The 110,966-nt window shown below is 41.3% G+C and overlaps 1 protein-coding gene across 3 annotated transcripts; it reads right to left on the bottom strand.

The window, feature by feature from the left end:
- Positions 1 to 16,486: 16,486 nt before the first annotated feature.
- RCAN2 (regulator of calcineurin 2) lies at positions 16,487 to 108,540 on the bottom strand. Of its 3 annotated transcripts, none has more exons than XM_063442061.1 (5): positions 108,461 to 108,540; positions 94,432 to 94,658; positions 40,707 to 40,880; positions 31,831 to 32,002; positions 16,487 to 19,355 (listed from the first exon to the last, which is right to left on the bottom strand). In XM_063442061.1, exons 2-5 carry the CDS (start codon positions 94,654 to 94,656, stop codon positions 19,195 to 19,197), a joined length of 732 nt encoding a protein of 243 aa, XP_063298131.1. In that variant the 5' UTR covers positions 94,657 to 94,658; positions 108,461 to 108,540; the 3' UTR covers positions 16,487 to 19,194. The 3 variants fall into 3 exon arrangements, with proteins under 3 accessions (XP_063298131.1, XP_063298129.1, XP_063298132.1); XM_063442059.1 differs by lacking the exon at positions 108,461 to 108,540 and adding an exon at positions 108,214 to 108,236; XM_063442062.1 differs by lacking the exons at positions 94,432 to 94,658; positions 108,461 to 108,540 and adding an exon at positions 64,511 to 64,651.
- Between the last annotated feature and the right edge of the window lie 2,426 nt (positions 108,541 to 110,966).

The following is a 110,966-nucleotide window of genomic DNA, read 5'->3' as shown; positions in this document are numbered from 1 at the left end:
ACTAGATCACACGCGCTAGCCAGCCCTTTATTGGGCTTTTCTAATCCCTGTTCCATTCCCCTCCTATACAGGCGTCCCAGATATAGGGGAAAAAGGTTTTAAACAGAGTGTCTACAATGGTGGACTGCCACTCGAGAGGGGTGGACTGCCACTCGAGAGGGGTCTCGAGAGGGGTGGACCCACCCCCCCAAGTGCGTCTTCCCAAAACGTAGACTAGTCACTAATTGGAGCGAGGTGAGAAGTGTGTGACCAATCACTTCTCTCACAATAGAAATAGGAGAGGATAGTGTAAATAATACAGGAAGTATAGGAAAAGTAAAAAGTAAGGAGAAATTTTAGAGACAGACACAGGAGTTTGAATGACTCCCAATTAAACAAAAAACACAACAATACAATTGAAATACAGTGCATGCATCACAGTTCAAATAAAATCAACAGTAATCCCTTTCCTTTACTCGTGTGACCAAAGTCACCTCCCTCAACCTCGTAGTGTCCCCACTCGGAGAACAACTTTCGTAAGTTTCACTACCAGCGGCCAAGGATAACGACTGACACCGGCCCGAAATCCATATGCCTCCCTCGTTACAGCAGTCCACTAAGTGTGGCCACCTCTATCCTCACCCTCGTAGTGCCCCTATGAACCCACTCATAAGTCTCACTACCCCGTGGTGATGGAGACAGCAATGCCTGCCCGAATCCACACACCACAAATAACAATTGGAATGGCTCCAGCTCAGCGCTCAAAGCTGGAGGGTACCACCTCTCTGCAAGCAGAGCTATGTGCACAATGAGGCTAGCTAGGCTATCAAAGTGACACCAGAAGGATCCCCAGGAAACTATGAGTCTACACAATCTCCACAGATCCAACACCCCTCTTTTTCCTTACAGCCACAGCCACGAGGCTCCTAAAAGAGGTAAACAGGCAAAGAAGACCCCCAGGAAAACTTCCACAGGTCCACCCCCCTTTTTCCCTACAGCCACAGCCACGTGGCTCCTAAAAGGAGTAAACAGGCAACAGAGGACCCCAGGCAAAACCCCAACAGGTCCACCCCCCTTTATCCCAAAAGGGGTAAACAGACAAACAGACAAACAGAGGACCCCAGGCAAAACCCCCGCAGGTCCACCCTCCTTTATCCCAAAAGGGGTAAACAGACAAACACTCTACCCGGGCACTTAAGCTACAATAGGCCAATACAAACACACCCAGGCAACAGATAGACTAAATGCAGGTAAACAAGTGAGTAACAAGACACCGGGCAAGATATTACCTGTCTTTGATGTGCTCCCGGGAAGCAGTCACAGACACGTGGATGGGTCAATCAAAGGGGCCGGAACATACCGGTTAGGCTCTGCAGAAGTCTCTACCGTGTAATCGGAGGTGATCAGTCTCCCTTTCCTTCCCCCAGGATTCCCCCGTCCAACAGCATCTTCCTTAGGACGGCTTACCGGCCAGAGGCCATAGCCCGATGCCCCACGTTGGGCGCCAAATAGATGTAGATTAATTTAGAAATAAACAAATATGTTTAAATGTCTATCTGTTCCTGTCCAAATCTGAGATGATTAAATTGCGTATACGCAGAAGTAAGTTCACACTGACACATGGAGTTCAGGTTAAAAGCACTTCAGAAAATGTAATGGCATCTGGTTAGAAAACGGGTATGCAGACCCTTTTAAAGGCAAAATGACATCATTATTGAATATCAGATAATAACAAATAAACATCATTAATTGGATTAAATGTTAAGTGACTATATCAGTGTCCACCCATCAATATTATTAATTGGCTCAGGGATTTGAGTGACTAGCTAGGTGTCCTCCCACCGGGAGGTGGTATTGTTCTGGACACGGGTGTGGACAGAAGGCTCAAGCGCCATCTTTCCCAGCATGAGGTTTACTCGGTGGAAAGGGGGGCTTGAGCGTCATTTTACACAGTCAGTGATGTCAGGTCTTGTGGTCAGGTGCAAGGTTCTCTTATGAATAGAACATTTCATTAGTACAGTGTTCTCATGGCCTTCAAATTATACTATGTTGCAAGTTAAAGGAAATTCAGCAGTTCCTGGGTTAGTCATGTCTTTATAGAAAATACAGTCTCTGTTCATTGTGTTAAATGTTGCTGCGAAATTCAGTCATGTAATGTAGTTTAAAATGGATTAAAATGGAGGATCTGTCAGGTAATGAGGACAAAATGGAGGGTTTGTCACAGTGTGAGGTTAAAATGGAGTTAGTACAATAATTCAGTACAAGTTCAATAAAGATTTTTTAATAATTCTACATCAATAGCTATAATGTAACATGATGTCACACTGTGATAGCTATAATGTTACATGATGTCACACTGTAATAGCTATGTTACATGATGTCATACTGTGACAGCTATAATATTACATGATGTCACACTATAGTAGCTATAATGTTACATGATGTCACACTGTGATAGCTATAATGTTACATGATGACATACTGTGATAGCTATAATGTTACATGATGTCACACTGTGATAGCTATGTTACATGATGTCATACTGTGATAGCTATAATGTAACATGTCAAACTGTGATAGCTATAATGTTACATGATGTCACACTGTGATAGCTATAATGTTACATGATGTCACACTGTGATAGCTATAATGTTACATGATGTCACACTGTGATAGCTATGTTACATGATGTCATACTGTGATAGCTATAATGTAACATGTCAAACTGTGATAGCTATAATGTTACATGATATCACACTGTGATAGCTATAATGTTACATGATGTCACACTGTGATAGCTATGTTACATGATGTCACACTATGATAGCTATAATATTACATGGTGTCACACTGTGATAGCTATGTTACATGATGTCATGCTGTGATAGCTATAATGTAACATGTCATACTGTGATAGCTATAATGTTACATGATGTCACTCTGTGATAGCTATAATGTTACACGATGTCACACTGTGATAGCTATGTTACATGATGTCATACTGTGATAGCTATAATGTTACATGATGACACACTGTGATAGCTATAATGTTACATGATGTCACACTGTGATAGCTATAATGTTACATGATGTCACACTGTGATAGCTATAATGATACATGATGTCACACTGTGATAGCTATGTTACATGATGTCACACTATGATAGCTATAATATTACATGATGTCACACTGTGATAGCTATGTTACATGATGTCATAATGTGATAGCTATAATGTAACATGTCATACTGTGATAGCTATAATGTTACATGATGTCACACTGTGATAGCTATAATGTTACATGATGTCACACTGTGATAGCTATGTTACATGATGTCATACTGTGACAGCTATAATATTACATGATGTCACACTATGATAGCTATAATGTTACATGATGTCATACTGTGATAGCTATAATGTAACATGATGTCACACTGTGATTGCTATAATATTACATGATGTCACACTATGATAGCTATAATGTTACATGATGTCACACTGTGATAGCTATAATGTTACATGATGACATACTGTGATAGCTATAATGTTACATGATGTCACACTGTGATAGCTATGTTACATGATGTCACACTATGATAGCTATAATATTACATGATGTCACACTGTGATAGCTATGTTACATGATGTCATACTGTGATAGCTATAATGTAACATGTCATACTGTGATAGCTATAATGTTACATGATGTCACACTGTGATAGCTATAATGTTACATGATGACTCACTATGATGGCTATAATGTTACATGATTTCATACTGTGATAGCTATATTGTTACATGATGTCGCACTGTGATAGCTATAATGTTACATGATGTCACACTGTGATAGCTATGTTACATGATGTCACACTATGATAGCTACAATATTACATGATGTCACACTGTGATAGCTATGTTACATGATGTCATACTGTGATAGCTATAATGTAACATGTCATACTGTGATAGCTATAATGTTACATGATGTCACACTGTGATAGCTATAATGTTACATGATGTCACACTGTGATAGCTATGTTACATGATGTCATACTGTGACAGCTATAATATTACATGATGTCACACTATGATAGCTATAATGTTACATGATGTCATACTGTGATAGCTATAATGTAACATGATGTCACACTGTGATAGCTATAATGTTACATGATGTCACACTGTGATAGCTATAATGTAACATGATGTCACACTGTGATAGCTATAATATTACATGATGTCACACTGTGATAGCTATAATGTTACATGATGTCATACTGTGACAGCTATAATATTACATGATGTCACCCTGTGATAGCTATGTTACATGATGTCATACTGTGACAGCTATAATATTACATGATGTCACCCTGTGATAGCTATGTTACATGATGTCATACTGTGACATGATGTCACACTGTGATAGCTATAATGTTACATGATGAAACACTGTGATAGCTATAATGTTACATGATTTCATACTGTGATAGCTATAATGTTACATGATGTCACACTGTGATAGCTATAATGTTACATGATGTCACACTGTGATAGCTATGTTACATGATGTCACACTATGATAGCTATAATATTACATGATGTCACACTGTGATAGCTATGTTACAGGATGTCATACTGGGATAGCTATAATGTTACATGATGTCACACTGTGATAGCTATAATGTTACATGATGTCATACTGTGATAGCTATAATGTTACATGATGTCACACTGTGATAGCTATGTTACATGATGTCATACTGTGATAGCTATAATATTACATGATGTCACCCTGTGATAGCTATAATGTTACATGATGTCATACTGTGATAGCTATAATGTAACATGATGTCACACTGTGATAGCTATAATGTTACATGATGTCACACTGTGATAGCTATAATGTTACATGATGTCACACTGTGATAGCTATGTTACATGATGTCATACTGTGACAGCTATAATGTTACATGATGTCACACTATGGTAGCTATAATGTTACATGATGTCACACTGTGATAGCTATAATGTTACATGACGACACACTGTGATAGCTATAATGTTACATGATGTCACGCTGTGATAGCTATAATGTTACATGATGTCACACTGTGATAGCTATGTTACATGATGTCCCACTGTGATAGCTATGTTACAGGATGTCATACTGTGATAGCTATAATGTAACATGTCATACTGTGATAGCTATAATGTTACATGATGTCACACTGTAATAGCTATAATGTTACATGATGTCACACTGTGACAGCTATAATGTTACATGATGTCATACTATGATAGCTATAATGTTACATGATGTCATACTGTGATAGCTATAATGTAACATGATGTCACACTGTGATAGCTATAATGTTACATGATGTCACACTGTGACAGCTATAATATTGCATGATGTCACCCTGTGATAGCTATAATGTTACATGATGTCATACTGTGATAGCTATAATGTAACATGATGTCACCCTGTGATAGCTATAATGTTACATGATGTCATACTGTGATAGCTATAATGTAACATGATGTCACACTGTGATAGCTATAATGTTACATGATGTCACACTGTGATAGCTATAATGTTACATGATGTCACCCTGTGATAGCTATAATGTTACATGATGTCACACTATGATAGCTATAATGTTACATGATGTCACACTGTGATAGCTATAATGTTACATGATTTCATACTGATTGTTATGAAGTAAAAACCAAAACCAGGAAGTTGTACTGAACACCAACCAAAACCGTGGAGCATGTGAGATATATTACAAAACACCTACCCTTGGTCAGGGACAAGGAAATATCTCTGGGAAAAAGCAGAATAAAAATAAAAGCTAAAAGTGTAAAATCGTAGGGTACTTGAATACACAAATAATATACAATAATCCAACTCACGTGGAAATGAGCCTTCCAAGATAGGCTCAGATCACATGTACAGGAGTGTTTTTGGTGACACAATCTCCTCGTCTATCCACCTAAATGGCATGTGTAAAATAAAAACGAGAGAAACCAGTAGATCTCTTGGTGTAGTATGTTTATACCCAAGTGTGGCAGATTATGAATTAACAAATATTGCTCACCTTTTATAGATCCCTCTGAACCTGGCTTTAGGTGGAAGCACTCTGTGCCTATAAGGGGGCACAACCGTTCTTTGCAATTGATTGGACTAAAGAAACAATGTAATACATAAAACATATAATTTGATCAAAACAATAAAGGCTATGCACAAATAGCAAAGTAAATATGTCCTTGCTGCTCCTCTGAAACACGTTTCACCCTCTCCTAGGACTTTATCAATCGGCATGTTCTGCCTGCATGCTGTTCCTCTTCAAATAGGGATCCCTCCTCCCCTATTGTTTAATTTGTCTGTTTTTCTTTCTATTAGGAAGGAGATTTTGGAGGTATGTACCTATTCCAGCTGATTTGGGTTCAAACTTTTTTTGACGTCATCCCGCAACTTCTTTCTAAAACTGCCGTATCTCATCCTACTATTCTAAATCTAAAGCGGACGTCACTTCTTCCCATTCCTATTTAGCCATATTTAGTCAGGGATAAGCCACTTAACTTAAAGGGACACTATAGTCACCAGAACAACTACAGCTTAATGTAGTTATTCTGGTGAGTATAAAAGCTCCCTTCAGGCATTTTCATGTAAACATTTCCACTAGGGACACCTCCAAGTGGCCACTACCTAGATGGCCACTGCAGGTGCTTCCTAGCTCAGGGCTGCACAGTAAGCAGCCCTGCCGTTCAGCGTCCCCATGCAGAGGGGCCACTTGGACGCTGAATTTTCCTCATAGAGATGCATTGATTCTCTATGAAGAGGTGCTGATTGAAGAATAAAATATATCTTTTTTTAAATTTAAAAAAGAAACATTAACCCCCCTCCCCTCCCTTCGCTCCCTCTCTTTCCTCCCTTCCCACTCACTTAACCAATCGCCGCCATTCCCCCGCTGGCGATCAGTGTTCATATCCACTGGGGAGACTGACAGCCCAGCCCAGGCTAAAAAGGACCCCATAGGCCATGTGATCGCTCTGAAAGAACGGTCACATGGCCGCAATAGGCGTCCATAGTGTTGCCTAGTGAAAAAAAAGTTTTAAAAAGTCTAAAAATAAAAAATAAAGTTAACTAAAAAACTATTTACATATATTATATCTATATATAATATGTATATATATCTTATATATAACATCATATTAAGTGTATTTTTTAGTAAAATTACACACGCATATATGTAATATATATATAAATACTATACATATACTGTGTATATATATATATTATAAAAAATAAATATATATGTAATTTTATTCTAATTGTATTTTTATATTAATATATATATATATATATAATTATATCAAAATGCACTTAGAATGAAATTATATACATTTCTATGTATATATAAATAAATAAAAATAATACGAAATATACATATGTCCATATACATAATTACAAAAATAGTTTCATAAATATACACGTAGATTTCAAACATATAAATATGTATATATATTTAAATTCTACATGCATATTTATGTAATATTTGTACATAATTAAGTAATTTTATTGATTGCAATTTGGGGGACCTGCCTGACAACCCAAGCCGAAAGTCCAGGGAATATAATTTGCAGTGTTTCTAAACTCAGGACAAAATTTAGAAACTATTTAGCATGGGTGTTTTTTGGCGGTTGCAGATGCGAAACAGATTTTGGGGGTCAAAGTTAGAAAAAGTTTGTTTGTTTACATTTTTTGACATCATATTTTATAGTAAATTATATGATCAGGTGAAAATAATGCTATCTTTAGAAATGCCATTTAATGGCGAGAAAAACGGTCTATAATATGTGAGGTAAGAGGAAAATTACAGCTAAGCACAAACACAGCAGAAATGTAAAAACAGCCCTGGTCCCAAACGGTAAGAAAATTCAAAAGTGGTCACTAAAGGGTTAAATAAGTTCAGAGGACAGACGGCAATAAAAGCAGAAACATTCAATATGCAGCTCGTGCAAAACGCTTCCATTAGCTACATCAAAGAAATCTCCTGGTTTGAACGTAGAAAACACTGCAGAATAAACACAGATGTCATCTCCATCTGGTTCAAATTATTCTCGTGTTGTGATCCAATTAGGGTTAAATAAAACATCAGAGGGATATGTAGGCAGTGTTTAAATGTATTTATGGTCTTTAGGCAGGTGTAATGTATTTACCCCAAACATCACAAAGTATATAAATATTGCTCTATTACCAGGATAATGCATTGCATCTTGAATATTTACACATCATCCATAGATGCCCAAAGTCCCACTTGTAAGAGCTCACATTATGTTCAGTTATAGGGGTGTAACTAGAAAATACTGGGCTTCTCAATGCTCCCCCTAGACAATACACATGAGTGGGGTGTGTTGGTGAGAGAGAGAGGGAGAGAGAGAGAGAGAGAGAGTGTGTGTGTCTAAGTGTGATTGAATGTGAAGTTGACCGAGTTGGATTATCTGTGGGGCTGGCTGCTTGTGATAGTGTGTGGGTGCTGACTGTTTAAATGCTCTTCTGGGCCAGCGCTCACTCAATGAGCTCTGTGATTGGTTGGCTTGTAAGCCAACTAATCAGGTGTCTCTGACTATAATTGCATAGGATGTGAAATGCTCACATCTTTGCCAAATTAAGGGAGGTCCTAAAATGAATAAAGTAAAAGAAGTGTTACTTTTTCACATATGTAGTACGGTAACCCTAAAATGAAGACACCTAAGGTATAAATATGTGTACCCTTTAAAGGGACACTGTAGGCACCCAGATCACTTCTGCCCATTGGAGTGGTCTGGGTGCCAACTCCCACTACCATTAACCCTACAAGTGTAATTATTGCAGTTTTTTTTTAAACTGCAATAATTACCTTGCAGGGTTAAGTCCTCCTCTAGTGGCTGTCTATTAGACAGCCACTAGAGGGAACTTCCTGCTCTATAGCACAGGTTTTCTGTGCTAGAGCGTCGCTGGACGTCCTCACGCTGTGTGAGGACCTCCAGCGTCGCTCAATTCCCCATAGGAAAGCATTGAAAATCGCTTTCAATGCTTTCCTATGGGGTGCGCTAATGCGCATGCGTGGCATTGCCGCGCATGCGCATTAGGTCTCCTCGGCCGGTGGGCGGGATCAGTCTCGCCCACCGGCCGACGTAGGCAGAAGGTGGAGCGGCGGGGGAGGAGCAGACAGCGACGTGGGACATGTCGCTGCCTCAGGTAAGTCACTGAAGGGATTTTCACCCCTTCAGCAACTGGGGAGTGGGGGGTGGGAGGGAGAGGGACCCTCCAGTGCCAGGAAAACGGATTGTTTTCCTGGCACTGGAGATTCCCTTTAAATGCTAACACACAGAGGAGATATTTGACAGAGAAACTCACTGTCACTCCATATTATAATGACTGAGAGATGTTTACATGTTCAAAAGGGTATGTTAATCTATTTAAAATGATATTGCAAGCATATAGTTTAATCTTATAAACTCTGCTGTAAATGATGGTAATGGATTTTATATGTTTATATTTACATTTTTTATTTAATAAAATATCTAAAAGACAAAACTGTATTGCTTCCAAGACAATCCTTATTTTATATTGTATTTGCAATTATTTATATATTTTAAATAGAGGATCTCTTGCTGACTATATAATATTATGGCTAAAGATATCTGTATGGTTAGCCCTGCTACGTTCTATGCTTTAAGACGTTATAGTGGTAAATAAGTGAACCAGCTGCGGTTACAACAGGAGGCGCCCAATAGTATTGAGTACCTCTCTCAGTATAAGAACCGCTAGTCTTCTCCATAGACGTGAAATGGGGTTTTTATTTATCCCCTATAAAAGACCTGTGATGATAAGATCACATGGGTTTTGTAGCCCTAGCACCTCTTTAAATTATGGTCAAGAATGCACTGACCAATGTTAGAATATTTGTTCTATTATATTTATAATTTATGGTAAGTACTATAAACCTTGTAACATCGAATAAAGTTGTGATTTCTGGCTAATATAAAGCATAAAAGAAAACATTCTTGTATTAAGGGTTTGTTCCTCTAGAGGGCAGCAGTGAGCCACTGATATTGGTTCTATTTCCCAACTTTCAATAGTCACAGCTATTTTAGTTTAAATTGCAAAATTCAGACTGTAACAGTCAAGCTGTTAAAATACCTGAATTGGAGAATATTTCCAAACCAATTATTTTAGATTTATACGGTTATTCAGTAAAGTGAGAATGCAAGGTGAATTTCAGATTTAAGGTCAAAGTAGCTGAAATCGACTAATTCTTTATTATTATTATTATTATTATTATTATTATCGCCATTTATATAGCGCCAACAGATTCCGTAGCGCTTTACAATATTATGAGAGGGGATTTAACTGTAAATAGGACAATTACAAAGAACTTACAGGAACAATAGGTTGAAGAGGACCCTGCTCAATCGAGCTTACATTCTATAGGAGGTGGGGTGTAAAACACATTAGGACAGGAATTTGCAATCAAATAAGGTGGGTTGCCCTTTAGGAGAGGGCAAGAGACAGGTATGTGAGGTAGGGGTTAGTCTTGGAGGCCATAAGCTTTCCTAAAGAGATGGGTTTTAAGGCACTTCTTAAAAGATGCAAGACTAGGGGAGAGTCTGATGGCGGTAGGCAGGCTATTCCATAGGAAAGGAGCCGCCCGCGAGAAGTCCTGCAAGCGTGAGTTGGCCGTACGGGTGGGAACAACGGACAGGAGGTGGTCACGGGCAGAACGGAGAGACCGAGAAGGGACATACCTATGGATCTGTGAGGAGATATAAGAGGGGCTAGAGTTGTTCAGTGCTTTATAGGTGTGAGTTAGTACCTTGAATTGACTCCTATAGCATACAGGAAGCCAATGTAAGGACTGGCAGAGGGGTGAGGTGTGAGAGAAACGACTAGAGAGGAAAATCAGTCTAGCAGCAGCGTTCATTATGGACTGTAGGGGTGCAGTACGGCTTTTGGGAAGACCAATCAGGAGAGGGTTACGATAATCCATGCGGGAAATTACTAGAGCTGTTTTCTTTAAGTCAGCAATGCCTTCAGTTATATATATATATATATATATATATATATATTATTTCTCCCAGGATAGCGTCAAGAAAACCTCCACTTGCTGGTGAGCATTTGTTAACATACAGGGATAAAATCTGTTTTGTTTTTCAGTGAGGATCCTTTGTGTGTTTATGAATTTAGTTGTGACTGTCTCTGCCCATTCCCGATTCAATCATCTTATTAATGCAAGTTGAAACAATGTGTATGTAGAACAATGTGTAGAGACATGAAAGCATCCAATCCCACAAAGCATATATTATACAGCTACACCGCAGGTGCCCAGAAGATTGATCTCCACCCATTGTCAAGCTATAACTCCCATGATGCTTTGCCAAATGTTTTGGACAGCCCCGTGATCTACGCTGACTTAAGACATGCATCCACTATCCCCGGGGCCATCTTCAGCATCCATGAGAGATGGGAGCTGACACTGCCAGTATGTGCAATTCGAGATTTCCTCCTGCGGTGCATTCTCATGACAGCTAAGACAATGCACATTACAATTATTCTAGACACTTCCTTACTCCAGCTGATGATGTCATATATTTTCATGCATCACCTACAATATGCATGTACTAATAATAGATAGCAGTCGCAGCGAGTCACACTATCAGGGTTATTCAAAGTGCATTTTAGATTTAATGCCAGAGAATGCATAGCTGACTTCGAAAAGGAGTACAGTTCAGCCATTTTAACCTTAAATTTAAAATTCACTTTGAATTCGAACTCTAGTAAAAAAAAAAAAAACTAATTATAAGCAGTATCTTCCAGCCTTGGATCCCTCATGTGTCCTGTGCGCTTGTGATCAGTTCCTTAAGAATAAGAGCCCACTCCCGATGCCTTTTTAATAAAGCTATAGAGATGATATCTCCAGATCACAGCCGCCATTTTACTTTATTTATAAAAGTGGGTTTAAATGGTCCTGGATTTCTCTGGATGTTTTTGTGAACCCTCCTAGTGCTTCTTGGAGATCCTTCGCAGTAACAATGAGTGTTAGATCATTCCAAACCCATCTTCCTCTCATTATACTATGAACTGGACAGAGCTGTGAATGAAGGTGTGCATTAAAAGGAACACTATAATATTAGCAATGCCAATATGTATTCCTATTGCTATGGTGCCTGGCAGTTGTTAAAGTGACCCCCTACACCTGCAGGGTGTACCTGTTTTCCCTTGCCTTGCTGGTTCCCACAGCTGGCTCCGCCTCCTGAGACCATCGAGATCGTATAGGAAAGCACTAGGTGGCTAGTGCTGCACCAATCAGATGGTCTCTAGGGACACTCCAAGCACCAAAACAACTTTATCTCAATTAAGCAGTTTTTGTGTATAGATCATGCCTCTGCACTCTCACTGGTCAATTATCTGCCATTTAGGAGATAAATCACTTCTATTTCTGTTTATGCAGCCCTAGCCACACCTCCCCTGGCTGTGAGTCACCCAGCCTGCATGAAAATAAATGGTTTCACTTACAATCAGATTTAAGCTTACTTTACTCTTAACTTCCATCTCTGACTGGATGTCCTCACGCTTTCTGAAACTCAATCTCCCTAAAACTGAACTCTTTGTCTTTCCTCCTCCTAATACTGATCCTCCTCTCTCGCTCTCCTTTCAAGTCAGTGATATCCACATAAGTCCATCCCTGCAAGCGCGCTGTCTTGGCGTCATACTTGACTCTGGTCTCACCTTTGAGTCTCACATCCAGAGTGTTGCCAAGTCCTGTAGGTTCCAACTAAAAAACATAGTCCGCATCCGCCCCTTTCTTACACAAGATGCTACCAAGGAGCTTGTCCATGCTCTAGTAATTTCCTGCATTGGATTACTGTAACCCTCTCCTGATTGGTCTTCCCAAAAGCCGTATTGCCATGCTACAGTCTGTAATGAATGCTGCAGCTAGACTGATTTTCCTCTCTAGTCGGCCCTCTCACACCTCACCCCTCTGCCAGTCCTTACATGGGCTTACTGTATCATATAGGAATCAATTCAAAGTGCTAACCCATACATATAAAGCACTGAACAATTCTAGCCCCTCTTATCTCTTCACTGAACCATAAGTATGCCCCTCCTCGTTCCCTCCGCTCTGCCCGTGACCACCTCCTGACCGCTGCTCGCACCCGTACGGCCAACTCGCGCTTGCAGGACTCGCGGGCGGCCTGCCTACCACCAACAGACTCTTCCCTAGTCTTCAATCATTTAAGAAAGGCCTTAAAACCCATCTCTTCAGGAAAGCTTATGGCCTCCCAGAGTAATCTCTAGCTTACATACCTATCTCTTGCTCTCTCCTATAGGACAGTGCTTTACTCTCTCCTCCAGCTCTGCTTCACTCTTATTTGATATTTCCTGTCCTAACGTTTCTAATACCCCACCTCCTATAGTCTGTAAGTTTGTTTAAGCAGGGTCCTCTTCAACCTATTGTTCCTGTAAGATTTCTTGTAATTGTCCTATATATTGTTATATCCCCTCTCATAATATTGTAAAGCGCTACGGAATCTGTTGGCGCTATATAAATGGCAATAATAATAATAACTCTGTAGATCAAACTTTAATCACAAACAGGAGGCTCCTGCAGGGTCTAGCACGCTACTAACAGAGCAGAAGAAATGCTAAATTAAACAGTGCAATAAATTCAATTTAAACATTAGATCTTATTTTACAGGAAGTGTTTAGGAAGGCTGTGTAAGTCACATGCAGGGAGGTGTGACTAGGGCTGCATAAAACAAAGTGTTTTAATTTCTAAATGGCAGAGAATTGATGAATGAAATGAATGAAAGTGATCTATACAAGAAAACTGTTTCAATAGATAAAGTTGTTTTGGTGCCGATAGTGTCCCTTTCAATAAAATGTAACAAATCAGTTGAGCGTCTCCACCTGTGAAACCAACAAGTCTACTCCACTGGCAGATCACATAGGGTGTACTCGTAAAGTGATTGGGTATTTACCCTGGTTCAAGTATTGCCCGGAGATAAGAATAGGATAACATAGAATTACTGAACCTTGAATGGTAGGACTTTCATTGGGGTTACTTACATTAGGGAAATACAAATGCAACAACATAAGTGCATGCGGTCCTAGCTCAGATGTAAGAGGCAGAAATAAACGCTGGTTTTCAAGTGGCTAATTATTCATTTCCTTTGCTTTCCCATTGCTTTGGGGCTGTGGACGAGGTTTCCCAAATATTCACTGACCATAGTATATTGCCCATAGTATACTACCCCATTACATGATTAAGCTCACATTTAGCCACCATATTATGTGAATGCATGACCTGAATATTCATTATTAGGTTTATTTTTGCCTCATTGGACCATTTTATTATTTACTTTATATGTTTTATCAAAAATTATATTTTAATCCCCATTGGACCATTATTTTAATATTTAATTTAAATAGGGACTATAAAATTGGTGAGCGCATCTGCCTATTACTTAACATCTGTAAAATGTGGTCCCCTGCCTCCTATCTGCAGTGTATGCATTGATTACCCACAATCATTTTTTTTATATGATTTTTTTTTTAAATATATTTTTTATATAGTAATCGGTTTATTTTTTGATCCTGCAATGATAGTCCCCTCCTGGCGTATGATTTGCCAGTGATGAATCCCTATTGACATCAATCTATCAGTATCTCTATAGTTGACCAACTTATTCAAAAATGTTAATGGGAACTTGATTTTGAGGTGTATCAAACCAAATCCAATCAAATGCTTCATCTCAATGAAGTGGTCTAGGTGCAGTGACCCCGGCGTTTTTTGCCAGGAATGTAAAACATTGCCATTTTGGAGATACTGTAATATTTTTATTGCAAGTTTAAACAGATATCTACTGGCTGTTTCCCTGACAGCCACTAGGTGTTGCTTCTTCAGTGAGAACCAAGTCTGTCTCAGTTCTTGATTGATAGAAGCATTTGATTGGCACATAGTGGTGATTACTGTGCATGCATGTTAAGACCACAATGCTTCTTTAGAGAGGCATTTGAGTGTACAAAATGGTTAATGATTATTTTTTTAAATAAAAGGGGGGGGGGGGGAGCTGTGAAACCTAAGCAATTCAACTAACACTAGGGGCCAACAATTAAAACGTGCCTCCTCCCCCCCTGTAGTGTTCCCAAGGTATTCCTATAATATTATAACACATTAAGAAAAATCTGAACATTTTGTGAGAAAATCTGTTTCATTGCTTTTTAAAAACCATTTCATTGCTTTTTAAAAAGGGACAAGCAAAATTGCTTTAACTGGAGGCAGGTCAAATAATCACAATTTTATATCCTACTCAAATGATAACTAATTCATACAAAACATCATATTCAGACAATTATACAAATGTACAAAAAAAAAGCATCTGCTTTCTTCCATTTTCTCTGTAACACTCTAAATGCGTTTGTTTATTAGGCTATGGTGGAATGCGTTGGTGGATTGTCAATATTATCTTTCGCTGTTGAGCAGAGACTTTGTAAATTTAAGAAGCACTCAAATAAACACACAACAATGGTTTGTTCATACAGAGACTTCAAATGATTACCTTTAAGTATACATCATGTCCTGATTGAACTGCTTAACACGCGTTTCAGAGGCAAGGCTAGAAGACGTGCACACAAAACCTTTTCACCTACAACAAACAAACCATATTCCTATTATTCTGAACAAATGAATTTGTCATGTAAATCGTAGACGGATCGATCCGTGTAGGTGTAGATTAACAGAATTCTTTTCCATTTGTAGCAGGTGAAAAGGATGTCCTCATGAATTATAGAATAGGGTGTGAGCCAGCGATAGGCAACCTGGCACTCTTAAAGGGGAACAACCATGGAAAACATTTTTTTTCTTATATGTTGCACTATATATTAATAAATTGAACTTTTCAGAGTAGTAAACTAAGTTAAAAAAGATGATTTTCCTTCCTAGACTTCGCTAATTGATTTAGTTATTATTTATTAAAAATGTTTTAACTTTTAATAATTTTTTTATCTCTTTAGTCTATGAAACACCACTTCTATTTTTTTTACCCTTAGTTAAACTTTTTGAAACAAAATCTGCTTTTTTTCTGGTTATTTTCCTCTCTCTCCAGTGCCAGTTGCTGTGTTCTCAGAGTATTCTACAGCCAGCAATCAGCGTAGGTAATTTTTACAATTATTATATGCCTGTAAATACACTAAATAGAGAAGGGACACAGACACTCGCCCTTTGATACATTATTTTTGTGAGTTCATCTAAAAAATAAATATAAACCTCATTATATTTGAAACTAAAGAGCTATTATACCTACTGTTAACTTGCCAAGTAGCATATATTAATATATATATCAAAAGTCATTTCTCCGTAATAGTTCCCTTTAAGTTGTTGCTGAATGCGGATGTTGGGAGTCGGAGTTTAACAGCAGGATGCCTACCTCTGATAGGCTCTCTTTTGCCATATTTATCAAACCATCACTATTTTAACAAGGCTGTTTGTTTGCATACAAGATTCTTCAAATAAAAACATAAAATAAAATGCAATGCCCTTATATGTACAGAAACTTAGATTGTGCCAGCAACAAAGAACCAATTGGCCCAATGAGTCAGTCCGTTATGAAATCTCGGACCGATGCTTATTTGTGCTCTTAGGACAGTCTATCGGACATTTCGAGTAATTCTTCAAATATTTCAGTCTTTACAACCTCACCTGAAAGGCTTATCAGTCTTTATACTACCCTTTCTGAAAAATAGTATTTTCTCACATTATAGTGATATTGGATCCTAGAAAGTTATATTTTAACCCCTTACAAAGACGATGTGCTAATATCAACTGTGATATTACACCCCACATCGAAGCACGTTAGTGATTTAAAGTGATTTGGACATAAGTAGAATCGCATACTGCAGATCTGCAAAGTGTATTTCTTTGGGCACCTCTTAATTTTGGATATGTCCTGTAACTTTGCTTAGGATCCACAGTAAAAAGTTTAGTAAAATCTTAAAAAGTACCCTGTACTGTGATGTATTGCTTAACCAGGCTTCCCTTGTTAAAGGAAAACAGACAGGGTTTAGCACAGCGACACTGATACAGTAAGTGTAAATCAATGACCCCAGTCTTGAAAATATATATTTTACCTACAGGGAGGGACACCAACCTATTGTGCGTACAATGGGTGCTGACTACTAATTCTGTTAGTGGAAAGAGTTCAAACAAAAGGACACTAAAAGGCACTGACTGTAAATGGGAAAAGAGAGAGGAGGAACATTAGACGTGAGGATTTAAGGAGAGAAACATTGATGGAAAAGATAGATAGAGACCGATATCCACCTGAGATTATTTCACTGATCTGGTGAGAGGGTAAAAAGAGACTTCAATGTGATGAGTCACAAAAAGCATACAAAGAAGTAAACAAAGTATTGGGGATTGATAAAAGCAATGACATAAAACAGACACAGAAAGACATAAATGGAGACATGAAGGGACACCTCCCAACATTCCGATTTACCAAGGACGGGTACATTTGTATTAAAGGGTGTAGCTGGAGGTGATCAGAAGGGAAGCTAGTGAAGGCAGTTTGATGACATACTAAAATCCACTTATGTAACTAGAAGAGAAACTTAGTTACTTATAATTAGACCAAATTGACCCAAACTGATTTTCAAACAAATGTACTGATTTGAAGAAAGGGAGGAACAGGTGAGTATTGGGTCCTAACGTGGGACAGATCTTCCCAAAAAAGGGACATGAGAGGCATGAAAATACCTATTAGCCTCAGCCATGGGGTAAGTTCCTGCCTTATGGGTTATCGTAGTTAGCTTCCGAACATGTTCAACTTACGCGATTCTACTTCTGATCACAATACAAAAAAATAAACCGTCTCTCCATTAGAATGTCTACTATCGGGTTGTTACTGTTGTACCTGATGTACTGTACTATTGACATTTTTGTCTTTTCTTGGTGACTCGTTGACGTGTGGAGTGAGTCATGAATAAAGATTTACAATAAAAACAAACAGTACTACATCCATACAAACAATAACAACAAGAAAAAAAAGGAAATAGTTAAAGCTTTGATAGAGTGAAAGCAAAATGACTGTGCAATACATAAAATAGAGATACAGTGGGGGCCATCTTACATCTTAGATATGACAGGCAAGGTGTAGATATAACTAAGTGCCACTAGTGTAAACACAAGCAGACAGCTGCCTCTAGCAACATGCTTAATGTGATCATGGGGCCATCCTGCCCTGAGAAAGACCTCATGAAGCATAGTTTTACAATACAATGTTTCCTGTAATTATTACACATTGACTGGTTAGAGCAGTGGTATTGTCACCGCCATAGAACGGGGAGACCTAGGTTTGAATCCCAGTTCGACCCTTATCAGTAGTTGTCCGTGGGCAAGACACCCACCGATACATATCCAGCTACCTCAAATCCTCATAGATTGTAAGCTCCTTTGAGCAGGGTCTTCTTTACCTCAATAACGGTAAAAAATAACAACAATAAAATTGTGTCTTGTAAATGTTGCTTCTCCTGCTACCATCATTACATTGTTAGATCCTTCCTTAGTCTGGAGTCATATATATCTCTAGTCCTGCAGCCTTACGAAACATAGAACGCACAGCATTAAGTGAACATCAGCCTGATGCGGCTTTAACCATAGCAACTTTCTTGTGTACAAACAAAATAAAATTAGATTTTTGTTATTTTTATAATTTCATTTTCAAGATTGTGTTGTTCTTGTTTTTTTGCAGGAATATTGTGTTCCCTTCTCCTCCCTCCCTCCCCCCCAAAAAACCATAAAGACAAAATAAATAAAACTCGACACTGGATAGTGCCGAATAATGCCCCTCTTTCCCCAGCACTGAATACGTGAATAACGACCTAATTACAGCTTTCATATTGTCACATGCATAATGCTACAGTGTGGCAAAAGCTTTCCTATAAAAATGAGAAATTCTACTATTTAAAGGAAGGGTGAAAAATATAAAAGCTGTGTTAAAATGATCAGTGTTGATATTTTACTAGAGTGGGGTAGTCAACCAAAAGCACCCCAGCATTTTCTGAACTACAGCTTCTGTGGTGTGGGCCACAGATATAAAACATCATTGGGTTTGTAGTTCTACAGCAGCCGCTGGCTGCTCACCCCTGTACAGAAAGGTTGATCAGTTAGATTTTGTAGGGGGCACACCAGGGCGCCGTGTTGGGATGATTTTAGGCTTCAGTGAATTTTTTGTGTCCTCTTCTTCCTCCAGATCACTGTCGCAAACATGGACGACGACGCTGGGGGTGGAGTCTGTCCCTGCATGTAGTTCATACTTCTGACCTTTAATAAAATAATAAAAAAAAAAAAAAAACAAGATTATGAATGCAGATGGGACATAACATAAAAAGTCCTTTCCCATTCTAAATATGCACCCTGTCATAAGGGTAATTATTGCGCATGTCAGATTGATAGCCACTGTAATCAAATCAATTGTAGCCCCAATGATTGCTTTACTGTAAAATATTTTTAAAAACAGTGGTGGCAAAAGAGGTCACTGTGAAAATCAGAAAGACAACAAATGTCTGCTGCAATATGATCCGTATAGCATTTACCTGATGGCCAGCTCAGCATGAAACATTAGGTTACTTTATGTCTCTTTGGTTATCACAGCTCACACTGATCAAGGCACTCTGGCCATTCTTGTACGAAGTGCATTGGTAAAACATGCTGCGGGGACACTTTTCAAAAGGCAACAGACAGGATTTTATGGTGGGGATGGAATCTAAAAATGTATATAGGGCTATACGCTACAGTGAGAATTCAAAGAGAATTTTTACATTCAAGGACAAAAAAGACATAATGGGAAAATTCTGTAAGCCAGCTACACTTTCAGTTTAGCGAATCAGGCCTTAAATTTGAAATGTGCATTGAATTCGCCATTTATTAAATAACTGATCATATCTGTATGATGAGATGCATGATAAAAAGTCAGAAATCTATTGTTTTTCCGTTAAGCAATATTCAGACTGGAGGTGCCCAAGTGGCATCTAACATTCTTTTCTGCCCTGTTGACGGCCTGCCATTGAGGAGATGCTGATCTTCTCCACTCCAAGCAAGCCAATACATTCATGGAAAAATGAATATAATATAATATCTCTCTTATGTAAGAACAAATCAAACATTTCAGTAATTTAATCCGTGCACCGCAGCAAGCGGTAGATTGCTCCCACTGTCCCACATGCACTTTGTACGAACGGATATTGTTTGTAAAAAAAAAAAAAAAAAGAGCACAGAGGAGTGTCAATAGTGTGACCATATCTTAGCAAATTCACTTTCAGACTTTCATATATTCAGATTTCAGAGTTGTTATACAATTAAAAGGCAACATTTCTAGCTTTAGCCCAACGCAGCCATGTGAAACATCTTACATGATATTTAGCCAGCCTTTGGACATCATGGGAATAGTTATTGGAAACATCTGGATACTATGATTAGCCATCGCTGATATAGGGGCATGCAATAATTGTTCTGATAATCAGGATACTATGCAGAGTAGGCCATTAGCTGTGAATTCTGGGAAATAGTCTAATGTTTTTTTGACAGTTTCTATGGAGATTGCTGCTTCTTCAGCACTTTGCCCCAGAATGCTCTTTATATGTAATTCAATAATTGTCTTCTAAAATTCACTGAGGATTTCAGCACCACAGACAGCTCTGTGCAACCAGGAGCCCACGTAACATATTGATCACATGTCCATCAAATTGTTATAATCCTGTCTTCTATCAATACAATAGCTAAAGCAAAACAATCACATTTAATTAAACTTGAATATAAATGCTTGTTTCAGAGAGAAAACAAAGCTTAAAGGGACAGTCTAAATATCAAAACCAATTTCACGTCATGACTCAGTGTTGGTGTGTAGACCGTGCCCCTGTAGACTCACCGCTCAATTCTCTGCCATTTCGGAGTTAAATGTATGTTTATGTAGTCTTAGCCTAGTCCTAGCTGTATTTACCTTAGGAGTTCTTGTCTTTTGCTCTGTTAATTACCCACCAGTGCAATAATGTGTGAGATTAAATAAAATTACAGAGAATAATTCAAAGTTTAACAAGAAGAAACCAGATTTCTTCCCGACTAGTCTGCACTCAGACTGAGTAGACAGATCGACAGAGAAGTACATTCTGGGCCGTATTCCGAAACAATGTAACTATTTTATTTAATTTCAGTTATATGATTTGTAAAACATTTAATTTATTTAATTAGTTCATATTGTTATATATATATATTTTTTTTATTGCCTTGTTGAAATGCTTTAAAAATAAGATTGTTTTAACATTTGCTTTCCCTTTAAATCGGTTGGACCTATGTGCATGCCATATGGTTGAGTTACTCTACCGATACTCGAGTACTGAGATGCAAGGAACATTCAGAATTAACTGCAATGTGAGGAGCAAAGATAGGGAATCAGTTAATAAATCCATATCTTTCACTCATAAAATGATGGTGGTTTTAACACTATAGGGTCAGGGATACATGTTTGTGTTCCTGACCCTATAGTGTTCCTTTAATTCATTTCCTGCAAATATGATTCGCCCCATGCCTGCCTGATTCACCCCATACCTGCCCAGCGGCACATGCAGCCCTTGCAGCCCCACTGGACCCCAGGTGAGCAATCTACTCCAGTTCTCCCACGGAGACTGGGTGGAGTTAAATTAAAATATTTTTTTTAAAAAAATAATAGTAATTTGTGAGTGTTGGGGGGAAATGTGTATGAGTGTGTGTCCGTCATTTAATATGTGTGTGTGTGTGTGTATGTATGTATGTCAGTGTGTGTGTCTGTCAGTCACTCTGTGTATGTCTGTCAATGAGTGTGTGTGTGTGCCTGTCAGTTAATATGTGTGTGTGCCTGTCAGTGTGTGTGTCTGTGAGTCTGTGTCTGTCTGTGAGTGTGTGTGTGTCTGTCAGTTAATGTGTGTGTATGAATGTCAGTGTGAGTGTGTGTGTGTCTGTAAGTGAGTGTGTGTTTGTGTCTGTCAGTCACTCTGTGTGTCAGTAAGTGTGTGTCTGAGTGTCTGTGTATCTGTGAGTGTCAGTGTGTATAATGGTCGTGTTTAATTGCCATGTTGGCACTTTGAGGAAAAAGAGTTGGTTTGTATTGCGGTTTGGGCACTCGGGCTCAAAAATGTTCGCCATCACTGATATAGGGGAAGGAATCAGGTAAATGTCACTGGAAAAACAGGGAAAAGGTGAGAGAAATAATCAGAGATGTAAATCAAGGAGCAATACAAAATTATAAAATGAAAAAAACAGAGCTAAAGGAAAGAAATGAAAAAAATACATCTAAAAAAAGGAAAAATGCAATAAATAGAAATATGGCTGGAGCAGAGTGAAAGGGCAGAGGGTAGGTACAGGGTAAGTGGTTCCCTGGAGTAATTCAGCCAGCTCTGGTGTATCAGGAACCCATTTGCTTTCCTGTCTTCCAGTCTCCAAATAATTTCTCCTCTGACGTCAATGCTCCCAGCTTGAGCCGAGGGCCAATCGGTCTCTGTCACTCGCAGCCATCTCGCTGGTTATATATACACAAAGGAGCTCTATTCTCCAGCAAAGCATATAAATGACTTCCCCGTCCCTCTCTCCGGATAATAATAGAAGCCCAAATGTCACATTCTTTTACTGATGAAATCTTTGCTCTCAGCACTTTTCTGGGAAGGAAGGTTTCAAAGCTCCAGTTGCCTGGTTGCACTGGAAAATCTCAAGTTAAATGGTGATTATTTTCTAGAAGGTAGAACGCAGTTTAGACAATTAGCACACTCTGCTCTGAACCAGCAATCAAGAGGTAAACAGGGTGTTGGAATGATTTGCCACAGCAACACAATACATCCTTTAACATATTCCTGATGCTGCCATTGATCCAAAAATAAACTAAAGACAGGAAAATCTTACACGTGTATTGATTAACAAGTGTGCTCCAAAAAGGGTCACAGAATCCTATATGTCTATATGAAAATCAGATATCATTTCAAAGAACACTATAGGCGCCAAAAACAACTTTAGTTTAATGAAGCAGTTTGGGGTGTGTATATCAATTCCCTGCAGTCTCACTGCTCAATTCTCTGCCATTCAGGAGTTAAATCACTTTTGTTTCTGTTTACGCATTCCCTATTCAAACAGCCTTCCTAAACACTTCCTGTATAGAGAGATCTAATGATCATACTTCTTTATTGCACAATCTGTTTAAATTAGAATTTCTTATCTCCTGCAAGCTCAGACCTCCATTTGCTGGATTGCTGTATGCCCATCCAGTCTCCCCTATTGCCTGACAAGAGGCTGTGATGAATAATTAATAAATGTTAGCGTGACTCACCGCTCCCTCATCTCACTGCTCGTAATTACTCTCAGTGATGTAAAGTGAAAGGTATATTTCTAATTAATCTCTGCATAAGAAAACAGAGACCATCTGGGTTTGTATCAGACACGGTTTGCTCCGCAGACCTGCAAACAGCTAAACCGTAAACGGAAAGGTCAAAATGAACATCTCACATTGGCTGTCAATGGTAAGGCCGAAATAAATTTACACCCAAGGTGCCGTACAGCTGCTGCGAGCTTACTGCAGAAAATTCAGGCTGACTATTGAATCCATATTTACTTAATGACTTTACCGAGAGTTTTTTTTTACTTTTTTCCTTGTAAGTAGCTCACTCAGCTGGTAACCAGGTTTTTTTAGCAGCAGCTACTTCACTAATACATACAGGACGCTGGCGTATGCCCCTGGGTGGCACTGCCGCAGATACCTTGAGAATCATAAATTAATGGAAACTAAATTAGGGTAATGTGTACAGCACTCAGTGAGATAGAGACAGGGTTAGTCAGTCAGATGTATTTACGATTACGGGACATTATGCGCACATTAAAAAAAAAATACCCCAAATTGCCAAATTGGATTACTTGATAATACCCATCAGCAAGGTGTATGACCATTCCTGTATAATGATGATACATGGTTAATCATCTACAGCAATCTACAGACTAATATTGTCGTTTTAATTTTGTGCGCCAACTGCATGCCATGTTTGAAATGATTTGTTAAGGAAAGTAACTAGTAGGGTAAGTAGCTATTATATATAAAACTACTGGTTTTGGTTAGAGTAACCCTAACTATCCTGGTCATGGTCAAAGTTTACAAAAAAAAGGCTTACAGTTATCTCTCTACCATCACTAATGCCAAATTTGTCCAGGGGAGAGAAGAATAGGCAGGCCAGGCTGAGCAGAGGACAATGGTGGCAAGGAGGGTGGGGGAAAATGCTGTGATTGGACGTTGTCACCAGCATGCTGTGTGTGTTGACGTCAGACATACAATATGCACAGAATTGACACTAGCTGGTTCCCCATCCACATCGGCACTGCCAGAGATGTACTAATGTTATTTTTTATTATTTTAAAGTCGTTATGTCACATTTCTCTTTGCACAAGATATTTTTTGTTGTTACATACAATGCATAATTTACATATGTTAATTACTTACTGTCAGGGGGGGAGAACAGCTTACAGGAAGGTAAAGTAGAAGGAGCAGAAATGAACAGAAAGGTTCTGCAAGGGGCGGGAGTGGTCAGCAAGGAGTATGAAGGGGCAGCAAGGAGCAGGAGGGTAAAGTAGAAGGAGCAGAAATGAGCAGGAAGGGGGAGCAAGGAGCAGAAGGGCTCAGCAAGGAGCAGGAGGGGTCAGCAAGGAGTAGGAAGGGTCTGCAATGGGCAGGAGGGGTCAGCAAGAAGCAGGAGGGGTCCGCAAGGAGTAGGAAGGGTCTGCAATGGGCAGGAGGGCTCAGCAAGAAGTAGGAAGGGGCAGCAAGAAGCAGGAGGGGTCAGCAAGGAGTAGGAGTGGTCAGCAAGGAGTAGAAAGGGGTAGCAAGGAGCAAGAAAGGGCAGCAAGAAACAGGAAGGGGTAAGAACAGTCTGCAAGGAGCAGAGTGGTCAGCAAGAAATAGGAAGGGACAGCAAGGAGCAGGAAGGGACAGCAAGAAGCTGTCACACCCTGTTCCTGGCTGCGGATCATTATGGTGATGGCTTCTGGTATCCAGTACTCTTTTTACAATTCTTGTTTAGTTTTTCTTGTTTTTTCTGGTTTTCTAGTCTATGTCTGGTTTTCTTTATGCTGGGTTTTTCTGGGTTCATTCCTGTAATCCGTCCCTGGAATTCCCAGTCTCTTGGATTCATTTAAATGTTTGTTTTATGTTGCCACACCCGTTTGTTTTCCATAATTTATTTTGTTTCAGAGTTCCTGCAGGCAGCTCCTCAAGGCTTCTGCCCTTTCTTGCAGGTAAGTGCTATATATGTCTTTTGGTTGTTTTAGCATACATTAGGCAGTGTAGGACCTGCTAGATATGGGGTACATTGGTGTTGTTGGCAGGCTTATGCAATGTATGATCATATAGTGTGACTAAATCCGCATGATTTTCATATATAGTACTTAGTTATTTCTCCTCTTGTTTTGCCTATCATATCTTGTCTTGTTTTAGTTTGTATACCCAGTCCATGTACAGTCCTGTCCAGTCTTGCCCAAGTTATGTTCATGTTTCCCTCATGTCTTGTGTACATGTTCTGGGTTTTGCTTCCTATCCTTTTCTGGTTCTGGGTTCTATTAGTTCTGTCTTGTTTTCATGTTTGGGAGGTCTGCTTAATTCCTGCTCCTAGTTCCTGGGATCCGCATAAGCTGAATCAGGGTTCTGGTTGTGGCTGCACAAACGTTGGTGCTCAACACCAGGGGTTACTCTGCACCAGACCCTGACCTATCCACTCTCACGCTGAAGACTCCCACTTATCATCAGGCATTCTGGGTCCTGGTCCTTGCACCGCCGCCCAAACAGTGTCTGGGTCCTGGGCACCGGACCGCCACCCTGACAGAAGCAGGAAGGGGTAGGAAAAGTCTGCAAGGAGCAGGAGGGTAAAGTAGAAGGGGAAGAAATGAGCAGGAAGGGTCAGCAAGGACAGGAGGGGTCAGCAAGGAGCAGGAAGGGTCAGCAAGAAGCAGGAGGGGTCAGCAAGGAGTAGGAAGGGTCTGCAAGGGGCAGGAGGGGTCAGCAAGGAGCAGGAAGGGTCAGCAAGGAGTAGGAAGGTTCTGCAAGAAGTAGGAAGCAAGGAGTAGGAAGAGGCAGCAAGGAGTAGGACGGGTCTGCAAGGAGCAGGAAGGGTCTGCAAGGAGCAGAAAGGGGCAACAAGGAGCAGGAAGGGGCAGCAAGGAGAAAGAAGAAGCAGGAAGGGGCAGAAAAAATCAGAAGAAGCACAAAGGTAAAGTAGGAGAATGAACAGAAAGGGCCTACATGGAACAGAAAGGGTCAGCAAGGAGCTGGAAGGGGCAGCAAGAAGCAGGAAGGGACTGCAAGAAGCAGGAAGGGGCAGCAAGAAGCAGGAAAGGGCTGCAAGAAGCAGGAAGGGGCAGAAAGAAGCAGGAAGTGGCTGCAAGGAGAAGGAAAGGTCTGCAATGAGCAGAAAGGGCCAGCAAGGAGCACAACGGTAAAGGAGCAGAATAAATCAGAAGGAGCACAAAGGTAAAGTAGGAGAAGGAACAAAAAGGGTCTAAAAGAAGCGCAAAGAGCAGGAAGGGACAGAAGGAGTCAAAAAGGTGAAGGAGCAGAAAGAATCAGGAGCACAAAGGTATAGTAGGAAAAGGAGCAGAAAGGAGAAGGAACAGAAATGAGCAGGAAGGGACATCAAGGAGAAGGACAAGTAAAGTGATATCCCCACTTCATTCTGGACACCACATCATAAGGCTTTGGTACCTGGGCCTGGCAGGGAAACTTTGGACCTCATCTCCCCAGGTAAAAAAAATATCAGTGTTAATGTGTTCACTTTTATTTACTGAGTGTCAGGAAACACAGAGGGCTGCTGGGTAGGGGTGCCGCTGATTGGCTAGAGCAGTCAGCTGGCACTCTAAGCCAATCAGTAGCTTCCCATTCATAAAAACGTAAAACATTTTTAGGAATCGGGAACTAGCGATTGGCTTAGAGCGTCAGCTGACCACTCTAGCCAATCAGCGGCACCCATGCCTGACATCAATCTGCACTTCCTGACACTCCGTTTCAGAAGCCAAATACCACTGAGCTACCTGGAGATCTGGAGCTAGAGGAAGCCTTCAATCATTTCAGAGCGGTTTCACCCCTTAATGGAAAGAGAGCAGCCAGGGGCCTCCTTGCATCATAGCATTTTCATTTAGATGAAGTTGTTATGGTGACTAGAATGTTCCTTTAATTTGTTTAGAGGAACACTATAGTGTCGGGAATACAAACATGTATTCCTGACACCATAGTTGTGAAAACGCTATTCACCCTGGCTTTATGTGATAATGACTATGCTCCTCCACTTCATGACACTGTCGAAAAGGGGCCAAGCATGGATGTCATTACTATTATGCCTCCCCCCCTCCCCCCCCCCCCCCCGGCTTCTGTAGAGATGTGCATAGGAATGTGTACAGAACACTACACTAAGCAGCCCGGAACTCTTGTTCTGGGCTGGCTAATGACGCTCCAATGAGGTGGAGTTACACCTCTGGTAGTAAAGGGGTTAAACTCAGTATGTGCAGTTTTTCGTAGTACCACGCTGCACCTACAGACTCCATGGCACCATCACTACTTCAAATCAGCAAAGTGGTCATGTTGCTTGAAGTAACCCTTAAACTGTGAATTAAATGTAGCTCGTATGTTCTTTTACAGATCTTATTCCAGAATTGAATATCAATTAATGATAGCAGGACTGCATGGAGCTCCCAAGGCTAAATAATCTGGGTGCTCAATGCTGCCATAGGGGATTTTGGGACTTAATTGGATGGCAGCAAAGTGCTACATTTGGTCCTGAAGGAGTTAAGACCAGTTCATAGACCTGAAATGATATTTCAAACCACTTCCCTTATTCTGCTTTTGTTATCAAACCCATGAATTTTTGAAAAGCAAAACCCAAAAGAAAGAACTATATATAAATGCTGACAATGAGAGCACCGAGCGCCAGACTCTGCCATTCATATCGCACTAAGGACATAAAAAGAAAAGACATTTGTTATGAACTTGGCATGGTTCACAGTTGGCAGTAATCTACGGGGCAGCCATTCGCTGGAGATCAAAAGGCTACGAATAAAGAATACCAATTTATTAGGAACATGGAAACTGAAGGAGGTTGGTTATACAATAGTAATAATAATAATACCAAGATATTTATCCATTCAGCTGTTTCCAATTTCCAAGTATATCCTGAGGTCTAGACTTTACAGAGAATAGTTAAGTTAAGATGAGGAGAGTACCATGGAACACAAGTTTCATTTGTCAAAAATCATGTGAATTATTGGAGGAGGAGTGTATTAAAATATCCACTCATTAATTTAGATTTCAAGTGTTTAGGGAAGTGGTCTCCTGCACCACACAGCTACCCTGTAGCAATAGAACTTGAACAAATCCCAGGAATTAAATGAGGATAGTAGCACATTTAAAGCTCAACAAGTCCGGCATCCTTGTTAGATAAAGAGTTGTTATGGCTACTAGATGTTACGAGAACCCAACCAAATGCTACTTATTCAGCAACCTTGGAAAATGATCGTCCCAGTTGACCTTGCTGGGTAAGCTGGCATCAGTATTCTCCTTTATTCATCAAGTTGTTATGGTGTCCAGAGTGTTATAAAAGCATTGGCCATATGGAATCTGCAGGGAGCCCAAATAAATTTGTGGACACAGTCTGAATAAGTTATGGCCGTAACGTGACTTGAAAGTAAGCATGAATGTATCAGAAGTTTCAATAGTATGTGCCTTTCCTGCTATAGGACTCGGTTTATTCCTTTTAGAAGGTATGATAGAGAAATGTGTTAAGGTTTTTCACGGCAGGTCCATTATTTGACAGTTCACGTTATCCTGTTTGGGGGGGTGGGGGTGTGGAATTATTTCCCCTGTGCTCCGGATTCTAGAATGTAAAAGATGCCACTCAATGGTGAACGCACAGGATGTCTGTGTGCAAAGAGTAAATTTGTTCTAAAATCTACTGAAAACAGAGCAACAGAGACCTATTTTAAAAACGTGAACTTGTCAGGTTATCTACGTCCGTTTGTGTTTTTGTTTTAATATTTTACATAGAGGAGAAATGTGTATATAGCTTCAGTTACACGCTACATAAAGCACAAGTGTTGAGGTTGTTGTGCATTCGTTGACTAAAACAAAACTATAATTGGGAGACTTTACAACTGGCTTTGAGGCTTTCTTCTGTGTATGTCGTATTGTACGATTCAAAGAACCTAAATAGTTACATACCTGAAGTGCCATATTTTTCTTTTTTCTTCTCTTTTCAAACAAGATGGGACTTCCCCCTCATATGTTTGATATACTTTAAACCATTGCTATAGTGTATTAAGTGGTGATATTTCAATTGTAACAGCCGTGATTGGGCTCAGAACTAGCAATATTTAATATTGGCTTGAATTGAACTTTGTAAATTACTGAGCATAAACCTGTCTTAACTTATGACTATTCTCATAGTCGTGGCTTCCTCCGTCTGCTAGTTGTCTTTCAAACATTAGCTTTGTCCATGCAGCCAAATGGCGAACACTTAAAAATGCCTTATTTCCTCTTGTGATTTAAGAGGCTCAGTAACACAATGATGATACAGGTCCCTTCCCTGTTCTTGTGCCATAACTGTAGCTCCATTAGAACTGAGCTGCAATGGATGGAACCATATGGTGTAGCAATTATCATTTTTTTTTTCCCTCAGAACCTTTAATTTACATGACTTTTTCTGTGTACTTAACCTATTCTAAGCCTCCCACTTGCACAAGTTGGTGGTGCAAATTCAATGTATAGCAATCTGCAGTAATCCAAAATACTAATCTATGGGTAATAAAGAATATAACTTGATAGGCTTCAATGTTCCCTTCTGTTAAAATTACCCACCCTTCTCAACGTTGGTAAGTGTCTATGCCTGTATGTAAACTAAACCTTCTGAGAACGGTGCATGATAGGGGGATGGTAGAAAAGGTTAATTTGGATTTTGACCATCACAATAACATGGGTAGCAATCAGAATTTATTTTGATTGGAAGGACTTGCATCTCAGGGATGAGACGTTTGTAAAAATACAAATCTGCAATAATCCCATAAACTGGTAATCCTTTTCTATTAGACGGTGTGGTTTAAAAAAGAACAATATATTTTAAGTTGACACCGGTTTATTACTGTAGTTTGTTTTTGCGCTGTTGTGGATTCCTCCGCCCCCAGACCCCCCCCTACATTTTATAGAAGCCAAACAAAATGAACACACTGAAGAATGTTGTGTCTCAATGTATTTTAGTTTTTGTTGGGCTCCATTTATGATTCAGTTTCATGTTTAGTAAAGCCCTTTTAAAACATTCCTGCCATGTTTGTTCTTCAAACTCTGGAATAATATAGCCTTAATTTATTTATTCCCATCTCATACAAAAATTTAATTTGTACCACCTATACATTATACACTTCAGAGATACTGACCTTTTTGACCTCTTTTGTAATTTGTTGTAAAGTTACACATGCAATAAAATGAATGTCAAAAAAAAAAAAAAAGAATAAGTTATGGCCATTGAAGTAGCTATATAACCTCCATTTGTTTAAATATGCATAGGGATTTGGGAAGAGTGCAGGTAACTTTTCTCTTTGGTTTTTACTGTATGTATTGGGGCTGATGTGTACTATGGTCGTTGCTGCTGGCCAAGAGTGATGGGAGTTTGAGCGTATGACTTGTTTTTTGTATTTTAATAATTTTTAACCAGACTAACACAGACAGTAAACAATCTGGCAGAGCATCAGTGAGGAACCCTGTAGGTAATACAGATAGGATTTGAATCTGATTCAGTGGGGTCTGGTGCACCGTTCAGCTGCTTCAAGATCATTTAACTTCGTACAGACCAATAATGTAGATATTCATCATGCTAATCCAAACTTTAAGGGACCAAAAGCACTTCTTCTTCATATATATCGTCTTTCCCTGAATATAAGACTGGGTCATTTATTAAATTTTGCCCCGAAAAATGCACTGGGTTTTATTTTCGGGGGATGTCTTATTTCAGGGAAAAACAGTAGGCATGAAACCATCTCTACGTTCAGGGGACTACAACCAAACATAGACTAGTTCACTAGGGCATGGAATCCCTCAAATCTATTCGGGGAAAGTCGGTATATAATATACTTGAAAGAAAGCACTCAGAAGACTGAATACATGTTTTTATCCCATCCCTTGACAGGTGCCATTCTAACGATATAATCAATTATAGTCACTTCATCTTTCAGTGGTCTTAATGTTGTGGCTGATCAGTATACATATAAAATATCAAAAACTATTAGCAATTGAGTTCTGAAGGAGAAGAGACATTTTCGGCATATGTTAAGGGTTACTTAATAATAATATCATCATATAGAAGTGCAACAAAACATTGTCTAAATGACCAAATTCCAATTTTCTCTCACTTTTTGTCTTAAGTTAAATATCTTAGAATTGAATAAGTAGGAGCTAGTTTATGAATCTCCTCGATCAAGCCATTCTGTTTCTCTTGTACTGCAAGCACAGTAAATGTTAGGGTATCTGTATGTGTGCACAAAACACAACTGGGGTGTCCATTATATAAGGAGGTGTCTATATTATACTCAGTTAAGAGCAGATTTGTCAAGGAAACCCTATCTTTGTTTTGGACAAATATGAGAGAAATTTTCATAAAGGAGAACCTCTCATCTAGATGCTATCACAGTGGCTGAAGATATTGGACCTGGTACCAATTTTAACTACAATGACTTGTCCTTAAGACAAAAGCAAAGTAGCAACTCTTACCTGGTCCCAGTTTGGCGACTGCATATAGGAGATCGTAGTTTATAACCGGCGTGGCGTCACCGATGGGCTGCCAGCCTACGGGAGGTGACACTGGAGGTGAGATGAGAAACTGTTTTGCGGGTTGTGGAGGCGCCAGGTGAAGTTTGTCTCCATCCGTCTCTGGCGTCTGGACCTTTCGAAAAAATAAAAGTAATTTGTAAAATCTCAAGTTAAAAACTTTAAATGTTTTTTTTTTTTAAGTGGTCACGGAGGAAGGAATCTATATGCCGCGTCTCTGCTCGAAACTCTGCACATACAGCGATATTTGCAGTTTTGCACCATGTGCTAGTTGCACCCCTGGCACACGTGACTTAGTCAGCCTGGAACTCAGTTCCAGCAGAGCTGTGAAGGCACCTTCAAGGGGAAGCTTGAATATCCCCTCCCTCCCAGCTTTTGTGATCCATTCTGGTTTCCCTGCATTTGATGCATATTTGTCTGTTATTTTTCCCCTGTAATCCCGTACCTGATGGAAATATGGCATGACAGGGTGTGATGTCAGGATGGGGTCCTCTGTTCAAGCCGCGCGCGGTCCTGCTGCTGCACGAGCCGCACGCGGCTCATCCGCCGTCTGTGGGCACGCTCTTATCGGGCGCGCTCTTAAAGGGACAGTGGGAGCCTAAATTGGCAAAGGCCTCCCATTGGTCCCTGTCATGCCACACTCCCCATACACTTACCTTTTGGGGGCGTGGATATGACAGGGGCCAATCAAAATAGATGTTAAGGTATATATACTCACCTTTTTCCCTTAGTTCGTTGCCCTATCGTGGTTTCTGTTACAGTTCCCTTTAGCGCTTGTTGTGTTCAGTTGTGTCCCTTCGTACTTGACCTTAGCTTTGTTTCTGACTACGTTATCTCTTTATCCTTATCTGTTCTGTTTGCCGGCTTGCTGTTTACTATGTACCAGACCCCGGCTAGTCTTAGTTTACGCTGTCTCTTTGTGCCCTTGACCTCGGATTGCTCCTGACTCTGTACTCCTCTCATATACGTCGAGTCCGGTCATTCTAAGGTCCGGTAGACGTATCTCCCCTCTGTGTTGTCTTCTGTTGAGTTGAATCCTGCGTGCTGGGGTATATTTTCGTTAGGGCCATGGACCCCACAGATTTAGCTCAGCAGATGGCATCTCATGAGGCTAGAGTTGTAGAGCAGGATCACCGTATGGATCAGATAGCCCAGGCTCTCCAAACGCTCTTATCTAGAACTATTTCAGTAACGGTACCTGCTCCTCTTCTTCCTGATGTATCTACTTTGCCTAATGCTTCGGCCCATTTAACATCCCCTCCTAGGTATGGAGGGGAAGCTAAGACTTGCAGAGGATTCATTAATTAAATAGAATTCCACTTTGAAATGTATCCACGTTCCTTTCCCACAGATAGGTCTAAAGTAGGGTTCCTTATGCACCAACTTACCGATAAAGCACTTGAGTGGGCAAATCCTATTTGGGAGGACCTATGGTACATAATTTCAATAGTTTCCTTACAGCTTTTCGTAGAACTTTTGACACAACTAAAAGGTCAAAGAATGCCGCCAGAACATTAATGAGAATTAAACAGGGTTCTAGGTCTGTTGCAGACTATGCCATTCAGTTTCATACCCTTGCTCCACAGGTAGATTGGACCAACAATGGGTTAACTACTGCATTCATGGACGGTTTATCTGACACTATATTGGATGAGGTAGCAGCTAGGGAGCTTCCTATTGCATTAGAGGACCTTATTGACTACCTCATTGATATAGATAATAGGATTCGTGACAGGCTCTATACTAAAAACAGGAATAGACGTTTGGTTACACCTATTAACCCCAGAGTTGATAAACCTGAGAGTATTGAAGTATCTGAGGAGGAACCCGTGCAATTAGGGGTTGCCAAACTCTCTGATACTGAAAAATTGCATAGGATAAGGGACAAACTCTGCCTATACTGTGGTAGGAGAGACCATATGATAAAAGAATGTCCCGTGCTTCCGGAAAACTCTTGCACCTAAGACCCTATAGGGGACTGGCCTTGGGTGTGATATCTCCTAAATTGCCTCATAACCGTTTGCTTCTCCCTGTTTCTTTGCATATGGGAGAGAGTTGCATAGCTGAGCACATACAAGCAGTGGTGTATCCTGGTTTTGTGCTGCCCTAGGCAGGACAAAACTCAGGCGCCCCTCTCCCTCCCACCAGCTCCACCCCCATCCAACCCTTCCCCCCGCCCGCACCACCCCCACCCTTCCCCCGCCCCGCCTTCTAAATACACACACACACATTCACTTACAGATACGCATACACTAGCTAACAGAAACACACTCGCTAACAGAAACACACACACACTTACAGACACACTCACACTCACTAACAGACACACACTCACTAGCAGATACACACACACTCACACTAACAGACATACACACTAACAGACATACACACACACACTAACAGACATACATAGACACACTAACAGACATACACAGACACACTGACATTCACACACACACACACTAACAGACATACACACACACACACACACACACTAACAGACATACACACACACACAGACACACTAACAGACATACACAGACACACTAACGGACATTCACACACACAGAAACTAACAGACATACACACGCACACACACACACTAACAGACATACACACACACACTAACAGACATTCACACACACACACTAACAGACATACACACACACACTAACAGACACACACACTGACATACACAGACACACTAACAGACATTCACACACACACTAACAGACATACACACACACACACACACTAACAGACATACACAGACACACTAACAGACAGACACACACACACTAACAGACAGACACACACTAACAGACAGACACACACTAACAGACAGACACACACACTAACAGACAGACACACACACACACACTAACACACACACAGACATTCACACACACACACACACACACACACACACTAACAGACATACACACATACTCACTCACTCACATATTTAACACATTTTTTTTTTAAATTTACCCCCCCCAGCCTCCTTACCTTTGGGAATGCTGGGGGGGGGGTCCTATTTCTCCCTGGTGGTCCAGTGGCTGCTGGGCAGTGCTGGCGGGCGGGCGGCCGGCGAGGGAGCACTTCCTCTGAGCTGTCTGCTCAGCTCCCTCGCGCGCCGCACAGTGAGGCTGGGAGGCGGAGCCGGAATATGACGTCATATTCCGGCTCCCAGCCTCACTCTGCGGCGCGCGAGGGAGCTGAGCAGACAGCTCAGAGGAAGTGCTCCCTCGCCGGCTGCCCGCCAGCACTGCCCAGCAGACCGCCCGCACGGCATGTCAGTTAGCCGCAAGGCTAACAAGGCATTTGCCCTGGGCCTTTGGGGGCGGCTTTTTTTGCCGCCCCCTGGAAAATGCCGCCCAAGGCAAATGCCTTGTTTGCCTCGCGGCTAATACGCCCCTGCATACAAGTTCTGGTTGACTCCGGGGCAGATGATAATTTCATAGACTCTGGTTTTGTTAAGGAAAACAACATTCCCATCAGAGAGAAGGCCTTAGATGGCAGACCATTAAGTTATCCAGTTGTTACCCATGAAACTATACCGTTACACATGTATAAAGGGGTTTTACACTTTGAAACCATTCGGTTCCAGGTCATCACCTCTCCCTCTTCTCACGTCGTGTTAGGGTACCCATGGTTACGTACTCACAATCCCATTTTCGACTGGGAGTCAGGGCAAATAAAATCATGGAGCAAAGCCTGCCACGAGTCTTGTACTATTGAAGTCACCCCTTTGAATTCTATTAATGTTCCTACTACTCCTCCTTTGTCTACTGTTATACCCCCTCAGTACTTATTTCTCAAGACTGTCTTCGATAAAAGGGAGGCTGACAAATTACCGCCTCACAGACCCTACGATTGTGCTATCAATTTATTGCCTGGCACTATACCTACAAAGGGCAGGGTGTACCCTTTATTGGTTCAAGAAAACCGTGTCATGGAGGAGTATATAAGGAATCACTAGAAAAAGGGTTTATTAGGAGATCCTCTTCTCCGGCTGGAGCGGTGTTCTTCTTTGTATCGAAGAAAGAAGGTGATTTAAGACTGTGTATCGATTATAGAGGTCTAAATAAAATCACCATAAAAAATGCTTACCCTATACCTTTAATTACGGAATTATTTGACAGGCTCAAACATGCTACTGTATTCACTAAATTGGATCTTAGAGGTGCATACAATTTAATACGTATTAAGAAAGACCACGAATGGAAGACGGCATTTAACACTAGATCTGGCCATTACAAGTATACTGTTATGCCATTTGGTCTCTGTAACGCCCCAGCAGTGTTTTAAGAATTTATTAATGACGTCTTAAGAGACTTTATTCACACATTTGTAATTGTGTACTTGGACGACATATTAATTTACTCTACAGATTTACACACTCATCACAGACATGTTACATCAGTTCTCAAGACCCTTCTTGTTAATGGTCTTTATTGTAAACTGGAAAAATGTCTATTTGACCAATCTGAAGTCCAGTTTTTGGGGTATTTGATTTCCGCTAAAGGTTTTCGTATGGATCCCCAGAAGCTTTCTGATGTCATAGAATGGCCTCTACCACAAGATTTGAAAGCCATTCAGCGTTTTCTTGGTTTCTCTAACTATTATAGACGCTTTATTAAAGGTTTTTCCTCTATTGTAGCGCCTATCACCCGTATGACAAAAAAGGATGGCAATACTCGTGTCTGGTCTCCCGAGGCACTTCAGGCTTTTGAATTTCTTAAAACTACGTTCGCCTCTGCACCTATTTTACAGCATCCTGCCCCCTCACTGCCCCCTCACTGCCCTATATTCTTGAAGTTGATGCTTCCGATATCGGGGTAGGTGCTGTCTTATCCCAAAGAGAGTCGCCTGACAAGCCATTGCATCCTTGTGGCTTATTTTCTAAACAAATGTCCAAAGCAGAAAAGAATTATAATGTGGGTAATCGCGAACTCCTTGCTATTATTTTAGCACTTAAAGAATGGAGACATTTGTTAGAAGGAACTAAGGACCCTATCCTCATATTTACGGATCACAAGAACCTATCCTACCTTAGTGAGGCTAAAAGATTGTCTTCTAGGCAGGCTAGGTGGTCACTGTTTTTGTCTCATTTCAATTTTATTATCACCTATAGGCCAGGTGATCGCAACACTAAAACAGACGCTCTGTCCAGACAGTTCGAAACTACTGACAAACAGGAGATTGATGTTACTCCTGTCATTCCCCCAGACAGGATAATAGCTACTACTATTTTGTCTATTTCCTCATCCCTCTTGCAGGCCATACAAGCGAAACAAAGCATGGCACCTAGCGAGAGGCCTAATGATAAACTGTTCGTTGATGTTCCCGAGAGACGGGATATTCTGTCGTTGTATCATGACACTAAGACTGCTGGACATCCTGGTATTTCCAAAATGGTGTCAGCTGTTTCTCTGTATTTTTGGTGGGATTCCTTACGCAAGGATGTCACTGACTATATAGGTGCTTGTACTACTTGTGCCTGCATTAAATCTTCTCGTAGAGTTCCTTGTGGGCTGTTGCATCCGTTACCCGTTCCCGAGAGACCTTGGTCTAACCTGTCAATGGATTTTATTGTTGAATTACCCCTTTCGAATGGTTACACAGTTATCCTAATGATAGTAGATCGATAGTAGATAGTAGATCGGTTTTGCGAAGAGACACTTTGTGTCTCTTCGCAAGCTGCCCACTTCTAGGGAACTGGCGTTTATCTTCGCTAGAGAGGTGTTTCGGTTGCATGGCATTCCCGTATCTATTGTGTCCAATAGGGGTAGCCAATTTATTTCCAGGTTCTGGAAAGCCTTTTGTTCGGAAATGGGTATTTCTCTCTCATTTTCTTCCGCTTACCACCCCCAGTCTAATGGAGCTGCTGAACGTGCCAATAAATCTCTGGAGCAGTACCTTCGTTGTTTCGTATCCCACCATCAGAACAATTGGGCTGAGTTTGCTCGGAATAACGCTACTCATGATTCTTCCGGCAAAAGTCCTTTTTACGTGGTCTATGGCCAGCATCCCGTTGTTCTTCCGGCTGCTTTCTCCTCACAGGGCATGCCAGTTCTGGATGAGCATTTGGCTGGTTTGCGCAATACTTGGGAGCAGGTTCAGCGTTCTTTGGTGGATTCCGCTGCTCGCCAGAAGGTGCAGGCTGACAAGCGTCGCAGGGCGGCTCCTTCTTATGTCGTGGGGGACAGGGTTTTGCTTTCCACACGAAATATCTGCCTCCGGGTGCCTTCTATGAAATTGGCCCCACGCTTTATTGGTCCTTATCTATTTTGCATAAAGTTAATCCTGTTTCGTATGCCTTGGGTCTTCCTAAGAATCTGCGTATTCCTAATGTCTTTCACACCTCGTTGTTGAAGCCTTACGTACGCAACCGCTATACCCGGCATACTCCTCCTCCCCCTCCTGTCTCTGTGGAGGGTCATGAGGAGTTTGAAGTTTTTGCTGTTCTTGACTCTCGTTTCCTTAGAGGTCGACTTCAGTGCCTGGTGCATTGGAAGGGCTATTGGCCTGAGGAGAACAGTTGGATTTCCGCTGACGCTGTTCACGCTCCTTGCCTTGTACGTTCCTTCCATTCTCATTTTCCTGCCAGGCCTGGCCCTCCCCGCCCGGAGGGCGTGTCCTCAGGGTGGGTACTGTAGCGGTACTTACCCTTTCCAGGGGCCGGCCGGGGTCCTCTGTTCAAGCCGCGCGCGGTCCTGCTGCTGCACGAGCCGCGTGCGGCTCATCCGCCGTCTGTGACAGGAAGGCGGGCAGTGACCGCGAGAAGCGGGCAGTGACCGCGAGAAGCGGTCACGTGTCCCGTCTGACTAAGAGTGCGCCGCGGGTATCGGGCGCGTTCTTAAAGGGACAGTGGGAGCCTAAATTGGCAAAGGCCTCCCATTGGTCCCTGTCATGCCACACTCCCCATACACTTACCTTTTGGGGGTGTGGATATGACAGGGGCCAATCAAAATAGATGTTAAGGTATATATACTCACCTTTTTCCCTTAGTTCCTTGCCCTATCGTGGTTTCTGTTTCAGTTCCCTTTAGCGCTTGTTGTGTTCAGTTGTGTTCCTTTGTACTTGACCTTGGCTTTGTTTCTGACTATGTTATCTCTTTATCCTTATCTGTTCTGTTTGCCGGCTTGCTATTTACTGTGTACCAGACCCCGACTAGTCCTAGTTTACGCTCTTTGTTCCCTTGACCTCAGATTGCTCCTGACTCTGTACTCCTCTCATATACGTCGAGTCCGGCCATTCTAAGGTCCGGTAGACGTATCTCCCCTCTGTGTTGTCTTCTGTTGAGTTGAATCCTGCGTGTTGGGGTATATTTTCGTTACACCTTGTGCTGGATTCCAGGATGTTTTAACCTAATTTTAGTGTTTTTCAACTTAATAAGGGGGTGGGGGGATAGCTATTAACTAGTCCCAATAGGGCACTATAAAGAAAAAGGAACAAAATAAAAACAATCAGTTATTTTTGGTGAACTGTATTAAATCTATTGGATTCTTGATCTCTTGCTATATTTTGCTCCCTGTTATTTTTTAATATAGGCGCACTTTTTTCATCAACTTAAATATGAATATTTCCTCCACTTTTTCTGACAGAAAAGTGACACAGTCGTATCTCGACTGAACATTTAACGGTTTTCTGGAATGGAAATTACTGTGAAAACTGTCAGGATTTACTATAAAGCAAACCGTCACTTTTTAGATCACTTTAGTAAATAGATTCAAAATAATGATGGAATTTAACGGCCACTTTTACCCAATGCTTTCATAAATATCCCCTTATGTGTTTGAATCCATCAGAAATAAGTCAGGAATTTTGTACCATTACATGGATAATATGCAGTGATTGTCAATCAGCAATGGGTGCTCTATGTTTAACTAGCTACTCTGAACAAAATGGTCAAAAAAAAGCAGTAACCACACAGGAAGAGTAAAGGAACTGGTAGTTGGGCCATGGAAGAACAAAGGTACAGACTGAGGGCTGTAGAGGTAAATTTGGTCATCAAAAAACAATGGAAAGTGGACACCAGGCAGTACTTTGTGCTCTAGTGAATGTTACCTCATATTCCTCATTCCCCCATTATAGGCAGCCAGGCCTCTTCAACTCAATGTAATGGTCTGGGTACCATGCCCCTTCTGTAAGAACATCACATTGACATTGAGGGTCATGAAGACAACCACTAAAGCAGGGGTAGGCAACCTTCGGCTCTACAGATGTTTTGGACTACATCTCCCATAATGCTTTTACAGCCATATTGCTGGCAAAGCATCAAGGGAGATGTAGTCCACAACATCTGTAGAGCCGAAGGTTGCCTACCCCTGCACTAAAGGCACTTCCTTTTTTATAACCATGTCCAACTCCGTTATAGATCAAATGTTGCTTAGAGAACAGCCTTTGATTGGTGGAGTGTGGAGTATTGCCGTGCATGCGCGAAAGACTCCAGATGCTCTCCTATGGGAAAGCATTGTGTTGGCTGAGATCATTAGATTTTCTCAGACAAGGAAGCAGGACAATCATTGTGTACAAGGCTAGAAGGTAGGTAAAACGTAACATTTTATTGCTGCAAATTGCTGTTACTAGTACATTTTTTTTCGTCCATTGCACAGTGCTGCACAATATGCTGGCTGTTTATAAATAACACATGTTCTTTCTTGTAAAAGATTAGGCAAAAAAATTGCATTCTACATACTGATCTTACACAGACTGCATATCACGTGTTACAATGATAACAAAAGACCAAATGTCAATGAAAATAAAAACAAATATCTAAACTGAAATGTTAAATTCCAGCGTGTCACACCTACCTGTGCAAAATATAATTTTAATTTTTTCCCTCTGAATTGTGTTTCATGAAGCTCTATCCTTGCTCGGGCTGCTGCCTTGGGGTGGCTGAAGTTTATCCGAACTCTTCGGAAACTCTTAAAAAGTTGCAGAGTGACGCAATCATCGTAGGCTCGGAATAAGCCCTCAAACTTTTCCTAGACAAGAAAGTCAAATGTCTGTGAAAAATGAGACCAACACAAGCATAATACGCCAAGATCACGAGGTTAACGACAATGAAAATCTATCTAGGGAAAATCTGACCTGCCTGTTTGACCCATCTTATAGTGCAATAACAAGTGACATGTATGTCATTAACCTTGTGTTGACAATGATACTCGTGTACGTTTGTTTTGTAATCAATTTTGCTATGTTATTATTGGTTACAATGTTTATTTGTACTTTATTTGCTTTAATTGATTAATGAGGAATTGTTAGTTTGTTGATGTTCCTCGTGTTTGTGTGCAAAAACCATTCACAAATTGTTTTGTAATTAGTTATTAGAAACGTGTTTCTATGGTTTGCCTGCCATCTTCATCAAGGAAACAGAAATATATATAGATGTTTTTCTGTTTTGTGCACTGCTTAGATGATGTTGAATAAGGATCAGAATTATAAATATGTGAGGCAGTATGTTCTGAATGTATTAGTTGTACAAAGGGCTTGTGAGAGCTGTGTCGGGTAATATCAAATCAAATTGTCCTCTCTGTTTCCTATGTGGGTTCCAACCCTTCCTTGGGGTTAGTTTTGGTCACCCGATTACTTAAATGAAAATGAAGATCCTAAGAAGTGTTCATCAGACTGGCTACAGTGGATATGTCTTGTTGTGTATCTTATTTTATCGATTGTGTGTTAAGTATATTAAGGTTATTAAACAAAAATGTTCAGTAACGTTCAATTAACAAATACAAAAAATATTCTTTATGAAAAAGTATTTAATAGTAATAATAGAGTCACTGGCACTCCCCCTACTGCCCCTTGGACATCATGTACAGTACATAACACACTCCGGTGTATTTTCATAGTATGCGATTTCTATAGAAATAGCATTATTTTGATTTTGTTTAATCCTTGTGTTTCCCCCCTTACTTCCATATTTCTCCTCTTTTTTTTAAGTTTGTTTAAACTGTGCGCATTTGTTAAAAATTGAGATATTGACTAATCATTGTCACCTTATGCATATTCATATGTGTATATTTGTATATGTATATATATATTTATATATGTGTATATTTGTATATGTATATTTATATGTGTATATTTGTATGTATATATGTGTATATGCTTTTGCCTGTTAAATAATGAAATGTGGCTTGTTGCGTATAGCTGACGTGTAGGACTTAAAGACAAACAAAGCACCCATGTTGGCGGTTTAGTCTACTTGTTTATTTTACAACATTACATTAAATGTATTTTTGAACATTATCTCTCTTAAAATTCTATATGGTATGTTATATTCTCCTGGAAAATAGCTGTAGAAAAGAACTCACCAAAAATTACTTGTCAAATAAGAGCGGTTATTGGTTCAGTTTGTATATAAAATATATAGTATGATTAGAATGTAATCATACATGTTCATCCATGCACTAAAGAAAAAATATATTTTTTTATTTTTATTTTAAATATGGAAAAAATAAATAAAAAATCAACTGAAGCTGCATTCAGCGATGTCACACACAAAGGGACAGATCACCTTGCACTGATATAGAAACATAGAATGTGACGGCAGATCTAGAATGCAACTCGCATCCATTCATGGCTGGGCTGTAATTTACACTACCATCACAATATGTTTACAGATAGACAGACAGATAGAATTTTGTCTTTTAGAGAAACAAGCAAGATATTTTGTTGAGGAATACTGAGCTGCTTCTGCACATTTCTGGTAGATGACTTGAAGAGCGTTTTTGATCATACATGAGGTCTAGGGTACATGCCAAGTGGCCCGATGCTCAATGTCAGTTTTTTGATAATTGCAAAGAGGGGTGCCATACAATTTAATTCCAAAAACACTCCTCTCAATATATTGAGAGTTTCTTCATTTGGTGCTTACATCAAACTAGCATTGTTTTGATCTCACCGTGGATTGGAAAAGACCTGCATGTTTAAACGTTGACACTTGTAAATACCAGATACAATGAAAACAAAATGTATTGTAAGGAGTGATGGATATTTTTTATTTTATTTCTTTGTTTTTTATTATTATTTTTTTTTTCAATCTCAGTGTGTCAGTTTAAAAAAATGATTTGCTGCTGCTAGATCATACCAGTCACAAGGAAAGGGAGGGTGGGATCAGCAGGATTACTGGATGTACAGAGACACAATTCCATTCAAACAAAACTGAAGAAGAAGAAAAGCAGGTTTCACTTTAGCTAAAAGAATTGTTCATAACCAATACTCTGCTCTGAGGTTTAGCATATGTTAACCAGTAAATTGCTGACATGGTGAGAGAAGTGTGGGTGCTTCTAACAAGTTGTGCAATGCAGACGTTAACCACTCGGTAAGACTCATTAACTTCCAAGATCTTATTTGGTGCTTTGTGCGTCACTGTCAAGGAGCACAGTTTGACTCCCTGCCTCTTTCATTCAACACGCTACCTTCATCGAATGACGCATGCATCTTGCTACTCACGTCCACTTGACTGAAAAGATAAGAGACTTGAGTGAATAAATTGTGGCAAGGTTAAGGGCTTCAAGGTGAACTAATGGAGCCTTACATCTAAAATCAGTTACACCCAAAGCTAAATTTCTGAACGCAACAAACACAGTCAATTAGTAAAGGGGGAGGTGGGGGTGGGGGGGGGGGGGGGTGGGGGGATAGGTGTACTTATTGCAGAACAAATTCAAACAATGTACTGAATTAAACTCCACAAGCTATTTGCACAGATGACACATTTTTCATTCAGACAGAGATTGTTTCCTTTTTTTACGTGTTCTGCTTTTTTGGAATGCGTGGGAATCATTATCCTTTTGCATTACGGCTCTTAGAGTATTGTTTGAGCTTGGATAAGTGGAAAAGAGGCAAAAACTATCACTATGATGAAATAAAAAGAAAAAAAACTAAATGGGTGGGGATTGAGACAGCGTCAATCCATTTAGTTTGAGTACAATACTGATGCTCAATGTATTGTGACTCCCATCAGACACTTGAAACACAATATGCACATGTAGTTAATAGGGAACTGCTGTCACCAGTTCAGACTGAGGGCATCGGGCATTCAGTCTAAATGGGTTACTGATCTCGCCGTGCTTATCTACTGCTGGGCGAGCGTGGTGATTTTATTTATTTATTTATAAAATATTTGACCAGGATGGATACATTGAGATTTTCACTCGTTTTCCAGTATGTATGTATATATATTCAATTAAAATTTTATTTTCCAAGTGGCTTTGGATTCCAACTTAAAACACTTACTACCCAGTGTTTAGTAACAGTTGCATACGTCGGTAAATAATATACCAGCACTCTGGGATTCCAATACAATTCTCTCTTTATGATATCAAAATTCCATAAGTCGATGTTTAGGAACTGAAATGTCGACCTATGGAATCCTGACATAATAAGGAAAGAATTTCATTGGAATCCCAGAGTGCGGGTGTAACATTTACCTATTTATATAGAGGATGAAATAAAAACAGAGCTACTACAATGTTTTAACCTTCTACAACGCCAGGCCACCTGATGGCAAAATGCTGACAAAGCTGCAACCATTTCAAATCACACCAGTAATACCCAATCACAGTTAATGGGAGTAATATTATTGTTGGTATATGGTTTATAATATATTCTCATATATATATATATATATATATATATATATATATATATATATTGTGGGTTTCTCCAGTTGTCTCCCTATTTAAAACAGTGGTCCCTAAACAGTGACCTGTTTTGTTGACCCGGGTCCCTAGGCAAAGCTTCTTTGATGTGATGTTCGATAAGTAGTCGAATGTCTTGTAGGAGAGATGGACTTTGCTATCCCAGTCAATTAATTCTTGGCATACATAACTCTGCTATCAGTCATCAGTGATTAGAAATGATTGACAGGTGTAGTTTTTTATTTTAATGTAATAATTTGCTGTCAATTCCACTAGTACAATATATAGATGAAATGCTACATTCTTTAAAATAACATAATATCTAGCCACTGAAACTGCTAGCACATATTTTATTTTTTAGTGTAGATAACTGTAAGAGAAATCTCTGGTATATGGAAATTGGAAGAAGAAATGCCTAGTACCGGAATCAGAACTTGCTCAAGGGGTGAGGTCTGCCTTGCTTGTCAGACAGGTTTTAGTTCTCTACCCACATCTTAATCCACAGGTCAACAAATTCTACTTAGAGGGACACTACAGTCTAATGAAGCAGTTTTGGTGTATAGATCATGCCCCTGCAGCCTCACAGTTCAATTCTCTGCCATTTAGGAGTTAAATCACAGCATCCTAAACACTTCCTGTAAAGAGTCATCTAATATTTACACTTCCTTTATTGCAAATTCTGTTAAATTTGGGATGTCTTGTCTCCTGCTCTGTTAATAGCTAGCTAAACCTTGCAGGAGCTTCCTGGTGAGATTAAAGTTCCATTTGCAGAGAAGGAGATAAAAACATCTGGAGTAAGTTAACGTCTTATTGAAAACTGAACCATTTGTTTTCATGCAGGCTGTGTAAAAGGAGGTGTGCATGGACTGAAACAAAAGTGATTTAATTCCTAAATGAGAGAGAACTGAGCAGTGAGACTCCAGGGGCATGATCTATACACTAAAACGGCTTCATTAAACTAAAGTTGTTTTGATGACCTTACTGTTCCTTTAAATCTATTTTCGCATTCGGCAGTTCATTATCTCATGTTTCTTAAAATAAACTGATAAGAATGTGCACTTTCATGGCACCAGCTGAAATGTATAAAAATTAAGGGGAAAATGTTGCGTATTCCTTCCCAAAAACATTTTTATCTTTTAGGAGACATTCCACTTAATTAATTGTATATTTTATTTTACGAATAAGAACGTTGCTAGGTGACTAAAATAACAATTCTAAAAATATGACTTGACGGGAAAAATAATACAATATCGATCTATATATATATATATATATATATATATATATACATAAAACAACCAAACTGTGCCAAATCAAGGCCTCAGGATTAACGCTGACTAATTTACAACCCAATTATCTCTCAGAAATGTATAGCTTGAAAAATAGGTATTATTTTTTACATATTTTCTCACTAGAAAAATACACATTTCCAATTCTAAACTTCAAAAACCCATTACACATCCTGACAAACAAAGGATAAGTTAAAGGAACACTATAGTCACCTAAATTACTTTAGCTAAATAAAGCAGTTTTAGTGTATAGATCATTCCCCTGCAATTTCACTGCTCAATTCACTGTCATTTAGGAGTTAAATCACTTTGTTTCTGTTTATGCAGCCCTTGCTACACCTCCCCTGGCTATGATTGACAGAGCCTGCATGAAAAAAAAAAAAAACTGGTTTCACTTTCAAACAGATGTAATTTACCTTAAATAATTGTATCTCAATCTCTAAATTGAACTTTAATCACATACGGGATGCTCTTGCAGGGTCTAGCAAGCTATTAACATGGCAGGGGATAAAAATCTTAATTAAACAGAACTTGCAATAAGGAAAGCCTAAAAAGGGCTCTCTTTACAGGAAGTGTTTATGTAAGGCTGTGCAAGTCACATGCAGGGAGGTGTGACTAGGGTTCATAAACAAAGGGATTTAACTCCTAAATGGCAGAGGATGGAGCAGTGAGACTGCAGGGGCATGTTCTATACACCAAAACTGCTTCATTAGGCTAAAGTTGTTCAGGTGACTATAGTGTCCCTTTAAAGCAGTAATACGACATCCAATTGTGGGAAGAGAAGCCTTTTACATACCATGAAAATACCACTGAGTGTGTTAGGTACGGTACATGATCCAATGAGTCCAATGGTACGGTCCAATGAGCCAGTAGGGGGTGTTCCTGTGACACCATGCTGTCTGCCTCCCAGGTGTCCCTATTTAGGAGGGACAGTCACTACAGTTAACCCAAATCCCTCTGTTCTATCCTAATGTCCCTCTTTTCTAGTAGCTCTCTATTGATGGTACTTCTGAGTGTATAACAGAGCTCCACAGCAATAATACTCACAGTAATGTGTCTGAGTGTATAACAGAGCCCCACAGCAATAATACTCCCAGTAATGTGTCTGAGTGTATAACAAAGCTCCACAGCAATAATACTCCCAGTAATGTGTCTGACTGTATAACAGAGCTCCACAGCATTAATACTCCCAGTAATGTGTATAAGTGTATCACAGAGCTCCACAGCAATAATACTCCCAGTAATGTGTATGAGTGTATCACAGAGCTCCACAGCAATAATACTCACAGTAATGTGTATGAGTGTATCACAGAGCTCCACAGCAATAATACTCCCAGTAATGTGTATGAGTGTATCACAGAGCTCCACAGCAATAATACTCCCAGTAATGTGTATGAGTGTATAACAGAGCTCCACAGCAATAATACTCCCAGTAATGTGTATGAGTGTATAACAGAGCTCCACAGCAATAATACTCCCAGTACTGTGTCTGAGTGTATAACAGAGCTCCACAGCAATAATACTCCCAGTAATGTGTCTGAGTGTATAACAGAGCTCCACAGCAATAATACTCCCAGTAATGTGTCTGAGTGTATAACAGAGCTCCACAGTAATAATACTCCCAGTAATGTGCCTGAGTGTATCACAGAGCTCCACAGCAATAATACTCCCAGTAATGTGTATGAGTGTATAACAGAGCTCCACAGCAATAATACTCCCAGTAATGTGTATGAGTGTATAACAGAGCTCCACAGCAATAATACTCCCAGTAATGTGTCTGAGTGTATAACAGAGCTCCACAGCAATAATACTCCCAGTAATGTGTCTGAGTGTATAACAGAGCTCCACAGTAATAATACTCCCAGTAATGTGCCTGAGTGTATCACAGAGCTCCACAGCAATAATACTCCCAGTAATGTGTATGAGTGTATAACAGAGCTCCACAGCAATAATACTCCCAGTAATGTGTATGAGTGTATAACAGAGCTCCACAGCAATAATACTCCCAGTAATGTGTCTGAGTGTATAACAGAGCTCCACAGCAATAATACTCCCAGTAATGTGTCTGAGTGTATAACAGAGCTCCACAGCAATAATACTCCCAGTAATGTGCCTGAGTGTATCACAGAGCTCCACAGCAATAATACTCCCAGTAATGTGTCTGAGTGTATAACAGAGCTCCACAGCAATAATACTCCCAGTAATGTGTCTGAGTGTATAACAGAGCTCCACAGTAATAATACTCCCAGTAATGTGCCTGAGTGTATCACAGAGCTCCGCAGCAATAATACTCCCAGTAATGTGTCTGTGTATAACAGAGCCCCACAGCAATAATACTCCCAGTAATGTGCCTGAGTGTATAACAGAGCTCCACAGCAATAATACTCCCAGTAATGTGTCTGAGTGTATAACAGAGCTCCACAGCAATAATACTCCCAGTAATGTGTCTGAGTGTATAACAGAGCTCCACAGTAATAATACTCCCAGTAATGTGTCTGAGTGTATAACAGAGCTCCACAGTAATAATACTCCCAGTAATGTGCCTGAGTGTATCACAGAGCTCCACAGCAATAATAATCCCATTAATGTGTCTGAGTGTGTAACAGAGCTCCACAGCAATAATACTCCCAGTAATGTGCCTGAGTGTATAACAGAGCTCCACAGTAATAATACTCCCAGTAATGTGTCTGAGTGTATAACAGAGCCCCACAGCAATAATACTCCCAGTAATGTGTCTGAGTGTATAACAGAGCTCCACAGCAATAATTCTCCCAGTAATGTGTATTTAAACTTCAATAAATGTGTTTAGAAATCAGCCTGTGTCAATTAGATACATTGTTCATGTTCTAAATTACATTTTAGTTCCATAAATTGTTATAATTAAAGTAACACTATAGGGCCAGGAACAAAAACATGTATTCCTGACCCTATAGTGTTAAAATAATTATTTAGGTAGCTTGCTTTGCCCCTTAAAAGCAAATAAAACGTCCCTTATTTCCGGCGCCGCGTGGGTCCGCCAGCACTGGCCCCCACCCTTATCCGCCTTTTTGGCTGACATCATCAGAATTGATGATTTCAGCCAATCCAATGTTTTCCCGTAGGTAAAGCATTGGATTGGGTGAAATCGGCATGGAGGTGGGACGGGGCCAAAATCCGGCTTGGCCAATCAGCACCTCCTTATAGAAATGCATTGAATCAATGCATCTCTATGAGGAAAAATTAGTGTCTCCATGAAGAGCATAGAGATTCTGAACAGCAGTGCTGCACAGTGTGCAGCACTGCCCCAGGATGCGCCTCTAGTAGCCATCTGAGGAGTGGCCACTGGAGGTATCCCTACGCTGTAATGTAAACACTGCATTTTCTCTGAATAGACAGTGTTTACATGAAAATGCTTGCAGGAAGTGAATATACTCACCGGAACAATTACATTAAGCTGTATTTGTTCTGGTGACTATAGGGTCCCTTTAAGTAACCTAAAATTTGTCTGCACAGCCTGCCCCTGGCCACACCCCCTAAACTTAACATGTCCCTCTTTGTCTGTTTGAAATGTAGGAAGGTATCATACTTGCCCTCCCAAAAAAGGGGCAGCCCCACAAAAAGCATTTAACTGAGCTGAGCAAGTCTAATGATGCACAAGTGCTACCTTTATTGGGGACACCTAAGAATAATCCTGCCAAATCAGGCACGGTTTGTAATATGAGCAGAAGGCCCATACCAACCAATATAATGTGTAACTTGTCAGATAAGCGTCACCTCGGGATACAGAATCTCAAGAAATCAAGTTTCCAAGCTATCCCAGAGTTCCCGGCTTGACATTCAAATACGCACAGATGGCCATTATGTTGCAGCCTTCACCCTGAACTTCTGTCGGTCCATTTAACAGTGGATGCTGTTTTAAACACAGCTTTTTATTTTTAAATCATAGTATGGATTTTGTCCGTTTTGGGCACAGAGACTGGGCCTTTTGGATCACAACCAAATGCTATGGTTTAAAACAAAAAATCTGGCCCTTGGAATTTTTGGGGCTATTGGAGATAAAAAATCCATTTAGCAGCAAAACATTCACCCAGTTTTAAGTGGCAAGCACCATTTTTGAAGGAAGGAAAAAGACAAAAATCCTTCATAAGAAACAGGACAATATTAGAACCCACACCACACATACATGCACGCATACTGATTGTCACATCCAATAAGAAATGTGGAGATCGCGACTTTAAAGGGTCACCAGAACAACTTCATCTAAATCACAGTTTCAGAAAGCAGGTAGTGCTGCCGGGCAGGGGCTCTGCTGATTGGCTTACAGAACTTAACAAAACTTAACCCAGAAGTTCCCTCCAGCGCTGACACTCTCAGCCAATCAATGACTCCCCATTCACAAAACAGGCTCGGAAAGAAACATACCTCTTCCAAGGCTTGAGCCAACTTCTGGGTTAAACCGTTCCAAAACTGTTTAACCCCTGAAGGTAAGAATGTGCCCGTGGCCTCCTGGCACCATAACAACTTCATGTAGATGTAGTTGTTATAGTGCCTTCATGTGACTTAGCTGTTCCTTTACCGGAGTAGGATCTGAGCCCACTGATTTTCCCCTGACTTTACTAATTAATACCAGGTCACAGCACCTTGTCTTTACTCTGTACAGAATTGTTTGACGGCTAATCTACAACTTTCATGCGTTGCAACTGCTGGTTCAAGTTGTGTGAGAACATTTGTAAATTGAAAATCTCTGGTTTCATCAGAACTACCAATGCAGCTTAATGTGCAACTAGCTATACCCACGTTTAGCGATCAGAGCATGACCTCTACACTGCCATTAGACTTGTCAAAGAGAGAAATTTAAACTTTGCAGAATCATTTTTCCCAGGGGTCAAGTCCTGGGGAATAAAGTGTGGGAACTCACTCGAGTTCCACCCTCACCCCACCACCAGAAAAAAACAAAACTTGCATGCATATATAAACACATACACACACACTCAGGTGCACACATACACTCATAGACACACACACACACTCACAGACACACACACAGACTCACACGTACACACACACTCACAGACACACACACAGACTCACACGTACACACACACACACATACATACACTCACACTCACAGACACACACTCCCAGACACATACACTCACAGACACACACACACTCACAGACACACATACACTCACAGACACACATACACTCACAGACACACACACACTCACAGACACACACTCACAGACACATACACTCACAGACACACACACACACTCCCAGACACATACGCACTCACACACATCCACTCACACACACACTCACAGACACACACACACATACACTCACAGACACAGACACACACACACACACACATACACACATACACACAGACACACTCCCAGACACATACACACAGACCCACTCCCAGACACATCCACAGACACACACATACACTCACAGACACATACACACACACACACTCCCAGACACACACACACTCCCAGACACACACACTCCCAGACACACACACACTCACAGACACACACACACTCACAGACACACACACATACACACATACACACTCCCAGACACATACACAGACACACACACATACACTCACAGACACACACACAAAAAAAATATTTGTATTTTTTTTTCACATTAAAAATGTCCACCCAGCCTCCCTACCTGGAGAGCTGGCGTGGACCTGTCCCTGGGGTCCAGTGGGGCTTCAGTGCGTCCGGCTCTTATCTCGCTGTCAGACGCGGCGAGGGAGCTGTGTCCTCTCTGCTCCCTCTCGCCGCGCGGGCTGTCTGCTGATGCCGGGAGCCGGAAATGACGTCATATTCCGGCTCCCAGCATCAGCAAACGGCGCAGCGAGAGGGAGCAGAGAGGACACAGCTCCCTCGCCGCGTCTGACAGCGAGACAAGAGCCGGCCGGGGGGGATCCTTCAGGTGGCCATTAGGCCACCTCTTGGGCCCCCCATGACAGGGGGAACACGGGGACATTTGGGGGCGGCATTTTTTGCCGCCCCCTGAGTGCCTGCAGAACCACAAATGGGAACGGCGTTCCTGCACTAAAAAAAAGTGCAGGAACGTCGTTCCCACGCGTTCCTGCAGGACTCGAGCCCTGATTTTTCCCCGAAGATGGGACATGTTTCAGGACACAAAATGTAGTCAGATGTCTGTTCGAGAATCGAATCAGGAAAACAAACCTAAAAGGTACAAAAATGGGCCAATCAGTGGGTGCAAAATATATACGTAATATAACATACAACATTATGTATATACTTATCAGTACACCGATTGGAACATTTATCAAATACATATGTATATTAATACATATACTGTATCGATTTTTTTTTTTTTACTCCTGCTTTTCAATGTATTGCTCACGTTTCACTTAATCTGTGAATAGAATCAACATTTAGTGGCCTTCTCATACCCATTAATCTTTTTTTTCCCGTCAATCATCTCTTTTTTATAGGCACTATTATCAGAAATCAGAATATTAAACGCCGCTGAACATATTCAGAATGGCGCGTTTCGTTTATTCAATAATTCTGGCACATTTCAGCTCGGAATTAGTGATGTACCGAACTGTTCGCCGGCGAATAGTTCCTGGCGAACATAGCATGTTCGCGTCCGCCACCGCGGGCGAACACATGCGGTGTTCGGTCCGCCCCCTATTCGTCATCATTGAGTAAACTTTGACCCTGTACCTCACAGTCAGCAGACACATTACAGCCAATCAGCAGCACACCCTCCCTAGCAGACCCTCCCACCTACTGGACAGCATCCATTTTAGATTAATTCGGAAGCTGCAACCATTTTTTTTTTTTTCAATTTTTTTTTTTTTTAGTGCATATAAATGTTACAAGTAGATACTACCCCCAGACACTCTGTTTTACTGCAGATACTACCTCCAGACACCCTGTGTTACTGCAGATACTCCCCCCAGACACTCTGTGTTACTGCAGATACTCCCTCCAGACACTGACACAGAGCAGAATAGGGACTGTTCCCCCTACATAGGGTCACTTGGCAGATATGGATTGACACCTATCCTAAGGATCCCTGATAAACACTGACACGGAGCCCTCCATGGGTGAAGATGGATTAATTTTTTTTGTGCTCTGGTTTTTTATTTTATTTTTAAGTTCGACGGGTATGATGGCTTTTTATTTGGCCTTTTTTGGGGCTAAAAAAATGAAGATTTTAGAAGAAGAAGACGTTGAATAGTAAGTTGAATTTTACTTTACAGGGTAGTCATTTTATTCCCCCTTCACTATTTTTTAGGGTGAGGGGGGTAGGTAGGGGCTTTTTTTATTTGGTTGTGTGACTAGGGGCTTGGGGACACACACTGCATACACACTATACACACACTGCACACACTATACACACACTACACACAATATACACACACTATACACACAATATACACACACACTGTACACACTATACACACACTGTACACACTATGCACACACACTTCACACACTGCATACACACACTACACACACTGCATACACACTGCACACACTATACACACACTGCACACTCTATACACACACTATACACACACTGCATACACTATACACACTCTACACACACTGCATACACACTGCACACACTGCATACACTATACACACACTGCATACACTATACACACACTGCATACACACTATACACAGACTGCATACACACTATACACACACTGCACACACTATACACACACTACACACACTGTACACACTATGCACACACTGCATACACTATGCACACACTATACACACACACTACATACACACTGCACACATTATACACACACTACACACACAATATACACACACACTGCACACACTGCATACACTATGCACACACTATACACACACACTACACACACTGCATACAAACACTATACACACCCTATACACACACTGCACACACTATACACACTATACACACACACTATACACACTCACTATACACACAATATACACACACTTTACACACTATACACACACTGCATAAACATACATTTTAAAAAAAATTGCAGCTGTTTTTTACATTTCAAAGTTGGGGAGGGGGGTGCCAAATAAAGGATCCGCCCCGGGTGCCAAATGCTCCAGGTACGCCCCTGTATAGAGGGGAGCCATGTTACTCTGTATATAGAGAGGAGCCATGTTTACACTGTATATAGAGGGGAGCCATGTTACTCTGTATATAGAGGGGAGCCATGTTACACTATATACAGTGGAAACATGGCTCCCTCTATATACAGAGTAACATGGCTCCCTCTATATACAGAGGGGAGCCATGTTTACACGGTATATAGAGGGAAGCCATGTTACTCTGTATATAGAGAGGAGCCATGTTTACACTGTATATAGAGGGAACCATGTTTACACTGTATATAGAGGGGAGCCATGTTACTCTGTATATAGAGGGAAGCCATGTTACTCTGTATATAGAGGGGAGCCATGTTACTCTGTATATAGAGAGGAGCCATGTTTACACTGTATATAGAGGGGAGCCATGTTACTCTGTATATAGAGGGGAGCCATGTTACTCTGTATATAGAGGGGAGCCGTGTTACACTGTATATAGAGGGAGCCATGTTACTCTGTATATAGAGGGAGCCATGTTTACACTGTATATAGAGGGGAGCCATGTTTACACAGTATACAGAGGGAGCCATGTTACTCTGTATATAGAGGGAGCCATGTTTACTCTGTATATAGAGGACTGTTTGCGGTGCGTTAAACGGGGAGTTTGGTCTGTCACTGTGAAGCGGGCGTAACCCTTACACTACCTGATCGATACAACATCATACCTGATGTTTTAAAGCACGTTATTCCAAACAATTTAGGAATGTTAGGTGATTTATGCCCTTTATGGATTAAAACCAGACTCTGCATCAACTATGGGCCATGGGAGTTTTGCCATGGATCCCCCTCCGGCATGCCACAGTCCAGGTGTTAGTCCCCTTGAAACAACTTTTCCATCACTATTGTGGCCAGAAAGAGTCCCTGTGTGTTTTAAAATTCGCCTGTCCATTGAAGTCTATGGCGGTTCGCACGGTTCGCCCGTTCGCGAACATTTGCGGAAGTTCGCGTTCGCCGTTCGCGAACCGAAAATTTCGGGTTCGCGACAACACTACTCGGAATAATGGAATTGTGCCGAACACCAGATTGGCCCAAATTAATCCGAATTGCATTTTGGTTTCGAAATGAATCTCAAGTCTAAATGCCGCCAGATCCCAGAAAATGGAAGAAAAAACACATAATAAGGTTAGAAGCCTCCTATAGAGCGTACCTGTATAACACAAACTGTGTTTTTATATCAATATCTAACCCTAACCATAAAACACAATTCCACAGGTATATGATATATGGGAATGCACATAAGGAGATCTTAGGAAAGATACTTTTTCCATTTTGCACGTAACTGTTTAAACATGCAAGATGCAAACACTGTCAAACATGCAAGATACAATTATCGGGTATTTTATACTACGCACAAGGTGGGGCTGGAAGAGTGATTTGTGTAGACAAAGGCATTTTACCTTTTGAAACCATTAATATATTTTAAAAAATAATCATATGACAAAAAAAAGACAAAATTGCAACAGCCTAGCAATATGTATAACCCTTTGATTGCTGGTGTGTTAAGAAAGTTGCATAAGCCTCTAATACTCCGTAAACCTACTTTCCCCTGTATATATATTCTGTTTAATTAACCCCTTTATTGCTAGCTTGTAAGTACATAGGGGGACAAAAACCATCCCTCAGCAAAAGAAGAGGAAATATAGGCTGCTTCATTTCACTGAGCAATTTTCAGCAGAGAGTAAAACCCAGCGTGAATACTGCTCAGTGTTACAGCCATTTCGAAGACTGCGATTTCCACCAAACAGCCCAGCCAAGCACACATCAAACGTAAGGTCACGATAGTCTACAGCGAAAGAGGCTGCTTTATCCTAAGGGTGGCGAAGCCACAGGGCGAGATGGTATTTAGTATGACAGCTTGTACAGATCAATAGAGTCAAGTGACCTTTTCATTTTGAGTAAGTCCTTAAAATTTAAGCTCACTTCCTGATCGTCCCGGATTTTCTCACACATCCAGACTTGTTTATGTTTCAACACAACCTGTTCTCATCAGACAATCTGTGAGAACAACAACTCGAGTATACAGCTCGAAAATAAAGGAAAATAACACAGAGTGCTCATCGAGCTGTCTAGAACAGTGGTCTTCAACTGGTGGTCCGAGGACCGGTCCGCAAGAATTTACTGCTGGTCCGTGAAAGCTGTCACCATGCTATCAGCCGGGGTGAGACGGCCCTGCTGTCTGCCTTTCTCGGGCCGGTGGGGAGATCAAAGATCTCCCTTACCGGTCTCCTGGCTGTTTGTTAAGGGAGAGGGAGGGAAATAGGTCCCAGGAGACTGAAGGGCAGGAGGAGGATCCTGGAAACTGTGATCCTTCCGTGAACAGGTAGGTTGGAGCGTTGCCGTGCGTTACCACACAGCGCTGTGCTCGCGGGAAGAAATTATCGAAGTTGGCCTGAAGCAGGAGGAGCTGCAGGCTGAAGTGCACACGCCACCACAGGACCACCAGGGATTGCAGTGATATGTCCACTCCTTCCAGGCTAGAGGTAAGAAGAGGGGCATAGAGCTTTTAAGTAAATAATATCCTTTTGCTTCCTTATCACCCCCCCACCACCACAATATAGACCTCTCACACACACACACACACACACTACACCACTTCACACATACCCTGCAGCCCCTCACACATACCCTGCACCCCCTCACACACACTCAGCACCCTCACAAACATACTCTGCACCCCTCACACACACACCCCTCACATACTATGCATCCTTTCACACACACTGCACCACTCACACATACAAACTAAACTCCACCCTCACACACACTCAGCACCCCTTCACACACACACAGCACCCTCACAAACATACTCTGCAACCCTCACACACACACCCCTCACATACTATGCATCCTTTCACACACACTGCACCACTCACACATACCCTGCACCCCACACATATACAAACTAAACTCCACCCTCACACATACACATACACAGCAACCTCTCACACACATACCGTGCACCCCCTTACACACACCTTACCACCTCACACACATACTGTGCACCCCCCACACACACACACACACAAACTGCACCCTTGTTAAAAGGTTGCAGAACACTGGTCTAGAAGACATCACTTGATTACAGGTTCATGGATAATTTCACAGTGATATCTACAGGAGACCTGCTGTTTGACACACGGGGAGATTTAGTATGTGTTCCCAAAAATGGATGTTTCAAATCTGTAACAATTAAAATGTTTTTTAAAGGAGTCAAAGTGTTTAATTTCTTTGTATGTTCCCCTCCAAATTTTCTACACTATTAGGCAACACTAACTATAAATAATGCAGCAATAATTAATGTGCGCAATGTTTCCATGGCAAAATTGAAATGTTGCACGAGGACAGAGGAAGACAGAAAACAGTGTGGCTGCCAAATGATATACATAGTACTAATAATGAATGGAATGCACTATATAAAAAGTAATGGGAAAAAATACTATGGAAAAAGTGCAAAATAAATTGTAGGGAAAAAATGCAGATGCTAATTATTCTGTGACACCTAGATAAATTTCCATCACATTCTCTGTACCTGCCCACCATCCTGCATCTGGTGAGTTTAATCCGATTTTGGAGCTGTGGAAATAACAGTGCATTCCAGAATGGTGTATAACATTTTATTAATTGCAATAGTAAGTTTGTGGTATACCTGTTACAATGTAAGTGAGACAGCCACTAGAGGAAATAGGGGAAGGCTTAACCCATTCACATACATAGCAGTTTCTCTGAAACTGCTATGATTATAAAAAAAAATGGGTTAACCCTAGCTGGACCTGGCACCCAGACCACTTCATTAAGCTGAAGTGGTCTGGGTGCCTAGAGTGGTCCTTTAAGAGCTAAGCCTTCCTTTTAAGACATCTTTACCCTATATATATATCTTATGACACAAATAGTGCATATACTAACCATTTACATAACCACATGGCAGAGTCAATTTTTTTGGTAATTTAAATGTTTATATGTTTTTGTCATCATAAACAGGATAGAAAAAACTAGAACTCGAAAATAGAATAAACCAGGGGTGAAAGCCACATTTAGAGAATAATTATATTTAAATAGTTTTTAGAGTTACAAAGCTGAAAAGAGACACGTGTTCATCAGGTTCAGCCTTTCTCACATTTGTTTTTTATGTTGATCTAAAAGAAGACAACAAACTAGGAAAAATTCTCTCCTAACTCCAGAATGGCAGTCAGATATCTCCTTGGATCAAGAAGCTTTTACCCCACTAATTAGAAATGATATCCCTGTATGTTTATGCAAGTATTTATCCAATTGCTGTTTAACCCCTTAAGGACCAAACTTCTGGAATAAAAGGGAATCATGACATGTCACACATGTCATGTGTCCTTAAGGGGTTAAACATTTGTATAGACTCTGATAAAACCACCTCTTCAGGGAGAGAATCCCACAGCATTATGGTTCTAACTGTAAAAAAATCAATTTCCTTTGCCTTGGACTAAATCTCCTTTCTTCCGGTCTAAATGCGTGACCTTGTGTCCATAACTTTTCTTTCGCAAAATTCTAAAAGCAGAGCAAATCTGTTAAAACATTGCTTTTCATGGTTTGATCTTCAATTTTACAATGGATATTTAAAAAAAATATCTTAATCCACATCACCGCTGATATTTTGTAACTGTTGTGATACTATAATTACCGTGTTAAAAATTGAAAGACATCTTGCGGTAGTACTATGAACACGCACTTCAGAGTATCCTTCCTTTATTGAATGTCTTCTTCTACTGCATACATTCTATGTTAGTTCCTTCTCCACAAACTGAGGGTTGCCTATTTTCCTTTCTAACCTATTTACATATCATCCAGAAAAAAAATTAGTATTACATCTGGAAATAAATTGGTGCTATTTTCTTCTCATTGCTTTTATCACAAGAAAAAAGATTGGCGTATCAAGTTAATTGAGATCATTAGCGTGCAATTGCCTGCGGGAATCATTGAAGCAGAATAGACGCAAGCAAACAAAGGAAATCATTCTAGCGTGATTTGCAGTACTGTGACAGAACTGCAGATAGAGATTTGCTACTTGGCGGCAGTGACTTGGTCCAGTGGGTCACAACATCCACAAAAGACAAATTGTCACTAGTGTCAAAATATAATCTGTGCAAAAAGAGCACTTACTGGGAAAACATATAGCTTCAAATATCATAAGTTAGTCTTCCACAAACGTTTAACAAAAAACCTTCTTAAATCTGGCTGGGTGAACGTGACTGGAGTTACAGGTGGCAAGTTGTCCATATATGGCATGGCAAATGGTACATCTAATATAAGGACAATAAATTGATACCTGTTATTACGGACCAGGTGCTGCCCTATTAACCACGGGAAGAGAACATGCTGACGAGGCAGTTCAGTAGTCACAGTAGTAGAATATTCCTAGATGAGTCATTATTACAGTCCAGATCATTCAGAACATTGTAGCAAAATATACTTGGGTCTGCCAAAGAAACACTCCAGAAAACACTCCAGACTAAGAGACTACATGTTGCATGTTAGGATAAAGATCCACTCTACGTCTGCAAGTCAGCATTCACATTAGTCAGCAAAACACTCGAAATGTGGAAGAGATATTATTTAGTGCTGAAAACCACGTAGACTCGATAAACTTGACACACTCCAGATGAGCAGTTGTTGGACCAAACATTATCGTGTGGAAGGTCATTGAACAGCCTTTCACTGTGCGAAAGATCCAGTCTGATCTACTATGAGGAGCAAGATGAAGCTATAGCGAGTACATGATCATCTGAACAGGATGGCAGAACAATACAAAACACTGCTTGCTGTCATTGCATGGGTTTTTCTGCAGATCGTTGGGTGAGAATATGGCATAATCCATATAAATCCTTGGATCTATTTTACCTTGGCTTCAACAGAAGTGGCAGCTATTGGTCATGTGGGCAAGTGGCTAGTGATGAGCATAGAATGTGAAGGCAGATAAGAACCATTCGGCCCATCTAGTCTGCCCAATGTTCTAAATACTTTCATTAGTCCCTGGTCTTACCTTATAGTTAGGATAGCCTTATGCCTACCCCATGCATGCTTAAACTCCTTCACCGTGTTAACCTCTACCACTTCAGGTTGAAGGCTATTCCATGCATCCACTACCCTCTCAGTAAAGTAATACTTCCTGATATTATTTTTAAACCTTTGCCCCTCTAATTTAAGACTATGTCCTCTTGTTGTGGTAGTTTTTCTTCTTTTAAATATAGTCTCCTCCTTTACTGTGTTGATTCCCTTTATGTATTTAAATCATATCCCCCCTGTCTCATCTTCCCTCCAAGCTATACATGTTAAGATCCTTTAACCTTTCCTTGTAAGTTTTATCCTGCAATCCATGAACAAGTTTAGTGGCATGAGCACTTCCCTCTTTCTACTGCTAATTCCTCTCCCTATACAACCAAGCATTCTGCTAGCATTTCCTGCTGCTCTATTACATTGTCTGCCTACCTTTAAGTCATCAGAAACAATTACCCCTAAATCCCTTTCCTCAGATGTTGAGGTTAGGACTCTATCAAATATTCTGTACTCTGCCCTTGGGTTTTTACGTCCAAGATGCATTATCTTGCACTTATCCACATTAAATGTCAGCTGCCACAACTTTTTCTAGTTTACCTAAATCATTTGCCATTTGGCTTATCCCTCCTGGAACATCAACCCTGTTACATTTCTTAGTACCATCAGCAAAAAGACACACCTTACCATCAAGACCTTCTGCAATATCACTAATAAAAATATTAAAGAGAATGGATCCAAGTACAGATCCCTGAGATACCTCACTGGTAACAAGATCAGTTTCTATAGATCTGTAGAAGCCAGAAGCCGATTGCACCGGCCATTCATTTACTCAGTGTCAGCTGACCCAATTCAGACCATGAATGGAACTCTGTGTATAGAAACCTGCATAGAATTTGAATTATGATGACACCCTAAATACCTTGCCTTCACCTCCAGCAATGTTTCCCAGTGAAATGCTGCACATATAGACTCCAGACACCATGACCATTTCAAACCGCTTGTGTGCTTTGTTTGGGCCCAGGAGATAAACAAACATCTTGAACTCTGTTTGCTGGAGTAGCATAGAAACTAACTTTGTTAAAGGGACACTATAGTTACCAGAACAGCTTAATGTAGCTGCCCTGGTGTATATAGTCAGTCCCTGCAGGCTTTTTGCTGTAAACACTGTCTGTTCAGAGAAAAGGCAGTCTTTGCATTGCTGCCTAGGGACACATTCGGTGGCAGTCACCTTGATGGCCACTAGCAGTGCTTCTTGGGTGTGCATCACTGCTGTTCAGCGTCTCTACGCAATGCATGGAGGTGCTGAACATTTCCCATAGAGATGCATTGATTCATCAGAATGAACGATCTCAGCCAATCCAATGCTTCCACATGGAGCTGTGTGGCGCTGGAATTATGTCAGTTTTCACTGTATTTAAAGAGGATAAGGGGGGCTAGGGGGCTAAATAGTGTTTACTGTTGTTCCTGACCCTATAATGTTCCTTTAAGAGCCACACAGGATAATACAACTGTTACAATGTTTAAGGAGATCTTAGAGATAATGGAAATTATCCAATGGAATTCAAATCATGATTCACATCACTTTTCCTTTATTTTATTTTTCACTTTACTATTTTTTTTTATCTATGCCCATTGTACATCATATCGGATAGCTGGGAGGGTGGGGGGTGTAAGTGGAGGGGACAATCCGGCATTACTGGACTTTCCACGGTTTTGCATGTGGCGGTATAATGATTCTAGAGACATGATGAAGACAAACCCCAGATATCCAACGCCATGCAAATGATCTGCAAGTCTAAATTAGTCTAAATGAGTTTCTAATCAGGAAAGCTCAAAACAGAAACATAGACATCTCTAAATGAAGAGAGACTAAACCTGTGAGTTTAACCACGGTTTATCTGCCTAGTGCGAATGTGGTCCCAACATAGATTGAGATCCCAGAGCTTGTTAGGTTTACATCTTTGCTGTCTGTATGAAGTGTTTTACTTTTCCCGGGTGCCAGTAATCAGTGATATATCTCAGTTGCCGGTAATCAGTCACTGGCTATCAGTGCGTCACTTACACTGTATGTATGAGTGAATAAGCACGTCTTCCATACAGAATGCTCACCTAATGCTAAAACCGGGACTGAAATAAGTCAATTTTTACGAAGCATGAGTTGCACCTTCACTTTTACCAAAATCTGTATGAAAATAGTGACATTGATACTACCTAACAAGAAAAATGTTTCCTCCAGCGCTTGGTTTCTACACGTTTTACATAGAGTTGATCTAACTGGGCATCCATGACCCTGACGTCGGTTCACCGGCTGTCCTTCCTTGCACCACGTTTGGTAGGTTACACCCCGCAAGACTAGCCGGTTTGGAGATGCTCTGACCCAGTTGTTTAGCCCTCACTCAGATATTTTCACTTGCCCATTTTTCCTGCTTCCAACACATGGAATTGAAGAACTGACTGTTCATTTGCTGCATAATATATCCCACCCTGTGACAGATGCCATTGTAACGATATAATCAATGCTATTCACATCACCTGTCAGTGGTTTTAATGTTGTGGCTGATCAGTGTAAGTAGCAGGTAATGGCACATTAGGTGAAAATGGAAAAGTGTTGGTGTGCATTGATCGCCAGTAACCTTTGTGGAAACAACCACATTTTGGATTTGACAGTTTTTTAAAATAAATGCTTTGGTAAGGAAATATGGGTACATTCTGAAAACGGAATGTATAGCTGTGTGCGCTCATATGGACCTTAGCCATCAATCGAGTTACACAGCAGGGACAGCTAGTTAGCATTGTGATATTGCAAACAGGAAGAGATACAAAGTAAATCCCGCTGTACACAACAATAGGTTTAAAACAGAACCCTATAAAAGAGAAGGCATTTCATTTTGCTAGAAAATAAAACATGACAAATATGTTTTCAAGAGACAATAAGCAGAATCAAATTGTCCATTGTTAGTTCATCATATATAAAGTTAAAAAATAAATATGCAAAATTTACTTTAATTAAAATAAAAAAAATGTAAAAAAAAAAAAAAAATACTTGAAAAATTGTATCACATGCACGAACAAACACTGCAGCTGACAGACTGCAGGCAGACCAGCCGCTTGAATAGAAATGGGGGAACGGACTAGATTTTACTGCTCCAGCCAGGAATGCAGGCTGCATAGCTGCAGTACTAAGTGACAATATCTTCAGTTATTAGCTCTTTTTATCTGTAAGAGTGGGTGCAGGGTACTTTCTGCGCGTTTGGTGACAATGTGAAGTGATTATAGTAGTTACGGTTAAAATATAATGTCTTATTTTGCCCTCTACCTGTTTATAGCCATTGCACCTGCATCCATCTGAAATATGTATGAAGATCTTGAAGGGGACTGTAATCAGCCTACACTGGGAAAGGAAAACTTTGGCACTCCGGATACTGTGGACTACATCCCCCATAATGCTCTTACATCCATAATGCTGGCAAAGCATCATGGGAGGTGTAGTCCAAAACATCTGGCAAGCCAAAGGTTGCATATGCCTGGCCTATAATGTTATCTCTGTAACAGATATTAAAGGGTGTTGACCAGCGCTCAATAATTGATACTGAAGAAATCAATAAATCCTTTACATTCCTTTTGCCGAAACACCAACATACTAAGAAGGGCTGTATAAAACAGGATACGTTAGTAAACATAGTCAGTTTATTCTCTAAATTGAGGACAGTGGATAAATGACAAGAAATTGCAAATTTAAATCTAAATATCGATCCTGGAAATAAATCCCCAAATCATAATTTTTTCCACGTTCGCTTGTCGATTCTCCACAGTTGACAGTTTAGTCAATCTGCCCCTAAAAAGAATTTGAATTACTCCAAGAAAAACTGATTTAGTCATAGAATGAATGCTATCCAGGTCTCAGCCTATACAATTAATCTGGGGATAATACGGTAATTATTGTTTCGATATTAAAAAGTAAGTTTTAGAAGGGGAAAACTTACATTAGCAGATAACCTTTCTAAGGAACCTTTTCATGCCATTTGGCAAATTACAACATTTCTAACATTTTAAAAGGGTTGGAGAATGATAAAACTAATGCCAGTCCATCCTCAGCCAGATACACACGTATTGTAATGGAACTGCTCCTCAGAGTAACAGAGCTTCTCTGATCAATAGGGTCAATGGAATGTGTGTAATAAATTGCAAAGGAGTCTTCCAAATGAAGCTTATTAAAAGTACAAGGTTAATGACACACACACTTCCTAAACGGTCTGGTACAACCTCCCAGATAATGACACAGAGGGGAAATATATGCACTTCATTCTTTAAGTCCTAGTGACAAAGTTTCGACTCATCACAGCCTTTCTCAAGAAGGAGATGTTGCTTTTTGGTGGTAAAGAATAAATTCCATATACTCACCTTCCGAGTGCCATTATAGGTCACTCAGCTACGCAAGTCAATACCGTTTATATCATCCATGCCCTTATCCCTGCTTCGAGAAAAATGAATCATCATAGCTTACCTTGACATGTACATTGTTGAAAATGTCGATATCTACCAGGCAGGCGACCAAAGAGCACACGTCGTAGCCCACACTTCGAGAAGGCATTTTTTTTCTGTCCGTTACAACGTAGCCAGCAAACTACTAAAGCCTAAAAGTTGATGGAAAAACCACCTGCGTAACAGTCCTCGTTCTCAAGATTCTCCAGATTGGTTCTCCTTAGCTTCTCCGTAAAATGACCATGTGAAATCCGGTGCCAGTTTCTGCCAGGGACAGCTGTGCCGTGCCTTTCTCCCTGTGTGTGCTTTCACACTGAACAGGCAGAGCATAGTAACAGCTCCAGACCGTCTCTCGTAGGAATGACATCACCACCGAGACTGACATAAGCTTAATCTATTTTTTGAAGCCTTTTATCTGCAGGCTGTGCAGTGGAGCAAATTGAAAATGATTATGTACTAAATCTAAAACACCGACTTCAATCCATTGAGGACTTAGTCACTAACAATGCAGTCACAGTGCTGGCCGAGCTAGCCTGGGTACCAAATCATTTATGCCATCCTTTATACCGGTGACAATGATGTAACAAGATCTAGATTGTACTTAGTGTGCCAGATCTGCCCAATAATTCTAAGTGGATTATACAACTGGCCATTAAATCACTATACGGGGGATGTAAATAATTTTGTGTCTTAATCCAGAAAAAAAAAAAAAGGTTTTATGTAAAATGTGAGTCATTGACACAGATTCCGTCTGAGCACAAATAAATTGCAGCACCCTTAATCATTTAATTTGTTTCACAAATTGTGCAATTATTGCTGGTCCTATTCTTTAATTAAATGTAAGAAAAGAACACTCTGACGTCTTAATAATAATACAGAAAAAAAAAAGCAAGAATGACACAAATAGGAAGATTTATCAAGACAAACAGGAGCAATTCTAGGGCATAGTGCTTTATCCTGTGAAACACTCTCCTGGTTTCCATGGTAATTGCACCTTGCTCCAGAAGAGAACCTGTCTTCCCTTTGGTAAAGGTGACCTTCAATCTTTGATGCCTAGATTTTGGAGAAGAATGAGACCAGATGCTTTTGTCTTGCTGACTGTAACTGGGGACACCAGAGAAAATAAACAGACTATTCAACAGTCCATATTCTGTAAAGCTGTACACATAAAGCAGGGGTCCTATACATATACAGTCTTGTAGGATGTGGATTTTTAATGGTGTGTATATACCTCCCATCCCTATTTTGGAGGGATGTCCCCTATTTTTGGTCCAAATCCCTTTGTTAGTTTTTTCTAACCGAATGTCCCTCTTGTCCATATTGTTGGTATGTCTGAGTGAATAACAGCTCCACAGCAATAATACTGACAGTAATGTGTCTTTAAAGGGACACTATAGGGATCCAGACCACTTTATCTCATTGAAGTGATCTAGGTGTAGTGATCCTGTCCCCTTTATAAGGACACTGTATGCACCCAGACTACATCATCTTAGAGAAGTGGTCTGGGTACAATGTCCCAGTCACACTTAGTCCTTCAATGTAAAACGTTGCAATTTTAGAGATACTGCAATGTTTACATTGCAGCACTAAGACGGCCTCTAGTGGCGCTTCCGGGATCTTACTCTGCATGAGGACATCCAGCGTCGGTATAATCTCCATAGGAAAACATAATGTGCTTGCAGTGCATGCGCATTAGGTCCCCCCCCCCTCCATCGGATCACATCAGAGGAGGCGGAGCACCAACCCAGCCCCAAGGAATATCGGCGCTGGAATCAGGTACATGACTAAAGGGTATTTTTAACCCTTTAGCTGCCAAAAGCACAAAAGAAAGGGGGTGAGCACTATATTGTATTCCTAACACTATAGAATCCCTTTAACCATGCAATGTAAAAACATTGCCTTTTTAGAGAAATTGCAATGCTTACATTGCAGGGCTAAGACTGCCTCTAGTGGCTGTCTCCTGCACCACCTTTTACCAGTTTAACTCCATGAAATGACGTTGGACATCCTCACGCTTTGCATGAGAACATTCAGCATCTTTAATATTCCCAAAGGAGAGCATTGATTCAATGCTATCCTATGGAGAAGGCCTAATGCACTTGCGGAAGGTAATTTAACACTGGAATCAAGTGGAAAAAAAGGTTTCTAACGATTTCTTGACTGTATTCCAAACACTATAATTTTCCTTTAAACTACAACAAATGTATTTAGAAATCAGTCTGTGTAAATAAGATACTTTGTTCTTGTTTTAACCCCTTAAGGACGAGTGACGGACAAAGTCCGTCACTCAGGGGATTGCCTTAACGCCGAGTGATAGACCTCGTCCGTCACGCGGTAAAATTAACCCCAGATCGCCGCAATCGCGGCGGTCGTGGGGTTAATGGTGCTCCGGTCTGCCTCTGTATTAGAGGCAGACCGGGAGCACCCGATAGTGCTGCCCCAGCACATGTGCCCGCTCTGACAGCTGACAACCACTTCCGGGTTCAGTGTGAAGTGCAGGGAGACTGATCAGTGCTGATCCTGCCCCCTAGTGAAAAAAAAAATTATTTTAATAAAAAATTAACCCCTTCCCTGCCAATTGATCACTGACTACAGTGATCAATTGGCAGGGATTACATTTTACTATGATCTGATTTTTTTTTTTTAACCCCTGAGGGTTAATTAATTTTTTTTTTTTAACCCTCAGGGGTTACATTTATTTTATTAATTAATTTAAGTATTTTAAAATTATATATTTAGCTAGCTGGGGAGGGTGGAAGTTAGTGGGGAATTGGGAGATTTGGTGTTAGGCTAACTAAGGGTTAACGTTAAAAAAGTTTTAAAATAAGCTTTAAAAAGTTAAAAATTAAGTTAAAAAAAGTTTTAATAACGTTTAAGTAAAAAAAAACAAAAAAACACCCCCCTTTACCCAGTCCAAATAAAAATTAAGCCCTTCCCTGCCAGTCGATCACTGCCTACAGTGATCAAAACACAGATCACAGTATTATACTGTGATCTAATTTTTTTTAACCCCTGACGATTAACTTTTATTTTATAATCCTCAGGGGTTCAATTTATTTAATTAACTAATTTAAATATTGTATAATTAAATATTTTTTTCTAGGTGGGGTGGGTGGGAGTTATGGGAAAATGGGGAATTTATGGTTAGTGCTGCTTACTGCTAGTTAGGGGTTAACAGTAAAAAAAAAAGCTTAGAAAAATGTTAAATCTGTAAAAAAAAGTTTTAAGAAAGTTTAGAAAAGTTTAAAAAAATTAATAAGCAAAACAAAAGTTTAAAAAATAGTTTTAAAAAGTAAAAAAAGTTTAAAAAGTTAAAAAAAATACATTTAAAAAGGCTCATTACCACTACACCTAGAACAAACTAGAGAAAAAATGATCCCACGCTAAGGTTCAAAATATGCCTTTTGAATTACCCCAGGGTGTATTCTTTAATAAATAGTATGTGTTTGTGGGGAAGTTTCAATAACCAACCATCTAAACTACTCCAAATTGGAACATGGACACAGCGTGAAACTTCAAAGATAGAAAAAAACGGAATGGCTGCGTCTCAAATGTGCCCCTTCAACATCCACATATACCTGGCAAAGGTACATACGAGGGTATTGCTGTAATCAGACCACATAGCTGAGCAACATATGAAGTATTATACAGTCGTAGCACACATAAGGTTTGCAAAATATACTGTGTAAACTCACTTTGTGTGTCAAAAAGGCAGAAAAAACGCTTAGTACCACTACTCCTGGTACAAGCTAGCGGAAAAATGATCCCACGCTAAGGTTCAAAATATGTCTTTTGAAATACCCTGGGATGTCTTCTTTAAGAAATGGTATGGCTTTATGGGGTAGTTTGAATTATATAGCCTGGTAAAATACTCTAAAATGGGACATGGGCACAGCGTAAAAATTTAAAGTTTGAAAAAAACTGGAATAACTATGTCCCAAATGTGCCCCTCCGATGTCCACATATACCTGGCAAAGGTACATACGGGGGTATTTTTGTACTCAGCTGACATAGCTGAGCAACATATGAAGTATTATACAGTCGTAGCACACATAAGGTTTGCAAAATATACTGTGCAAATTCACTTTGTGTGTCAAAAAGGTAGAAAAAACGCTTATTACCACTACACCTGGTACAAGCTAGCGGAAAAATTATCCCAGGCTACGGTTCAAAATATGCCTTTTGAAATACCCTGGGGTGTCTACTTTAAGAAATTGTAGGCCTTTGTGGGGTAGTTTGAATTTAAAACCTGTGAAGATGCTTGGAAATTGCACATAGGCCCAGCGTCAAAATTCAAAGTTCTGTAAAAACTGATATGGCTTGGTCTCCAATATGGCACTGTAGCTTCACAAAATAGTGCCAAAGACATTCATTGGGGATGTCTTTTTACTCAGAAGACTTAGCTGAGCATAATTTGGGGGTTTTGAACTTAGTGGCACATATTGTGGCGAAACCAGCTTCGCCACTGTGAACTGGAGAGGCCTGGCTGCTAGCCTCCTGCCCTGCGACTACGGCCCCTGGACATATTGCTCTATAAAAACTATATTTGGGCATGTAATGATTTATATTACTGCTACTGGGCCTTTAAGGGCCATCCGTGAACTTATTGGGACTTTTGTGATACTGTACCTTTAAGACTGTAGAACATGGTACTTCAACCCTGCTTAATATCCTGTATGTATTTATGTGTTGAACTAACCTGGGATATAGATATGCAGTATTCATCTGACTGTTCGGTAGAATCACTCCATTCAGTATATTGAGTGAAACTACCGAACAACCAGACCACCCAGGAATAAGTGTGCCTCCAATTACCGTTTGCAACAATGTTGCAAACAGGTAATTGGCAATCCAGTGTAATGTATTCCTTGTCCTCTGGGTGGCCGCCATTCGGGAAACAAACACGTGGCGGCGGCCATCTTAAACTACCGAACAGCGGTGTTTTGCCGTCGAGTGTCTGGAACTAAAATCGGACACTTGACTAGGCAAACACCGCTGAGACCTCCATACTTCCAGAAATTCGTATAGAAACTACCGAATGACCCGCCGTTCGGTAGAAAGAAACTCACGAACTAGGGGATTCATGCGAATCCCCCTTAGTCTCTATAACACCAGTAATTCGTCTGTTTCATTCACTTGTTTGTGACCGACCGCAGGGCCAAAATGCATGGAACTGTTTTCGGATACTTTGCCCATGCGGTCGGTCAAATCTTTGGAAACCCATATCTCCCGAACCATTCATCCGAATGACTTGAATTTTGAGTATGTTGTCCCCCTGAATAAGGGCTATCCAGCGAGGCTGGATTTAAAGGTGCACCCCCTGTATTTGGGGTACATCCAGGAATTGGGGAAAAGGGTGTACGGTATAATTATGTTAAGTGTTAATCTAAGGGGAGGAAATGTGTGGGAGGTACATCCCTGTGATTGGTTAATTTCATCCTCCCCCTGGGAGTGTCCTGTATGTACTTGTTTGTAATAAAAGCCAGACTGGGTGTCCCAGTCCTGAGTTCCTGTTTTACCCTCAAAGTGATGTGTCGTCTCATTATTGGGGGGAAGGATTTATTGCATGCTGTTCCAGTTGATTGCTAGGAGTACAAGCCTATTCGTATGGTTCCTATTCAATGGTCTACAGCATTCATATGCTTGGGAGAATTTAAAAGGTTTCTCGGATTCAGTGTTCGTGTGTCTCCAGTCGGGAGAATGGTGTTTGCAGTAGCTGCCTGTGCATCTGTAAAGGGGATTATCGCCTAAACTGGGTTTTATCCCCTTTTGAGCAAAACGGTCCGTTACACATATGAAATATACAAAATGCCCAGCAAAAATGCAATCCGTATGTAAAAAAAATGCCCCAAATTATTTTTTACCACATACTTTGGCATATATTGGTGAAAAAATGGGGGCATGCTAAGGCACAATATGCACCTTATGAGATACCCTGGAGTGTCTACTTTTACAAATGGTAGGCCTTTGTGGTTTTTTTTTTGAACAGTCAAACTGTTATAATACCCCAAATGGAAGCATAGGCTCATTAAATCCGTCTCTCAAAATTCTACTGTGAATACTGAAAAGGACAGGTCTCCTATATGGCACTGTAGCTTCACGAAATAGTGCCAAAGACATACAATGGGGGTACCGTTGTACTCAGCAGAAGTAACTGAACACATAATAAAACTTTGTACAGGAATAGCACACACCAACTTTACAAAATACACATGAGAAGTTCTTTGTTATAAGTTTGTGTGCAAAAACCCCCAAAAAACACAATTTTACTCCAATATTTAGCAGAGGTTGGCGGTAAAATGGCTACGTAGAAAGTGTCAAAACAACCTGAGGTAAATAGCCTGTGGTGTCTACTTTATATAAATATATACTTTTGTGTGGCAATTTTGTTTTCTTTTATGGCTATTAAGCTTACAAGACAAACATACCAAATTCTAAAATCGCTCCACAATAAAAGTTTATTTTACTCCTTGTGCTTTGTGACCTGTAACTACCAAAACAAACTTAAAATCCCAGACACATTATATATTCTGTAAATCAGAACAACTAAATGAATTTATTTTTAATTACTTTCCTTAACCTGCACTAATTGTGCACACATTATTATTGCAAAAACTAAAAAAAACACATTTTTAATTTTTTTGCACTTTTCTGTATTTTTTTATAATAAATAAGCATGTATGTATGTATATATATATATATATATATATATATATATATATATATGTTACATCAAATTAAAGCCCTTTCTGTCCTGCGTCGGTGCAATAAATTAGTCAAATGCAAATTGCAGTTGAACACAAACAGCAAAAAATGCCGTTGTCATTAAGTCAAAGACAAGCTTCCGAAGCTCTGTCCTTAAGGGGTTAAATTACATTTTAGTTGTTTAAATTGCTATTAGTAAGTCACCTAAAATTTCTCATAACAGCCCCGACCCTGGGCACACACTCGCTCACAGTCCAAAAATTCATATGCCCCTCTTTGTCCATTTGAAATATTTCTGTCTAAGGGTCCTAATTGGGCTTAACACCCCTAAACCAGTATTTTGCTGACGGTTGTCTGCTGTAATAGTTATATTTTTGGTTTCAGTAGGCTATGCATCACCAGATTAGTCATATTTAATAAAACACCGGAGCAGAAATAACTTGGGCTTAGGTACTCGGTGGCCGCTCTGCACACACAGGTACAGCGAGGTGACAGGTGACAGCACACATTGTGTCTGATGCACAGAGAGGTCAAGCCATCTCGCAATGCTCAACGTATTCCCTGGGCCACACAAAATGACTTTTAAAAGAAAGGTTCTAAATACTTCCTTGGAAACCAGAATTATAAAGTCTGCAGAAAACCAGTTATCGCCATGGATGCATCATCAATATTATTTCCCTTCTAAGTCCTTTGTGCAGCAACAAAACAGACAAATATCTGATAAGGACATCATGTACTGAAAGCAGAGAGCTGGAGATGCAGCTAAGCTAGCAAAGAGAAATGAGAACACTACGGAAACATGTTTAAATCTCACGGCTGCAGGGCTTACTTCTGGCAGTGTCAAGTCAGTTAATGTTTTGGGTAAAAATAAAGGTGACAATGTGATGGGGTTACTGTGTGCGGGAGGTGCCTGTGTGTATAAAGGTGACAATGTGATGGGGTTATTGTGTGCGGGAGGTGCCTGTGTGTATAAAGGTGATAATGTGATGGGGTTACTGTGTGCGGGAGGTGCCTGTGTGTATAAAGGTGATAATGTGATGGGGTTACTGTGTGCGGGAGGTGCCTGTGTGTATAAAGGTGATAATGTTATTGTGTGCGGGGGGATGTCTGTGTCTGTGTGTATAAAGGTGACAATTTGATGGGGTTACTGTGTGCGGGGGGTGTCTGTGTCTGTGTGTATAAAGGTGACAATGTGATGGGGTTACTGTGTGCGGGGGATGTCTGTGTCTGTGTGTATAAAGGTGACAATTTGATGGGTTACTGTGTGCGGGGGGTGTCTGTGTCTGTGTGTATAAAGGTGACAATGTGATGGGGTTACTGTGTGCGGGGGATGTCTGTGTCTGTGTGTATAAAGGTGACAATTTGATGGGGTTACTGTGTGCGGGGGGTGTCTGTGTCTGTGTGTATAAAGGTGACAATGTGATGGGGTTACTGTGTGCGGGGGGTGTCTGTGTGTATGTATAAAGGTGACAATGTGATGGGGTTACTGTGTGCGGGGGTGTCTGTGTCTGTGTGTATAAAGGTGACAATGTGATGGGGTTACTGTGTGCGGGGGGTGTCTGTGTGTATGAATAAAGGTGACAATGTGATGGGGTTACTGTGTGCGGGGGTGTCTGTGTGTATGTATAAAGGGGACAATGTGATGGGGTTACTGTGTGCGGGGGGTGTCTGTGTGTATGTATAAAGGTGACAATGTGATGGGGTTACTGTGTGCGGGGGGTGTCTGTGTGTATGTATAAAGGTGACAATGTGATGGGGTTACTGTGTGCAGGGGGTGTCTGTGTGTATGTATAAAGGTGACAATGTGATGGGGTTACTGTGTGCAGGGGGTGTCTGTGTGTATGTATAAAGGTGACAATGTGATGGGGTTACTGTGTGCAGGGGGGGCTGTGTGTATGTATAATGGTGACAATGTGAGGGGGTTACTGTGTGCGGGATGTCTGTGTCTGTGTGTATAAAGGTGACAATGTGATGGGGTTATTGTGTGCGGGGATGTCTGTGTCTGTGTGTATGTGTAAAGGTGACAATGTGATGGGGTAACTGTGTGCGGGGGGTGGCTGTGAGGGATGATTGTAAAACTAGTGGAAAAGTAAACAAAATATTCAGGGGATTCTGGGAAAAGACTGCTCCCTTTAACCCTTGCAGAATGATGTATTACTTATTGCAGACAGCAGTGAATGGGTTAACAATTGTTATATGTGTTCGTTACTCTGATTTGTGAAAACCACAGAAAGCTTTCTTCTTAGTCAGCAGAAAGGTTAAAGGGACACCATACTTACCAAAACAACTTTAGCTTAATGAGTTATGGTGTATAGAACATGCCCCTGCAGTCTCACTGCTTAATCCTCTGCTATTTAGGGAATAAATCACTTTGTTTATGCAGCCTAGTCACTCCTCCCAGCATGTGACTTACACAGCCTTCCATAAACACTTCCTGTAAATAGTCATCTAATATTTACACTTCCTTTATTGCAAATTCTGTTTAATTTAAAACTACTTATCTTATCTTATAGCTTGCTAGACGCTGCAGGAGCCTTGTGTGTGATTAAAGTTCCATTTACAGAGCAGGGAAAAAACAAACTTTTAAAGTGATTTCACTCCTAAATGGCAGTGAATTGAGCAGTGAAACTTCAACGGCATGATCTATACACATAAACTGCTTCATTAAGTTAAAGTTGTGTCGGTGACTATAGTGTCGCTTTAAATATTTTTTTTAAAACAAGCAACTTGTTCACAGGAAAGCAGAGCTGGGGCATTGCACATGTAAGGCTATATCTAGAGTTATCTTAGAGCCAAACCTCTAGAACACGGCAATTATATGATGCTTTGGGAAGACCCTTGATACTTATAATCGAGAGTCCCTCAGCATTCCTGATAAATTTCTAGATCAGCTCACCTTAAGACTTTGGAAATTAACAATAATGATGAAATCAAACTATTTAATCAGGACCCGTACATTTAGCTTGTCTTCCATGTATCTTATGGGGTCTACTTGTTATTATTACCCAAATTTATGGTGCTTGTTTTATCAACCTTGGAAGGAATACAGGGTGACCTCAATGGAATCGTAAGATGAGTTACATATTCTATCCACTCGGCTATCTCCCCGGGTTTAACAATATTAATAACCTGTCATTCCACTGTCTGCCTTTCGTTAAATGTGGTAATTAACATGCAGAATCTTAAGCTGACAGGAATAATTTGGGATAATTGATTGAGTCATCTTTATTTAATCATAAATTTCAGTTCTGATACACTATTAATAAAGAGATTCAGATACACACAAACTGTTACACATATACACACACAAACTGTTACACATATACACACACACACAAACTGTTACACATATACACACACAATATGTTACACATATACAAACACAATGTTAGACATAACACACACGTACACACTGTTCCAAATGCAATAAAAACAAAAAGCAGTTTATTCCCCGAGCCTCTAGTTACTTTCCTTGCTGCCCAGTGTATCTGCTCTTACAAACTCCATTGTTTGGATTGTTGTCACGGTAACCCACCGCAAGGTCCTAAACTCCAAAGCTCAGAGGAGCCATGCTGGCACCAGAACAACTACAGCTTATTTTATTTGTTCTGGTGAGTATAATCATTCCCTTCAGACTTTTTGCAGTAAAGACTGTTTTTTTCAGAGAAAATGCAGTGTTTACATTACAGCCTGGGTATACTTCCACTGGCCACTCCTCAGATGGCTGTGGGAGGTATTTCCCTTCAGTGTATCCAGCCTCTGCATGGAGACACTGAACTTTCCTCATAGAGATCCATTGATTCAATGCATGACATAGGCACCGTCGTTATTCGGCAGGTGTTAGTTTAATTTACCTTCAATAAGACTCGGACACCAGTTATTCTGTTGGAGTATAACGTCCACAGCTTTTATTAAATCTTAAACAAATTAACATATTTAGGGTCATTGTCATTTCAGACATTTCGTTACTATCCCCCCGCACAATACCCCTGACAATGACCCTAGCACTTAAACAATAAATAACATTCCAATAACATTTAATTGATAACACACGGCCTACCAAAGAGGCCCCAACCAAACGTTACTGAAGGGGTGTACCCAGACACCCCTACCCCTTAGGTTCGTAGCCACCGAAGAGCTTGAACCTACCAACACTCTTATCCATCTGGCCTACTCCAGCCTAGGCCTTGGCCTATCCACTTCCAATTCCAGCCAACTTCCGACTTTTACCATGCCCTGTTCCCGCCACTGTGACCAAACGGGAACCTTACCAAATCCTAAAGGGAGGGTGGGAGGGACAAAGAACAGGTAAGTGAAATTCTGTTAAAAATGGCCCCTCTCTTAAGATGGCCGCTTTTTAAACTGCTCCTAGACCACCCCCACGCTGCATTAGCCTAAGCCCACCCCTAAATCTTTTTCCCTGCCCACTCTCTGGCCCTGTCAAGGCCCACTCCCCCTCTGCGCTGTTCCATGGGCTTCATTACTATGACGAGATGCTAATTGGCCAGAGCTGTGTTTGGCTTGTGCTGGCTCTGCGCCTGATCTGCCTCCTTGACAGTCTCAGCCAATTCAATGGGAAAACATTGTGATTGGCTAAGAGAATCACTTCTGACGATGTCAGCCAAGCAGGCGGATCAGGGGCAGAGCCAGCAGCAGCAGAGTAAAATAAACGAAAGATTTGTACTATATTTATCAGGACAGGGGGGGGGGGGCAGGTTGCTAGATGGTTGTTTTAACATTACAGGGTCAGGAATACATGTTTTTGTTCCTGACCCTTTAGTGTTCCTTTAAATTTAGCCATAGTATTTGGCTCGGTGTGCAAATTATCATTTAGGGTTAGAGGTTGTATTTGCAGCCAGGTTAAAGGTTACTACTTACATTTATGGTTATTGCTGACAATAATGCAAGATAAAATGAAAATCGGATTATAAATTACATTAAAGGGATGCTGTAAGCACCAAAACTTCTTTAGCCTAATTAAGCAGTTTGGGTCTGCTTGTGGTCTCACCGCTCAATTATCTGCCATTTATTAATCATCATAATTGCAGTCAGTTCCACAAAGCCAATAGCATTGTGTTAAAGCCAAAGGCAGGGAAACATTGGAAATACTTTTTTTATATTTGACTAGCTCAATGTGCATAAACAATTGTATATATTTTTTTTAAATTGCACCATTTCAATGTCACTTTAAAACTATTGCAAATATAATAAATTGATTGATCCACTTTACTGTCTTTGCTAGGTAGAAAAACAACTTCAAAATGTTTCTTTTAAATAATACAGCATTAAAAAAAAAATGCCTATTTATTAAACTGCCAGGCCGGCCCTACAGGGCTGGCGGCACTACTTAGGCACCAGTCCAGTGGTAACTGGTGGATCAAAGAACTCCGTTACCTGCCAGGCCACACACCCACTTCTCGTATAGTATCAGAGCAACACTCTAATACTCTCCCCAGCACCAGAGGGAAGGAACGGTCTAGTTTTTTAAAAATATATATATTTTTTAAATATATATTTTCCCCTCAGCCCTTATCCTCAACTACAGCCCCTAACCCACCAATGCAGCCCTTAAGCCCCCAGCAGCCGTTGACCCCATTGCAGCCCCTAAGCCCATCACAGGCCTAACTACAGTCCTTATTTCCCCAGACACAACAAAGACAACAAATATTTAAAAACAGTGATTATCTGGTTTGTTTTAACTGAAATTGAAAATTAAGACACCTCTCCCCCAAGTAACTCAGCAATTAAATAAAAGTATCACTTTCATACAGCGATAGACAAGTTCGACATAATCCATCCATGTTCTGTAACAAAGAATGTGACGGCAGATAAGAACCATTCGGCCCATCTATTAACCAGCCGTTAGCACTCATAGGGTGGGAGGATGAAAACATGCTTTAATGGGGATAAACATGCTGACACCTTGTGCGTTAAGTACCTTCTTATCACAAACAAACATAAGGAGCAATAAATATCCTGCCAGATCCATCAGTTTAAATCTCTGCCCTTGTCACGTTTCTACACCAGACTGTTTAATGTTCCCATAAATAGGCTGTGTTTCAGCAGGTGGAAAAGAGCCCCCTGTGAGCAATCATATGCTCCATCTGCCTGCAGCGAGCCTGTTATCATCATAGCTCCTATATACTGATCACTCAGGGAGGCTGGTGAATAGCTGGCGCTGGACATTAAAGGGGACACTATAGGCACCCAGACTTAATCTCATTGAAGTACAGTGTCCCTGTCCAACTTAGCCCTGCAATGTAAAACACTTTTAGTGCTAAGACTGCTGCAAGTAGCGGTCTACCAAACATCCACTTGAGGCACTTCTAGCGGTTTCATGAAGTTTGACTCAGTGAAACGACACTGGATGTCTCCAAGCTGTGCACGAGGACGCCAAGCATCTTCAAATGCCCATAGGAAACAGTGGCGTCACAAGGGGGGGTCAGAGGGGGCCATGGCCCCCCTACATAATGCAGTGCCCCCCCTTGTGCCGAGTGCTGTATTTACCGCGAGGCTGACAAGGCATTTGCCTTGGGTGGCACTTTCAGGGGAAGGCAAAAAAAAAACGCCACCTTCAGGGCCCTCTGAGGCTGGCATGAGGTGATGTAGGCGGGCAGCGAGGGAGCACTCTCCCCTGCTCAGCTCCCTCGCGCGTACCTCACTGATGCCGGAGCCAGGAACCGGATTATGATGTCACTCCAGTCCCGGCATCACTGAGAGGTGCGCAAGGGAGCTGAGCGGGAGGATGAGAGCTCCCTCGCCACCTCCAATTTGAGCCTGCCATCCTGACCGCCTGCACCCGTGCATGCCAGCCCTGCCAGCAGCAGCCCCACTGGACCCCAGGAAGAATCCACTCCAGCACTCCCAAAGGTAGGGAGGCCAGGTGGATTGAAATGTAAAAATGTTGTAAAATGTTGTAAAAGTGTGTTAGTGTGTGTGTGTGTGTGTGTCTCCATGTGTGTCTGTTAGTGTGTTAGTCTTAGTGAGTGTGTTAGTGTGTGTTAGTTAGTGTGTTAGTCTTAGTGAGTGTGTGTGTGTTAGTGTGTCTGTTAGTGTGTTAGTCTTAGTGAGTGTGTGTGTCTGTTAGTGTGTTAGTCTTAGTTAGTGTGTGTCTGTTAGTGTGTGTCTGTTAGTGTGTGTCTGTTAGTGTGTGTCTGTTAGTGTGTTAGTCTTAGTGAGTGTGTGTTTGTTAGTGTGTCTGTTAGTGTGTTAGTTTTAGTGTGTCTGTTAGTGAGTGTGTGTCTGTTAGTGAGTGTGTGTCTGTGTGTGTTAGTGTGTCTGTTAGTGTGTTAGTTAGTGAGTGTGTTAGTCTTAGTGAGTGTGTGTGTGTGTGTTAGTGAGTGTCTGTGTTAGTCTGTCAGTTAATGTGTGTCTGACACTGAGTGTGTGTCTGAGACACATATGTCTGTTCATCAGCCCCAATACATACAGTAAAAACCAAAGAAAAAGCTACCTGCGCTCTCTCCTTAATCCCTATGTATATTTAAACATATGGAGATAATTTAGTTACTCCAATAGCCATTGGAGGGAATGCCCGCCTGCTAAGGTAGAACGTTCTTCTTTGGTTTTTACTGTATATATTGGGGCTGATGTGTACTGTGGTCGTTGCTGCCACCCAGGAGTGATGGGAGTGAGCGCAGGACTTATCTTTTGCATTTGTATTCACTTTTTGTATCATACAGCTAGGTTACAATGCTGCCGCCCATCCCATGTGTTCCCTGTTAAGGTTAATAGTATATAGGGGTGTGTATAAAAAATAACCCCTCTCTGTCTCATGAGATATCTTTGACAGAAGCTCAAGGAAGCAAGGTGAAAGGTCAGAGTAGGAACCGTCTAGGGGGGTCTGCCTTGACATTGGCAGGCGGGCATTCCTTCCAATGGCCATTGGAGTAACTAAATGACCTCCATTTGTTTAAATATACATAGGGATTTAGGAGAGAGCGCAGGTAACTTTTTCTTTGGTTTTTACTATATATATTGGGGCTGATGTGTACTGTGGTCGTTGCTGCTGCCCAGGAGTGATGGGAGTGAGTGCAGGATTTATCCTTTTGTATTTGCATTTCCTATGGGGAAGGCTTAATGTGTGTCACTTGCCCTGCATGCACATTAGGTTCCCCCCCAACTCTGATGTCAGAGGAGGTGGAGACAGAGGGACCTTGTCACTGCAATAAGGTGATTGAGATTTTTTTTTAACCCTTTAACTGCTGGGGTGGGGGAGGGGTTGCAGAGTGACACTATAGTGTTAGAAATACAGCTTTATATTCCTAACACTATAGTGTTTCTTTATTCAGTAAGAGAGAATAGAAAAAAAGGAATGTAATAGCCTTGTGATAATGAAACTGTCCGGGAATGGAGCTATAGATGAGACACAGCAGTCACTTTATTTTATATATTAAAGGGACACTACATGCACCCAGCTCATTTAAGTGGTCTGGGTGCATTGACTCTCTTGCACCTAGTACTGCAATGTAAAACAGTCCCAGATAAACTGCAGTGTTAACATTGCAGCACAAAGTCTGCCCTCAGTGACTGTCTTCCCTTTAATTTCCAGACAGCCGCTCGAGGCGCTTTCTGAATGGAAATGGACCTTCGGTCCGGTATCTGACGCTGGACGTCCTCACGCTCTGCATGAGGACATCAGAGTCAGATTTTTCAGGAATAGAGTAACCCTAACACTCAAACCTAAAGGAAACAGTAAAGGTACACCTACCGATACTTAGAGTGGCCGGGTTAGTGCCCGAGACAGATATATTAAATGTCTGCAAGCAGACAGAGGATAAACGGGAGACAGAAATACAAGGAATCGATAGCCAGTTCAAAATCTGGATAACAGAAAGCAAGAATAGTCAAACAACCCAAGATCAGAAAACAGAAAACAGAAAATCAGAAAACATAAGGCACCAGGAAGTTAGGGATAAATGTGTGTGCATTAGAAAATACATCATTTCTGTGCTCGCACGGCGCCACGAGGGACAGGTATCGTGTCATTCCCATAGGAAAGCATTGGTTCAATGCTTTCCTATGGGGAGGTGGGACAGAGGAAGGGGGGATCCCCGACCCAGCTGTGAATAAAGGGAATTTAACCCTTTATTTACAGGGGAGGTGGGGACGCGAGGGAGGGGAGAGGCAGGGGGAGCGATAGTGCCAGGAATACAGCTTTTTGTATTCCTGGCATTATAGTATCCCTTTAAAGGGACATTACCGTGACAACATAATCTACATTAAATCATAACCTGGGATGTTGTCAGCATTCCTGGGAGATTTCAAAACAGTAAAAAATAATATATATTTATATTTGTCATGTGAGGTTTTTGATCATATAGCTAGCTAAAACTTTAGCATTCAAGCGGACTACACTACAAATAGATTCACTTTGTTCATTAGTACAAGCTCAGGCACAAAGGAGTCTGGGAATTCTGAAAACAACATCTATCCAGACACTCAGCACACAGGGGCACGTTTACATTCTTTGTTAAGGTATTATGACCCTAGGCCAGTACAGGAGACACCAGGTAGCTAGCTGCATGTAATGAGGATATAGGACTAGGTCATAACATAATACACGCCTCATCCTATAGCACAAAAAACACATTTGGACCACTTCTCAAGTAAATACGATCTGTGTTAGTCACAGCCAGGGGAGGTGTGACTAAGGCTGCATAAACTGCCTTCCTCACCCCCCAAAAACCACTGCAGCTGTGAGACGTGACAATTCATCTTTTAGTGTTTACATTTTTCTTCAACCAGTTATGATGTATTTATAGAGTTTAACCTCATGCACCACCAGGTTAGTAATTGCACCGAGACACAACATAACTGATTGCATAGTTTCAAGGACATTGTCTCGATGAGCATGCAGAGTCCCTGAAAAGCGCAGGACATTAAGAAAGGCTTGACAGCGCAGCAAAGGATTCCCAATACACCTGCCTGCTTACATGGTCTACGGCCAAAGCTTTGACGCAATTAATTCCAGAGAGACACAACACTTATACCACGGAAGCTCTCAATGCATCATAAATTACATCAGATAATGATTGCGTTTTATAAAAATAATTGGAAACAAATGCACCAGGACGCTGAAGATGTTAATCTTCACGTAGCAGATATAACTGTAGCTGTCTTACACTGCCAGCTTATAGAGTTCATTTATCTGAATATATTTAACTGGCCGTGTTTTGTGTTCAATACGGCGTTATTGTCTTGTGAGAAAATCAATACAGGAAATATAGATTTCGAAGACTTCAGACAAGCATATCCATAGAATATAGTATAATATTATGGGATCCTACGGATATCTCTAAAACATATAAACAAAACGAATCACGGTGCAATAATGCTTGAAAAACGAGTAACAAAACACTTCTTGATTGCACTTGATTTCATATAATAATATAGATTTGAAAATGCCTCTCCTAAGGTTGCAGGGGGTATAGCTCTCTCCTAGGGACTGATCTGGGAGTCAAGCTCAGGAACCACAGTAAAGATCTTGATCCAAGATTACAAAACGCTTTATTGGCATATATAACTATAAAATCAAATGAAAGAATAAAAAATATTCAGTGCTGGAATAGGTCCTACGCGTTTCGTTCTCTGGGACCAACATGTAAAATCAAAAGTAAAATACACATGCCAAACACAGCCTAATCCCAGGATGTGTTTGATAATTGTACTTTACTGTGTGTATACAATGCGCGAAATAATCCAACACACTTTGTTGCTTAAAACATACCACGTGCACAGGCACACTATAGAACATGCTATGCAGACAGGAAAAAGTGACACTAGATCTTCGCCAATTCTAAATACACTCCGGAATGCCAGTTGGATGCATGTGTTCCATGGGAAAACTTAAAGCAACTTAGCGGTTGAAAAAAGCATCAGGGAATAGTAAATAACTCAATATGCAAATGTGTGAAAGTATCTTCTAAAACAGGAAATGTACTGTGATGGCAAAGGTATATCCCATAACTCTAGGGTAATGATGGATGGTGTTAAAGTATGCCTGACTGAAGCTGAGGACAGGACAGCCAAGAATAGGAGTAGGAAACAGTCAGTAAAGAGAGGAACCTTAGAAAGTAGAAGGAAGAAGTATGGAGTCATATCTGAAGCCAACATGTAAACCCAGTGGATCTCCAGCAGGCACCTCCAGCGGAGGTAAAGCAACAAAAATGTTAAGATATTGAGCTCATAGTCTAGCCGGCAGGGCTGGACTTACCCACCGGGATACAGGGATATTTAATGGTGGGATGCTCTTGTCCTGGGTCGGTGCTGTTCTACTGCACTAGCACTGTGTTGCTTTTGCTTGGCAATGAGCAGCCACTTAAAATACACTGTGCTGCGCCAAATGTCTTCTGCTTGTTGCTCTGCATAAATGTGGAGTGGTGGTACAGGAGGCGAGGGAGCTCCATATGCACATTACCTGCAAAGCTTCCTCATGTGCCCTATAGAGGTGCTGGAAGCTGGAATGTCACATTAATCTGGCCTAGGCATTACTACAGGGCGCACATGAGGACTAGCCATGCAGCCAATATACATATGGATCACATCTCCTTCAAGGAGACCACACTGGACCCCAGGCAGAGGATCCACTCCAGTTCTCCTAAAGGTAGGGAGACTGGGTGGATCTAAAAATCCCCCCAGAAAACTCTAATACTACAGATCATGAGAGAGAGAGAGAGAGAGAGAGAGAGACGTTCTGTGAGTGTGTGAGGTTGTGTCTGTAGTTTGTGTGTCTAACAGTGTTTTTGAGTGTGTGTGTGTGTGTGTGTGTGTGGGAAGGTGTGTGAGGTTGTGTCTGTGGTTGTTTGTGTGTCTAACAGTGTGTTTGACTGTCTGTGTATGTGCCCCCACACTAAAACCCTTATCCCCCACAATACTGCCCTATTCCAGCACTAAAGAACTTGTTTTATATATTCTTTTTTAAATGTAACGTTCCATACATTACAGCACCTACCCTTCCACACTACAGCCTATATCCTTATCCAACAATACAGCACCTATCCTCCCCTCCCATACATGTTGCATTGTATTTTCTTAGAAAGAACTGTATGTAGTAGAATTTATAGTTGATTTCACCTAATTGTACTATTTAATACAATTTGTATGTATTAAGAAATCTTCACTGTCCCCAGAAGTAGTTTATCAGAGAAAAATAAAAAACACTGGACGGCATGTAATGGTCCCAAATTCTGGACTTTCCTAACAAAATGTGGAATGTAAGCAAATGATATTCACCCTTTCTGCCCCAATCTGTATTTTGTAATGTAATATCACTCTGGCTGAGACTGGCCATCAGGGAAACCAGGGACTTGCCCAATGAGCTGCAATGGCCACAGCATCGAGGAACAGTTAGGATGTTCAGGAGAGCTCCGCAACTGGGGCAATAAAATCACACGTGTACGTGTTTTATGTATTTTCCTCCAAGGCCATCGTGTGGCGCTGTAGTTTTGTGCTGCTTCCAAAATCACCCAAAGCCCCACTCTAAGCACGGTCCACTTGTATGACTTTCTTTTCTGCAGCTTTTCAGATATCATTGGGTTACCATTTGGTAAAATTGTCTAGAGCTACTTGCAAACAAACATCACTGATGCAATGAGATGCATTTCCAAATAGCAGGAGACATTCTGCTGAATGGGTTTAGGTCAGATGATAGCTAATAATGTGAATCACAGAGGGATTTTAGGAGCCAAACATAAGAGAACTGATCTGAAAAATAACCAAACTCCGCACCCCTCAGCTCACAACCCCGTCCACGTCCTATGAAAGAGCTGTGGTGTTACAGTGTGGCACCATCTGATACTAATTACTTAAAGGGACACTACAGGCACCCAGGCACTTCAGCTCATTGAAGTGGTCTGCGTGCAGTGTTCCTATTGCGCTTAGTGCTGCAAAGCTAAACAGAGAAACAGCACTAAGTCTGCCCTCAGTGTCTACCAGACAGCCACTGGAGGTGCTTCCTGCATCCAAACAGACCTTTGGTCCAGTATCTGACACTGGGCGTCCTCACGTCCTGCATGAGGACATCAAGCATCAGATTTTTCCCCACAGGAAAGCATTGATTCAATGCGACAGAAGCAAAGTAAAATGATAACCATCACCATTCTCTGGGTCTTCAATAACTCCCAAAATGTTAAGCCAAGCCACGTGAAGACAGAGGGTGCTTGTCTAACATAGCACCCGGCCAGGTCTTCAATTCTACAACTACTGGCATGACAAGACTTGCTGAATTCTGTCTCCACCTTCTGGTTGAGAAGTAAAAATATATGTTTACCTTCATAGGTTAGGGTTATTCTATAATAAATCAGAGTTTTGAAATGTTTCTTGAATGTTGCCCAAGTGGGGTGAGGGGGGTTGACTTGAAATAGGCTGTTCATATCAGCCCAAACATTGTCATGTTGAGCTTGTTCCAATAAAAAGTCTGCAAAGTCTTAGAAAAGCTAATTCTCAATGCATCTATTACATGTTTTACTCAGTCAGGGCAGCGGAAGCGCCTCTAGTGGCTGTCAGCTTCTAAAAAACTGTAATGTTTTAAATCGCAGGATTAAAAGGAAATGGAGTGCACTGAGTGGCTTTAGTGCCCTTCTTACATTAGTGGCAACAATGGTTATAAACAGTCGCCACTGTTAACAGTAAAAATATTAATAAATAAAGGGGCTACCTGTTACCAGTGGCTGCTCACTGTCATAAAAAAAGACTAGCGACTGGGCAGCTATTGCTCTTCAGTCGAAAATGTAATAAAGGTGCAACTGGCACAGGTCCCAATGCCGCCATGGTTGGGGCACCTAATAAATTGGTAAAGTGGGAGGGACAAACTGTACACCCGTGCCCCACAAGTGGGGACTAATTAAATAGATGGGGAGAACCTAGCGTCTACCTCCAGTCCCAGGCCAGCAGTGGGGGCTAGTAAATAAAATGAACGCGGTGCATAGTGTCCCCCCAGCTACCACCTATTGGGATAATAGAGGGTTGGACGTATTGTCCATTTTAGTCCCCATCCATTGGCAACAGTGGGTGCTAATATTTCTTGATTGAATTGGGAGCCCCCCAGTGACTAGGGGTCCCCCCAACACCCTAACAATAGTGAGGGTGGACCAATAAACTAAATACCTGTAAAAGAAATGTCATACTTACCATTAGATAACTTTTTTACCCCCCATCTTCTTTTCTTAAGCCCCAAAAAAGGTAAAAAAAAAAAAACATAATGTCACGTCATAATTTTTTTTAAATTTTTTTTTTTAAAGGACAGGATGAAAAAAGAAAAAAAAAAAATACCGGCAAAAATAAAATAAAAATGATCTTTTGGACAAATGGACCAATTGCCAAAAATTCAAACCGATCTGTTTTTTTGTCCTAAAACAAATGCTCAAGTCTAGTTACCACGGCGGAGCCTAACCGCCGAGCTGGCAGGACGTGCTGAACATCAGCTCCCGCCGAAACGCAACGAAAACCGGGGTATACACCCCGAAAATCGGCGCGTCCACCAGCCGGATGGTAAGAGACAGAGTGGGGACACCCGGGGGCACAAAACGACACCAAAATCGAGCACCCCAAAGCCCGGAAACCCACAAAACGCGCCTGAGGCCTACCAGAGACTGAGACGGGGAGAGGCGGCCGCTCTCCTCGAAGACAAAGCCACGTACAGAAACCTTGGCGTGCCTGCATATCTTCCCCCCCCCCCCCCCAGGACCTGTGGGGGTCATCCCGGTCCTCACTAGACACCAGGGCTACCAACTGGCACGACCTACCAAGCCTGGGCCTCTGCCTCACAGTGATAGCTCCTCACAAGACGAGCCCAAGATGGCGGCTTGCGGCGAGAGGCACACAGCAAGCAGACTGGCAACAATGGCTGAAATAGCACCCACAGCAGCTACGAGAGGCCCACTGGAGCCTCGGTCTGCAACAAGCAACTGGACAAGCGGCAACGAGCTGAGCCTACAATATGGGGCAATACAGCAACAAGGTCGGCGAACACGAGACGCTGCTAAAATGGCGACCGTGAAAGCACAAAGTGAGCTACATGAAAACCACTCAGTCATGCCAAACTACGAAGCTAGACTCACCGCTCTCTTCGATGCCTTTTGGGCACAACTGGAGCGCCGGGCATGGCTGAATAAACAGGACACACGCTAGAGCCAGGAGCAAACACAGCACCATAACGGCCGATGCCTCACTCCTAAAAGGCACAGAGCCCCAAGATGGCGCCGCAGGAGGAGAGATCCTCAGCCTGCAGGCGTAATCATAAAGAAGAAACAAGCATCGGAGCACTGCAGCAGACCACGGGGGACCCCCGTACATCCAGGTACGCACCCAAGAGCTCTCCCCACTCTTCTTCCGGGCTGGGAGCCCACCCGAGGGTTACTCCTCACCGCCACCCATACACCCAAGGGAACAACCGGACTCCGGCAAAGCCTTGGGCCCACGACCCTGGAGATGGGGTCAATGGACTTGTGGCAAGGGTCTCCGATACGGCCTTGGGCCGAAGACAAGGGACACTCAAGCGGCAGCGCACTAGGAATAACACCAGGGGCACCTTAACCCAGAGGGCTAAGCACTCAGCGGGCCAAAACGCCCACTATAGAGAAACGGACCCGGGCCTCCATGGAGTGGTGGAACAAATAGGCAGCCCCCCACAACCAAGTAGATTGGACCATGCGTGCTACAACACAACTCCTCCATGTGGGGTGGGCTGAATAACAGCATGGACACTTGCTACGCTCGAGGCCTTGGACTGTTCCAAGTAACCGCAAGAGACACACTGTTACACCCTGAGGGTTTTACCCATACACATTTCCATGCTCCGTATTGTTTAATTTTTCTTTATACAGTTAATACTTTATGATTTCCAGCTAGCAGATAGATACATACTATGTTGCCAGCCTGCCTTAGTAATTTCACTCGTACCTATTAGGTCTAACTCCCATTGCTGTGCGCCTCTTGGTAATCCGTTTTCACTACTAGCCTAGCATGCTTAATGTCATGTTGTCAATAGCCTGACTTCATAGCCTGATTTGATTTAATATCCTGTGTTAATAGCCTGAGTTAATAGCCTGATTTAATAGCCTGATTTAATAGCCTGATTTAATAGCCTGATTTAATAGCCTGATTTGATAGCCTGATTCAATAGCCTGATTTAATAGCCTGATTTCATAGCCTGATTTCATAGCCTGATTTCATAACTTGATTTCATAACTTGATTTCATAGCTTGATCTGATAGCCTGATTTAATAGCCTGACATAATAACTTGATTCAAAAGCCTGATTTAAACGCCTGTATTAGAATCTTGTTTTCTATGACTGATTTATGAACCTGTTTTCTCAACCTGATTTATGAAAAAGAAAAAAAAAAGAAAAAAACGAAGCATCGCTATCCCAGAAATGTAATAGTTTAAAGCTGACAATGTTTAAACCCTCTACTGTAATCATACTATGCGTTTCCCTCCTTTCCTTCTGTACCCTATCAAAAATGCTTCAATAAAAGAAAGATTGACAAAAAAAGTCTAGTTACCACCTGTTTTTAAAACAGTAACTCTTAAAGCACAAAAATGGTTCCCATGCCATTTCAGAGGGTCGTGATTGATAATACCAGGCATATCACATTCATCTCGCCCCAGGTAAGTTGCCAAAATATGTTGTTTACTGTTGGTTTCCCTAGAGCTCCAAGGTCCCTTGGATACTGGAAAGATCTAATTAAAGAAGCACTTTGCAAAGACCGCAATGGTAACATCGCCAACGAGGGTCCGGTGGCTGGGGGGCAGGCAAAGGCCAGTTTAACTTACCCTACTTTCCAAGTCCCTACTTTGTCTCAGGATATCTTTTGACTGGGTGGGAATTTTTAGTGAAATTCCAACACACTCAATCTGAGTATTTCGTAAAGATTCTATCTTTATAAAATACTAACTTTGCAGCTAAGGTGACAGTGCCACTTTACGGTGTTCTACAAAATATATTTTAAAGTTAATTATATCACACTTGAAGAATGCATCTCGGAGCTAATTTTCCATTTGAAGCACAGATTGCTATGTTGTGTAATTTGAGGATCTGTTAAGAACCACAGTACTTGAGCTTTGTAAATACACATTCCTCCTGATTAATGAGACACAGAGTGTCCTGATAAACGTGTATAGTCTCTCTAACTCCTATCATCCATCAGTGTTCCAAAGCAAAGCCAGTAACCTGCAATGAATACACCACACGGGATACTGAAACCTAGGCCAGTGACAGCTCACCTTGGCACCCCAGATGCTTTCAACTCAGTTTCCCATGATGCTCAGTTAGATTGGCATCCTATGCTATCGGAGAGAGCAGTGACCAGGTAGGATTGTATACAAACCACATAACTGCAGAATTAACAGTATCACTGTCATCCAGCAAAGTGTGCCGGTCTTTTTTTTTTTTTTACACAATGCCAGGCACGTATTAATGCAGTCTGGGAAAAAAACAAGAGTTATCTCCTAGTTGAGATGAAAAAAAAATAAAAAATTTAGCACAGAAATGAAAATAGCTACTGGGAAAAAAACAAAACCTTGATTTGCAGCAGAGCCTCATCAGGATTTACAAATAGCCTTACATAAAAATATCTCTCGGAGAAAATACTCGGCTGATTTTTACGTTTTCTGTAATATGTCCATCAAGCGGCAGCCTAATATGTTGAATGTGAAGGAACCCGGATAGTGTTCTGAGATACAATTGTTATTAATTCTTAAAGGAGTCAACATATAATGTATAATAGTACAATTAATAATGCACAGGACAATACCATGGTTTATTGATAATTAATGCAACCATCACTACTGTCATAGCTACTAAATGTACTGGATTTCCAGGAACAGTCCCTCTATCTGGCATTGTATACTCCAGTCCAGATATGTCATGTAGACTGGATTTGGTTAATAAAGGGTCGCCAGGCAGCATACAAGCTCCACATAATAGCAAACTTAATGGATTAGAAGTCTGACGCTCAGAGCTATCAATCAGGCACTTTATATCCATTTTGTCCCAACTTTGTGCCACATGCAAAACGTGGTCCGAGCTTTCTCTCCTCACATGTGCAGACCACGGCTTTGCCAATCGGCAGACATGGCTCAATTCACCAAACTCCAAACTAATTGTAAAATTCAACACTCTTCTTTTCAAATAATTTTTATTAAAGTTTTACAGATTTGTATAACAACAAGAATATGAACATTGTATTGGGGGTAGGAGGGGAAGGGGAACTTGGAAATGGAAAAGAATAACCATCCAGTATTGCAATAGGCATAACAGTGTATATGGCAAAAAAATAAATAGAAAAAATTAATAATATGTTTTACATCAATGCACTTTAATAATAAATATGTCAAAGACCATATGCTGCTTTGATTTTTTCTTCCCACTTATCCCAATTGTATTTTTATAATGGGAAACCACGCATATTAGCTCTATGTGATAATTCGTGTGCCTTGTTTTCTAGAATAAAATTAAAAACTTCCCTGAGAGATGGCACATCTTGGGACTTCCAATGTCTAGGTAAACAGGATGTAGCAGCGATCAAAATGTGACCTATGATTATTTTGTCCGATCTATTAATGGACTCCGGGAGTTTTTTGAATAAGGCTAGTTCCGAGGTTAAAATGCTAATGGTTCTGTCCACTTTAATAATTAGGTCGTGAATCAATTTCCAATATTTAGTTAATTTAGGACAGAACCACCAAATATGGGCCATATTGCCCACACCCCCACAATCTCTCCAACACCGGTCAGAATACATATTGTTCATGTTGTGCAGTCTAGACGGGGCCAGGTACCAGCGATATAAAATTTTGTAATGATTTTCAAAGTGGTCGGTGCAATACGAAATACCTTTTAAAGCTTTAAAAAAACCGAACCATTCTTCTAGATTGTACTGGGCACCCAACTCCGTCTCCCATGACAACATATGTTTTAATTTTTACTAGGGGCTTGGCGTTATAAAACGAGTATCATAAAGATATCATGCCTTTACTAGTGGGGCTGCATAAAAAAAGCTTTCTCCAATGGAGACATCTCAAGCGTTTTATAATTTTTATCTGTTTCAGGTACCTTAAATAGTTCTTTCAATTTGTCAATGATTAACATACAATCCAATTCACATACATTCGTTAATCCATACTTAAGTTTCAATTTTTCCAAAGAAAGAATAGCATTGCCGTGAAAAAAATTGTCAAGATTAGTTATAGAGCATTCCTTCAACAGTTCTGTTTTTAAAGATGGAATATAATCCTTCAATAGCTCAATTGGCATTGCTCTATAAAGGCTGGGAGAATGATCATTTTTAAAAACAATATCCCAGGCCTTAAGTGTAGTCTTGGTAGATAAAAATAACTTTGGAATTCCAGGTCTTTTCTTAGGATTTAACCAAGGTAATTCTGACAATCTAACCGGTAAAATTTTTGATTCTTCTATTTCCATCCATCTGGGTTTATCAACCTGATTATTAAAGCTCACAGCCACTGCAGCGTTAGTGGCGAAATAATATTTGCGGATATCGGGAACACCGATACCGCCATTCGATTTGTGGTGCTGCAAGGAAGTGAGCTTCACTCGAGCAGGCTTGTTTCCCCAGATGAACTTCATCATTGTCGAGTGAACTTTATTAAAAAATGATAATGGGATGGATAAAGGGATGGTCCTAAAGAAATATAGAATTTTTGGTAGTATCGTCATTTTAACAGATGCGACCCTCCCCAGCCATGAAAGTTCCATTCCGCCCCATCTCTCCATCTCCTTTTGTAGGTCCGACCATGCTTTCCTCAAGTTGTGATTATGCATATTTACAAAATTTTTGCATAAATTAATGCCAAGATACTCCATATAGTCAGCTCTCCAATCAAATAAATATAATTTCTTAAGGGCAATGGTTTCCGAATTTTTTAAATGAAATGGAAGGGCCTGAGACTTAGACTCGTTTAATTTGTAGTACGATATCTCGCCAAATTGAGTTAAAATGGCTCAAAGATTCTTTTGGGTTTTTGACAGCTAGAATTATATCGTCTGCAAACAAGCCAATTTTGTGTGCGGATTCTTTAACAACAATTCCTGCAATTTGTGGGGTTGTTCTAATTAATTCAGCCAGGGGTTCTATTGCTAGAACAAATAAAATTGGAGATAAAGGGCACCCCTGTCTCGTCCCATTGGTTAGAGAAAACGTTTTGGATGTGAAACCGGAAGCTGAGACATGGGCGGAAGGTGCACAATATAGCGCCTTAATTGCTGTGATAAAGGATGATGGTATGTTGAATCTTTCTAACGTTCTCCATAAATATCCCCAATGTATCCTGTCAAACGCCTTCTCTGCGTCTAGAGATAGAAGCAATGAAGGCGTTTTGGTCATATTTATGTGCTGAATCAAGTTTATGAATCTTCTAGTCCCGTCGGGCGCCTGTCTATCCTTTACAAAACCCACTTGATCCTTGTTTATTAGCAATGGGATTAATTTGGTTAATCTATTTGCGAGAACTTTAGAATAAATCTTTGAGTCATTATTGATTAGAGAAATGGGTCTAAAATTGTGGCATCTATCAGGAGTTTTTCCCGGTTTTGGCAAGGTGACTATTCGTGCGCACAAGGACTCCTCTGGCATCGTTCCCCCGGACTTATAGGAGTTGAATAATTTGGTCATGTGGGGAATTAAAATTTCTTGAAAAGTTTTATAATATAAAATAGTGAATCCATCGGGACCAGGGGCTTTTCCGGATGGCATAAGTTTGATCGCCTCAGCTATCTCTTTTGCTGATATTTCACATCCTAAGCTTTCTAAGTGTCCTGGAGACAGCCGAGGCAATGTCACTCTGTCTAAAAATGTATCAATGGTCGTTGCAGAAGGCTGGGTAAGGTTCGAATCACATTCTAAATTAAAAGGTTTACTATAATACTCTGCAAACATGTCACTGATTTTAGTAGGATGAAACACTTTTCGCCCCTGATCATCAAGTAAATACGCTATTTTTGATTGTGCATTTACTTGCCGGAGTTTAGATGCCAAAAGAGTAGAGGCCCTGTTGCCTTTTAAGTAAAATGTTTTCCTGAGACGTCTCGCCATAAGAGATGTACGATCTAAATGAATTTTGTTAATTTTAGTCTTAATTTCTCCTATCATTGCTGATAGGGAAGACGAGGGGCCAAATTTATTAGCCTGGTTCAAATTGTACAGTTCTTTTTCCAATGCTCTTAAATTATTGCTATTAAGTTTCTTCAGGTGAGACGCTCTAGAAATAAAATGACCTCTTAACACAGCCTTTCAACACTCTTCTTAACGGGTATATGCGGTGACAGACAGGGTTTATAACAAAGACAGTTAATCTTGTGACTGACTCTTTGCCTACATTTCCTACTGTGTATTTTATAAAGAAACTGCTGAATTAATTAAAAAAATAAATGAGGTAATAGATTGTATTTTAGATAATGTTGGCAATTTGTTTTGCCAGCAGGACTGTGGACCGTAGTTGGAGAAATCGTAAATCAAACCAGTATAATTGGAGATCAGCATATTACTATGGGGTTTTTGTTCAATTTTTCCCATGAAAACATTGTACTTGTAGCTTTCCTGCAATAAATCACACTATGACACTATGGGTCAGTGTTAGCAATGCAAACCTTTGGTGCTAGTTTACCAGGATTCAAAGCTAAGAATGATGGGAAGTGTAGTCCAGAATCACTGCAGTACCAAACACTAGACACCCCCGGCAAAATCTAACTGCTGCCGGCTCGCTTGTTTCGAACTGATTTTGTGCTGGCAGCAATATCTGGCCTCCTTAAAACATAGAGAGACTCTGATAAGAGAACATGTTTGCAAAGTACCCCATGGCGGCCAGCTCCTGAAACTTGCATTCCACATTGGGCTGCAAGCTGTGACTTTATCATTCGCACTGAGGCCATTTTTCCAGCACACTCAGGCCAACATGCTATTAATAGTACAAAGGGGCAAAAGTGTATAACATCCTAAAAATACAAACAGCTCAAATTGCCACAGGACAAGGAATGAACTATAATTCTGTGTATAGCGCAACTCTGAGGCCCTAAAACGTTCACACTGTGAATGGTATAATATTAAACTGACCTGCTTTTATACATGGTTGGCCTTAAAGACATAGCACCATTGTTACCGCTCTCAAAATACGCATTGTCCGTAGAATAGTGGAGAGACGCAAAAATCTAATATTCAATAGGTGCTGTATTTTGTGTAGGTGAAGGACTCTGGTTGGCAGTGCACATGCCTGGCTGGCACTGACTGGTGATCTGAATTCACCATCATTTTTAAACCAACCTATACATTTTAAAAATATTGAAATGTATTTATTATTTATTTTTTTTTTTTAAATAGAAACACTTTATTATTATTGGTTTTGTGCATTAATCAATCCCTGGGAATGACCCAAATAAACAATATATAAAACAGCTGATCATTGCAATTTTTCTACCGCTCGTTCTCTGTTTTCTAAGTAATATCTGAGATCCTGTGTGTAAATTGCAAATCAGACCATTATTAGACAAAATCGTGAAAGCTCTTATTGTCTTGTGTCTTACAAAACGTTAATGCGACAATATATTCAGAATATAGATGAGTATGCAATTACACATTTAGGATTTGTTTGTTTTGAGTGATGCTTTTTAACAGAACTGCTGTGATGACAATCGTAGCCAATAGGAATCGTTCCTCACTCATGATGTCACCGCTGACCCGATTTAAAACAGTAGTGACTCACTTGCAGTGTGTTCTAAATGCATCACAGGTATTTTTATTAACTTGTTTGGCGCCAATAAGGCACTCAATATATATCATTCATTCCTTGAGAAAATGACACGTGGCAGCCAGCATAGGGAGACAATGAGATATTAAAGGGACACTCCACTTCCAAAATACAACTAAATAACAATCATTGTTTAGTAGATATACCCCAATGATTTTTTTTTTCATTGGGAGTACATCTAAAATAACTTGTAAAAGCTGCAGTTCTCTTATCTGCAGCCTTTGCAAACCCTTCCTTTCTAACCCCGCCCAGACTTTGAGGCTGTCCAATCACAGGCTTCTCGATGCAGCTCAATGAGAAGTCTTTGCAAGGCAGGTGCTCTGGGCAATTGGCTGCTTTTTGAGATTAGCTCCACTGAGCTAACCAAACCAGGTAGTAACAGGACCAGTTGTCCCAGGGTATGTAACCAGGTTAATTTCTAAAAGTGCCAATCTTGTGAGTTAAGAGTAATAATAAATTAATACTGATAACATACCTTGCTTTCTTCGTCTTCAAACACCGACTGGTGGACGTTGCAAGCAAAAAGTGCATTAGGGAGATCATTGAAATCCGTTATACCCTGAAAATCTTCTTCGGTCAAGTACCTGGTCAAGTCCTTGTTTCGATGCATAGGATAGAGAAGTAACAATTCTCCACCCCCTACCACGCAGGCAAAGTATCCCGTATGTCTCATCCCGATGAAGAAAGATGCTCCCCTCATCCCTAAAATAAGAAGAAATGGGACATTCAGTGCTTTATATTGGAGTGCTGGTGTGACATGCGTTCTTTTGGTCGTCGCCCCCCCTGGCCCCCCAAACACCCAGAACACATTTGAAGATTCTTAAAGACGGGAGCTATCTAACATCATTTAGTGGTGTGGAGAGGTCTTGGACAACTATATATATATTTGATGGGACTTTCCTGTGCAGCTTAGTTTTGATCTGTTATCCAGAAATTTTTGTGTATGTCGTAGATTTCAAAGTTGGATTATCATCTGCTTTAACTTACACGGATCAGCCACAACATTAACCCCTTAAGGATGGAGACAATTGTCCAAGTTCTGCTCAAAATAAAACCTGGAATTTTAGCTATATGTTTGTTTCACCATTATTTACATCTTTCATATTAAGTGCACCCACACTTATTATATATTGTTTTGTTCAAGAAAAACAGAGCTTTCATTTCTTATCAAATCGTTATATATGGAACCCAATTTAATATGCTTAAAATCTAAAACGTGAGGAATTAAGAAATGTTATTTTTCAAGTGCTGCATGTAATGTTAACAGTGAATGTCATAATACTGTTAGCTTGTACTCCAATAAATTACACATACTTGTATGCTTTTTTTGTATGCTAGGTTTTATGGGGTTTTGGAAAGTTACAGAATTAAATACAGGGCTTGCCCATTTCAGTTTTTACACATTTGCCAGATTGGTTTGCTGGGCCTATGTTGCATTTGAGACCGTATGGCAGCCCAGGAATGAAAATGACCCCATCATGGCATACCATTTGCAAAGCTAGACCACCCAGGGGTATTCAAAATGGGGTATGAACAGACTTTTTTAGTAGCCATTTAGTCACAAATCCTGGGCAAAGTTAGTGTTCCTATTTGTTTTTTGAATTTTTCACAAATAGTCAGCACTTTCACTGATAATATCATCGTCATGATATGTTTTACTGCTCTAAAACACTTGTATTTGTGTTCAACAATGTCTCTGAAATACAACAGTATCCCACATGTGCAGGTTTTATGGGGTTTTAGAAATTACAGGGAAAAGTATAGGGCTTGCAAATGCTAGTCTTTATACCTGGAAATTTGACAAAGTGATATTCTGGGCCTATTTTATCGTTGACAAAGTATAGCAGCCTGGGTGATAACATTTCCTCCATCATGGCATACCATTTTCAAAAGTAGGCAACCCAGAGTATTTCAAATGGGGTATTTTGAGATATTAGGTCTAGCCACTTGCTTGGGATTGCTTTATATAATTGGAGACCGTCCATTCTTTAGGCTTGCCTGTTACCAGAATGGAGGCCACACAGGGATACAATATACACTGAATAAAATTATAAATGCAACAGTTTGGTTTTTGCCCCCATTTTTCATGAGCTGAACTGAAAGATCTAAGACTTTTTCTATGTACACACAATGCCTATTTCTCTCAAATATTGTTCACAAATCTGTCTAAATCTGTGTTAATGAGTACTTCTCCTTTGCTGAGATGATCCACCCACCTGACAGGTGTGGCATATCAAGATACTGATTAGACAGCATGATTATTGCACAGGTGTGCCTTAGGCTGGCCACAATAAAAGGCCACTCTAAAATGTGCAGTTTTACTGTATTGGGAGAGTCTGAAAACCAGTTAGTATCTGGTGTAACCACCATTTGCCTCATGCAGTGCAACACATCTCCTCTGCATAGAGTTGATCAGGTTGTTGATTGTGGCCTGTGGAATGTTGGTCCCCTCCTCTTCAATGGCTGTGTGAAGATGCTGGATATTGGCAGGACCTGGAACACGCTGTCGTATACGCCGACCCAGAGCATCCCAAACATACTCAATGGGTGACATGTCCGGTGAGTATGCTGGCCATGCAATAACTGGGATGTTTTTTTTAGCTTCCAGGAATTGTGTACAGATCATTGCAACATGGGGCCGTGCATTATCATGCTGCAACATGAGGTGATGGTCGTGGATGAATGGAACAACAATGGGCCTCAGGATCTCGTCATGTTATCTCTGTGCATTCAAAATGTCATCAATAAACTGAACCTGTGTTCGTAGTCCATAACATACGCCTGCCCGTACCATACCATGATCCCACCACCACCGTTGGCCACGCGGTCCACAACATTGACATCAGCAAACCGCTCACCCTCACGACGCCATAGCATGAGCATCCTTTAGACGGTTTATAATCTTGTTAAGTGTAGCTTGGTGTTTTCCTGCTTGTTACAGCGGCCATTAGATTTGGGTGGACAAGTCTGCAATTTTTAAATTTACTCCACTGACTGAGGAAAATGTTGATCCTTGTTAAATTTGTGTAGGGTCTGCCAGTGCACCTTTCCTCTCCTCTCCCCTTCCTCTTATTCCCTTTTCTTTAGATTCTTGCCTGAGTATAAAAAAAACTGAGGGTAGGTAACCCCCCCTGAATGATGTACATTTATCATTTAACCCTTCTGCTCATTTCACTTGTTTCATGTACGTATGACTATTACAGTGTTTTTCTGTAACCTCTGCGGGTGTATTGATTTTGTATTCTATCACTTTGTGACTTAATAAACAAAAATATCAGGAATGTGGCAATTCAAACAAAAATGTATTTAACAGTTCTTACTGTTACCATTTCTTGATTCCAGTATAGAAAATGGTACTGTATATATAGAAGGCGTATGCCTGAAGTTGTGGGAGGGATTTTAAGCCTATTTAAACCCAGCAAACCCCTTACTCACCTGTCTTCGACGATTTCGGAAATTCCCTCCCACCACACCCTCTTCATATATCATTATATCTGGGTGGGCCCTCTTTTTGCAGGCCTAACCTCGCGTCGGTTTCGGCACACCTCAAACGACTCTTATATATTATAAACTACACACACTTTAATGTGCGCCCCTTCCATAATTCCGTACACAAATATATATATATAAACCGCCAAACACCACCCTGCAGTGTTTCTGGTGTCAGGAGTGCTCTGCCCCCCCCCCCCCCCACATTGTGGATTTAAGTACTCTGACTGTTAGCATATAAATGAGTAGCCAAGGTGAGTATCCAATACTTAAGCAGGGTTGCAGTTAGTGCCTGCCTGTCATTCAGTGTTCTGCAATGAGCATCCTGATGTACACAAGGTTCACAGGGTAACAATAGACGCCAGAACAGCGCATTTCAAGATTCACCATCATTAAACAGTGGCATGATACTTCTCACAATTTTTATATTTTGCGAGTGTAGCTAAGCAGTTAGTTTGTCAGAGTGAGGTTTAGTGAAAAAATAAATAAAATAAAGATGCTCGGTGCCTAACCCCGCTAGATCAACTTTGCTAGTATAGGTATACTGCGTTAGCACGTTTTGTAGTGTAGCGATAGCCGACCACCAAGCTAAGCACCGATACTTTGTGTCGTGGGTGTTTAGGTTAGGAGGTGTTAGGAACACAGGTTGGTACCACATTAATGGTACCCAAACATTCTGCGTGCTGGGTGTGACTGTCATAAGGCAATTACAGCGCAGGTTAAAGCGCAGGTTTAATTAAGGTTTTTTCTTATAGCAATAGAAGAGATGCAGTGTTTGGCTTTATAGACAAAAATAACAAAGCCATGGTAAGAATTTGCCTAGTGTGAATTGCGGACAACAGAGTGCAGTTCCCCCATGCTTGATAGTTGTTATGTGTAATGGTGGAACCGTGCTAGGGTATATACAGTGAAGGGGATATATCGGTCAAAATGACCCGCAGCACTAGACCTTCCTACTGTGTGCTGGTTTCGGGACTGGGGCAGGGAGGGCCACCAGGCAATCGAAACTGATGGTTTATCTTTATGTTGTCATATACTAGCCTACTAACCTTTGGGTACCATTAATGTGGTACCAACCTGTTCCTAACACCTCCTAACCTAAACACCCACGACACAAAGTATCGGTGCTTAGCTTGGTGGTCGGCTATCGCTACACTACAAAACGTGCTAACGCAGTATACCTATACTAGCAAAGTTGATCTAGCGGGGTTAGGCACCGAGCATCTTTATTTTTTTATTTTATTTTTTTTCACTAAACCTCACTCTGACAAACTAACTGCTTAGCTACACTCGCAAAATATAAAAATTGTGAGAAGTATCATGCCACTGTTTAATGATGGTGAATCTTGAAATGCGCTGTTCTGGCGTCTATTGTTACCCTGTGAACCTGTAAACCTTGTGTACATCAGGATGCTCATTGCAGAACACTGAATGATAGGCAGGCACTAACTGCAACCCTGCTTAAGTATTGGATACTCACCTCGGCTACTCATTTATATGCTATCAGTCAGAGTACTTAAAGCTTAGCCTGTTGTCTCGTTTTTTTTTTGTTTTTAAAGACATATGTTTATCGGGTTCTCTTTCCATTATATACTTAAAAATTGTGGCTAGCAAGTCATCATAATTAAAAATATGCCATTTCCAAATATTTTAGCACCACCAGCCTAGCATTGTTAAGCGCTGACCTTTTCACTTTACTCTCACGACTTTGCTGCTTTACCAAGCTGATGATTGTTATAATTATATAAAACTGTGCGATTCCTCATGCCACTGTTCAACCTAAGTGTATTCTCAGACACGCTGTTGTGGCGTATGTCGTTGCTATGTATAACATGCACAACAAAAATAAAGAATTTAAAAAAAAAAAATCTCCAATTATAGTCACAGCCTGGCCATTTTAGCCTAAATTGCAATTCGGATTTTAATATATTACAATTCATCACTCAGTGAATAAAGCTTTCCATGTATCTTTAGCAGTATCCCACCAGTCTGAGGTTGATGTGAGCAGTAGTCCACTCCCTTGCAAGTATAAAAATAAAATAAAACTGAGACTATGCTCTGCCGCAATCAATATTCAATGAATGAGCACATGCGCAGCAGGCAGCGTTTCTCCCTGGATCTACACATGGTTTTAGTTAAATGCTGATAAGATCAGCACTGCAGCCCTTTACACTCTGTGCTGGGTTTACTTAGAGACAAAGTAATTACTGAACTCTTTCTCAATCTTTCCTAGATTATATTTGGGTCTGGACTATTTAAAGGGATTCTGTAATGTAAGAAATAGAAATCTGTATTGCTTATACTGTAATTCTCCCCCCCCCCCCCCCCCCAAGAGGTGTTTCTCTATATGCAAGCACTGAGTCAATGCTTTCCTAACGGGAAGGCCTATTATGCGCCCGCCATGCATGCGTATTAGGTTCCCCCTCGAGATCATGGCAGAGAAGGCAGAGTCAGCGCTTACAGACGTTGATGCTGGAATCGAATAAGTGCTTAAAGGGTTATTTAATCTTTTCATTAATCATTTCATTGTCACAGTGGGTGGGGGTGACAAGGGCAGAGGGACACTATAGTGTGTTAGGAACACAGCTTTCTATTCCCAACGCTATAGTGCTCCTTTTTGAATATATGTTTAAATCCCTAAAGCTACAGTGTTTTTAAATACTTTAAATACATTTGATTCACCATGTTTCCTTGGGGACTGACACATTATTTACAAACTGTCTGAACTCTCTGCTTTTCCTAACGCACTAAACAACTTCAACTATTTAAGAACTCCAGGCACCCAAACAGTGTGCTGTAGTGGTTATGGTGCCAGGAGTGAACAGTTTGATTTCTCTCCTGGGGTCAGCCTGACGCCACGTCTCACCATCTCTCAGCAGACAGGACAGCCAAGAAGCTCTTACTTAGGGGCCACTGTTAGCTCTCCTAGGCTAGGCCCTGCTGGGCCCAGGGCTAGCTCATTGACTCAGAGCGTCAGCTGATCGTTCTCAGAGAATGAGATCAGCCCTGTGCTGCCCGAGAGCATCTGGCTCTACTGAAGGCTGTAGTGGAGGCGGGGAGCAGCACCAGGCAAATCCCAGCTTAGAAGTCAAATAGTTCTAAAACAGCTTGACTTTTCACCCAGAGAGCTACTCCTGTAGTGATTATGGTGCCTGGAGTCTTCCTTTAAGGATCTACATATTGATTTAACTTTTAAAAGGTCCTCCAGTTTACAACAATAATGCTCATAAAACTTTATGTAAGTGCACATTATATACTTATATATATGTATGATTCACTGCTTAGCAATGGAAAGTCTAACTGTTTAGAGGTTAAATGTCAGGCTGCTCAGCACGGTTCCAGTTTGAGCCCTTTGCTGAAGTGAAGGTAAAGTTCTAATCCTGGAGAATAATCCCCATTTACAAAGAGCTGAGACCTCGCAGAGATGAATAGAGTTTCATTTTAACCTTATTAAAATACCAGAGCTGTGCCACAGGCATTCCTCTCGGTATTAGGTGTCTAAGCTCGGTTTTGTTAGTAAAGAAACAGTCGGTATTCTGATAAACCTGACACCCAGATCTGATACACACTAGTCTTCGGGGCTAGCTCAAAGTCTAGACCTGTTCAAGCAAAACCGTCCAGTGTTTACAGTGCTCAGCCTGCAGGGACAGGCTATACACTCCAGACCCACTACATTAAGCTGTAATGGTTCTGGTGTCTATAGTGACCCTTTCTTGTGCAGCGCTGTACAGTTGGAGAATGTGTGTGTACATCACTGCTATGGTTAACACCAAGTGCACATGTGCTCATACAGAACTTGTTGATGCCCGTGTATGCATGAGTGTGCCCGGGCATTAGACTGGCAAAGTCGCCCCAAACATGGAAGTGTAAACAAAGTGAGTACGTTTTGTACTTACCTCTACTGGTTTATTTATCTCTGTAATTGTTGCAATACTGTATAGTGGGGTGAAGGAAAGATATACTGTCACTGTCATTCTGCTTTAAATGGACACTCAAGGACAAAGCCAACCCATTCTATTTGTTTTAGTCCATGCACCATAACCACAGCATTATGCCACAGTAGTTATAGTGCTTGGACTGTCTACTTAAGTTAAAAACAATTAAAAATGGGTATAGTTGTACCCACAAGATAGTAACATGAGCTAATAATGCTATGGAAACCAACATATAATACATTGCCGTGTGAAAAGCAAAATGGAAGGTGACATCACAGCGCTAAAAAAGGAAACAAGCCGCGGTCGGGATTTCTGGATTAAATGCATAACACGCAGGCCTATACCTGGACATCCCGCGATTGTAAGCAGAGAAGACAAAAATGCCATGCACGAGACACCCTACGGATACTATCTATCCACGCACTATCACAGGGCTCCATTTATAATCGTACCAATATATCGTCTAGTAAATAATAAGGAAATTGAAAAATATAGCATCAACTGCTTCACTACCAACCATGTACACAGGACGTCACTATCACAAAAAGATTCCAAAAAAACATTTGTGATCAGCTTTAGTGATGAGTGCTGATACATTGTAATACAGTTGTGTATGGGGGGGGGGGGGAGGGGGGGGGGTGGTGGAAGTGAGAGAAATTCCCCCCATTCCTCCCCCATACACAACTGTATTACACTATATATTACTCTCGTTCTCTAGATCTGTGACTAGATGCCGCCCATACTATCAGCTGGTATTTTCCTTGTTTATTTCATTTGTCTTATACTCTGTATAAGGGTGTGTTTTATTTTTATCCAGTGGTGTTGCGAGGTCCCCTTCTTAGCTCCTGATTCCCCTTTTGCACCCCTCTTATAGTACTAACTAATTTCTGTTGTGCACCGGATACTAGACTGTGACTATAAAGCGAGGTTCCACAATCATGATGCAGATTTAACTGTTTAGATCTTGTCAAGCGTTCACCTATGGCAATCCCACTTAAGGATGCCAAATTAGGGAGCTAGCTACTAAGCAGATAAAAGATCAAAATCCAGAAAAAAGTTTCCTTAATTTGGCACCTATAGCATTTTAATAGAGAGCTCCATAGTGTAGCATCCTTTAATATGTCAATCCCACATAAGGATACCATATAACGGAGCTGCCTATTCTCTGGTTTGGTATCCTTATGTGTCATTGCCATATATATGGATACAGAATTTGGGAGCTATCTACTAACAGTTGAAAGATCCAAATTCAGAAAAGCCCTTTCTTAACGAGACCCTCCGGGCACCATACCAACTTCATTGTAATGAGGTTGTTATGGTGACAGAAGTTCCCTGGCAATGACTTACCTTTAGGGGGTCAAACCATTTACTAATGGTTTAACCCCAAATTGTTAAATCCTGTGCCGGTTAGCTCTGCCCATCTTCGGCTTTTGGCTAAGGCTTGAATCAGGAATACTTGGGCAGAGATGCCGCTGATTGGCCTAGAGCTTAGGCTCTAAGCCAATCAGTAGCTCCCCATTAATTCAATGGCCACTCCCTGCTTCCATACCCTTTTGGGTGCATGAGGGTGGCTTCCATGGGGTCCAGTGTGATCTGGCTACTGACTGAGGGTGATGGGAGTCTGCTCCTTTGTCTCGCCCCCTCTATTCTGTGCCTCCTCCTCTCCCTCCACTGTGACCTGAGCTAACGTCCTCTTAGCATTGTCAATGTGACGGAGGCCTGGTTATGCTGTTTATGACCCGCAGCGCCCATCCCGACCCCTAATTAGAAACGCACATAAAGTGTTCCTAAGTGTGAGAGACAGCCAATGAGACGCCTCTGATTACATTGGGGAACTATTAGTAATGCCCAATAAGGAATTTTAAGGTAACAAAATGAGTGTTTTAGAAAGGGTTCGAGTAATCCATTAATGTGACAATGTCACAATGTAAATGGTTACTCCAAGCACCATAACCCACGGTAGTATCCCTTTTCCTGGATATAAAGCAAATCGTACTTCACTGGTTTTCCCTCTTATCAAGGTCGGTGCCGGGCATCGAGGGTCTTCCGGCGGCCAGAGGCAACATCCAGCGTCTGCACAATTGCAGAAGTCCCAAGCCAATCCCACCGGCCATTTATTAGTAGAGAGTCAGCTAACCGCTCTCAATTAATGCAGTTGGGGCTGGCTGATGATGCCTCAATTGTTTTTTATTTATTTTTTTCCAACAAAATCTGACTAATTTTGAATCCCACGCGAATGACCTTAACCCACATTCCATGAGCACAAACTCGTATATACTCATACAGTTTCTACTTACCTCTGCTGCCCCACCCAGCCCAATATCTACTCCAATACGGCACACTGGGCTGAGGGAAGGACCAAGTGTCACGTTCAGACAAGTGACAGTATCACTTTAACAACTCGTGTTTCAGAGTTCTTATCTATCATTTCCGAGGATCTGCATGCGCATCACTTTTATAATGACTCCGCGTACAGCATAAACAACGGCAGAAGGCTCAGACCTACAACTCAGAGCACCAGGCGACCCTCTCTTCCTAAATGGCAGATGGGAAAACAAGCCGTTATTTTGGGGAATTCTTTCCTCCTTCACAGTGCGTCCTTTCCAATAAATTCTGGCTTTCGGCTTCGGATCATCTGAAGTAATAGGACAATTACAGAACCATTCTGGTAGCTCTGTACCGTCCTTATTTAATTTTGGCCCTTTGGACGGGATACTATACTGATATACCCATTGTACAGCGCTACGGAATTTGCTGGCGCTATATAAATAATAAAATAATAAGAGATATTTCTGATTGCAATGTCTGGATACGTTAATATTCCCAATAAGGGAATGAGACGTCACTGTACACTTTGTGTGATGTCTTGATAGACCTCAGTTTAACTAAATAAGAACAATTCTAAAACATTTTCTTTACACAAACTAATTTCTAAATACATTTTCGTTTAAATATTTGTTATTGTTGTGCTCTTCTAAGTACGTCATACCAAAAAGAACAAATGTAAAAAAAACACATACTAAGTTCCTTCAAAAGAGAATAGTCCAGTGGTAAACGTATTCAATGTTACCAACAGATTGGTTTATTCTTCCCCCAACCTTATGGGAAACAAACAAAAATCCGAAAGACAAAATGTAAGTTAAAATCTCTGATCAGGAATCATTCTCCAACTGATCTATGGTAACAGCCTGACTAGTTTAGCCTAGGATTTGCAATTCCGGTTTTAATTTGTTACGGCTCGGACTTTAGTGGATAACCGTGGTTTCCTCCAGGAACAGGTCACTTACGGTCTCCTCCTACAAGTGATTGTCTGTCCAAAGTGTCCATCACCCAAAATATACATTTAACAAACCTACATCCTGCAAGGGCAAATTCAGTAATTCCATTCATAATCCTTACTCCTCCCCCACAGCCTGCACTCTCTCCCTACAACCTGCACTCTCTCTCTACAAACTCCATTCTCTCTCCACAACCTGCACTCTCTCTTTACAAACTCAATTCTCTCTCTGCAACCTGCACTCTCTCTCTACAACCTGCACTCTCTCTCTACAAACTCCATTCTCTCTCCACAACCTGCACTCTCTCTTTACAAACTCAATTCTCTCTCTTCAACCTGCACTCTCTCTCTACAACCTGTGCTCTCTCTCCACAACCTGCACTCTCTTTACAAACTCAATTCTCTCTCTGCAACCTGCACTCACTCTCCACAACATGCATTCTCTATACAAACCCTATTATCTCTCCACAGCCTGCACTCTCTTTACAAATTCCATTCTTTCTCCACGGCCTGCACTCTCGCTCCACAGCCTGCACTCTCTCTCCAAACGTCATTCTCTCTACCCAGCCTGCACTCTCTCTTCACAACCTGCACTCTCTCTACAAACTCTATTCTCTCTTCACAACCTGCACTCTTTAAACAAACTCAATTCTCTCTTCACAACCTGCACTCTCTCTACAAACCATATTCTCTCTCCACAGCCTGCACTCTCTGTACAACCTGCACTCTCTCTACAAACCTTATTCTTTCTCCACAGCCTGCACTCTCTCTACAAACTCCGTTCTCTCTTCACAACCGAAACTCTCTCTGTACAACCTGCACTCTCCACATTTGAACTCTGTCATTAATAGAAGTTATGAGAAGCTCCGTGCCCCATGATACAATGCCAGTCTTCGTATAATGGGACAGCATCAAAGGAGTTGTAGTTCTACAGATTGGGGGTTATGTTTTTGCCACTGCAGGTCAGGAATATAGACCGTACACTGCCTGCCTATTATATGGCTCCAAGAGTGGGGGTCCCCTAACCCTAGACACCCCATACATGCTCTGCACCAGCTCTCAGAGTCCGTAATAAAGGGCATTATCTCTCACTGTTACCAAATGCATCTATTTAACACAACCTGCACCCCATCCATAAACTGTACCACCGTCTCCTTGTATAAATATACTGTGACACTCTATTGTCCTATAAATGTCCTCTACAACCCTGCACTCACTTTCTGGGCATTCTCCCACTTCTATTCGCTTCCCGTATCATGCACACTATTGCAGTCTGTACTGTCTGTCTGTCTACTGTCTCTCCATGTCCTGCAGTCTGTCTGTCTCTGTACTCTCTCTCCATGTCCTGCAGTCTGTCTGTCTCTGTACTCTCTCTCCATGTCCTGCAGTCTGTCTGTCTATGTACTCTCTCTCCATGTCCTGCAGTCTGTCTGTCTCTGTACTCTCTCTCCATGTCCTGCAGTCTGTCTGTCTCTGTACTATCTCCCCATGTCCTGCACTCTGTCTGTCTGTCTCTGTACTCTCTCTCCCCATGTCCTGCAGTCTGTATGTCTGTCTCTGGACTTTCTCTCTCCATGTCCTGCATTATCTCTGTCTGTCTCTGTACTCTCTCTCCATGTCCTGCATTCTGTTTGTCTGTCTGTCTCTGTACTCTCTCTCCATGTCCTGCAGTCTGTCTGTTCTGTACTCTCTCTCCATGTCCTGCATTCTGTCTGTCTGTCTCTGCACTCTCTCTCCATGTCCTGCAGTCTGTCTGTCTCTGTACTCTCTCTCCCCATGTCCTTCAGTCTGTATGTCTGTCTCTGGACTTTCTCTCTCCATGTCCTGCACTCTCTCTGTCTGTCTCTGTACTCTCTCTCCATGTCCTGCATTATGTTTGTCTGTCTGTCTCTGTACTCTCTCTCCATGTCCCGCAGTCTGTCTGTCTGTCTCAATACTCTCTCTCCATGTCCTGCACTCTCTGTCTGTCTCTGTACTCTCTCTCCATGTCCTGCACTCTTTGCCTCTGTGCTCTCTCTCTCCATGTCCTGCAGTATGTCTGTCTGTCTGTCTGTCTGTCTCTATACACTCTCTCCATGTCCTGCACATGTGTCAGGATTTATTGATAAATCTAATATGGTGCAAAGTTCTAAATCTGCTGCAGACACAATGTATTGTTGTTGTTGATCCCTTTAGTTTGATCCCTTTAATAATTCACACTCCAATGGACCTGCACCATGTCCCACTATGGACACTTTCTTTCCAATTCTGTCTCTTCAAATTTCAAGTACTCTGCTGCCCCTGCTTTTACCTCAACCCTACCTCCAAATTCCACACACCCTGCATTTCCGTGCCCTGCACGTTCTCCCTTGTCCTGCACTCTCTCCCTTGTCCTGCACTCTCTCCCTTGCCCTGCACTCTCTCCCTTGCCCTGCACTCTCTCCCTTGCCCTGCACTCTCTCCCTTGCCCTGCACTCTCTTCCCTTGTCCTGCACTCTCTCGCCTTGTCCTGCACTCTCTCGCCTTGTCCTGCACTCCTTCCCCCTTGCTCTGCACTCTCTCGCCTGTCCTGCACTCCTTCCCCCTTGCTCTGTACTCTCTTCCCTTGTCCTGCACTCTCTCGCCTTGTCCTGCACTCTCTCGCCTTGTCCTGCACTCCTTCCCCCTTGCTCTGCACTCTCTCCCCTGTCCTGCACTCTCTCGCCTGTCCTGCTCCTTCCCCCTTGCTCTGCACTCTCTCCCCTGTCCTGCGCTCTCTCCCCCTTGTCCTGCGCTCGCTCCCCCTTGTCCTGCGCTCTCTCCCCCTTGTCCTGCGCTCTCTCACCTGTCCTGCACTCTCTCACCTGTCCTGCACTCTCTCACCTGTCCTGCACTCCTTCCCCCTTGCTCTGCACTCTCTCCCCTGTACTGCACTCTCTCCCCCTTGTCCTGCACTCTCTCCCCCTTGTCCTGCACTCTCCCCCCCCTTGTCCTGCACTCTCTCCCCTGTCCTGTAATCTCTCCCTTGCTCTGTACTCTCCCTTGCTCTGCACTCTCTCCCCTGTACTGCACTCTCTCCCCCTTGTCCTGCACTCTCTCCCCCTTGTCCTGCACTCTCTCACCTGTCCTGCACTTTCTCCCCTGTCCTGTAATCTCTCCCTTGCTCTGCACTCTCTCCCCTGTACTGCACTCTCTCCCCTTGTCCTGCACTCTCTCCCCTTGTCCTGCACTCTCTCCCCCTGGCCTGCACTCTCTCCCCCTTGTCCTGCACTCTCTCCCCCTTGTCCTGCACTCTCTCCCCCTTGTCCTGCACTCTCTCCCCTGTCCTGTAATCTCTCCCTTGCTCTGTACTCTCCCTTGCTCTGTACTCTATCCCCCTTGTCCTGCACTCTCTCACCTGTCCTGCTCTCTCCCTTGTCCTGTACTCCTTGCTCTGCACTCTCTCTCCCCCGCTCTGTACTCTCTCCCCCTTGTCCTGCACTCTCTCCCTTGTCCTGCACTCTCTCCCCCTTGTCCTGCACTCTCTCCCCCTTGTCCTGCACTCTCTCCCTTGTCCTGCACTCTCTGCTTTAATCAGTCAGTATCGTGCAGGCTGTACCTATAGACCATGTCTCTTCATTCAGCATCTCTCAGGACCAGCCAGGTCTCTGTGTCTACGCTCTGTACATACCGTTATCTGCCTCTCCCCCCCTCCACCCCCTCCATGCTCGCCCCACATCCATCTTGATGCCATTTCAGTCGCTGAGCCGCTGGTTCCTTCTTACACTCTCAGTGGCCATCACTGAGGTCACCATGCCAGGCTGGCACTGCCCAGTAACCCCCTGCAATCCCTGGAGCCTCCCTACCTGCAGCAGCCGCCTCTGTGCTCTGTGAGTGCTGGAGCCAGTCCTGTGTGTGCCTGCTCACACTCCGGCCCTGCCCACCAGCTGACAGACACCCCCTGCAGGCAGTGCCAGCTCTTGATACAATGTATCCACACACACAGCGGGCAGGCTCTCAGCTACCCCATAGGGTGCAAGAAACCCATACTAAATGGCTTTATACAGAGAGAAAGGAGTCTACAGGGAACAATGATATGTTACTGGCTGCAACCCCTATAAGGCTCAGCCATCCGGATTCCTTACATTCCTCACCTAGTAATCATTTCTACATGCATGCTGTGCTGGATATGTTTATTATTATTATTATTCATTATATTATTATTATTATTTTGGAAGCAAATATATCAGAATAAATTTAGAATATTTTTCTAATTCGGAATATAAAATGTCAGCAATATGATAATTCCCTCCCATGCACTTAAGTTCATATATACATATATATCTATATAAAAAAAACTATTTTAATAAATGGATAATGTCAAACTATACACTATTGGCACTACAGTGCACTGTAGTGATTATGGTGCCTGAGGTGTCTAGCATGCTGTAGTGGTTATGGTGCCTGAGGTGTCAAGCATGATGTAGTGGTTATGGTGCCTGAGGTGTCAAGCATGCTGCAGTGGTTTTGGTGCCAGGGATCCACTAGTAATCTGTTTCCAGTTTGCTTGGGTGCCAGCGGTCCTACAGGTCTGAGGAAGTTCAAACTTTTATATCATTATTCCAACTGCAAACAGTATACATACACAATGATGACAGCTCTCAATTAACAAACGCTGCTTAAACCTGGTCAGATGGAGAGGACCATGGACAACCAAGAACACAGTGAGTTTTAGTGGTTATGGTGCCTAGAGTGTCCATTTAATGATTCAATTCCTCATCGTAATGTGTCTAGTTTTTCATATTAGCAGTGCACCTCTTTGAGAGTCGATAAGGAAATTAGAAGAGTTTGGTACAATGGATACCTCCTGTATTTTATCTCGGCTGTGACTACTTGCCAGAATAGCATTTGGTTACACAATGTCGCAGTCCTTTACCAATACTCAGGAGTTTGTAGGTGAAGATCATTGAAGTTAGACTCCAGGAAGAAGCTTTATTACAGTACTGTATAGGCACGGCTGGTTAAGGTGATAGGACGCAATGGTGTGATCTATCTGATTTTTGTTAGAAAATATTGCCAATCCCTCTGCCTGTGACACCCATAATAAAGAGTTTAATTTCCTTATCACTCATACAAACAAGTTTACTGAGACACCCATGTGCACATTCATGGACACTTAACTAGCTACACACGCAAACACACAATAACAGCCACACAGAGACACTCATACAGTGTCCATTCATGGACGCTTAACTTGACACACACACACACATTTATGCACACTTAACTAGCCACACAAACACATATATGGACACACATTACCAACCATGAGGAGACAATCACATTCACTGGCACATAGCAAGGCACTCATACACACATTACCACACTCACAAATACATTTATAGATACATAGCTAGCCACACACACTACAAGCCACACAGAGACACTCACAAAAACGTGCATGCTCATGGATACATACAATAACAACACACACCCCTCTATTGGCAATGAGGAGAGGGAGTAAAGCTCTGAGTGACTGATGGCCCCGGTATATGAAAGTAACAGGGCGAAGCATTGTGAAGCATTTAATGTAAAGATTCATTTCTGCTATCCCTTCATCTGACACTCCTTGACAGCAGATTGCTGCATACACCCTGCAGATAATATTAATTTATCATTTAAATAAATAAAACACTGGGCCCTGTCGCCTTCTTCAATCTACCTCCATATGAAATGAAAGTGGCTCAATCTTCATTTTCCTATAGAGCACCACAATTATGGAACACACACACACACACTAAAATCATTTAAGAGATTCCCATCAACATATCACAGAATGTACCTGTAATCATTGTTAACTCTATTGTCTAGGTGTTCTGTGTTACATTTATAGATGTGTATTTGAATATTATTTTGTAAATGTAATATTTTATTGCACCCTCTTGTAACAATGGCATGTTTGTGGGTCCAGGACATACTTGAAAACGAGAGAAATCTCAATATATCCTTTCTGGTCAAATATTTTTTAAATAAAGAAATATGGAGAGGCCTACTCAGTTTATGTGTAAAAATACCAAGTATGGCTGAATGCATTTTATTTTATAATCTCTGATCGTGAGCCTTGATGCCAAAAATAAACTCCTTAAAGGAACACTCCAAGCACCATAACCACTGCAGTGCGCTGTTGATGTCATACCTTGAGTCAGCCAGTTGCCTCTCCCCACAGAGAGCTAAGTATGGCAGTGCAGGGCTGAGCTCAGGAGGGCTAGCTCAAGCTTCCAACTCTCTGTCGGAAGTAATGGAAACCATTCTAAAACGGTTTACAAGGGGCAGGGCCGGTGCAAGGACTTCTGTCTACACAGGCGAAGACAC

Source organism: Pelobates fuscus, chromosome 2 (assembly GCF_036172605.1).
Source record: "Pelobates fuscus isolate aPelFus1 chromosome 2, aPelFus1.pri, whole genome shotgun sequence".
Lineage (NCBI taxonomy): Eukaryota > Metazoa > Chordata > Amphibia > Anura > Pelobatidae > Pelobates > Pelobates fuscus.
The sequence above is the reverse complement of the archived record's forward strand: the minus strand, read 5'-3'. Positions and strand labels throughout refer to the sequence as shown.

What these genes read in the sequence shown, in the direction of transcription:
- RCAN2 (XM_063442061.1), bottom strand. Translation starts at nt 94,656, where the DNA reads ATGAGGGGAGCATCTTTCTTCATCGGGATGAGACATACGGGATACTTT. An exon ending in TAAAATTATATTTTGCACAG is followed by an intron (nt 32,003 to 40,706) that starts GTAGGTGTGACA and finishes TTTTTTCGAAAG; the next exon opens with GTCCAGACGCCAGAGACGGA. An exon ending in AGTCGCCAAACTGGGACCAG is followed by an intron (nt 19,356 to 31,830) that starts GTAAGAGTTGCT and finishes ATTTTATTAAAG; the next exon opens with GTCAGAAGTATGAACTACAT.